Source organism: Lagenorhynchus albirostris, chromosome X, assembly GCF_949774975.1.
Source record: "Lagenorhynchus albirostris chromosome X, mLagAlb1.1, whole genome shotgun sequence".
Lineage (NCBI taxonomy): Eukaryota > Metazoa > Chordata > Mammalia > Artiodactyla > Delphinidae > Lagenorhynchus > Lagenorhynchus albirostris.
Genome location: NC_083116.1, coordinates 86094412 through 86216307, shown reverse-complemented (window position 1 = coordinate 86216307; position 121896 = coordinate 86094412). Strand labels below are relative to the sequence as shown.

The window sequence follows — 121896 nt, the reverse complement described above, 5'->3', positions numbered from 1 at the left end:
GTCCCCCATTCCTCCTAGGCTCTGCCGAGACCCAGGACATGATTAGTGGTGCTGGAAACATGTCCATTTTATAGGGAGGCAGTTTTGGGCACTGGAAAAGGGCCTGGACTAGAAGTCAGGAACGCCCCATCCTGACTTGCTGTGTGACCTTGGGAAAGACCCTTCCATTCTCTGGGCCTGACCCTTCCTCTGTAAACTAAACAGAGCTCAACTATTTGTTATCTAACATCCCAAGTATGTACACAGAGCTCTTAAAATGGATGTATCTAGCCCTCACTTCCTGGCCCAGGTCACCATCCGCCCCCCCCACACACACCCTTAAGGACACAAATGTGGCCCAGCTGTGGGGAAGGAGAGAGGGCTCCAGGGCAAAGCCTGGCCAGTCACAGGAAGGGTGAGAATAGATGCCACAAGAGTAGAGGAAGTATCCAACCTGTGAAAGCAAGAGAAGGGAACTAACTTGCTGAGCACCTACTCCATGCTGGCTGCTGGACATTCGTTACCTCATGCCTTCATCACAATCCCACGTGGCAATGGCTTATCACCCCAAGTTTTCAACTGAGGAAACAGAGACTCAGTTTCCCGAGGGCGCTAGGAAGGGGAAGCCCCAGGATCTGAACTGGATCAACTCCAAAGCCCAGACCCTTGCCGCTCTGCTCTGTCATGCAGATCGTTAATGAAACGAGACAGGAAAACCTCCCTCACCCCCACCTCCCACCCAACCAAAGCATCTCACCCACCCAGTTGCCTGAGCTTCTACCATCAGCGCCTCACCTCCCTGGGCTAAGGCCTCTCTCCCGGGTCTCCACTGTGGGGGAGGGGGCACAAGTAGGAGGCAGAGGCGGGAGGTGAGCACAAGGTCTTTTATGAGGCATCAAATATACATTCTTATATACAAGGAGGAAAAAAGACAATGCCTAAACCCCAGCTCCTCTCCATACAGCCCCTCCCGCTGCTGCCCTTCCCCACCCCCAAGCCCTGGGGTCCCTGGCCCTTCATACAGCCAGGGTCTATCTGTCTGTCTGTACTGCAGCCCATGGTGGAGAGGGGAGAGGGAGGCAGGAGCTGAGAAAGGAGCTGGATATGCGGGGCAAGAAGAGGAGCTGGGGCTTGTAAAAAATATATTTATAATAAATAAACAGGGCTGTAAAAGGGCTGGAGAGGCAGCGGAGAGTTTGACGGACAGAAGGACTCAGGCATCCTGGCTCCCAGCCCCCACTTTGATGGCTCCAATCTCTGCCTCAGGAAGGACATCTCAGGCTCACGGTGGCCCTCTGGGAGCCCCTCTCCCCAGGGCTGATGCTGGGTGCCCTGCCCCAGCAAGGTGTGTGTGGGCAATATCTATAAAGTGCATTGTCTTCAGCTGTAGGTGGGGTAGGTGTGAGGGAATGGGGGGCATGCAATATGGGTGAGGGAGGGCAGTGCCCTTCTCATCCCAGACCTGAGCCCCCCCGCCCCAAACCTGTCTGGACTTTGATCAGGATAAGAACGTTACAAGGAGAGGCAAGGTCCTGAAGCTGAAGAGGTCTGGGCTGGGGCCCACTGGAGAGAGGGCAGAGATTGGCTCCAAAGAGGACGCACTGCCCCACCTGGGGACCAGCATAAGTGGGGGCCCACCCACCGCGTGCACTGACGCTCCATGTCCTCCAGCAGGTGGAGAGACACATGGAGGTGCGTGGTCAGGCCCTGAGGTCAGAGAGAGGGCCGAGCCAGCTGAGGTTTGGCCACAACTCTACAGAGCTCCCTCCTGGCCCTACGCGGCCAGAGGTGCCCTGGGGAAGCCTTCACCCTCATTGTTCCCGACACCTGCCCTTCCCCACCAGCCAGAGCTGACAGGAAGCTCACACTGGCCCGGAGGTCTGAGGCCACCCAACTAGACCTCCAGGGAAAGGGAGGGGGGAGGGTGAAGAGAGGAAAGAGGACGAGGATCTCTGAAAGGTCCTCACCACTCCCCAGAGCTTGAGAGCCTTGCGTATAGGCTTCAAGTGGCAAGGAGTCTCGAATCTGGAAGGAAATCCCATGGAGACTGTCGGGGGTTAGAGGAGGGGTCCCAAGGCAGGGAGGCAGTGGGGAGGAGGACATGTCTATGTGTATATATGTTTTGGAAAAACTGAGGAAGCAGAGAGGGTGTGAAGCCCCTCTCCTGCAGATTCCCCAGACCTCCCTAGTCCCCAGCTCACACTCTCCCTTCATCAGACCACGGTGCTGATCCGGCTTGGCTTGGCCTTGGGGTTTGCAGTGGGTGGGTTGGCCGTGCCAGGGGGCCCAGAGGCGTGCAGTGGGCCGTGGGGGGAGGTGGGCGGCAGGGGCGAGTGTGGGGTGTGGGGTGAGGGTGGGGGCAAGGGTGGGTAGGAGGGGTGGGGTGGGATGGGTGAGTGCGGTGACAATGGTGACTGGGGGTGGTGGGGGTGGGAGTAGGAACCCCCTGGTGGCCGGGATCCAGGGCCCCCAGCGGCCCCTGCTGCTGGCATCATCTGTGGGTGGTGGCTGAAGATGAAGTGCTTGGGGCCCTGTTTGTGGGGTGGAGGGTGCTGGGGGGCAGGACTGTACAGGGGCAAGGGGGAGGTGGGCTGGTGCAGGGGGTGGCGGCCATGTGGAGCAAACTGAGGGTGTCCTCCGGCCCCCCGTCTGGGAGCTCTGCCTGGCCGGCCCAAGGTATAGTGCTGGGGGCCTGGGACTGGGCCATGGGCATGGAAGTGGCGATGCGGCCCCACGGGAGGAGCTGAGGCAGGAGGCGGTGGAATGGAGCCCAGCTGCGGGAGGGGCGGGGGCTGCTGAGGAGGTGGGGGGAGAGGGGGCTGCTGAGGTGGGAGGTAGGGGGGCGGGGCCGGGCCCGGTCCTTGGCAATACTGGGCATGCAGGGCCTGGAGCTTGGACTGCCCATCAGGCAGCACCCCCAGGCCGCCGTGGCTGTGACCGTGGTGGTGGTGGTGGTGGTGGTGGTGGGTGGAAGAAGCAGATGAAGAGGAGGCAGAGGCCTGGCCTGTTGGCGGTGGTGGCATCTGGAAGGGCCCCTTGCCCCGCTTGCTTCCAAATAGGGAGCCCAGGAAGGATGAGGAGTTGGAGACGGGCCTCTGGCTCTTGTACTCCTCTGGCGGCGGGGGTGGGGGCGGAGGTGGCATCCTCTGGTGAGGGCGTGGACTGCTAATAACAGACCCCTGGAAGGGGGGAGGGGTGGAAGTCAGGCCGGTCTAGATGTCCTAAACCCCCATCCCTAAACTCCACCCGGTCCCTGAGGGCTGGAGCTGGGGAGACAGGGCCCTCCCACGGCATAATGAAAACCAAGTCACAGTCCTGTACTTGTACATGGAGCGCCCCCAGCTTGCAGAGCTCTGCTGTCACATCCACTATCTCATCTGAGCCTCAGCTGGGAGAGGAAGAGTTAGCAGTACCTCCTCCTCATCCCCATTTTGCAGACAGGGAGCATGTTAGGCCCAGAGAGACAGAGTGACTTGCTCAGGGTCAAAGAGCAGGACTTGGAGGTAAGAGCTTCTCTGGGCCCAACTCCAAGGGCATCACTACTTGGAGTCGGCCCTGGGGTTGAGAGGGGGCTTGGGAGAGTGGAAGATAGACTGAGAGACAGGCAGAGTGAGGACAGACAGAGTTGAGGACAGATTGAGAGAGTGGTTGGCTGGGAGAAGTAGCCGCAGGGTTCCCGGCAGGGAAGAGGGGGAAGCAACAGGTCCCCTCCTCTTCTGGGGCTCCGCGGGCGGCGGGGCAGGGCTCATGCAGAGGACAAGTGGGGCAGGAGCTGGCACTTACTTCGATGGTGCTGTCCAGCGATCCCACGCTGTTACGCCGCCCCCGCTTCCCTGCACCCACAAGCAAGGAGCCCAGCGTCAGAGCAGCAACCCCCCCTCCCCACCCTGCTGGGCTCCAGAGCTGGGCACCAGGTCTGGGCCCCTCCCGGGGACAGACACCCCTATTCCCTTTCCCCGCTGAAGAGGGGGAGGTGGGGAGGAGGAGAGGTGGAGGAGGAGGAGCGAGAGGAGGAAAAGATGGAGGAGGAGGAGAGGTGGTGCTGGACAGACAGAAGAGGAAAGAGAGGAGAGGTGGAGCGGCGAGAGAGCGGGGCTAAGACTGTGGCCCCATTCGCGCTCCCTGGCCCAAACCCTGGGCTCCGCCTGTTCTGACCCGGCTCCCAGGCCCCCTGCGGCGCGGCACCCAGGGCTCTGGATGAAGGCAGGGTGCGTGCACGTGTGGTGGGTGCAAGGAAGGCTGGCAGTCAGTGATAGGAGGCGAAGAGGACACCCGGTCCCACGGCTCCCCAGCCTGGGCAGGGGCCCCAGGAGACTTGCCTGCATCAGAGAGGTCTCGCAGGGAACTGCTGAGCGCTCCCCGTTTGAGCCCATCGCCTGCCCCATACGTGTCCTCCAGGCTGCTTCGGGCCAGCGTGCCGTTCACCGAGTCCTTGGCCCCTCCGGGCTGTGAGGCGTTAGGCCGCATCATACCTTTCTGCTTCTCCAGCTCCGCTGGGTGGCAGGTGGGGAGACAGGGAGCGAAAGTCAGGGACAGGAGTGAGAGGCCACCTGACTGACCCCAGCCCTCCGTGGGCCTTCCCCCTCCTCACCTGCTCTGTCCTCAGGCCTCCTGCTTCACCCCCTGGACGGCCAAACCTCAGCTACATCTCCTAAGCACTGCGGCGCCCAGCCCGTCTCGTGCCATCTCCTCTGGCTCAGTCTCCCCTTGTCCCTCTCAGTGTCTGCTGCTCCGGCTCCTCTCCCCTTCCCTGCCTGGTCTCCCAGACCACCCCTACCTTTCAAAACTGAGCTTTACATTGGCTGCTTTGTTCCCAGGAGGGGCAGGAAGGCCCTTCGAGCCTATAGTGAAGGGCACTCACTCCAGAGCCCTCTCCATTCTCAGATACCTTGTTCCAGAGCAGAGGGCTCCTGGAAGGACAGGAGCAGGAAACCAAAGGGAATCAAATTATCTATCATGTGCCAGCAGTATGCTGGGTGCTATGCGTACTCGATCTCTCTCAATCCTTACACCAGTTCAGAGGTAAGTATTAGTAGCCAGTTTTCAGAGGAAGAAACTGAGGATCCAAGAAGTCACAGAGATTGCCCAGGGTCATACAGCTGGAAGTGGGGGAGGCGACATTCTGGAAGCAGGTCTGCCTGAGTACAGAGCCCATACTCTCAGCCTTACACTCCTGCCTCCTTGCGGAGGTCACGGAGACTTCTGTCTATCACCCTCCCCTCAGCCTGGCATGCTCACCCTCTCTCTGAATGTCCCCAGGGTCTCAAGGATCTGGTGAGCTGAATGAGTGACCCTGCCTTGCTGAGGAGCACAGCAGACCCTGGAACTGTGAAGGCCTCACTGAGGAGCTGTCCGCCGCCTCTGTCTCTGTCTCTGTCTTTCTCTGCCTGCCTCTTTCTCCTTAACACCATGTTACTTAACTGTGACTGCTTAGCCTGGAGAAGAGAAAACTTAGAGGGCATTGGGAGGAATGAGATGTAATCACTATTTTCCATCATATATGATCAAAATGACTTGATATGGCCCCTGGAGGCTGGGAGGATGGGTCACCAGGACTCAGCTCGGGAACTAGAATGTGGGGAGAGGAAAGGAGAGGCTGGGATGGGGGCTAACATTTGTCGGACACCTAGGATGTTCAACACTCATGTCCTACGAACATGTAGGACACACATTCCACCTTATCTCATTGAATCTCCACAACTCTGCGAAGGAGATTTCACCACCCCAATTTCATGTATGAAGAAATTGGAGCTCAGAGAGTCAGGCACCTTGCCCCAGTTTACCCAGATAATAAGTAGCATACCTGGCATCTGAACCTAGAGTCCTACCTCCAATACCCTGATTCTTTTCCCTGCTGCCTTTCAATAGAAGGAAGAGTTGGCTCATAATTAGGGCTTGGAGTAATAATCTGAGGCTGAGAGGTTAATGAGCCCCTTGTCACTGAAGCTATTCAAGCAGAGGCTGAAGTGTTCCTGGAATGAGGGTAGGAAGGTTGGACAAGCTAACCCTCAACTCTGAGCTTCTCAGAGGACAGGATTCTTAGTGTTTGCAAGGCACTGTATCAGGAGACGGGGAAGGAGACATGGCTGGGCTACTCACACTCCACGCGGTATTTCTCCATCTCCTGCACCTCAGCGATGGATTCTCGCAGGTCGGATGTGAAGCGCAGCCGGTCCTGGAGGCTGGGGGCATTGAAGATGATGAGGACTTTGCGCTCCCCGCCAGGTACTGCAGACAGCAACTTGATCCCAAACTGGTAATCTGTGGGGAGAGGGGAGGTCAGGCACCTCTGTCAGGACTGAAGCAAGGTGGCTCATATGTGAAATAATTTTTTCTAATGTCCAACTCTGACCCAGCCTCTTCTCTGCATGAGCATCAGCAGCAGCTCCCCTTTGCTCCAAAGCCCCCAAACTCCTGGTAATCATGGCCCTGGGTTGTAAAGGCAGACCGAACTCTGGCTGCTCTCTAGAACCCCTTTTCTCATGCCTCTACCTCTACTCACATTGCTTCTGCTGCCCAGAAGGCCACCCATCAAAGCTCCTCTGGTTTAGTCCTTCAATGCATACCATGATCGCCATGCCTCTGGCCCACCAAAAAACATACATGCTGCAGTTCTCTGCCAGACCATAGCTCCCCAGGGCACAAGTCATACTCCACCCTGGCCTGTCTTACATCCTGGGACCAAGTAGGTGCTTTGGAGACCTTAGCCCAGTTGTAAAGGAGTCCAAAAACTGGAGGTTGGTGTGGAAAAAGGATGAGCATGAGGGCCACGGCAAAGACTCTTGGGATGCTGGGATCCGAGAGGGGACTCACATGAATTCTGGAAGAGCTGCATGTGCATTTCCACGAGGGGAAAGGACTGACGGAAGCTGTACGTCACCAAGATCTTCTTCTTCTGGAAAATTTTGGTGACCTTCGGCAGGGGCGGGGGAAAAAGACAAGAGGCAGGGTTTGGGGTGGGGAATTTCCACATGGCACCTATTGCTTGCAGCTGCCCTCCCCTCTACCCCACTGCCACTAACAGACATATACACACAAACACACATACCCACAAGCTGGGGCGAACTGAAGCTTGTGGAGCAGAACAGGAAAGACGGGAGAAAAATGCAAGTTCCTGATGTAATGATGATGCACAACAGGCACTTTCGATTTTTACAGGAACTAACTGAATGCTGCTCCCTCCAGGAAGCCTGTTCTAACACCTCACATAGATTTCCCACCACTTTCTGAGCTTCCAGAGTGCTGGTTCAGTGCCTTTCACTGCTAGGCTTTAGGAGAGTACTCTGAGTGTGTGATTGCTGGACTGGGAGCGCCAAGAGGAGTCTGGTTTTCATGTATCTTGCCCACCTGGACCAGACCCGGGGCACATTAGCAATCTTCAATAAAGCAATGTATAGAGTTAACGAGTCTTCTTCTCAACAACCAAGGTCTTTGTCAAGTACTTGGGCACTCTGGACTGAGCTAATATAAGTTGTAAACACCTCAGACCACCTGCAAATGGTGTTTAAAAGCACATGATTTGATTTCAGGATGGTTACAGTGCACAGTTATGCGAAGCATCTTTTTAGCCCTTCAGACTGTGAGCTTCCCGAGAACGAGGACCGAGTCTCCCTCATCTCTGGGAACCCAGTGCCCAGCATGGGGCTGGGCACCCACAGGTTTCAGCACATGATGGATGGTGAAACATTTACTCAATACCTGCGTGGGCCAGGCCCTCCTCTGGGTTAGGCTAGTCCGCATCTAACCTCTTATTTCATCCCCATGACAACCCTGAGATAGGGATTAGCTCTACTTCATAGAGGAGGAAATAAAGGCTCAGAGAGGGCACTGGAGGAGCTTCATCTAAAGCAGCAATTCTCAACTAGAGGTGACTTTGCCTTTCAGAGGACATTTATCAATGTCTGGAGACATTGTTAGTTGAGGAGTACTACTGCTACCTAGTAGGTAGAGACCAGGGATGCCGTTAAACATGCTGCAATGCACAGGACAGCTCTCACAACAAAGTATCCCACATCTGCCCCAAATGTCAATAGTGTCGAGGTTGGGAGACCTGCTCTAAAGGACAGAAGACCAAGGGAGGACAGGTCACTGTCCTCAAACCCCTGAGGAGCTGTCTCAGAGCAGAGGGAGAACACTTGTTCTCTGTGATCCCAAGGGTTGAGTGAAGATTATTGAAGGAAACCCACTGGGAGACACAGATTCTAGCAGTCAGAGCTGTCTGAACGGGAAACTGGCTGCCTTGGAGGAAGGCAGCCTTCTGTGCCTGCACTCATGCAAACAGAGGGCCATGCAGGAAGCTGGCTCCTGCGTGGGGCAAGAGGTTGGACAGGAGACCCTGAACTTCCCTTCCCACCTGCAGAGTCCTAAGAGTCCTAGTTCTAAAAGACACACGTCTACACTGGTGATGAGCTCGGTTTTAAGAATCACTTCAAGCCGCCCGACCACCGGAAGGTTTCAGACTGACCCCAGGGTCACAGGTTCACTTCCCCCAGCCAACTCACTGGGCTATTGAGGTGGGCAGGGACTTTTTCTACCACTTCCCAGATTGTAAGCCTGCCATCTGCCCTGGTTCTCACATTTTCTGCCCCCGTGTGGCTGCCACTACCTCCAAATGGATCCTCCAAATGGTGAAGTAAAGGAGGGGCTGAGGCACTCAGATCACATGGCAGAGCTCCTTACCTGCCACGCCTCCACCCACCAATGTTAATATGGTTCACACCAGACCCGGGGTCCAGGCTCACCACCTTCCCTCCTTCTCCCCTCAGTGCTCATACCACAAGGAGATCGTTGAAGAGGAAGACCTCTCGCTGATGCAACCCTAGCCTCTGTGGGCGGTTTGGATCTGGCACCTCATAGAGCTGGCAGCAGCAAACCAGTCGACGGTGAGGAAGAGACAGGACCTAGATAGGCATGAAGAAATAGGTGTCCGCAAGGCCAGCCCACCAGCTTCAGGCATCTTAACATTAACTGCAAGAGGAAGTTCACCTCTGGTACATATCACTGTCACTGTGACACACGAGTCTAAGCAACTAAGCCTCGGCTTATCTTTGTCCCGGCAGCTCCCTGTGTCTGGAATGCCTTTCTTGCCCAGCTCCCTATGGCCACATTCCACCCCTCCTCCAAACCCCAGTTCTAGGGTTCTCTTTTCCAAGAAGCCATTCCTGATCTCCCTGGGCTGAAAATGACCTCTCCCTCCCGTGTACTCCCCTAAATTAACCTAACTATAAGGTGAAGGTATTGTGTCTTTGTCTGACATCTCCCCACCCGGTCTGGGAGTGCTTCCAAGGACAGAGATCACATCTTATTCATATCTGTGTCCCCAGTGCCAATCGAAATGCTGGGCTCAGTGGAAAGGCACCTGTAGATGTTTGTTGACTAAAAGACTAGAGTGTGTTCTTGGCTTTGGTCATCAGCTAATTATTATCTTGGCTGCTCACTCGGGATGGACAGGCAAAACCAGAGGTGTGAAGGATGCTAATGTTTATACAGCACCCATGATGTGCCTTGCCATGTGCCAGATGCATTCCCATAGAGCATCTCACTCAACCTGCCCCACCACCCCTGAGGAATGCATCACCACCCACTCCATTAGGCAGTTGAGGGGAGCCTGGGGCTCAGAAAGGGGCATGGACTCACCTCCCAAACCCTGTCCCTTCTGCAGTCTCCCAAGGCGCTTACCGGTTTCTTGCCCACAATCATGCGCTCCACGGCCTGCACCTGGGACACGTGGTCGTCGTTGGTCCGCAGCTCACGCCCCTGGATGCGCTGGTAAATACCCACCAGGAGGTCTCGGGGGATGTCTTCACCGTTGTCAACCCCTGGGTGGAGGGAATACACAGGAATATATAGTATACATGTGGGGAGTGGGTGGCAGGGATTCTCCACAACACCCCACACCCAAGCGTGGGCCATAACAATGGCCAGGACTGGAGGGAGTGGGCACTCTCGGTCCCTTGGTCAGGATCGGGCCAAGAAAGGGGCCCTTCAAGATAGTCAGTTGCTTTCTTCCCCAAGGTGGGGATTTTATCTAAACAACTCAGAGTACAGTGTGACTAAAACAATCAGACACTTTTTTTGGCCTTTCTAACTAGCAAAAATAATGTTAAATGATAATATCCAGTGTTAGTAAGAGTTCAGGGAAGCAGGCAGATATACTGACGTTAACTATTTTGGAAGGTAATTTGGCAAGCCTAAGTATTCAGTGATTCCTCTTCTAGGAACCTACTCTAAGGAATTACTCAGAAATATGTGCAAAGATATATGTATAAGTACAACTTATGGGAAAAATTTGAAACAACCTAAGTTCTAACAGCAGAATACTTAAGTAAAGTTGAGTATACCTGTTTCATAAAATAATTTACAGCTATTAAAAATTTGATGTTTATCAAAAAAGCATGAGAAAATTCCTGTAGCAAGTTAAGTGAAAAGAGCAAGATAATAAATTGCATGTACAGCCTGATCTTAACTGTAGAAAAAGTTACATATGCACAGGAAAAAAAGACTAGAATACACCAAAATATCAACCATGGTTGCCTCTAGGGGGCAGAATTTTGGATGGTTAAAATTTTTAATAACTTCCTATATTTCTAAAATTTCCAGAATGAGCAGGTATTTATTTCATTTGTTTGTTAGCTTATTTATTTAATAATTGGGGGGGAAATATATACACATATACATACATATATAAAATATGTATATGTATACACACATACATATACACACATATACATACACACACACACACACACAAAGAGAAAGAGAGAAAGAAAGAGAGCTAGAGAGAGAGACAGGGAGGGGGGAAGGGAGAATGGATGAAATGAATGAAGGAACAAACGAACGACTAATGGCAGGATTCTGGGAGACAGCTCCAGATGGCCTCTGATCTGTCTAATTCCCTCCTCTCAAGTCTACCATCCTTCTGATTGTCTGCTGAGCGAAGCCCACTCACTCTTCTCTCTAAACCTTCCGCTAAAGAAAATGTTTTCTCCTTTGGAAATGCCACACCTCCTCCTTGGACACCAGGTGCTAAAGGAACAGCCTTCATCACACCGCCTTTTTACCTCAGCTGCCAGAGAGCTTAGAGCCCAATTGTGCAAACCGCGACAGTCAGCAAATTTGTCTTGTCTGTCTGTTTTTCCTCAATTATACTTCCCTCTTTCATTTCTGTCTAAATAATCCTAACATCTGTGCCATTTTTAGTAGGCTGCTCTTTGGTGAGAGGCAGGGCTTGACATCGATACAATAAACTGAGAAAAAAGGTCAAGGTGACGCCTTTCATCTGGCACTCAAGGCTGCTGGATACTGCTTCCAACTGACCTTACCAACTGGATTGTCCACCCCCTCTTGATTGTTCTCCAAACAACTTAACGTTTTCCTACCTCTGTGCCTTTGTTATTCTTACTGCTAGGTAAGCCTCCTCTATCACTGTTCCATCACATTATCTGTGCCTTCAAGAACCACCTGAAAATGAAAATACTGCTTCCTCCAGGAAGCATGTTGGAGGTAGGCTCTCTCTCCCCTGAGCTCTGACTGTACATTTGGCCTGACATCACAGTTCACTTCCTGTCTTGTGCTGGGTATCTCTCCCACAAACCGGGAGCCCTCTTAGGGCAGGGACTGTGGCAGATGCTCCTCCCCAGTCCTTAGCGCCCACCACAGGGACTGGGACACATGAGGCACCCAGTGTCAACTGCCTGGCTGGTTGGTGGAGTGAATAAATGAATGCATAAGTGGAGGAAAGGGTACCTAAAATAAACGAGTCTTTATGGGCATAAATAAACAAGGGAGGGAAAGAGGGAGTGATGAGTAAACAGACATGTGAGTGAATCAGTGTAAGTTCCGTAAGAGCCAGGGCTTGTACCTCCTGTTCAGGACCTCCTAATCAGTCAGTATTCAGTGTGGGAATGAATGGATGGACAAATGACTATTTGAGTGAATTAACAAGTAAATGCTGTGGGCACATCCAGCCTTGGCAGAAATTCAGGTTAATTTCCAGGGAGGAGATGTGATCTCCCTCTTCCTTCCCCACCCCTGCCACCCAGCCCACTTTCCCTTCCCAGGTAAAAGATAGGGAAAGCTGATGGGGAGGTCTGGGGTCACCTCTCAGGTTCTTGATGAAGTCATCTAGTTTCATCTTGCGTTCAGCCTTGACGCTGGGACTGTACATGTCGGTATTGAGGAGGATGATGGCAAAAGCAAGGATGAAAATGGTGTCTGGATTCCGGAACTGGCGCACAAGAGCTGGGTTACACACACAGTACCGCTGGCTGCAGGACAGGAGGGGTCAGGGCCAGGGTCAGGCACCAGTAACCTCCACCTACCCACTATCCTCCCATCTGGCACCACCAACTCCTTCCTCCAAGACATACTCCCAAACCCTTTGGGTCTCTCGTCTTTCTTCAGAGTTTCCTCAAGACTAGCATGTAAAAATCACAACCGCTACCTTTCATGGAGTTTTGCCAGGGGATTTATGTACATTATCTCATGTAATCCTATCACAGTCCTGCAAGGTAGCTAGTAGCAGCCCCATTTTACAGATGAAGTGACTGAGGTCCAAAGTGGTAAGGTAACTTGCCCAAGGCAACAGAGCTGATAAATGGTGAAACCAGGATGAAAATGCAGATCTTTCTGACTACAAAGCAAATCCTTCTCCCATGTTGGGAAACAAGCTCTCAGTAACTCTTCTGTTTCTCCTCTAAATACCTCAAAGTGGTGGAGCCAGGGTTTATACCCAGGTCTGATGCCTGATCCCCGAAGCATTCACAGAGGAAGATAATAGTTAAGGGCATGGGTCATGGAGTCAGACACACGAGTTCAAATACTGGTTCCACTGCTTATTCACCACATGACTCTGGGCTAGTTACTTACCTTCTCTAAACTTCCTATTTCTCATCTGCAAAATGGGAATAATAAGAGAAGCACCTACCTCACCAGGTTGTTGTGAGTATTCACTGAAATAATCACGTAAAGTGTCCAGCTCAGTACCCAATATCTAGCGAGCACAGTATCAGCTCAGTGAATATAAGCTGTTGTTGCTGATGCTGTTGTCACTTGTTGGATGCCCATGTCCCAGATGCTGAGCTGGATACTTTAGGCACATTACCTCTGATCCTCACAACTGCCTTGCAAGATAGGATTTATAACTTCCATTTTCTGGTTAAGAAAGTATAACGCTCAGAGAGGTGACTTGTAGACACGTCCTACACTGCCCCCCAAAGTAGGGAAGGGCAGCTTCAGGAGTGGGAAGTGGGCACACCTGAAGGCTTCGATGAGTCGTTCCACTTTCTGGGCCTCACCCTGAACCCGGATATGGGATTGGAACTTCCGGAGTGCATCATCCAAATCCATGGAGGAGAAATCCATCTCATCCACCACACAGCTGAGGAGCAGAGAAGGGTGTGTGGAACTCTCAATTTCCCTGCAGAAAACCTCTGACCCACCCTGACCTGCTCCAATGAACCAAACCCCCCACTGATAGACTTCCAAAATCTGGACCTGTGGCCTAAGCAAGTACTTATGAGGATAGAACGTCTGAAATGGAATCCATCCCAAAAAGTCCAGGCCAGACACATGGTTACTAATGGTCTGTTCCGTCAACCCACTCATATCAGGGATGGGAAAACTGAGGCTCAAAGCAGGCCAAAGGACAAGCATGCCTTGCCTGGGGCCACCCAGAAGACTTTAGGACTAGTTCCAAGAGAGATCAGATCTCTTTGCGGCAGAGAGGTATGGGAGCAGGAAGGTCTATTCATCCTGTTTTGCAAAGTTTATCTCCCTCCTGCCCTCCTTTTCCAGGAACCCCTGGCCCAGTCTGCCCCAGCCTGGGGTCCTCACTCCAACACATCTCTGTTGAACTGCTTCTGCCGGTTCCCTAGGAATTCCCCTATCATCTGTCGGCTCAGGCCTTTCCGTTCCAGGATGAAGTGAGCCACTCCCACCGGCGTGTCTGACAGGAAGCCCCGCTCAATCAGATACTGGATACCCTTCTCTGGCTTCCTGCAGAAAGAGGGGAGGTAGATGAGATGACTGTCCTCCTGGAACTCTGCCCCCGTCCCATTTCTTGAACTAATTTTGGGCCCAACCGTGTCCTCAGAGAACTAAGGAAGTCGAATATATAACTTGGTCCACTCCCTTCATGGTACAGGTGAGAAAACTGAGGACCAAGGAGAAGAAGACAGTTTCCCATTTCACAGTGCTTCAAAATTCCAAGGTATCCTCAACCCAACTTCCTCCTGCACTGGAGCCACACTACAATTGAAAGAAAATTAAGATCTAATGAGAGCCTGCTGTGTGCCAGGACCTTTGATATTCCTCACAGGCACCGAGGAGTCCTGGGAGAAAGCCTGAGTTCCAGGCTAAGTCCTTCTCCCTGAGTCACAGACCCTCAGAGTAGGAGAGAAGTGAAAAGATTACTTTGTCCTCATCCCACATCCCACTCAGACAGGTATCACGCAGCCTCTGTGAGTGTTTCTATAGACAAGCTGCTCCCCATTTTCCACTAGGTCATATCTGGGTCTGAGCTATCCCATATTCAGAACCCCAGAGCCTTAGGGTCCTACGAGGCTAGAATTTGGAAGACTTTGGTGCCACAGGAGTCTCAGATCCATCACTTACTACGCATGACTTGGGACAATTCCCTTTACTTCTCCAAGCCTCAGTTCCTTCTCTATAAAATAGGGACACGACTGCCAACCTTCCTGAGTTATCCTGAGAACTAAATATAGAAGGCCGTGTCTCATAGGCTATGAAGATGTTAAGCATTTGTTTTCTAATTATTTTCTAATCAAACGTCACACTCCCATTCCATTGCTAAGCACCTGGCACAAGACCAGGTACCTAGAAAGAGCTCGGTCCTGGTCACTGACTAGTCCAACACAGCACCCTGCCCCCAACACCTCAAATATCCACACCCTGCTAGTTAATAGATAGAAACACTGAAGCCCAAGGAAGGGACACACCTTGCCCAGGGCTACCCAGTGAGTCTGGCCCAAGTCTCCCGTTTCTGAGAACAGGGTTCTTTATACACCACATCGCTTCCCTACCAAAAATGGAAGGTGGGCAACCCAAAGTTCAGAATCCATCCATCCTATAGACAGAGAACTAGGGCCCAGAGAGGGAAGCATCTCACCCAAGATGACACAGCCAGTCAGAAGCAGAACTAGGACCAGAACTGCCTCTCATGGGGGTGGGGGCAGCTTTCTACTATTGTCACCCTATTGCCAATTCTTTTCCCTGAACAGCTGAAGAGAAACACCATCCACAAAATGAGAGGATAGTGGCAGCAGGATCACTGCCTCCAGGGGTCAAAGTGTCCGCAGCAGGGTAGGAAGGGGTGAGGGAGTGGGAACGGGAGCACGTACTTATTGAAGAGGTTGAGGCCAATTCGGTAGTGCCGCCTCTGCACCACGTCATTGTTGAAGGCTGGCGAGTCCCAGCTGTGCCTGGTCTCCCGCTGGTAAGTCTGCTTGCACAGGCCGGTGGCTGGAGGCTCCCTCAGGCTGTCCCGCGAAGAGGAGCCAGAGCTGCAGTTGATGGTCTCGTTGGAATTGCTGGAGCTCTCAAGGCTCTCATTATCTCCACCATCAGAGTTCTCGCCTGCTGCCTCGCACTTCCCCAACCTCCGACCCCCAGCCACACCACTGGGCCCAGTGCCACTGTTGGGGGCTGGTGGCAGGGGCCCTGGCGGGGCTGGGGCTGGGCCCTCCGGGGCTGGGTAGTGGCGGTGTGGGATCGGGGCCCTGCCTGGTGGCCCCTTGTGCTTCAGGGTCCCATGGGGGCTGCAGCCATCAGCCTCATACACGAGCTGACGGTGGACAGAGCCGCGATCTGAGCGGTCACTCAGGTCCACGGAGCTGTCACTAGGAGGCTCAATAGTAAGCAGGGGAAGGTGGGCAGCTCGCAGCCGGAAATCCCGGCATTCCAAGCACCCAGGACCCCTGCGAGTGCCTTCCTCACGGCTACCATCTTCCCGGGTCCCTGGTGGCACTGGTGGAGGAACTGGTGGGAGAGGGGCGGGTGCCCAGAACTCAGGCCGGCCCTGGGGTGGGGGCTCTGTGCTGGGCAGTCGCTCAGGGGATGGCGGGGGAACTGGGTCATCCAAGTAGAGGGGAAGGTCACTGAAGGATGTGGCCGAGCTGTCCTCTTGCTGTTCCTTTGACTCTCGCTTCTCCAGCTGGGCTGACCCTGGCTCCTCAGACATGGGCCCCGATGGGTGGCAGTTCAAGGCCTCGTCAATGGATTCAGCCAGAGACTTTACCTGTATGGGAGAAAAGGGGAGGAGGGAAAGGGAGGAAAGATGAAGGATGGTGGGATGGTGGGATGGTGGGATGGTGGAAGGGTGGGAATGAGGGAGGGAGGGAAAGAAAAAGGGGGGAATCTTCCTGGTGGGGCAGCCAAAAAAAGGGCTTCCCCTCTCCGACCTCCACAGATTCTCTGCAGCATATAAAATAACTCCCAGGGAGCCACTGTGAGCTCACAGGAGCTGGAACTAATGCCCACAAGTTCCCTTCTCAGATATCCCAATACCTCCTTCATGTCCATGTAGACCCAAGCCAAATGCCACCTCCTCCCTGATCCAAGCCACATTCCTGCCTCTGCCTTCCCTTAGGGTAAACCAAAATCCCAGCTGCCTCTGGGCTCCCAGAGCCCTCTGTCTGGTTCTCTCTTAGGAAATCCATAATATTTAGCCTCGAGAATCTGGACCATGGCTGGTAACTCTGCCTATGGTTTTCAGCCTCCAAACTGGCCCCTAATGATCCCTGCCTCCTGGTATTCACACCCTCGTGTACCATAGTATCCCAGGGTTGGTCTATGGGACTGACAGCATCCGGCAGCAGTGATGGGATGTCACTTCTGAGATTAGGTTATGAAAGACTGCAGCTTCCATCCTGAGCACTCTCGCTCACTTGTGCTCCCTCTCTTAGACCCCTCACTCTGGGGAAAGCCACACCGTGAGCAGTCCTATAGAGAGGCCCACGTGGTAAGGCCCTGAATCCTCCTGCCAACAGCCAAGAAAGTGAGCTTGGAAGCAGACCCATCAGCCCCAGTCAAGTCTTCAGAGACTACAGTCCTGCCCTACAGCTTGATCACAGCTTCATGAGAGACCCTGAACCAGAACAACCAGTCAAGCCACTCTGAGATTCCTGGCCCTCAAAAACTATTTGTTGTTTAAGCTCCGTCTTTACATTCAGTTTTAAGCTACTAAATTTTGGGGTCATTTGTTATGCAGCAATAGATAATGAATACACTTCCCCATCAGACTTGAATAGCACTGAGAGTTGGGCCCAGGCCAGATTGTGAGCCCAATGCTCCATTACCCCCTTGAGGGATGGGTCCAGGCCAGGTTTCTCTCTTTTTAGCTCAGCTCGACACACATCGCTTGACACAGAAGAGATGTTCAATTAAATGTGTTGTATGAATGAATAAATGACTGATTTAGATCTTCCCTTTAATACTTCTTTCCTTCCCTCTACCCGCCCCTGCCCCCCCCAACACACCTCCAGGGAAGCATGCCCAGGTTTATGGCAGGGCCAGATCACAGAGGTTAGAGCAGAATAACTTCTTCTCTTATAAACTTTCTTTTATTCATTCATTCAACAATTTCTGCCAAATACCTCTTTGGTTTTAGGAAGGAAACTAACATGTACTTAGCAGCTACCATGTACTACGTGCTTTCAGATATACTACCTAGCTGAACTGAACCTTCCAAACAGCTCTAAAAAGAAGGTCTTATCTCTATTTTATTGATCATGTTTCAGTGGGGTTAAACAGTTTGCCCAAGGTCACATAGCTCGGAAATAGCAAAACTGGGATTTGCAGCTGATCAGCTATGCTGACACACCACAAGCCTAGAGTGATCTCCTACCACTATCACTGCCGGTTACATTCCCACCCTTTCCTGCTTTTGCTGATGCAATGCCTATGCAAGCAACACCCTCCCGACTATCTCTAACTTGCTAACTCTTAACTGTCTACTAAGGCCCAGGTCCAGTGCTGTTTCCTCAAAGAAGCCTGCCTGGTCCTCCCAGAAGAAAGTTTCCTCTCCCTCCTCTGGGTTCCCATGTGATCCCTTCTCATGGCTCTGAGCACATTCTTTCAGGAGACAGTCCTGTGCACATGTGTCTGCTATTTCCTACTGGCTTGGGGAGATCCTTGAGAAAAAGAACCCTGGCCGGTTCATCTGTCTCCCACATGGCGCCCAGCACAGAGCCTGGTCCATGGTCGTATGGTATAAGGGAAACCTTTGGAACCAGTCAGAGCTGAGTTCCAATCCAGTTTGGAAGTCACTTCACCTCTCAGGGCCACAGAGCCTCAGTCTCCTCCCCTGTAAAACCAGGATAACAACACCGGTCTGGAAGGTCATTATGAGGCATATACAGCACCTGGTACAGAGTAGGAGCTCATCACCTGTTAGGCCTTTATCTGATAGTGGCTCACGTTCCAAAGAGTGAGAACTTTAATTTTCTTATGTGTTCTAGACACCCAGATTTTTAACTTGCTTGTTTAAACGATATAATTTTTCTCTTGCCAATCCTTTCTCATTATTCTCACAGTCCCTACGCAGATGGTAGCTATTCGTTGTTATCAAAAGCTTGTTGGGCAACTTCTTTCGGTTTGAAGTACAGGTAAAAAGGCGTAGGAGTAGCCAGAGCACAGGGATGGGGAGGAAAGGTCCTTTTCAGGGATGCTGACCTGTTTGGAGAAGGAGTCCTCAAGCTCTGTGATGTCATTAGAAAACTCTCCAGATGTGGTGACGGAGCTTCCCCCACCATCGATGCCCCCTCCACAGGAGCCTCCATATGGGAGCCCCCGTTCAAGCCGGTGGCTCCGGGCACCAGCCATGGCACCCTCGTCCAGCGAGGCAGGCTTGCCCTCGAAGTACGCGGGGTTCTGTGCCTTCTCATATTCCTCAAAGGAGAACTGCATCCGCATGTTGGAAAGGATGATGCGGCGGGACATGCGGCTCTCTGAAGCTGAGCTGCGGAGCCGCTCAAAGTTCTTGTTCATGCGGTACTGACGGAAGGCCGTCTGGATGGTCCTGGCAGCCCTGCGGCTCAGGAAGGAGCCCCCATACTTCCTCTCCAGCATTTCCACCTGGCAGGGGAGGGTGGAGGGGAACAAGGTCAGAAACTCACTACAGCCTCCTCATCTCCCTGGGCCTCAACCACACCACCGCCCGAGTCACAGCTAACTGCTTACAGCTGCCTGGATGCGCCAGGCTGGGTTCTCAGTGTCGTGTTCTCACTTTAATCTCAGATAGCACATGTCACACGGGACTGAACTGTGGTTTTTTTTTGTTTTTTTTTTTTTTGCGGTACGTGGGCCTCTCACTGTTGTGGCCTCTCCCGTTGCGGAGCACAGGCTCTGGATGCGCAGGCTCAGCGGCCATGGCTCACGGGCCCAGCCGCTCTGCGGCATGTGGGATCCTCCCGGACCGGGGCACGAACTCATGTCCCCTGCATCAGCAGGCGGACTCGCAACCACTGCGCCACCAGGAAAGCCCCTCTTTTTTTATTTACAAGAAGTAGATGTTCAGTATTTTAAAATAAGAAAAAACACAGAGAAGCCAAAAAAGGAAAGAAAGGAAGACATAAATTGAAAGCAAGAAGGAGAAAGAGAGGGGAAGAGAGGGAGGGAAGAAAGGAAGGAAAAAAGGAAAGGAGGAAGGAAGGAAGGAAAGAAAATTGAAAGAGAGAGGAAGAAAGGGGGGAGGACAGGGGGAGAGGGAGGGAGGGAGGGGAGGGAGCAAGGAAGGAAGGGAGGAAGGAAGGAAGGGAGGAAGTTTGGTTCACCTAAAGTCCCAACACCTGGCATAACCACAATTACATTTTGGGATATGTCCTTCCAGTTTTTTTCTTTTGTACATTAGTATTTTGTGTCCCCTGTTGTAGCTAAACAATACCTTGTGTGATACATGTGATATTTTGTAACACACTGTTCTGAACTTATCAATTTATGTGTGTGCTTCTCCCCTTACACTGAGATTTTTGAGGACTAGGTCCAGGTGTTTCATCTTTACATCTCCAGTGCCCAGCATGGAGCTCCCTCAATGTTTGCTGAGTGAATTCAAGACTCAGTGGATGGATGGTGAATGGGTCAGTGAGGCCCTAGTAGGGTGAAGGGTTCTGGAGCCAGTCTTCTCCTGTTCTAGTCTCACTATCCCTCCCTGGACACCACCTTTGAGTGCCACATTCCAATCCCTCCCTTGGTCCTCTCACACCCCCACCCCCACCCCCACTCCCGGCCAGAGCCATCTCGTCGGCACCTTCTTGTCCTGCAGGTCCGTGGAGAGTTCATAGCTGTCCGACAGGGCCTTGGAGCGCTTTATCTCCTCTTCTTCCTGCTTCCTCAGGGCAACACTGGCTGGCTGGAGGCGAGCCCGCTGAGCCCAGGGAAGGCCCACCCCAGCAGGGGGGCCCCCCATGTGGCTGCTGGTGGGGGGCAGCTGGCTCAGCCGGTAGGGGGGTTGGCTCCCGGGACTATCAACCGCTGTGCTCAGGTCACTGCCTGGGGCATCACCCTCCACACTGTGGGGATGAGATAAGATGAGCCAGGATGTTGAAACAGGAGACAGGGCTGCTGGGCCAGACTGAGAGTGGGTGGACCAGATCCCTTCCCACAACCCCATCCTCCCCAGCGTCCTCACAGATACAAGGACCCCAATACTTAAAGGCCAGAGGGGAGTCCTACCCCCCCCAAGTAGTCTCCTCACTGCCCTCACAGTCCTGTCCTCGCCCCTTCAGCCCTGTCCCCTCACAGCTCCATCCTTTTAGACTCCTTTCCCTCCAGCCATGTCTTCTCACAGTCTTGTCCCCAGTCCTACTCTACTCTCACAGCCTGGTCCCCTCGTGGCCATGTCCCCTCACAGCCTTATCCTCAGACCAGTTTCCTCCCACTCCTGTCCCCTCAAGTTCCTTTTTCTAATCATCTCAGCCCCTTAACAGCTCCATCCCCAAACCCTTCCTCCCCCGAGGGACCAATTCCCTTGTATCTCCACCCCCCCAGACCTCTTCCCCTCACAGCTCTGTCCCCAAGAGGAGACAAGACGAGACATGCATCCCTCCCAGCCCTATCCCCAGCACCACCCCCGATCAGCACTGTCCCCAGGCCTGAGGCCCACTCCCACATCCTGCACATCTAGGCTCTCCCCTGCTCGCCCAGCCCTGCCCCCTACAGCCCTGCCTCTGCCCTCAGAGGCCTGGACTCCGAGCTTGGCCAGTTCCCAGGGTTCCCTGGCCGCCAGGACACGGGCTCAGTGACAGTGGGAGGCACCTCCCATCCAGCATCCTCACAGGTAAAGAGCTGCCCTGTGGGGCAACTTCCTTGTTCTCCTCATGGCCTCCTCTGTTCAGCTGGGGGAGGGGGACAAGGGTCTCAAGGCTGAAGAGTGGTAGGAGCTGGGCACTGGGTCTTGCCCGCCCTGGTTACCCGGAGCTGTTGTTCTGCCACACCTGCTCCCACGGTGCCATGGCAACCAGGCTGCCAGGGAACTCAGGTGGCGACAGAGCCCAGGCGCCCTGAGCTGGGCAGGCACGATGAGCAGCCGCAGAGACAGGAACACTGGAGGGGGGTTGGGAGGGGGCGACAGGCAGGGGGAGGCATGGAGGGGGTTGTGGGGAGAATAGATGTGGCTGAGGCCGGCAGGCACGGGGGTGAGGGGGCTCTTGGCTGGCGAAAGGGTTAAGGGGCCATTCCCCAGCCCCTACTTGCAGAGGCCCAGGGCGCAGAACCAGAACGGGGGCAAGCTGGGGTGGGTGGAGGGGGGCTCCCTACCGTTTCAGGAGCTTGAGCTACAACGGGCCTGCCAGCCTGGCAGAGAAGAGCACTTTGGTCTGGGGGCTGGGTGTGGTGGGTTACAGCGTTGGCGCTGGCTCTGTCCTGGTGGAGGCTCCCGCCCACTGCTCACCCTCTACCCTCCTAAGTGTTAATCTGCTACACTGTCAGGAGCGGGCGGAAACAGACTGAGGGGCTGCCCTGCCCAGATGCTCTCTCCTTCTGGTCCTCTGGGGCCTGTGAAGTCCCCCTTCAGGGGTCAGACCCAGCCCAGCGCCCCCCAGGCATCTAAGATGCTCCTCTTCGCCCCTTCAGGACTGCAGGATCCTGCCCACCAACCTCTCAAACCTCTCCCCTCCCAGCACATGGCTCCCAGTTTTGATCAACTGTCGTCTCCTTTGTTCACGAACCATCCATGGTTCCCACTGCCCACAAGAGATAGCCCAAGTTCCTTATTGTGGCATTTGAGGCTTCTCCAAGATACAGTAGCTAATGTTTAGTAAGGCACTGTTCTTACCACCTCACATTTAATAACTGTTTACTCTTCAAAACAACCCTATGAGGTAGGTATTGTTATTCGTCTTCATTTTACACATAAAGAAACTGAGAGGTTAGTAATGTATCTGTAGTCACACAGCTATTAATGATACAGCCAGGATTCAAATCCAGGCAGTCTGACTCCAGAGCTCACAGTCTTAAACATTAAGCCATACTGCAGGGTTGGCTGCCAGCCCCCCACCCCATGAACCCTTCCCTCCAGCCAGCCCAAATCCTGTTTCTCCCCAATACTCCTGTCCTTTCCACCTCCCAAACTGCTCATACAGTACTTTCTACCTGCAATGCCATCCCTATCATCTTCTGCCATCTGCAATCTGAGAACCCCCCCACACCCTAGTGCCATCAAGATTCAGGTCATATGCCACCACTAAGAAGCCCTCCCGAAGCCCACCTCTAGCCAGAAATGATTGCTGATCCTGTTCAGGGCTCCCACACACAGCACATGTCTGTCCTTCTTTTTATGGAGCAGGTTAGCTTTGGCAAAGCGTGACAGCTATTTGTGTTCCTGACTCCCAGAATCCTAGCACAGGAAGAGAATTTGGTAATCTCTCCGCTAGCACAGAGCACAAGGCCTGGAACAGAGTAGGTGCTCAATGAAAGCTTCTGGAGGGAGGAAGTCAGTGAATGAGCTCTGGCGGCTGCGGTAATATATCCTCTCACCTGAACTTTGACCTCAGCCTCCAGTCTCCTCGTCCCAATCCGTTCTCCATCCTGTGGCCAGAGAGAGCTTTCCAAAGTAGAAATCTGACCGTTTTGCTCCCCCACTAAAACCCTTCCATGGCTTCTCATAACTCATTCAACAAACAACAACTGAACCCCTTCTACATGCCAGGCACAGTGCTAGGTGCTGGAAATACAATTGTGAGCAAGACGTGTAAGATTTGTTCCCTCGTGGAAGTGACATTCTAGTGGGAGAAGAAGACTATAAATATATACTATCATTTCAGGTAGAGAGAAGTGCTAGGAAGGAAAATACAGCAGGGTGATTAAAGGTGCTGTTTTAGACGCGGTGGTCAGGGAAGGGCTTTTTGAATAAATGGCATATAATCAGAGCCCTGATGGAAGTGAAGGAGTGAGCTGTGTGGTTATCTGACACGAGAGCAGTCCAGACAGAGGGTAGAGCCAGTGCAAAGGCCCTGAGATAGAACTGTGCTTGGCATGTTTGAGGAACAGCCAGGAGGCCAGTGAAGCTGGAGCAGAGTAAACGAGGGGAGAGTGATAGAAGATAAGATCAGAAAGGTAATTGGGGCAAAATTGTGAAGGGCATTGAGCCCACGAAAAAGACTTTGGCTTTTGCTCTGATTGAGATGAGCAGAGGAGGGGCGTGATCTACTTAGGTTTTACAGGAATAATCATCCATAGGATAACCTCCAGCTTCCTTACCATAGCTGAGGATGGTTCTCCTGACCGGACCTCTGCCTCATATACCTTCTGCCCCTTTACCCCAACCTGGCTACCTCCTGCTCACCCTTCAACATTTAGCTCGGGTGTTCCCTTCCATGCCTGCCTGAGCCCTTCACACAGGATTGCTTACAGGCCCCTCCTCTGTGCTGCCATAGGACCCTAGAGTCACCTCTATCCCTAGGGCAAAGGCATTAATTAGCTCATTGAAGCCTTACAATTTACTGAGGCAGGCACCATTAGCCCCATTTTATAGATGAGGACACCGAGGCAAGAGGTGATGTAAACTTGCTCAAGGTAACACAGCTATTAAGTGAGAAAGTCAGGATGCAAACCCAGGGCCTAGGCTGTCTTCTCATGACATGACATCTTGTTGCCTATCCCCACTTCTAGCCCCATGCTGCCCCTGGCCCTCTACCCTTTGGCAGTTCTCCTCTCCCTTCTGTTTTGGTTGCAAAGGTAATAGTGGCAGGGAGGTCAGGCTGTCAACACAGCCCCCCAAAAAGGACAGAGCTGGAGGGCATCATACACACTGCTAAAGAAATGGGACCTGGGGACGTGGGATCCCTTAACTCAGAACTCCCAAACACTCAGCGCACTTACAGCGCACCTTCCCTGCGTCAGGCACTTTCTGCACATTATTTTAACTGCGTGGCAAATGCTGATCACATGGAAAAATCTCTCTTCTCTTTCTTACATCTCACATAGACTCATATTCATTCTCTCTCTCTCTCTCTCTCTCTCTCTCTCACACACACACACACACACACACAAACACACACACAGAGAACATGTTGTGCAATAAGAAGCTGGGCAGACCTAGGTTCAGGTCCTGACAGCCATTTATCCGCTGTGTGAGCCTGGGTGTGTCCCTTTACCTCTATGCACCTCAGTTTCTCATCCGCGTGGAGCTCAAAATGCAATTCCCTCTTTGGATTCCTGCACTTCAGAAAGGGCCTGGGAGATCTACCTCTCTGGGACTCCTCCCAGCCGGGAACAGGAGCAAAGAAAACACACACATGCGCACACGTGCACCCATGTGTGCTGTCTGCTGGGCTATTCTGTGAGGGAAACTGGGGAGCATCCTCTGCAGCGGGGGGAATAAATCACGTTACACAACTAACCACAGTATAAAGCTGAAAGTTCTCAGGGCTGGGGAACGGAGGAAGTGCTAGGAGAGCTCAGGAGAGATTCCTCCTGCTGCGGGGTGGGGCAGGGGTGCTGAGCGGAATAAAAATAAACTCGCACTTACAGCGCACCTTCCCTGTGTCAGGCATTTTCTGCACATTATTTTAACTGCATGGCAAATGTGAAGGAAGAATTAGGATTCCGATTTTGCAGGTGAGGAGAAGGCTCTGAGGGGGAAAGTGATGCCAAAGGTCTCAGGACTAGCAAGTGGCAGAACAGGGATTCAAAGCCCAGAGCCTGTGCTAGTTCCCCTGCCTCGAAGGCTTCATGGGGCAGTGGTGGGGTGGGGGAGCTATTGAATAGGGCCTTTCCTAGGAGGAGTTGGTAGAGAGAAGGAGTGACGGACCTTGTGAGCCAAGGCATTACGATGGGGAGAAGCGGGGCAGAACGGGCAGTAGGGATTTGGGGTGGCCTGCCCTTGGCGGGGGCACTGACCTACTCTGGCTGCTGCTATTAATGGGAGGTATCTCTCTCTCCTTCCCTTTATTGGCACTGACCGGAGCCAGGCAGCCAGCAGGGGATGGGATCAGGATGCAGTTGCCATGGAAATGAATGGGGGCTGTTGCTATGGATACCATAAGATGAGGGCAAGAGGAAGCTAGGGATGCTGAGGACTATCCCCATGACAACTTGGGCTGAAAGCGGGGTGGGGGGGACCGGAAGTGAGACAAGAAAACAAGACAAGGAGGTCAGCACACCTAGATGAGGCCAGGGGCATTGGGCTCTGGAGGAAGACTGGGCAAGGAGACCAGACCCAGCGGGGGGTGGGGGCAGAGGGGCAGAGGGACTCCAGTCACCTCCCTCTCCCCCGACAGCTTTTCAACAAGCTGTTTCTGCTGTCCAATCCCAGCGCCACAAAGACTCCAAACCTGAGGCCAGCCCGGCTTGGCACAGGGACTGGCAGGGGAAGAGGAAGCCATCGGAGGGGCTGATTGGGTACCCAGCAGGCAAACATAGGCTTGGGAGCACACAGATCAGGGTTTCAATCCTGGCTCTGCTTCCTTTGCAGCCCTAAATATAATAGTTGTCATTTACTGAGGACGTACTTTTAGCTAGGCCCAGCAACTCTGCAAGGTCTGGGTTGTTCCCCTTGAAGGGGATAACACAAATGAAGAAACTGAGGTACAGAGAGATGAAGTAATTTGCCTAAAGTCTCAATGCTCAGCAGTGGTGGTGCCAGGAGTCGAATCATCGCTCATGCCTGTACCCACCAGCCCAGCACTGAGCAGCCCCTCTGAGGCAGAGTCCTTGCATTCTCCAGCTCCCTGTGCCTTCCCACAGTGGCACACAGAGGGCCAGATGCTGAGTAAATATTTGTGGAGTGTGTGAGTGAGGAAGTGATCCAGGAGGAAGCAGGAAAGACTGAGGTTAGATGGAAGAAGTACCTGACTTTGAGAGCAATGACTCACTGGTTTGGCTGGCCAAGAGTAGAAGATCCACAGAACTGGGATGGACTTTTCGAACCATCTAATTCCACAGATTCAAATTAAGGCTCAAAAAATCTAAGTGACTTGCTTGCTCAGGGTCACACAGGACGAGAACCCCAATCCCCTATCTTCCAGGCCAGCGTAACTTTTTAGCTGAATCTGTCCAGTGCCCACCCCCGCCCCCCGGCACCTTTAAGCTCCTAGATGTTGGTGGCAGCAGGCTCCTTGAACTTTCTAGGCAAGGCAAGCTGATCCACAGCAACACGCCTGTGCCCAGGCTCTTACTGCCCAGGATTTCCTCCCTCTCCCCTCTACCTGCAGCCTTTGTCGGTCTGGCTGAGCTTTTCTGAATCTTGTGGCGCCCTGAGCCAGCCAGCCCTCCTGGGAAGTTGGTTCTGACTCACTCCCACCCCCCACAGAACCTGACAGGGTCAGTTATCCCCCCTCTATGTTTTGTGCATACTCATGTCACCGGCCGTCCTTATCACCGGCTAACTTGAGATTCTCTCTTGAAGTGTCCATTCCCTACACTACTCCCGTTTCCCATGGGCAGTGGCCTGGTATAATTCACCTCTGTGGACCCTCCCTATGCCCAGGCCAGGGCCCAGCAGCCACCTTGGTCCCCTAAGACCACAGGTGGCAGTCATGTGTGTCTGTGTGACCATCCTGTCTGACAACTGTCACCCTAAAAGCCACAGCACCACGTGCTCAAAAGCCACTGACACACATTCTTGTGATTATCTCCACCGGGGCACATGCAGAGAGACTGCCAGGCACAGAAAGTTGCCACCTCACACAATCAACCTCACACACTCAGAATCCCTCACACCCAGCCTCACACAATCACATTCCCTCAGATACACAACAGTGCACAGCCTCTCACTCTTCTCTCACCTGCCAGCCTCATGCACACCTGTGCACAGGCACACACGTTTCCCTCACAACAGATAGAAACCTTCCCCTTTCCCATAGCACAGGCCCTCAGCCAATTCAGTTGCCTACACAGGAGTCTACACCCCCATGGCTCTCACAATGGCTATCTGACCTTTCGTTGAGCCCCTGTGCCCCCTAACTTGTTTCTATCTCCAATCAAATGAAGGGTAGAATGGTCTCCCCCTCCACAGCCACAGGTCACCTAGACTCACACGCCCAGCTTGAACCAAGCAATGTATGTATCATTCCCCAACACAACCCCTGGGGCTTTCCACCAGGTTTTGGTCCATGCTGTCTCTGACTCCTTAATGCCTCACCTCTCAAACCATCTATCCAAACCCTTCCCGGCCGTCTACTCTTGCCCCTGTTCCTCCAGCAATCCTTGGACACCACCACCCCCAGCTCATCTTGACATCTCCCTACTCTTTGGGCCGGGAACATATTTTGCTCATTACTGAAGCCATATCTGCTCAATCACTTCTGCCCTTCACACCCTGCCTACTTTCCCAAAGGAATTCTCATCTCCCCTGATAGATGGAGAACTTATGGAGAACACAGCCACTGTCTTACTTTCGGTCCCTCACTGTATTTAGCTTGAAACCTTGTACACAGTAGGTGTTTGAGCAATGCCTTCTGGAAGAGTAAATAAAGGAGAGAGGAAGAGAGAGGGAGGGAAGAAGGGAGGGGAGAAATAAATGAGAATTTGAATGAGTGAGTGAGTAGCTGAGTTGAGTGCCTAAGTGAGTCAAGCAACGAGTGAAGAGTGAGGCGAGCCTCTGGAAAACTACCAGGGCATGTGATGGGGATGCTGAAGGGAGGGGGGAAACAAAGGAGAGGAGGGACTCTCACCTGGGCCTTAATCAAAACAAGAGCCTCCAATTAGTACACACTTGGCAGCTGTGCACTAGACCCTATGCTGAGCTCCTTGTGCTTTTTCTTGCTAATCTTCATGACAACGCAGAGAGGTAGATCTATTCTCACTGTACTTGGGAAGAAAATGAAGCTCAAGGAGAAGAAAATACTTATTCAAGGTTATACAGAGAGTAAGTGGCAGAACCATAAGGTAAACTCAGATTTGTCTAATGAAAAAAAAAAAGGCTCAGAAAGGGAAAGCAGGGGTATGAGCCCACCTGGGAATCTCCTGGCTTTGCTCCTAACACAGACTCATCATGGAAGGTGTGGGTTCTACAGTGCATAGAGGACACCTTCTGCCTTCCTGCCAACAGCCTCTGGGGATTCTTAGAACTAGCTTTTGGCAGGTGCAGGAAATACTTAGGGTTACTGCATCTGGGGGCAGTGGCTTTCCCTCAGACTCAGAGATCCCTAAAGCTGTAGAATCAGAACCTTGAAAGTACAGAATCAAGGACTATTAACATCACAGAATGTTAAAATCACACCATCAGAATTTTTTCTAAATGGTAGAATCATGAAATCTTAAAACCACAGTATGGTAGAATCCCCAAATCACAGCGTCATAGAAAGAGAAACCACAGAATTGGATGGAATGTGTCACTGAATTACCCTCTCTTAAAGTCATGTAATCATAGTTTCTTAAAATTGTACCATCTCAGATTCACAGAATGTCAGAGCTGGAGGAGCCCTTGGAGATCCTCTGGTCCAGACTCCCTCCTCCTTTTACACATGGGGAAACTGGGTAGCAGGGAGGCCAAGCAACGTGTCCAAGTTGACCAGCTCGCACCACCTCAGGCTGAAGAAGGCGCTAGGCTTGCACATGGTGAGAGCGCCACATCATTCATTCATTTATTGAGTGCCTTCTGGGTGTTGACAATAAAATCAAACCCTACTCTCTCTCCCAGCCCCTGTTCCCAGCCCTGGATAGGAAAGAAGGTAAGACCCTGGTGGGGATGGGGAGAGGGAAGTGGGGTGGGGTGGAACATACATCAGACAGAGAGAAGAGATCAGCTTTTATTGATGGAAATTCTTTTGTACACAGCGACACACACTCTGAAAGGCCTTTTCCTCCTGATCATATTTACAGAGCGCTATGGGAGTGGCAGGAGGCACGGGACAAGGCCTCCAAGCAGTAGAAGAGATGGCAGCAATGGCCACAGCGAGGGAATGAGCAGGCTGGGTCCCGACCCCGTCTGGTCCTCTAAGCCCTAGGCACCCTGCATCTCTGTTTGTGCTCACAGAGGACAGAGGTAGGTCCTTGGGATGTCATTTGGAGACCTCTCCAGGAGTGGCAGGCTCCAGGGTGCCTGGGAAGTGGGGTGCGGGTATGGGAGGGTCCAGGTTTCAAGCTCCAAGCTCTGCTGCTCCCACATTTTAGTCAGACCTAGGGCTCCAGCCTTTATAATTTGGGGGCTGGAGTCCAGGGGAGACAGCAGTGAGGGTGGGAATTCCAAGAAGGGGGTGGGTGAGGACGGGGCACTATGCCTGCCCATCTGGTTCCTGAAGCAGGGACGGGGTCCCATGGGGGATCGAGGGGGCAGGGGGCAGGGGGCTGGTTAAGGCTTTTGCTTCTGCATAGAAAATGACCCTTGTCCTCTCAGTTACCGAGAGGAGGGACTACTGCACTCGGAGGCCGGACAGCAGAACTGATGAGCGTCTTCCTCTTCCTCTTCCTCAGTCTCCTCCTCCTCCTCCTCTTCCCTGGGGCCAGGAAGGGCAGGGTAGAGGCCACAGGCGGCGGGTGACAGAGAGAGGCAGAGGCATTAGTTTGCAGAGCAAGGGAGACACAAGAAGGGCTGGAACCAGGGAGGTAGGGCTAGGATGGGGGTTGGAATGGGGAGGCCAGTGTGACCAATGGGGCCACATCCATCTCAGTCTCCAAGCAGCCTGTTGCTGGTCCCCCTCCTGGAACGGCCCTCCCCCACACTCAGGCTGGGCTCAAGCTTAAGGTTACACCCAGAGTATGTAAACTCCCTTTCTGACCTGACAGGTGCCCAACCTTAATTTTAACATAAATAGTAGCAATCAGCTCTCTGCTGGCACTTTGCATGCATCATCTCATTTAACCCCTGCAACAACTGTGCAACATTTTAAAGATGAGGGAATTCAAGCTCAGAGAGGTTAGATATCTGCCCAAGGTCACACAGCTGGGTGAGCGGTAGTCAGGATTTAAACCTGGAAGTTCTTGGAGCTCCAAGTCTCAGACTCTTCCCAGCAGGTCCTTTGGGTGAACTTGGTACTATCTCTAGAAATCCACTGTGCCCTTGAAGGACAAAGATTTGTATTTCCTGAAGGCTTCAGCGTCGGGAATGTAGGAGATGCTTAGAAATGGTGCGTGGAAAGTCCACAGCTTTGGAAGCAAACAGACCTGGGGTCCAAGGCCAGCTCTACAAGTGCTTCTAGGCTGCGGCCCCAGGCATGTTAATGCCCCTCTTAGAGCTTCAGTTTCCTCATCTGTAAAAATGAGGCTTATGATGCCAACCCCACAGGATTGTTCAAAGGACTGGAATACATGTCAAATGCCTGGCAAACAAGAGTGATGGGAACATGGTGGTGGTTATTGTTAACTGCTCATGAACTGAACCTAATTACCAAGGTGGCCGTTTGCACCCACACAGAAGCGCCACAGCGGCGGGGAGGAAACATTGCAGGAAAAAGCACCTGTTCCTCGGGTCCTGCGGAGCAGTACCAGGGGCCAGTCTGCATGTGGCAGTCACTGGAGCTGGACTACATTTTCATGGGGTGGATGGACAGGCAGGAGGGCTGGGGTGGGACCAGGTGTCTTGGGAGTGAAAAGGCTGATCTTCTAGAGATTTCCAAAGAAACAGTCTCAGCCCACTCCCAGACCCCCTTGGCTCAGGAGATGTAGGAAATATGGAATCCAGGATGCTGGAGTATTGGAAGACATGGGAAGGAAAGAGAAGGCAAGGGAAGGCACTGCTGTCCAACTGACAGACAAGCGCGTGCAGGGGTGCGCACGCGGGGACACACACACACACACACACACACACACACACACACACACACACACTCCTCATACTCAGAGCTCCCTCTGACACATTGTTCCACAGAGTCACTGAGTCAGCAAAACCACATGAACCAGTGCTCAAGTCCTGGGCAAGTAGCTCCTCCTTTCAGAGTCTCCCATTCCTCATCTATAAAAGGAGAAGGAAACTCCACACCTCTCAAGGCTGTCATGAGGAACAAATGATCTTCCAGTCCCTCTGCTCACTCCCCTCCTATCCAGGCCAGGCCCCTGCTACCCTTCACCCTGACACTGCAGTCACCTCCTGATTTCTTCTCCCTACTCTCTTGGACCACATTAGCCTTCCTAAAGCCCACCTTTGAGTGTGAATCTCTTCTGCTCAGACACCCACCTTGGCTCCCCTTAGCTTCCTGGATAAAGTTCAGATTCCTCTACTTGGCATTCAAGGCTCCCCCACCATATGGCCTCACCTGGCCTTTCCTGTCAGGTGGAAAAAGCCCAGGCTTTAGAGTCAGACAGACCTGGGTTTGAATATCAGCCCCACAACCTACTAGCTGGGTGACCTTTAGTCCATTTCTTCACCTCTCTAGGACTTATTTTCCTTATCTGCAAAATGAGGAAATGCCTATTCTGCAGGATGTGGTGGGGATTAAATGAATTCAAGTATGTAAGGCACCTGCCACAGGGTAGGTTTGGTGCCTCATACATGGTAACTATTACTGTTACTGTCAGCATCAGTGCCATCAATGTTATACCGCCCAGCCTTCATCAAACTAGCTTGTTCGTTATTACATCAGCACGTCCAGCCTTTTCACGCCTCTATGCCTTTGCTGACTCTGTTTCTTCCTTCTGCACAGAGCTTTGCCTGTTGAAATCCTGTCTGAACTTCACAACCCAGCTCAAATGCTGCTTCCTGCAGGAAGTCCTCCCTGACTTCCAACCAGAAGTATTCTTTGCTTCCTCCTAGCTCCAGCATCCGTGCTCTTTGTCAGGGATCTCCATGTGTTGCTTTGAACTTTTCTGAAGCATTTCTTTCACTAATCCCCTCAACGCCCTTGAATTCCCCCGACCACCACTATCTCTGCTTTCCTTCCCTGTGAGAAAAAGAGGGCCCCTATACTATTTAAGGCCAGTCCCTACACCCAGGCTCTGGAGCCCACCCCTGCTACCACCTCCATAACAATCATCCCCTCTCCCTCCAGTATTTCAACCTCTCCCTCTCTGTTGCCTCCTTCCTACCAACATTTATAGAAGCTCAAGTCTCTCCCATCTGGGAATAAAAACCCTCGATCTGCCCCCACATCTCCCTCTAGCAATCAGTGTCCCTCTCTCCTCTTCACAGCTAAGCTTCTTGAGAAATTCGTCTACACTGGCCATCTCCACTTCAGTACCTCCCACGGGCTCTTCAACCCACTGCAATCTGCCTCGTGCGCCCACCAAGCCACAGAAACTCTTCTTAGTAAGGTCGCCCAGGACCTCCCACTGGTTAAAGCCAATAGACTCTCTCCCACCCTCATCTTACTTCCCCCAGCTGTAACATTTGCCACTCTTAACAAGCCCCCCCGTGCGCAGACGGCTCTTTCCTTCCTCTGCTTCCGTGAGCCCACTCCCTGCTGGTTTTCCTCCTACTTCTCGGACCACCCCCAGCTCCTCTTCCTCTCTCCATTCCTTATGCGTTAGTACCTCTTCCCCAGTTCTGCTCTGGTCCTCTTCTCTTTCATTCCACACTCTCTGTCAGTGATCTCATTCCATTCCATAACTTCAGGTATGGCTGAGGACCCCACATCTCTCTCTCTAGCATGGATCTCTCTTCTGGGTCCCAGACCCATCAAGCCTAATTAATGCTTGCTGGAAGCTCCACCAAGATGGCCCTTAGGGCCTTCAGAGTTCACAGGGACCTCTAATGCAGCATCTTACCGCTGCAAACCCGTCCTCCTGCATTTCCCACCTTCGTGAAAGGCACCACCACCCAGGGGCCCAAGCCCAAAACACACCTGGAAGTCACCCTAGGTTCTTCCTGTTCCCTTACCAAGTCAGCCACTGAATCCTGCTGATTCTACCCCCTAAATAGCTCTAAAAGACTACACATGATCTGGCCTCTGCTAACTCATCATCTACTCCCCTTGCCCCTCGCTCACTCTTTCTCCAATCGTACTGGTCTCCCTGCCGTCCCTCAAACATAACAAGCACACTCTTGCCTCAGGGCCTTTGCACTCGCTGGAACATCATCCCCCAGATAGGTGTGGCACCAGACACATTCTATATATTTAGTTGCTTATTTATTTAGTATCTGTCTCACCCATCGTAAGATCCATCAGGACAGGCATCTGTTTTGCTCAGTGCTATATCCTTAATGCCCAGCACAGTGTCTAGCACTCGATAAATATTTGTTGAATGAATGAATCCATTGCCAGGCCTGAACACGGGCAACTCACCGTGACCATCCTCAGTCATCTCCACCCCCCACTTCCACCCCCATTATCTATTCAGTCTCTCTGACTCCAGCTCTCTCTTCTACCCCATCACCTCTCAAATCCACCTCCTCTGCTCCATCCCCACAGCCACTACCTCAGCTTACCTCTCTTGGATTACTGCAAAAGCCTCCTCCCTAGTCTCCCTTCCTTCTAAAATGCTAATTTGATCATGTTACTTTCCCTCCTCAAGAACTGCTCATGGCTCTCCAGCTGCCTACCACGAGAAAGGACCCTGGGCTCCCCAGACAGCTGTTTGAGGCGTGTCTAACCTCTGCATCAGTGTTCAGCCTTACCATTTCTCACCTCCAGGCCTCTGTGTTCACTCTCAGAGCATTCTCTCCCATCTCTACCACTCAAAATCTTTACAGACCCTGGATGACTGGCTCAAACACGACTTTTTTCAGGAAAATACCTGACTCACAAACCAGAAGTAATTCCTCCCCCAAATACATAGAGAAATAAGTGTCTCCAGTGTCACTCAGAATCTCCGAGAACCAGGAGTAGGATGGAAGTTAGTAATTATATCTGAGACCACGGACTTTGGGTGCTGGGCGAGCCTTAACAGAGGTTCCCTTCTCCTCCTGCACTATTACCCTGGACTCATGTCCCTCTGGCCCTCTGCTAACACTGATCCATCCTTGCCTCCTCCCTTTCTCTCACCTGCTGTTGGGTCTATCTCTCAAAGAATTTAGATTCCATAATTTGAAATTAAACGGTTCTTTGCGAATGGTGCCCACGGGAATAGTGCAACATAGTAGCCCTGCTCCAAGCCACTTCTTCTATGCCAATATCCCAGTGTAGGCCTTCCAGCTGGCCTCCATGCATACGATCCATTTTTCATACCGATTGCTAATGTGATATGTCTAAAACACAAATTTTACCAAATTTCTCTCCTATTTAGAATCCATTCACATGATACTTCATCACCAGCAACATTGGTTCTTAACCTTTTTTGGAGGAACCCAAAACCCTTTAGGCATTTAATGAAAGCCACAAACCACCTCCCCAACAGAAAATGCACACAACTAGACACACACAACATTTTGCATTCAATTTCAGGAGGTTCATGGGCCACCTGAAGCCATTTGGGACCCATGCAACCCAGGCTCGTAACAAACCTCTGGCTCTTCCCAACAACATCCAGGTTCTTTTGCATATGCTGTTCCTTCTGCCTGGAACATTCTGCCATACTTCACCCTTCTGCCCCTGACTGCCTCTGACTCATCCTCTAAGACTCAGCTCTTAGGCTGAGTTGACCTGCACCAGCCCTAGGTGGGGCCAGATCTCTTCCACTGGGCTTCCACAGCAGCCCCCCACCCTGTGCTCTCCTCTGTCATAGCCCTCCTCAGTCTCCCCAGCTGACTGGGAATTTGTGGAAGGCAAGAACCATTACCCAGCATAGGCCCTGCCGTAGCAGAACTCCCTAAGTGTCTACTGAAACAAACACTAATAACAGCTACCCTGTTTTGGGTACTCATTATGTGCCAGGCACTCAACAACATGAATACTATTTATGATCTCTTCTACTCCTCAATAAATAAACCCCATGATGTTGGTATTCTTTTTAACAGATAAGGAACTAGGCTCAGAGATGTGAAGTGAGTTGTTTAAGGTCATGATGTTGGTATTCTTTTTTAACAGATAAGGAACTAGGCTCAGAGATGTGAAGTGAGTTGTTTAAGGTCACCCAGTTAGTGAGTGACAGAGGTGGGATTGAATTGAGACATGTTGACACCAATGCAAGTATTGGTCCACCATGCTTCCCTGCCCTGCACTGTGAGATTAGGAGATGGTATCAGTAGCAGAATAGGACCAAGAACCAGGGTCAGAATGCCCTCTGGGCTCCATTTCCCAGGGCCGCCTACTCTTATTTTCCCTCCTGTGTCACCTTCATGTCAACACCAGGGACCTGGCTCTCTCTCTCTCTCTCTCTCTCTCTCTCTCTCTCTCTCTCTCTCTCTCTTTTTTCTTTTGGCCATGCTGCGAGGCTTGCAGGATCTTAGTTCCCGGACCAGGGACTGAACCCGGGCCCCAGCAGTGAAAGCACCAAGTCCTAACCACTGGACTGCCAGCGAATTCCCTGGCTCTCTCTTCTTACGGTGCGATCCCCTCCATCCCATGTACTACTCTCAGCCTCCTCATCCCAAAGCCCCACTATGGTCAGGCGCATCCTTTGTTCCAGAACCATCCCTAGACACGTACAGCTTTTAGATCCAATCCAATCCAAGGCTACATATTAGCTACGAGGAAAACAAGACATGGGTAGTCCCTGCCCTTCAACAGTTGATAGTCATCCAGGAGTTTTACATGTACCTTCTCCAATCCCAAAATCAGCCCTGAGAGGTAAATAGGCATTGTCCTCATTCCACAGATGAGGAAATAGAAGTTCAGAGGCTTGCCGAAAGTCAAGCTTGGAAGTAGCCGAATTTGGACTTGAATAAAGATACTGACCCAACTATTTTCCCCCATTAGGTCATCCTGCTTGAAGAGCCAAAAAGTAGGCAACCATTTCCGGCAGGATTGGGGGATAAAGGAAAGCTATTACTTTTTCAAGACTTAGTACACATGTCCCCTCCTGTAGGGGACAGGTGGGGTTAGGTACCCCTCCTCTGGCAGCCCTCTGGGCCTACTTCTGTTCTATCCCAAACCACACTATGCAGTCATTGTCTATGTGTCTCTCTCTCCCTTCCAGACTTGAGCTCCCTGACTGTAGGACCAGATACAGCTCATTCCCATATACCACCAAGGTTCAACACAAGGCCTAACTGAGAGCAGGCAGAACAAATGCTTGCTGAATGAATCAGGTGGTATTTGAGCAAGTTATTAAAAGGAAAAACAACAGGTGGATACAGGAAAAAGGTATAGAGGAGGAAGGAAACAAGTTAGTAAAGGCAAGGAAGTGGGACCAAGAAAAAAGGCCAGTAATTTTAAAGTTGTGACAGGGTATGTATAACATTTTTTTCATTGTTGTTATGGGGGTTTTCTTTTCCTTACAAAAATGGGATCATACTATAAGCCCTGTTCTGCAATTTGCTTTTTTCATATAACAATAAGTCTTAGAGGTCTTTCCAGGTGAGTATCTAGAGATATATCTTTTTCTTTTGATCTGCTACAGAGTATGGATGGATCATGAAGGAAAAGCTGTTTCCTACTGATGGACATGTAGGTTGTTTTAATTGCTTGCTATTATAAACAATGCTGCAGTGAACATCTTTGCATGTGTCTGAAAGTAGTTTTGAAGGATTCCTAAAAGTTGAATTGCTGAGCAAAGGGAATGAACATTTTGTTTAAAATGTAGATAAAAGTTATTTCCGTGGCTTTAACATTTTTATAAACTGGCTAAAAATAAAGATTATTCCTACTCATATAATCCTGTCTTTATTTAAGAAGCATATATCATGCAACCTTTTCATTAAGAGTTGGTTGAGAATGCTACCCTACAAAAGGGCGTGTGATAGAGTTGCACAGTATGGCTTATGTTTGCAGTTGGGGTTGGGGTATTTTAGAAAAGGCTTCTGGCTGGCCAAATTGGGGTCTACCTAGTAGTAAAACTCTAGAGAAACCTAACTCTAAGACATAGTTCTCAGCTTGGAAGTATATGCACATTTAAGTTTCTGGGGGCAGCTAACAAACTGGTCCCATAATAAAATGAAACCAATTTGTACTCTTATCAAGGAATATGAGAGATTCTGTTTCCTCACAACCCTTTCAATCTTTTAAATTTTGGTACTTTAAAATTAGTACTTCACTGTTGTTTTAGTTACATTTCTTTGGCTATCTGTAAGGTTGAACATCCTTTCTCATTCATTAGCTGTCTACTTCTTCTCTGAATTGTCAAATCACGTTATTTCTCCACTTTAAATGGGTAGGGCACCTTTTTCTTATTGATTTCCAGGAGACGATATAGACAGATGTCTATGTAGCAAATACTTTCTTCTAGCCTGTTTCTGTTTTAACTTTGTGTATAGTATCTTTCTCCACACAGAAGTTCTTAACTTTAATGTAGTTGAAATTATTGCTCTTTACTTTATGGCTCCTGAGTTCTTAAACCCTGATCAGAAAGGCTTCTCCACCCTGTTATAAAAATATTCTGGATTTTCCTCTGGTACTTTTACAGCTTTATTTTTTGCATTTGTTTTTGTACAAGGTAGGGATTTAACTTAAATTTTTTCCAAATGGTAGCTAATAGTCCCATCCTATTTACTGACTTCCCACTGATCTGAAATGCATTCTTTGTCACAAATTAAATTCCCATATGAATATATGGGTTTGTTTCTAAATTCTCTATTTTGTTCCATTTATGTATTCCTCTATTTCTGTGATGATATAATATTTGTAATTTCTGTAGATTTATGGTAAGTTTTTATATCTAACGGGGCAAGTCCCCCCTCATTGTTCTTCTTTTTCAAAATTTTCTTAGTAATTCATGGGCATTTACTCTTCCAAATGAACTTTAAAATCCAATTGCACAATTCCCAAAGAAAATACCACTGAAATTTTAATGAGAAATACATTGAATCTTTTGATCAAATTGGGGTAAAATGTCATTTTAAACCATATTGAATTCTTCCCATCCAAGAATAGGATATGACTCGTGATTTATTCAAGTCTTATAGCCTTTGACGAAATTTTAGTTTTCTACAGAGAAGTATTTTAAATTTCTTATAAATTCGTAGGAATTTTATCTTTATTTTTTGCTATTGTGAATGGGAATCTTTTTCTATTATGTCTTCTAATTAGTTATTGATGGTATTTAGAGAAGTTGATGGTTTGGGTGTATATTTATCTTGTATCTACCCATCTCACTGAATTTTCTTATTAGTTCTAATAATTTTTCCTTTTATTCTCTTTGATTATCTAAGTAGACAACTATATCATCTTCAAATAATGCTAATTCTGACTCTATTTCTGATATTTATACCACTTATTTCTTTTTTTAATCCCAATGATTAAAACTTCCAGAAACCACTGGTTAGTGACAGTGATAGTAGTCATCCTTATTTTGTTCCCAAATTGAATGGAAATTTATCTAGCACGTCATTGTTACATTTGATGATTGTTTTTGGTTTCTGATAAAAATTCTTTCCAAGTTAAGGAGGTTTTCATTCATTCCTAGTTTACTGTACTAGTTATCTATTGCTGTTTAACAAATTACCCCAATGCAGCAAGAGATAACTAAGGCACTAAGGGTTTTTAAATCAAGAATGGATGTGTGATTTTGTCAGATTATTTTTTCAGCATTTATGGAGATAGAGTAAAAAGATTGTAAAACTATTAGCATAATCAATTACAATAACAGCTTCCCTAATGTTGAACAATCCCTGCACTCCTGGGACAAACCTTCACTTGTCACGATACAGTCTTCTTTTAATATACTGATGGATTCAGTTGGAGAATCTGTAATTTAAAACATGTGTTGCTCTATTAATATGTGAGGTTAGACTATAGTTTTCCTTTTTTTTGTCTAAACCTGTCCAGTGATACCAGCCTTCTAGAATGAACTAGGAAGCTGTCCATCTTTTCCTATTAGCTGATCTTTCAATATTGGATAGAACTTCCATGATACCTGAACTTCCATAATACCAGCTGGGCCTGGTACCATTTCTGAGGAGAAAACTTTGACCATCTTTTAAACTTCTTCTATACTCTTCCATTCTATTCAGGTTTTCTGCCACTCCTTAAGTGATTTTGGTAATTTATATTTTCCTAGAAAACCACCCATCTCATCTAGATTTTCACATTTATTGGTATAAAATTACACAAAGCATTTTCTTATGACTTTTTCATATACTCTGAATCTGTGGTTAAATCCCCTTCATCATACCTTATTTTATTTATGTTTTCTTGCCTTTTTCTCAATCATAACTGCCAGAGGAGGGTCTGTCTAGTTTGCTGGTCTTTTCAAAAAACACCTCTTAGCTTATCAAACCTTTTGTTTTCTATTTCATTAATTTCTGGTTTTATATATAGTAATTACTTGATTCTGCTTTCTTTTGGTTGTTCTTTTTCTAGAACTTTCTAGACTCTTGATCAGAATAATTAGTTCATTTAAACTGTCTTGTTCTCTAATAAAAGCATTTAAGACCACAAACTTTCTTCTGGGAACCCTCATGGTCATATCCCATAGGTTTTGATCTATGATATTCTCAATTGACATTTATTCTAAATAGTCCACAAATTCCATTCTTATTTCCTCTTTAACACAAGTATTTTTAAACTTTCAAATGGACCTAGCCTTTTTGCCATTGCTATTAATATTTTATTTCATTGCATTATAATCAGAAAATGTAAAATGTGTTTTCAAATTAACTTGGAAATAATCTCCTTCCCCAAAAGTATAAGCAGATTGTTCTCTCTGTCTAAACACCCTTCCCCATCCTATCCAACTGACAAACTCTTACTCATCCTACAAAACAGCTCAAATGTTATATATTCTAGGACCAACCACTCCCACTTCGGGGGGGAAGGTATCTAGAGAAGGATTTTTAAGGAAGGACAAGCTACAAACAGGCTGTGAATGTCCTCTTTGGTCTTCTGGCCTGGTCCCCCAGTCACTCTCCTCACACGCTCAGACACCCATTCCACAGTCACTCCAGAGGCTAGAGGGAGATGGGGGAGGGGCTGGCAATGATATTGATATTTGTCTGGAGGGGTGAGGGATTGGGGGAGGGGTGGGTCTAGCTCTTACCTGCTCTCTGCCAGCCTGCCTGAGGGGGTAAGCTTCATGGAGTCAAGGACCTGAGTAGGACAGCAATACTGGTGTAGAGTATGAGACGCTGTGGACCTGAGAGACAGCAAGAGACAGAGAGAGAAAGAGAGACAGAGAGAGAGACAGGGAGGGAGGGGAGAGGCAGGGTGGGGAATGGGGACAAGGAGGCGAAAGTGAGTGGGGTAGGGGAAAGGGGAAGACTGGGAGGAATGGGTGGTGGAGGATAGGGAATGGAAGAGGAGGGGTGGGAGGGAGGGAGGGAGAGGGGGAAGGCAGGAAGGAAGGAAGGAAGGAAGGAAGGAAGGAAGGAAGGAAGGAAGGAAGGAAGGAAGAAAAAAAGAAAAAACCACAAAGTCAAGAAAGAGAGGACGGCACTCGAACCACAAACAGAACACAACGACAACAGGGGGCAGCAGAGACGAAAGAGCTGGGCTGGGCCTCCTGTGTTTCAGGTGACTCCGTGGGGACCTCGGCCTCAGAGACACTGGGACACCACAGTAGGGAAGGGGGAAGGGAGCCCTCCTCACACCAGACGCCACGGGTAGGGAAGAGGGGAGAGGGAAGGGTGGATGAAAGAGAAAGGGAAAAGGTGTATGGGGGGGTTCCCCCTTAGAGAAGACCCCTCACAAGAAAGGAGGGAGGGATGGGGAGAAAAGAGGCTCTGGGTCCAAAGTGGGGGAAGAACCCAGGCCAGGGCGGGGTGGGGGTGGGGGTGGGGGGGTGCAGGAGACACTGGAGGAGGAGAGGGAAAGAGACAGAGAGAAACCGAAAGAGACAAGACAGAAAAGGAGAAAGACAGAGAAGGAGGAAGACAGTGAAAGGGCGAGACAAAAGACACAGAGAGAAGACGGGGAGAGGCAGAGAGTGCCAGAGCAAAGGACAGGAGAGGCGAGGGCGGAGGAGAGCTGACAAGGTCTCAGTGGTCTTGGTGACAGGATGGGACTCGGGCTGAGTGGGCGAGTGGGGCCCAGCGAGCCAGAGGACAGGGTGGTTCTTTGCTTCCAAGGCCAGTGCTGCGCCCCCAGCCTGGGGCAGGGCCCAAGCTCCGCCCCCCAGCGCTGTGCTCCCACCCTTAGCGTGGGGTCCAAAGGCCCCTCTGCCTCCTGCTTCCCACGATTAAAGTCCAGAGAAGGGGAAGGGGGAGGAGAGACAGCAGGGTAGTGAGGCCGAGGGCCCTGTCCCTGCCCTACGCAGCACAGGGCAGATACTGGGAGTGAGTGCCAGGTCAGCCAGCCCCTGCCCCCCACGAGCCCCTGAAGGCAGGTTGTGGTCAGGGCCTGGCCATTCAAGAGCCGAAGTAAAGGCCGGGAGATGTGGCTGCAGGCCAGGCCAGCTGCCCACTATCTCGCTTGCTGCGAATTGGAGAGGATGCCTAAATCTTAGAACCTTAACAGAGAATCCTGGAATCTGATACTCTTCTTATCAGAGCCTCTGGAATAATTGTCATCAGCAGAACGACTGTTTCTCAAGTGCCATCTAAGTGCCAGTCACTGGCCCAAGTCCTTGACTCATTAAACCTGAGACTCAGAGACCCTTAGGCTGCTGGAATGTTGGTATCAGAGAGTCTCAGCTGTTGTGGACAGCCCCGCAGCACCAGGCTAGGAGCCAGGGCAGCCACCAATCACACCCCTCACAGGCCACCGACTGCGCTGCTCAGGGCTCCAGGGTTCTTACAGAGCTGGGCACCCAGATGCCCCTGGGCTCACCCACTTGAGCTGGCTCCCTCCCCCAAGCCAAAGGCCTCCAAGAATCCAAGAGGAGAGCCAGGAACCAGGAAGCCAGGAGGCTGCTGAATCAGCAGCCCAGGGACCAGGTCCAGGCCTGGGCAGGAAGGGAGGGGGTCGGGCTGCAGGGTTGGGGGTGGGGGCGAGGTTCCTACCTGCTACTCCTCCCGGGGGGCTCCATGGGTCTGGACCTGTCCCGAGGGCAGGCCCCCTGGCCAGGGCGGTGCCTCCACCGCTGTTGCCACCCCCTCCTCCCCAGCCCTTCCCTAGAAGGAGGAACCAAGGAGGTGGGGCCAGGCCTGCTGGGCTATAGGCCAGACTGCAACTGGAAACTTTGCTCCTTCCCCTGCTCCCCCAGGAGGGCTGGGAACTCCTAGTACGAGGAAGCAGCTTTGAGAGCTTGAAGTGACTCCTCTCGGCCAAACCTCAGGCTGTGCTCACTATATGCACCTCTGTTGGAATCTCCCCAAGTACCCTGTCAAGTACATGTCACTAGCCCTATTCTCCCGAAGAGAAAATTGAGATGTAGAAACATTAAGTAACTCGGCACAGGTAATAGAGCTAGTAAGTAGCAGAACCCCAAGATCAGGACCTGGTTTGGCCATTCCCAAATCAGGACTCTGTCCCCTTGGCCATATTGCTGCCCTGTGAATACAGAAACCTTTCCATAGAAGCTTTTCACAAACATTTTCATCTTCCACAGAGTTAAAGAGACTCTGTGTGGTGGTTATGCTGGGATGCTCCAGTTCAAGTAAAATTCAAATCACCCATCTGGGGAAATCAAGATGAGGGCCCAGCCGATTTCTTGACCATTGCAATAAGCTCTCACTTTCTTCTGCGTTGTTTTCTGAACTGGCTAAGAGAAATGCTCCCTGAAGAGAAAAGCAAAAATCAGAAGACACGCCATTCACAATCTATAGGCTGTTCTTCCAAGGAAATTGGCCCACCTGATTTTACAGACGGGGAGAGGGGAAGAGTCTTACTAAAGTTCATACAGCCAGTCAAACTAGAATCCCCATCGACCTACCACAGTAATCTCTCTCTCCTCCTTATGTGGGGGGCTGGAGAAAGGGGACAATTTGGAGGATTTGAAGGGTGTGGAGTTCCTGAAGAGTACCCCAGATCCAGCTCAGAGGGCTCCTGTCCTTTCACAGCCCCAGAGCCCAGGCCCCTGGCTGTTCTGAGCAGAAGGCAGCCCTGGGAGGGGCCAGGGGGCCAGTGATCTAGAAGGAATAGGAGTTGACAGGCAACAGGCCAGCCTTCCTGCCTTCCTGCCTTCCTGCCTCCCTGCCGGGGCAGCTGGTTCCTCTCAAGAAAGCCAAAGCTGCTGAGAGAGATAGGCCCTATGGACCACCGCAAAGTTGGCATCTATGGGCTCTTCATGGCCTCTTCTCCCTCTGCCCACCCCCTAAAGCCCCTTGGTCTTCAAGGCTCTGGTCTCAGCCCCTGCTTTTCTTTCTCTCTCCCTCAGCAACTCTCTTGGCTCTTGTGGCAGCCACACCTTGTGCCCATTTGCAGTTATTGTCCTAAGGGTGGCACCTGTGGCCCAAACCTTCACCTTGGCCTGGCAGAAGTTGAGAGACAGAAATTCTAGTCCTGGCCCTAAGGCTGATGCTGTGTGACCTTGAGCAAGCCCCTTCCCCTCTCTGGTGAGGCAAAGAGCTTACATTTTGGTGCCTGGCAGAGCTGGATACAAGTCCCAGCTCTACAACTTTTCAGCTGGGTAACCCCTCTGAGGCACGGTCTGTTCATCTATAAAAGGTGAGTGGCAACTCCTATCTCACAGGTTCTTGTGAGGTTTCAATGAGACACATATGCACATGCTGAAAAGTCTCAGTCTGAGCCTGAGAGAGTATGATCCTTCTCCCAGGGAGGTACGGGAGACTCTTGGGAAACCTGTTTGTTTCGGGCAGGGGAAGATTTCTAGGAAGATACCTCTTCATCTGGGCCACTCTTGGAATTCAGGCATATCTGAGCCTGTTGGGGCGACTCATGTGATAACCCTCTAGGGGCTGAAGGGAAGAAGGAGCGAAGGGTGAGGAGCCTGACCCAGCCGCAGGGCACTGGCAGGGCCTTCGTTCACTTACACTACAGATCCTGTGAGCCATGCACTGAGCTGGGTGACAGATATGGCAGTGACTAAGGGCAGTCAATGTCCCGATCTCATGGAGCTCATATTCAAGTGAGAGGAGACAGACATTATTCAACCACTAATGGAATTAAGCTGGGCAAAAAGTGGAGGTAGTGGGAGAGAGTGTTCCAGGCAGAGGAAACAACTTGGGCAAAGGACCTGAGGTGGTATTTCCAGGAACTACAAGGAGGCCAACGTGGCTGAGTGGAAAAAGCAAAGGGGAGATGAGCGAGACTGGAGATGTAGGCGGGGGCCCAATCATGCAGAGCCTGGAGGTCCTGATAAGGTTTCAGTATTTATACTAAGAGGAATTTGGAAGCCTGTGGTTCACGGATAGGCCTGGGGCGGGGAGTGTCTCTGAAGCCCCTAAAGTTGTATGAAAAATATGAGTGAGTATGAGTGCATTTCCGGGGAGAACATTGCTTTCATTAGATCCTCAGATGGGTTTGTGATCCCAAAAGGGCAGGGAAACTCCTTATATGAGTCCATTCACTAAGTGCTGACTATGAGCTAGTGTCAGGCATCCCAGGACCTTCTGTGAGCTGCCCCTCCCCACCACTTCCCCGTGGTCTCAGCCTCCCCCCACCCCACCTTCAACCTGTGCTCCACCCAAACAGAAGCGCCTACAATTCTCTGCCACACTCTGCTGTCCGCCCTCACCTTTGCCTCTGCTCAAAAGACCGTTCCCCACCACCCTGCCCCCAGTGCCACCTCCCCACCTCGTTAGCTCCCCCTTGTTCCTCACAAGTCTGCTCAGAGGTGGTGCCCTCTGGGAACCTGACTCTGGGATCCCTCCCCTGTGTCCTTCCCACCCTGCGTTTCTCCAGCGCTGTCTATTCACATGCCGTTGCCCCTTCTGGTCCAGGAGCTCGATGGGGACAGACACCATGTCTTATTCATTCCAGTGTCCCCAGCATCCGGCACAGGGCACCTAGTCAAACAGGTCAGCAGGTATTGAGAGACAGACAATCCACACTGAGGTAGAGGCTGCAAGATGGGCTGTTGGACACTAGAGGGCACTGTGGCCACTGGAATCCTGGCCTGCCGCTGGCACTAGCCAGGCTGGCCCAGGCTAGCCCCTGGGACCAGGCAGGCGGGGAAGCATGGAAACTCTGCTCCTGGGTCCTGCAGCTCCTTGGCTCTGGGTCTAACTGACCGGGGTCCCAGTCCCAGCTTCCCAATTTACCTTCTGCCTCCTTTCCAGATTATCTCTCATGACAGTGCCATCCCACTGCAGATACAGTTACAGTTCTTCACGAATGCAAGTACCAAACACTGCTCCACAGCCCTGGCACACTTTTTTGCTCTGTCTGCAACACTCTCCACTTCACCTCACACACACCCCCACCCCTCACCAGGCTAACTTCTACTCATCCACCAAGTCACAGTTTAGATGTCAGCTTGGAGAAGCCTCCCTGACCCTCAGGTTGTGTTGGGTACACTTCTGAGGTTCTCCCACAGCACCCTACACTTCGCCTGTAATTGTCTGTTTCCTTATCTGCTTTCCTACCAGACGGTGAGCTTCCTCAGAGCAGGATTCTATTATTCATCATTGTATCAACTGCATTTAGTTTAGCACAGTGCCTGGCACGTTGTAGGTACTCAAGAAATTGTCCCATGACTAAGTGGATGGATGGATGGACAGATGGATGGATGACCTCGGGCAAGTGACTCTACCTCTCAAGGTTTCAGTTTCCCCCTCTGTAAAGTGGATCCCATCACCCTTACTTGGCAGAGCTGCCAGGAGGATTAAAGATAAGGTGTGTGGAATGCTCCTTAACAGTACCTGATACATAGTACACATTTTCTGAATCAAAGCATTTATTAAGTTGAAGGAGGCTTTGCCCTGAGCCTGGGATGATCTCTCCCACTCAGGCTTACCACCTATATGTGGAAGATGGACTTAACAATAATAAGAAAACTATCCTTTTTATTAAAAAATAACAACAGCACCTGCTATGTGCCAGGCCAGAAGTAGGAGCTCCCTAAGGAGGTGGGCAGTCTCCAGTCTCAGCCAGAGGATGCAAGGCCCGGGCCGAGGTCAGAGCCATGGGCATTGCCCCTACATCTGGAGAACAGTCATTACGTGCACAGCTGGTTCCAAACTCTTTACTCATAGGTGAAAACCTGTCTAAGGTTCCCTCTGTAATTAATGTAAAAACTGCAGGGTTTGTATTAATGGAAAAGTGAGCTCGAGCGTCAAGTTGATAATATTGATAATGTGTGCTTGTAATTCTATACTGAAGATAACTATAAATTCAGTCACTGCACTAATAAAATGTGAAAATTCCTGAAACAACCAAGAACTTGGTAGCAGCTGTACCATGAGTAGCATTATGCCAGTTGTTCTGAGACTATGAAAATCACCGCACACTGGTGGCGATGGTAATATTCACTGTGCACTTAAAGGCTGTTTGGGCACAAAATAAGGGGAAAGTTTTAGATAAAACAGGGTATTTTGATGCAAGAGCATGGAACTTGAAAGCATAGTGAGCTAAGGTCAACTTGCATTAGAGTAGGAACCAAAACCTTGATGGACGAGCAAGCTTATAATCGTGGGCCTCTGAGCAGACTACTCCCCAGGCTCTGACCTCGCTTGTGAACACATAAAAGCTGTGGGCACTGTAGAAGAAACACCAAGTCCAGAGTATTTGACCTCTACGCTCACCCACTTCTAGGAGAATCCACTCCCACCTACAGCCCCTTGCCACCTCGTTTACCACAGGATGGACAGAAACAGTGCTGTCCCGTGGGGGTGGGCCCTGAAGCTGGAAGGTCACATAGCTTCTAGGTTGGTGGCCACATCAGGCCACCTGAGAGCAGAGGAAGTCAGTCCAGAGAGAGGAGTCAGTGACAAAGAGATGACAGGGACCAGGCAAGTCATGAAAGATGGAGAGAGACAACGCATGAGCCAGGGAGATGCAGAGATGCACAGAGAGAGAGAGAGAGAAAGAGAGAGCAATTTTCCTCCTTGACTTCTTGGTCCCACTTCCAGTTGGCATGAGGCCTGGCTATACGTCATTTACTGCTCTTAGATTCTGTGAGATGTAGCCTCACAATAGTCTCCCCCCCCCACCCTTTATTCTTGAGCGCGTTTGAGTGGGTTTCAGTTCCCTGCAACAAAGTGTACCCAGACTAAGACAAGGGAAAATTGGGGATGTAAGTGCAGGGCTTGCATAAGCAAAAACGCATAAAGAACACTTAGGTAGGGAGGGGTGAATGCAATTATAAAGCATTTGTGTTTGTTCACCCAAATGCTCCCTCATTTCCTGACAGTTGCGACCACAGATACATGCTACAGTCGTACACTCACATACACTGACATTCAGTGGACACCAAGACAAATGCAGCAACAACCAGATCTGCTTCTATGCAGACACCCTGCCGTGCATGGACACCCACCAGCACGCAGCGCTGCCCCTGCGTTCCTCACACCCGCACAGATGTGAAGCCAAACCAAGAACACAGTGGTGCTGCCCGGGAGGCTTGGGCCAGGAACCGAGGCTCAGGCTCGACTGGGTTCTGAGCAGCCTCCCTCCCCAGCTGCCAAGTGACTCATCCCCAGGGCTGCTAATTAAAGCCAGGACAGAGGGGACAGAGAGGAGGGGAGGGAAAGAGAGAGAAGGCAAGTTTATTTTGGTGCCAATCAGGCATGCAGCCAGCTTAGGGGTCACCCACTTCCTGGGGCTGGGCCAGGCCGGGGCAGGGAAACACTAACAGGAAGGGGAAGGAGGACCCCCTTACCCCTTCTTGCCCCTCGTGAGCTTCCTGGAAAAAGGTAACTCCTTTGGGAAAATTACCCATCTCCCTCCCCCCCCCACCTCCCTCCTCCTCCATCCCACAGTCAGATTCAAGTTCTACCCCCTCCAGCCTCTTGTCCTTACAACTGGCTTCTCCTCATCAACGCACTCCCATTTGGGCTTGCCAGAGCTGGCTCATCTGTGTCTGTAGCCCACTTCCATCTCCCCCATGGATCACCCAACACAGGCCTGGTACACAGGGAATGCTCTGCTCGTGCTTCTGGAAAACAACTGGGTTAACCCCGGTATAGCATGGTGACCGCAACTCTGATGGTCTGGATTCTGATCTGAGTGCTATGGGGGGGAGGGGGTAAATTATTTTAACTCTGAAAGCCTCAGTTTCCTCACCTGTAAAGTGACTAGAATATATACTCTATAGGATTATTGTGAAGATGAAGTGAGAAAACACAGGTAAAGTGCCCAGCATGGTGGCCAGCATATAGGGGCTTTAGCTATCACCCAGCAAGTGCTGCTGCCGCTGATAAATTATGCCCTGCCTCAGGCCTGGGGTAGCAGCAATTATACAGAGCTGAGTTCCAAGCCTGGCTCTACCACATAGGACCCGGGGGAACTCAGACAAGCCACATAAGCTCTCAGAGCATTGGCTCATATGTAAAATGGGGATTCACAATACGACACCATAAATTTACTGTAATGATTTGAGCCTGTCAAGGGGAGCCCAGCTCTCAGAAGTGGCTCCATGCATTGCAGCAGCGATTACTAAGGATAGCAGGAGGAGCGCAGACCTGTGGGGCCAAAGAAGCCCAGGAGCGAGGAAGCAGTCAGGGTGGACTCGGGCAGCCAGGGAAGGCACCCCAGAGTGCACAGGGCTGGAGTTGGACCCACCAGAGCCAGAGAGCATTCAGCAGGCGGTAAGTGACAAGGTTCCAGGAAAAGGAAGTGGTGGGAACAGAGAGCTGGGCAGGGCAGGCAACCAGGCTGCGCTGAACAGAAGGCAGCACGCAAGGGAAGATTTGGAAGCAGCTGGGGCAGCTCTGGGGACTGGCAGTGTCTGGACATGTGGATGGGGGAGCCACGGAAGGTCTGTGAGGTCTCAGCTACCCCAGATTGCCAGGAGGTCAAAACAAGAAAGAATCTTAGAGATTACCTAATCCAAACTCCCGTTGGACAGATGGGGGCACTGAGGCCCAGAGTGGGAGGCCTCCTCTGGGAACAGAGCCAGCGTTGGCTCCTCCTCCCACTTCTCCTCCCGACAGCAGCGGCTGTTGCCATGGGGACGTCCCTGGCTCTGCGGGTGTCAGCAGCTCCCCCACCTCCTCCCTCCTTCCCTAGCAACAGGCCACCTCCTCTGGCTCTCATCCTTGCGTGCCTGTCAACCCCGGCCTGGTCCCCAGGGCCCCCAAGTTCCAGCCAGACCCTCACTGCAGCGGTAGCACCTCTAGGCCTGGGCTCCCTCCTCTTCTGGTGGCGGAGGTATCAGCCCCTCCTGCCCCTCTGTCTTCAAGTTCTGCACCTCTCCACATATCTCAAGCTTGACTGCCCCATAAATGACAATGCATTGGGTTAGGGGATGGCGGAGGGCACTACAATATGTTGAGCCACCATTTTATGCTGAGCATTGCTTTAAGTTCTCTCATCAACCCAAAGAAGTCAGAATTATTGACCTCATTTTACAGATGAGGAAAGTAAGGATCAGAGAAGCCAAGTGACTTTGCAAACAACACACAGCTAGGAAGCAGGCTCTGCTGAGAGCTAGTTTGTGACCTTGAGCCATCGCCAGTCCCTTTCTGGACCTGGATTTAAGGCGCCTGTAGGTCTGACAACTTCTCATGGATCTACAGGAAGTCCAGGCACCTTCCTCTGCCCACAGCCCTTTAGCAACACCAGCTGTTCAGCTCTAATTAGACTCCACACTTCCTCTGGCACCCCATACCTGGAAGCCCTCATGCCTGGGCCCTGCTACGGGGGGTTTTCAATCCACCGACCCTGCTCATTCCTTCCCATTCCACTTCCACAGCAGCCAAAGTCTAGCTCCTTTCCTTCGTGTTCCTTCTACCCTCCTAAACTTTCCCCTCCACACACACAATGTTTATTAGATGACAACCCTGGGGCTCCAGGGGGGAAAAAGATCTGTTCAAAGTCACATAACTAGAAAGCGACCTGGCCATAAATGGAACCCTTTGCCCAGATCCAGTTGCTGCCCTTTCTGTGCTACAGAGCCCCACCTCTCTCCTCCAGCCTCCCCCGGCTCCCACTGATGACAGAAGGTATCTGTGACCCAGTCCCGACCAGACCAGTTCTGAACTTTAACACTTGCTCCTTTCCTGCCCAGATCTGTTTTAGCCCGACTGACTGCCCCCACCCAGCCCCCCTCACCTCCGATGCCTGCTGGTTTCATTTACAGGGATGCCCTCCTTACACAGTCTGCGTGTCAGTCCTCCAAGACCCAGCTCAGACACCACCTTCTCCAGGAAGCTCTCCCTGACCCCTAACTGAAGTGAGCTCAAGAATTCACATGCGGGTCCTGAGAGCATCCTCAGATGACCCCACCCAGCTCTGGTTCCAAGTTAAAGGACCTTCCCACCATATTTGCAAGATTTTGCCCCACAAGTGCTATTTTAGGCCCCTTCCACAGTCCAAGTTTGACCCTTGCTTCCACAGTTGCTGAGTCTGCAAGGTCCCTGTAGCCTCCTTGACTGTAGGTCCAGGGTGGATGTCGGGAAGTACATCTCAGTAAAACAAATACCAGCTTTGGCAGCAGACAGCCCAGGGTATGAGTCAGAGTGATGCCACCCTGCCCCATTTCTCTTATTTCCTTGGGCAAGGCACTGACCCTCTGTGGGACCTCATTTTCCTCATGTGTAAATCAGAGATCCCAATCCATGCCTAATAGGGCTGTTGTGAGCATTAAATAAGATCATATTCAGAGTTCTTAGTATGTGAGGAGCAAATGATAACTGCTATGATTACTAATATTAGGATGAGGATGAGGATGATTATTATTATCTGCAAGGCAGTCGAAAGCTCCTGCAGGGATGGCGTGGGCAGGGCTCTGGGCTTGGTGCCAGGCAGACCTGGGTTTGAATCCTGGCTCAGCCATAAATAAGTTGCATGGCTGTGGGCAAAACCCATAACCAGCCTGAGCCTCAGTTTCCTCAACTGTAAAATAATGATGATAAGGGCAGCCCAGGTTCCACCTACAGTGTCACTGGGAGGATCAAACAAAAGAAAGTCCCTGACAACTTCTGTAAGTTGTAAAGGCCCAACGTACATCATCATATGATTTATGATCATAATAACTATTAAAACCCTGAGCTATAGGTCCTAGGACCTCCCCTGTCGGGAAGAGCTAGAGACGCCTTCAGTCGCATTCCTTGACAAGTCGCAGGCATATCAACGGGGATGCCTGGGGGCCTGTGCTCAGAGTCAGCCCAAGCTGTCTTTCTCCAAACCCACAGTGGGGCACTGGGATCAGTGTCCTTTGCTAGACCAGTGCCTTCCTAAATGCTAGGACAGGCTGTTCCCAGGCCATACTCCTTGGCTGCATGCCAGGACTAATTGCATCTCATCATATACCCCTTGCCTGGACACTAGGCCTGACTGTATCTACCACACTTCCCCTGCTTTCCTGCTGGCCGAAGTGTGCTCCCATCCCACAGCCCCTACCTTGGCCCAGGGCACCAGTGTGCTCATCCCATCCCCCCTGCCTGGGATGCAAGGACACAGCATGTCTCATTATGCACCTCCGTCTGGATGCTGGGATCCTCTGCCCCCCTCCCATATCCACTGCCTGGATGCCAGGACCTGGGCTGCTGCATATGGTTGGACAAGCAGTGCCTTGCACAAGGGTTCACAGCCAAGAGGGCATGAGTCGCGGCTGAAGTTCAACCTGTGCTCTACTCACTGAGCCGGGAACCCTGGTGAGGGGCTGCAGGAGCCCTGTGGAAAGGGAACATTCCTCCAACTGATCCACGCAGTGGGTTCTACTCTTCACATAGGTGTTATATATGTTAGTTGCAGCCCTGGCTGGAACCGAGTGAGCCCATCTCATGCCTCTGCTTCCTGGACCCATCTCATTTCAGAGGCCCACTGCATCACCCCTGGCCTGGATGCTCTCTGACTGGGCCCTACCCTGAGCCCCGCATCATTCCCACATAGTCCCTATCCTTGACACTTGTGTTTTCACGAAGCTTCTGTTGGGTTAAGGCCTGGGAAATGCACTAATAGTCCTTGTCCCTAACCCCAGTTTTACCCCCAAATGGCAGATTGATCACACCCTGAAAACTTACTGATTGATGCTTGTAAACCTTTTTCACCAAGCATGCAAAAAAAAAAGGGGGGGGCACTTGTTACACTTAAATCTAAGGTATATTTAAGTGTAACATTACCTTAAATATAAGGTATATTTCTAATGACTGGAATGTGTCACATCAAAAGTCCATCCAAACCACACTACTCAGGGCTAGTGCAGGTCAGGGTGGAGCACAAACGCCAGACCAGGGAAGCCCCGTTTCTATCATGTCCCCTTCTCCCGGGAAGGGAGGGGGAGAAGGTCCCGGGTCCAGAGCTGACCTCTCTGCAGGTCAGCTTTCCCATCTAGGTAGCTCCCATGAGCCCCTCCAGTGTTCAGCCGAGCCCCCAAATCAGCTAGGGTCAGAAAGACTAAGGAAGAGTTTTCAACCCCCTCCCTATGCTTGCCTCCTCCCCACCCCTAATACCAGTGGGACAAAACCCCTGGAGTTGGCCCCCGCCCCTCCCATGGATCCCGAAGTGACAAGCCAGAGGCCCCCACCCCAGTCCCTGCCCCAACTCCCAAGCACTACTAAAGAAAGGAGGTACTGACCTGACTGTTCTGGAATTCTCACCATCAGATCTGAAAGAGAAACAGAGAAAAAACCCGACAGTCAGCATATGCCCTCTACTCCTCTCCTCCCTCTGCCCAGCCCTGACACCTAGCACGCATCGTGAAAACGAAGGGTAGGGCATTTCGTGCAGAGAGAATGGCCAGTGCATAGGCCATGATGTGGCGGAGGGCCTGGCCAGTTGTTGGGACACGGAGGAGGACAGTGTGGCCGGGGTGGAATAAGTGAGGGGAAGAATGGTTGGAGGTGAGGTCGAGGAGGTGCCAGGAACCAACCATGTTCTAGCCTAGTGGGTCATGGTGAAGAGCCTTCCTCGGAGTGGCTGAGAGGCAGCCTGCAGCGGTGGCCAGGGGCAGAGCCCGAGGTTTAAACACAGAGAGACCAAGCCTCAGATACTGGCTCTGCCACTTACCAGCCCTGTGACCTGGGCAAATCACCTCCCTGCTTGGAATCTGAGCCTCAGTCTCCTCACTTGTAACACGAGGCCAATCCTTGCAGGGCTGTTGGGATGATTAAGCCCTTTGCAGCCCAGCAGACAAATGCCAGGTATTATTAACAACATAGAAAAGGCTTTGCCAGTTGCCTGGTCCAACCTGCTTATTTTCTGGATGACAAGAATGAGGCTGAGAGGGGTGAGTGAGTCAGCTGCTGGGCTCCTTTCTACTACATTGGTCTGCCTTCTTCATTGTGAGGCCCCCTCAGAGGCAAAGGAAGGGCAAGAGAAGAGAGTGGCACTGGGGACAGCTTTGAGGGGACTGAGAGAATGAGTGAAACCCGACCCACACCCACTCCGGCTGTTCCTCCCTAAAAGAATGTGTGTGTGTGTGTGTGTGTGTGTGTGTGTGTGTGTGTGTGTGTGTGTGTGTGTGTGTGTGTGTGTGTGTGTGTGTGTGTAGGGAGGAACAGTGGAACTGTCCTTGGGGGTGGGGAAAGGGAGGAAGAAGGACCAGGGCACTTGGAAGAAGCGGGGAGAGTGTGTGAAGTGGCTTCCCTGTCCCCTCTGTCCTCTTCTTCCTCCTTTTCTCCCCTCCCTCCCCCACCCCCACTCCCACTCCCACTGCAGACGTCGGAGGAGACAGAGATGAACACATCACAGGCTCTGTCCTCAGGTGAGAGAACCAAGAAGGGACCTTAGTGAGGGGACCTGAGTGGGGGGAGAGTCGTCTATGCTGATTGCAAAGTGAGAGGGACACGCGGGGAGGGGAAAGTGAGTATTTGTTGGAAGAGTGAATGGAGCACCCACCGGCCAGGTGGGGCAGGCAAGCATCTGGGTGCAGGAGCGCAGGCAGTGGGTGAGGCCAGTGCTTCCAGTTCTGCTACTTACTAGCCATATACTCCTAGGGAAGGCACTCCCCGATGTCCAGCCTCAGCTTTCTCACTTGTAAAATGACATGACAGGGGAGGGGAGGGGGGCAGGAGGGTGGGGTGGCTGTGAGGTTCAGCCTGGCACAGTGGACAACAGTGGGTCCAATCGTTAGCCTTTGCAGCCCCCTAAAGGGACAGAGGAGCAGGGCCACAGAGCACCTTTTCACATTTATTAAAACTTTCCATCTCACTCTGCAGCAACAAGATTTCTTCTCAGGCCTGGCTCAATTATTCGCAGGTACCAGATCAGGTGGGCTTAATTCAATGACTCCCCAACTGTCAACAGAATGGAAGTTAAGCCCCTCAGCCTTTCTCCCTAACACAAACCCTCTGCTCCAGGCAGGCTGGTCTCCTCGCCACCCCACCCCAAAACCCCCAGCACACACGTATTCAAACTACTATATACCAGGCCCCGACTCAGGAATATAAACCCTCAAGTTGCTCACAGACTGGCCCCTTGCCTCAATCTATTATACTTCAGAGCATAAGCCACATATATAATCGTCTCCATTGGCATGTGAACAATCACCGGGCACCTACTATGTACCAGGCAGGGTGGCAGGCTCTTTTGGTACATGACCTCCTTTGATCCTGCAAAGTGGGAATTACTCATGCAATTTTAAGATGATGAAACTGAGACTCAGAGAAGTTGAAATGAGTTGCCCCACGGCACACAAGTAGGGGCAAAGCTTGGCCTGGACCCCACAGCTCGTGCTCTTACCACCACGCTCCACTGCACCAGCAGCTCAGTGCTGGGCACTTACGCATCGTTAAGGTGAGTTCCCTTATCCTCGTCCCCCAAAGTCAGGACAGGCACTTCCTGACAGGCTCTTTCTTAGGAGAGATTACCAGATATGTACTTCTGCTCCAAAAGCACTTCTGTATGATGTTACAGTCCTCAAGATGGCAGCTACGGGGAGCAAAAGAGCTCCACGCCATGAGGCAGAGTGAATTAGCCAGCTCTCCTCACTGTGGACTGATTCTTACTAGTTCGAGGGTATACGGCATCTTATGACCCTCAATGCGGGGGTGCATGCCACCTCAGGGGTTTACAGGCTCTTATGCGTTTAGTATACAAATTGTTATTTACATCTAGATAACCATCATCATTAACACTGTGCTATCCTACACCTCTTCAGGACTAATGCCCAGCCCAATGGTCAATCCACCCCTTACTCCATGAAGCTGGACCACCATTCTTTTGTGAAGTAGCACAGACGTAGAAAGAATGCTGGGCTCTATTATGGCTCATTCCCTAACTGGCAGCATAGAATTGGAGAAATCACTGCTCTCTGGACCTTGGTTCGTCATCTATAAAACAAGGGGGCTGTGTTAGTTGAGTTCCAATCTTCAGGCCCTAAGATACTTAGTTTCTTCAGAATCCCAAAGTTTCTCTCTTTTATCAATTGGGTTCAGCTACCTATGGGTAGAAACAAAGACCCAGGGTACCAGACCTCCCTTTATCAATCCATGTCAGGAAAGGAGATGGATTTCTCCTGCTACTCCTATGGCTTTCTCCCAATGGAAGGCCACTTCAGACCCCAGGGTTCTCAAAAGGCTTGTCTAAGCCAATTCCCATCCTCAAGAGTAATGCTCAATAAACAGTAACTGATTGAAGCCTATGAGTATAGTGACCATATTTTCTGAACCAAAAACGCAGGCATGTAATGAGACCAAGGATTCTGACGTTGCTGCTTCCAGGTACAAGGGGCAATCTGGCAGATGGGAGAATAAATGGCAAAATATCGACAGTTCTTGAACCTTTGGGGGACTTATGGCGACAACAGGGCAGAATAACTCAAAAGAATATAAGCCTTTGAGTTGCCATACTGGGGTTTCTGCTCTCACCTCCTGACTGGATTCCCTGCCTCTCATTTTGACCCTCCAAGCTATCTATAAACAGTGCCTGGGAACACAATAAGGTGCCTCTCTCCCAAGAACCTGGAATTGGATAAATAAGGTTGTCCTCTGAGACCTAAACTAAGAAACAAAAAATGCATCAGAAACGAGATATGCAAAGTTACGTGAGAAAGAGAGACTGTTTCTCAAGCCAGCATTTGAGCAACATGTCTACAAAATCAGGTGTCCAACAGAAAGGTGATTGGACACGAACAGAAGTACATTTTTTAAAGGAGACTTGAAGAGCTGCTGTGTACAGGGCTCCTCCTAGAAGTGTCCTGAGGAGAAAGAGGTGGGTACCCTGGCCCAGGGATCATACAAGTCTCTCTAAAAGCTGAGAACCAGCCCTGGGGCAGCCAGGCAACTGATCTCCCAAACATCAACTTGTCTAACTGCAAGTCTCTTCAATGGGCAACCACCTTCTCTCACTGGCTGCTAAAGGAACACCTCTCAAGCACAAATCAGTTGATGTGGTTCTGCTGCTTCAAACATTCAATAATTTTCTCACCGATAGTTTTCCCACAGACAATTTTCCCACAAACTTCCGTGCCAGTCGAGCCCAAACTCTCCAAAGCTCTAAATCTTACTCCGCCCTCCCATCTACTTTCTTAGAACATTTGGTATTTGTTCCCTGGAACACTCTTGCTCCCCTTTATGTTTTTAAAAATTATTTTAAATTTTATTAAAGTGATATGTAAACTAGTTTAAAAAGTCAAATTCTGAAAGGATCTTAAAAATAAAAGTTTCCTTTTCAACTCTCTTAGTTACCTTTTTCTGAGTTTACTTTCATATTTCTAAAGTATACGCTTATATTGCTAATCCATTTTTGGCATTTTTGTGTGTGTGTGCCCTTTCAATATTTTTTTTAACCAAAGTAATACATGCATATAGATTTTCAAGTCACATAGTACTGCAAGGATTAAAACAAAACAAAACACACAAATTCCCCACTCTACCCCTCCTCACCCCCAACTCCCACTCTCAGAGACAAACTGTTTTCAAGTCTTTTAACTACTTTTTCGGGTATTTACCTCCTCATTTCTAAGGAACACATGCGTACTTCTATTTCTTGATTTACTTTTTTCAGTTCTGTATATCATGTACTGAATTCCTACCGTGCAGAGAGAGGGTGGGGCTCCCTAACACACACAACCACCTCTAGCCCCCAGTTCTTATGTGGGTGCACCGTCCTTCCTTCCCATTCTACCACTGTAGTTATAGCACAAAGTTTTGGTTAAATCAATATTGGTGGCTTACATTATTATGACTGCATTGATATTAATAATGAGTAAATCATTTGCTATAATTACATTTTCCTTCCCATACAACTTTTTCTTTTCCCTGGTGTTGATGACTATTCTTTTTTTTTTTTTTTTTTTTTGCTTGCTTAGTTTTTTTCATGTATATGATCAATTCTCCCCAAACTCTGTGAGTAGTGCATTTCTCTTCTCAATGTGTTCTGACACATCAGGTAATCCATCAGATTTTTTTTTTCCTTTGAGACATCATTCTCGCTGCAATCCAGACTGGTTGCTGTCCAGGCCTGCACAAGGTTGCCCATAGATCTGCTCCCTTCTCCATCACTCTGGGATTCCCTTCACCTGTCTTCTGTGTTAATTTCCTGTTTCCTGGATTCCTTGGCCTTTTTTCTGAGTTTATGCCTGCATTTTGCTGGAGCACATTCTCCAGTGCTTCCTGAGAAAGGAGGCCTAGGACATAAAATCTTTAGCTCTCCTTTGTCTGAAGATGTCTCTATTGCACCCTCACCCTTGATTGATAATTCAACTGAGTATAGGCTTCTAGGTTGGAAATTATGGTCTGTCAGAATTTTGAGAACACTGCTCCATTGCCTCCTAGCTTCCAGTGCTGCTGTTGAGCAGTCCAATGCCATTCTTTTTCCTGATCCTTTGTACATGATATATTTTTCTTCTGGAAGCTTTTAGGATCCTCTCTTTATCCCTGGTATTCTGAAATTGCGCTGTGGCATAACTTGGTGGGGTTTTTCTTTAATCATTTATGTTGCTGGTTACTCGGTGGGATATTCATTCCTTTAGTTCTGGACTTGTTCTTGTATCACGTCTTTGATCCTTTCCTTTCTGCTGTTTCCTCCATTCTCTATTTCTGGAACTCCTATTGTTGGATGTTGCAGTTCCTCAACTGATCCTCCCGTGTTCTCATCTTTTCTCTTCTGTTGTCCATCTCTTTGCCTTGTTATTCTGCTTCCTAGGATATTTCTTCAACTTTATTTTCTAATCCTTCTCTTGAAATCTTTAAGTTGGCTCTCACTATCTTAAATTTCCCAGGTTTCTTCCCCTCCCTTCATTACCTCTGTTCCTTCCAAGTTTTTTGGTTTGTTTGTTTGTTTGCTTTTTGGGTCATTCTTGCAGGTTGATGGGCTTCCTCAAGTACCCTTGTACTATCTGATCATCTCTGGCTACCTAAGGCTTGTTTTTTTTTAATGCCAGTTACACTGAGGTTTAATTTACATAAAATGAAATATACCTACCTTAAGGATCCTTGGCTGGTGAGCCCCGGCGATCAGTTCCCATGACGGGAAGCTCTGTGTGTAGATGGAGCTGGCCAGGTGATGGGCTTCACTACAGAGTTTATGGGCTGAGAGCCTGTTCTTTTGTTGGAGGACTCCCACATGTCATCTTTTGGAGGGCTCTGTCTGGGGCCTTTCAGTTTCCCCAGAGAAGAATCTTTTTCTGTCTCATGTGCTCCTGACTTTGGTGTTCTGGAAGTAGGCAAGTGGAAGGAGGCTGGGGTTCCACTGCTTTAGGGTACAGATCCCTTTGCTTGCAGCCCTGTTTCACCCCCATCCTCCACTGTGCCTGGTGTCCCCAAGCCTGGAGGCTCCTAACTTCAATTTCTCCAAAGAATCACCCTCCATCTATAGAGATGGAGCTGGGGAGGGGTGTCCCGACTGAAAGGGGTCGGGGAGGGGCCAAGAGGGTCTGTTCACAGACTTTCAATATTCTCCTTGCTTTCTGCAGTTCCATGCCTCATCCTGCCTTCTGTGCTTCACGGGACCTCTGATTCCTGGGGCTTGCTGGGTGGAATAGCTTACTTCTGGTCAGCACCCCAGACCTTGTGTTTCTACCTTTTTTATTCCTTTACTCATATTTCAGTGGGATTTGGGGAAGCAGCAGAGATAAAGAAGTTTACTCAATTAGTTGTGTTTAACAGGAAGTTCCCCTTCGTATTCCAGCCAACTCTTATTCATCCTCCGTGACTCATTTAGGCAAGACCTCCTCCAGGAAGCTTATCTTAATGTCCCTAAGTTGGATGAGGAGCCCCTCCTCTGTTCTCCCACAGGCTCCTTTTCTTGCCTCCATCACAGCTCTGATCAAACTGTTTTGAAAGTGTCCGTTTCCATGCCTGATTCTCCCTGCAGACTGAGGCCTCCTGGCAGTCTGGGGCCACGTCTTAGTCATGCCTGTGCCCCCAGTTCCCAGGGTCTGGTCCACAGGGGTACACAGTAAATATGTGATGATGGGCTTCCCTGGTGGCGCAGTGGTTGAGAGTCCGCCTGCCGATGCAGAGGACACGGGTTCGTGCCCTGGTCCGGGAAGATCCCACATACCGCAGAGCGGCTGGGCCCGTGAGCCATGGCCGCTGAGCCTGCGCGTCCGGAACCTGTGCTCCGCAACGGGAGAGGCCACAGCAGTTAGAGGCCCGCGTACCGCAAAAAAATAAAATAAAAAAGTGATGATGGATTGAATTAATAAATGAATGACTATACGTATGAATCAGACCCAGCCAGAGGGACCATATAGAAAGGGAAATAAGCGGAATACAATTGTTCTTATACAAGGCCAGTTCCCTAAAAGCTCTAAGTTCCCTAAAAGCTGTATGTGCAAAGATGCCTACTGCAGCATGATTTAAACCTGTGAAGGACTTCCCTGGTAGCACAGTGGTTAAGAATCCACCTGCCAATGCAGGGGACACAGGTTTGAGCCCTGGTCCGGGAAGATCCCACATGCTGTGGAGCAACTAAGCCCATGCGCCACAACTACTGAGCCTGCGCTCTACAGCCCGCGAGCCACAGCTACTGAGCCCGCGTGCCACAACTACTGAAGCCCGTGTGCCTAGAGCCCAGGCTCAGCAACAGGAGAAGCCACCGCAATGAGAAGCCTGTGCGCCGCAATGAACAGTGGCCCCGCTCGCTGCAACTACAGAAAGCCCGCAGGCAGCAGCAGAGACCCAGCGCGGCCATAAATAAACAAACAAACAAACAAACAAATAAATAAAAACCAGTGAAAAAAATAGGCCCAGCATGTTGAGAGGATGGTTAAGTACATTATGGTATATCAGTTGCCATTAAAAATGATGCTTCTGAAGAATATGCAATTACATGGGGAAATGTTCAAACGAACAAAGCAAGAAAAAATTGTATGTGCTGTATTATTTCAATCAGATGAAAAGAATGCAGAGAACAGGGAAATACATCAAATGTTCAGAGTAGCTGCCTCTGTGTGTTGTAATTATGGGTAATGTTTTTCTCCTCTACTTTTCTAAGTTTTTATAAATTTTCGAATGGAAGAATGCATTAAGTGTATACTTTTAAAAATTTCCTAAGAAATGAAGTATCCTGAGATACTTATGAACAAAATATTGTGAAGGGGACCCAAGGGTCTGTGTACACTTCTAGCGGCACTTGCTGGAAAGGCTCCATTCTTCACTGGCCAGAGACCCGGAAGGCCCAGGCCCATGGAACCCCAGCCCCACTGCAGCCCCCACCCCCACTGCAAAGCAGGACCTAGTTCAGGAAGCCAAAGGAGGAGGATCACAGAGCCCAGCTTTTTACAAATTGCAATATCATAGGCTGTACTGGGAAACAGAAGGTTTACCCTACACTGGACATCACACTTCAGAGGCCTCTCTCTGTGAGGTAAAGGGTCTGTGGGGCCAAGAGAATATGCCCATCAGGATCTCTGGCCCTCTCCCTTCTAGACTGCACTCAGGTACCTGGAACCCAGAATTCTCTGTCCATATTTCTTGAGCTTACTTGCAGGAATTGTGTGGTCTTATTATCCAGGTCCATCTGCTAGGCCCAGTGGGTGGTCAATGGGAAGGGAAAATAGACAGGGTTTGGATGTGGGCTGGGGTATCCATACACATCTCAAAGCTCCATATGAACTACAGGTGGGAAGAGAAGGGGGAAGGGCCAATGGCCTCAACTGGTACCTTGCATGGGCTGCACAAACATAGAGGCAGGCAGGTCCGTAGGTCCCTAGGCCTCAAGGTTGGTAGAAGGGCCTACCTTGAGTGTTAGACAGATCTAGGTTCAAATCCATTTATTTGCTGTGCAACCATGGATGAGTCCATTCCCCTCTCTGAACCTCAGCTTCCCCAACTATAAAATAGGTATAATAATTCCAATCTCAGAGAGTTGTTGTGAGGCTTGCTGGGGGCACAATGGCTTAGAGGTTATGAGCACAGGCTTTGGGTCAGACAGGCCCAGGTTTGAATCCCAGCTCTGCCCCTCCTAACTATGTGATTTACATCTCTAAGGCACAGTTTGCTCACCAACATGATAAAGAAAATAATAGCACTAACCTGATAAAGTTGTTGGAAGGATTATGGTTGTAATGAGTATGTAATAACATTAGAAAATGCTTAAATGAGAAAAGGCTGCTTTTATTAATGGGTGTGCAAATATTGGCTATGGTAGGATTGACCAGACTTCTGCACTCCCATCCTCCTGCCCAGCTTTATTTTTCTCCATAGCACTTACCACTATTTGACATATTTTTGTATATTCTTGTTTATTTGTTTCTTTTCTTTCCCCACTCCCTACATTCACACACTAGAATGTCAGCTCAGCAGGAGAGAGGTCTGTTTTGTTCACTGTTTCCAAGTGCCTGTATCAGTGAGAGACTGAAGATGTTCCTCAACAGTCGAGTAGATATCTGCCACGTAGACAGGGGTAAAAGGTATTCTTGGCCAAGAGAACAGCCAGAATATAGGCATGGACCCATAAAGAAGTCCACTTTGCCGAGGGTATCCTAGATACTTCAGTACAACTTGAATGCAGGTCAGGAAGGGAACAGAGTGGCTAGAAAGATGAGTGGGGAAAGCGGGAGGGGGGAGGGCGGGGGGGGGCAGGGGGATGAATTGGGAGATTTGGATTGACTAATATGTATAATATTGTATAAAATACATAACTAATAAGAACGTGCTGTAGAGCACAGGGAACTCCACTTCGCTGCACAGTAGAAATTAACACAACATTGTAAAACAACTATACCCCAATAAAAAATAAATAAATAAAAACTAAATTTAATTGAAAGGTGAGCGGGGCTGTGGCCTGACCCAAAGGAGCATGCGAGAGCTTCCCTAGACCACAGGTGGTGTGAAAACCAACTTGTGACAGCCAGGAAGTGGAAAAGCACTAGGGGAGAGGCAAAGATGCCTCCCAAGTTCAACTGCCACCTAAATCATGATGATGTGAAAGGCCAAAGTTAAAACCTTTTGAAAGATAATTCAGGTGGAGGGAAGACTCCTTTCTAAGGGGCCATCTGAGCCAAGAATCAGACCTAGAAATGACAAATAGGCAAGTATAGAAGTCATGTGGATGAGGTAATAGTGACATGCAAAAAAATCTTAAAAGGTTAATTAAAGAGAAGAAAAACTAGATGAACCACAGAACAAATCAGAAACCTTGTTGGATAATGTAACCATTTTCAGCATTTTTCACATGATATTGAATGGATCCACATGATCCACAGGCCAAGATCGTGGTGGGGAAACGAAATGAAAGCCCATGGTGGTTTCAGTTGCTAGTTATCTTTCTGTTGATGATTACTCTTCCTCTAGTCCTTTGTTACCACTACTCATTGAAAAGTCCTGGGATGACAATGATGATGATGATGATGATGATGATAAAGATTGCTGCATCAGAGGAAATATCTGTCTATCACTTTTCAAATTTCTTTTTCAGAAAATAAAGAGGCAAGTATCACTTCACATTTTTATTTTAAAGAAAAGAAAGACAGGCAGAGACTACAACAAAAACAGCATTGAACACCAGGCAAGAGTGTGAACCTCATTGTATAATTGCCAGGAAGCCCCTGGGGGTCTCGAACCAAGCAGTGACAAGGTCAAATGCTGCCTTCCTAACCTCCCGCCCCTTTCAATCACTAAAGCGAGCTTTATTTGGTCCTTAGAATCTCTGCCTTCTAATAATCCAAAAAGAATAAAGTGATTATTAAGCACCTACAATGGTCCAGGACTTGTGTTATCTTCATAACAGCTGTGCAAGGTCATTATTATTCTTCTCATTGTATAGATGTGAGAACTGGGGCTCAGAGTAGCAACGTGATTTACCTAGAGTCACACGGCTAATAAGTAGTGGAGCCGAGGCTCAAGTCTAGGTTTGTATGATTCCAAAGCCAATGCTTTTCACTGCTACAGCTGTGGCTTCCTTCTGTCATGCCAGAGCTAGGCAGCACTTCATCTCCCACAGCTTGACCTCTCTCCCTCAACTGGCTCCAAACTCCCCTCCACACCATGAGCATTCAGGGGGTGCTTCTGGAAGAGACAATCATTCAAGGATGGAAGGCGGGGCACCAAAAAGGGAAGGTGGGGTTAGGCACAGGTACTGCAGCCCAAAGCAGCTCAGCACTATCACAAAAAGAGAGAGAGAGAGAAGGAAAATGGAACTGGCTCTCCAGCCCTCCCTTCTTGCTTCCCTCTGCTGGCGGCAGAAGGATGGAGGTTCAGCCATGATGGCAGAGAGAGTGGGCGGAAGGGGAAGCAGCAAGAGCAGCCTGCTATTGCAGAAGCCTCAGCTCAGCCTCAAAGCCCCCTCCTGTGTGCTTGGGGCCCATCTCTGGCCCACCTGCTCCCACTGCCTAAGCAAAGGAGGCTAGGCTGTTCTCCAAGCACCCACCCAATCCTGCCAAAGCATAGCTTACAGCAGACCCAGACCCTCTCAAGTCACAGTGAGGGCACCCTGAGAGGTGGAGGGACTAGCCCGGGGGTTCAGAGGAAGGCAGTGGCAGGATGGGGGTCAGAACCCAGGTCTCCAGTCCCTCAGCTGAGGGCTCTCTTGATTGCGTGGTCTAGATGGCAGAGGTTGAGGAAAAGGGGTGCTCAGGAGGCTGCCACAGGAAGGCTTATGACAGGGCTGGAGCCAGAGGCAACACATGCCAAAATGAGGCCATACAGGGTTGGGTATTTTGGGGGTTGACTAATAATTTCCATTCTCAATCTGGATTGAGAAAGCAAAACAACCACTTTTTAAAAGTAGCTTTAGCCTTAGTTTGGACCTCAAGAGCATAAATCTTTATCTCTCTCTTCTGTCAGGACCCTGCTGAAAAGAATGTGAAGGAATAAAATAAGGTAAGAAATCATAACAGTGAAGAGGATGGGAGAGGGTGATATCAATGGGTGAGAGATTTCAACCAATTTCTGGGAGCGAAAAACAAAGAGAAGAGTGTTCACAGTTGAAGGAGAGCCAGCAACGCCACTCAGGGGGTTGCAGCTGGAGAGGGAGCCAGTCAGGCCAGCAGAAGCCCAGAGAGAGTCCAGACTTGAAGATGGTAGGTACAGGGGAGGGTAGGAGCAATCAGGGGCTGAAAACGGGGGGATAAACTGAAGGTAAGTACATGAAATCCTTCCCTGTGCCCCCACTGACAACTCCCAGATCCAAAACACAAGCTGCCTGGCTTTCATCCCTAGGCAAAATATCAAAGGAATTAAACTATCTGGGATTACTCAGGGCACCTAGTGGCATGTTGGTGCTCCCAGAATAAAGTGCTTTTCATTCTGGCATTTGGGGGGGCACCCATTACAACTGCCAGCTCCCCGGCGGCTCACCTAAAATAAAGCCAGCAAGTGGACAAGTCAGCTGGATATACAGACATCTCACTTTGTATCAACTCATTCACAAACTATAAAATAGAAAATATGAGAGAAAAGGTGAGCAGCGTAGAGGATCAATCCAGGAAGTTCAACATCCAATTAACAGACATTCCAGAAAGAGAAAACAGAGAAAATGAAGGGCAGGAGACTACCAAAGAAATTATGTAAGAAAAGACAAGGTGCATCAAGTTGAAAGGGCTCACTGAGTACCAGGTAGGGTTAATGAAAAACAGACCTTGAGCTGAGTGTTGGTTTTATAGGTGTGTTTGGCTTGTGGAAACTTGACCATGTGATATGAGCACTTTTCTGTATACATATTTCAGTATGAAGTTTTTAAAAAAATCCCCCTCCTAAAAAATTTTCAAATAAAATGTCCCCAGAAGATGTGCTATGATTATCCTGTGGTTTCAAGGAACACCACACAACAGTAAGTTTAAGTAAGTACATAAATAAATAAATCGATAAGGTGGAAAGTCCTGATCCAAATATGAAACAAAGTAACAAGCGGCATGACTTTGAGCAATTCGTAGAGCATAAGAAACGAAAATTCATTTGATCTTGATGCTAGGAAAATTTTCCTGGGAGTACAGAGGTTGGGACAGTGGACCTGTGGGAAGTGAGGTGTAATTATAGTACACTATTTAGCCCTGCAATTAATAATATGACATAGTCATAATCACATAAACACCGTGTATTGGTGGTCAACTTTTAAAGTCAATCTGTCCAGAAAAGCACTGAAGACCTAATTATTGTTACATAACAGAATGCAAATGTAATCAACCTTGCTGGATGCAAAAGTACAGAACACAGAAAGTGGGAGGTGGAAAGGTGGAGGAGAGATGGAGGGAAGGATGGGGCACTAATAACTATATCTTACAAACTGAGTGGTCAAGAGATACTGTGGAAAATTGATGGAATAAGAAATTACAGTCTAAGTAGTATCTAGCAAAGTTACAAAGGTAACTAATAGAGGAACCAAAATAGTAATATAATTATTAAAGTTTGGAAGGGGGAAAAAAGAGTCAAGTGTTGTAAACAAGCTAAATTCTCACTTGTCATAGTAGAAAGAAGTCAATAGATGATGTTTAAAGTTGATAAATGAAGAAATAACCGACAAAGGATGTTTATTTGGAGATACGAAGTCACCACCAGAAAGCCTCAATGGTAAAAGTGGTCACCTCTGGGGGCTGGGAAGTGGGGGGCAGGGAGACATTGGCTTACTAGTATGCATGTCCTTGTGTACTATTTGCCCTTTTAAAATTATGTATATGGGGACTTCCTTGGTGGTCCGGTGGGTAAGACTCTGTGCGCTCCCAATGCAGGGGGCCCAGGTTTGATCCCTGGTCATGGAACTAGATCCCACATGCATGCCACAACTAAGAGTTCGCATGCCGCAACTAAGAAGTCCACATGCCACAACTAAGGTCCCGAGTGGTGCAACTAAGACCTGGCGCAGCCTATATAAATAAGTATTTTTTTAAATAAATAAATAAATTATGTATATGTACTGCTTTGATTTAATTTTTCAAAACAAGTCCCTCCTCTTTCTTTGGACCTCAGTCTCCCACACGGTCCATATAAAATGGGGAGGTTGATGACTCTAGGTGATGCGAAGTCTTGTTCTCCAAAATCCATGCTTCTTTCTAGAGCAGAAGCAAGACACGCCAGTGAAGGACTGACTTTCCTAACTAATCCCTCGACTCCTCACAGTATCATAATCATCCGTTACAGATGCCTTCTCAGGTGCCCCAGCCTGCACCACCCTCTGGTCGTCTTCAAACCCCACCATCACCAGTCCAGCCTCACCAGCCTTCCATTCATTCAACTATTTACACCCATTAGTTATTTATACCTGCCTGAGTCACAAAGGATTTGAGGTGGCTTACTCTAATAACACAGATAAGGAAAGAATAAAAATTGAACTAGAAAATAAGAGCTCAGAAAAAGAGATCAACAAAGATGCTAGAGCTGTACTTCAAATTAACTGGTAGCTGAGGCAGAAAGCAAGATACAATGAGCCATGACAGCCTCATATTAGGAAGGAGGAAATATACCAGTTTTCAGGGGAAGCAAACCTTTGCCGAGCACTGAATTCTTCAAGTCATTGTCCATTGTCCATGGGAGATTTCATGAAGGAGAAGGAAATGACTGTTTTTGATTTGTTTTGTTTTTGTTTTATTAAACTTCAAGCTGTCCTATTGTAATGATGTGCTATCCAGATCTGGATGACTTATCTCCTATAAAAACTGAAGAATCCTAGGTAATATCATGATTATGAAATGAGGTATAAGAGCATATGTTTTGGCACAATCATGAATTATGTCATTGCTTTTCTTCCCCCGGAAATGACTATTTATTGAGCACCTACAAATATCAGGGAATGCCATTCAAATGATCTTGGTCAATCCTGAGAGATGGGCATTGTCATCCCATTTTACAGATGAGGAAACTAAAGCTCAGAGAAGGTAAAATGACCTAGCTGAGGTCATCCAGTTGGTTGGGGCAGAGCCGAGATTCAAACTTAGGTCTGTCGGTCTCCAAAGCTCATTCTTTACGTATCATACCGGGGGCCTCAAAACAAAGCCACCCAGGCTAGAGACACCCTGCCTAAGGCAATGGGGACACAGTGATGACACAGGCCCGCCCTCTTCCATGAAAACAGAAAAAGGGGGATGACAGGCCTTGCTGTCAAGCCAGAAACTGCCTCTGAGCTGCCTCAGTTACATTAAATGAGGACCTGCAAGGCAGAAAGCAGCAAAAAGAAAGCTGGGCCTGGGTGGAGAAACGGAAACCACAGACCCCAGCTATGAATCTACCTGATCTGATTTCTGAGGGGCTGAACCAGAGCAGAGGGTCTGTCTGCCACTGAAGCAAGAGATCCTTTACTTAGGTGATGCATACTCTTTACCGTTTCCTCCCCAGCAAATCAGCCAGCCTCCTGGAGGCCTGGTTTTCTCATCTGTAGGACAAAGATAATGATCCCTACAACCTTCACAGGATTTCAAGGCATAAAATAGCACATTTAAGGAATGATGCTTTAAACACTGGCATTAACACTAGAGTGACTTTTCTAATCAGAGCTCTTCTGCTCACACGTTGAGTGGCCTCCTACAAGTCCTTTCTTTAGGCTTCAGTCTTCTCATCTGTAAAATGAACATCCTGATTTTTAAGGGTCCCTCCAGCTGGAAGGTTCTTCACGTTCATGCTGATATTATTAAAACCCTACTGGTCATGAGTGGCTGCACTCCCTTCTGTCACAGCACTTATCAGTGTGTTGCCACTGTCTTTCTCCCCCAGTAGATTATCTCTACTCCCACCACCCAAGTTCAGGCCTTATCACTTCTCATCTAGACTGTCGCACAGCCTCATCACTGAATGCCCTCCAGTCTATCTTCCAAATTGCCCTGTAGTAGGATCTCTCCAATACACTGCTCTCAACACGTCACCCCGTACTCTACAATACACACCTCTTCCCTCAGCTTAGAACTCTATGTTGGTTCCCAATTTGCAACAGAATAAAGCTCCTTATCCCGCTACTCCAGTGTCCTCATGATCTGCACCAGCCAAGTCGTCAGACTCTTCTCTGGATCCTCCCTGCCTCCCTGTTTGTGCTCTAGTTTGTACTGACCTGGTAAAAGTGTTCCCCTCCTCACCTCCACATACCCTGCTGGTCTCATACTTCTGTACATTTGCTCGTGCTGTCCCCTCCGTCTTGACCTCCCTTTGGTTCCCAATTCCCACTGACCCACATGCCGTCCTTCTTCACCTAGCTAGCCCCTACTCATCCTCCAAGCCTCAGATCAGGCATCACCTCAGTCTGGGTAGATGTCCCTCCTTTGGGCACCCGTGGCCTCCCGTGCTCCCCTCTGGCATAGCACACAAGACACCACGTTACATTTGTCTTCTCCACCCAACTGTGAGCTCCCTGAAGCCAAGAAGCATATGCTATTAATCACGGAACTCCCTGCCTGCAATAGCACAAGCTGTGGCACATCCCAGGTGCACAATATTCACTGGATGGCCCTCTATCTCTCAGAAATGTGATGAGCTCGCACATGACCTCTCGCTCCTGCCCTTCCATGGCACGGAATTTTGCAAAATTATCATTATTAATAATAAAAATGCCTATCACCAAGTAAACACACACTCTCTGCTGAACACTTCTCTGTCATCTCACTGAATTCTCACAACAATCATGACAAGATGGGTTTTTATGAATTGTCTAGCATATCAGATGTACAGTTGTGAGGCATGCCTCCCAGTTTTGTAAGGAAATTTGGGGGAAGGAAGAAATTAGGTACTTTTTAATCACAGATATAATGACAATAATTCTAAAGTGGTTCTATAGAGGAAAATATTGGTTCTATTCAGGTGAATGCAGTATACTGCATCTGGAATCCAGTAGAAAATCACAAGGCCCAGCCAGATATGCAATCTTATTATCCCTTAAAAAAAATATATATATATATATATATGTGTGTGTGTGTGTGTGTGTGTATCATCACATAGCTACAAAGAAATACATTTGATATTAGTGAAATGGTACATATCAGGTGATAACTGTGATAAATTTCCCTCTAAAATGTTAGAGGAATCATCGTGATTTGTCGTGTAGCCCTGGCTTGTCATGTTTGTTTTAAAAAGGATGTGATGAGACAATCTTGGCTGGGTTGCTTTGTCTGCTACACTCCACCTCTAGAGGGCAGGGCAGCCTCACATATTGTTTTCCACCCTTATCCCTTGGTTTTTTCATCCTGATCAGGACCTTGCTGGGTGTGCTTGGCAGCCAGGAAACTTTCTGATATATTTTTGTGGGGCTGGGGGGAGGCGGGCAACAGGAATCGCACCCATCAGAAAATACAGTTTTATCCCAATTGACTACTTGAGAAAACGGAGGTTCTGAAAGTTAAGTGACTTGCCTAGAGTCACAGAAATTCCTCCTTCCCACGGCACCACATTTTTCTCCAAATGCGAAGGTCCCAGAGAGCAGCTCCTAAGTGCTTAAGAACAGGCGTCCCGGGACTTCCCCAGCGGTCCAGTGGTTAAGACTCTACACGCCCAATGCAGGTGGGCACGGGTTCAATCCCTGGTTGGGGAACTAACATCCCGCATGCCACACTGTGCAGCCAACACAAAAAACAGGCATCCTTGCGTGAGTGCTTTTCAACATGGATGCCTGGAGAGAGACCTGACACCACAAGGAAGTGAGGGTAACTAGCAAATGATCTTGCCCTAAATGACTTACCACAACAGAGGAATAAGTCATTTACTCCTCATTCCTCCCCATGACAAGTGTTGATTCTTCTGCCAGGGAACATAGCAGAGAATGAGCTAGAAGGGCTGTGTCTTATTCTGACTCCAAGACGCCGTGCCTAGCCCAGGGTCAGAGCCCAATAAAGATTTGATGGGTAAATAAGTAATTTCCCACTGGATGAGGCAGAGGGCACACAGGTCCTATGCAGGCCTCTTTGCTCCTTTCAGGACAGAAGATCCCGCATTAAGGGAGAAGAACATGGTATGACATGGCCATGGCATGGGAGGGACAGGTAATGATGAGCAGATTGGCCTAAATGTCTCTGAAGTCTCATCTGACTCTGCTACCCTGACATCCTATGAACTGGGAGACTGGTGAGTGGGAGGAACACAGAGGGCAGAGGCCAAACAGCTCCAGGGAGCATGAGGGAAAAGCCACAGAGAAGCCAAGAGAACCCTGAAGTTGAGTCATCTCTCTCTACAGGAGTCCTGAAAGGAAGAACACCTTAGGCACCCCTGGCCATTAGTGCACCGGGACTTAATCTGACAATCATTTGTCTACTCAACATTTACTGAGCAGCTACTATGTGCTGTGCTATGTTTTTCCAAGCTTCTAGCTCCTTCAGTTACACCCACAGCACCTAGCAGAGGGACTGACACAACGTGCACATGATATATGTGTATGAAATCTTAATCTGACGGAGCCCTCAAGCTAGTAGAGATGACACAAGGTGTAAACAAATAAAGGTATAAAAGGGGGCAAAGTGCTCATTTCAAGGGTCAGGGATAGACCTGTGCACAAACACGGGAGAGGCAACAACAGTGGAATGCAGCCTGGGCACTGGATGGAACAGCCCAGGAGAAGCAAACAACATGAGCAAAGACCCAGAGGCTCTCAGGAGGCTGAGTGGGCTGACAATGGGGCACACAGGCCAGTCTGGCTGGAACTCGGTCTGTGTGAGGGGGACTGTAAAAAGATGAGAGGAGAAAGGTGAGATCCTAAAGGGTCCATGCATGGCAGGCAAAGCAGTCTGAACCTTCTCCTGCAGGCAGAGACAGTAGGAAACTGCTGGAGCCCCACAGAAAGCTTGGTCTGTCTGTACCTCATCAGGGGCCCGAGGGAACAAGAGCAGGAGGGCATCGATTAGGGGACTGTGGTCAAAATCCAAGAGGCTATCAGGAGAGGGAGCTTGACTCAAGCAGTGGTCCCAGGAGCTCTGCTGGGGGAAGCCCAGAGCCACATCCAGAGCATCTTTACCGTCTTCACACCCGCCTGCAGGAGGCATTGGTGGACCAAAGGCTCAGGAGCCAGATAGTTCTGGGCCTCATGCAGTTGTGTAACCTTGGGCAGGTCATCGCACCTCTCTGACCTCTCGTTTCCCTGTCTGAAAAAAGAGGATAATACCAATATCCACCTGGTATGGACTCTGTGCAAATGAGATAAGAAGCAACATGGAATGGTGGGTGAGAACGTTGTGGATGGACTCTGGAGCCTGGCCACCTGGGCTCCTTCTAACTCCTTCTCAGTTCTGCTACTTATTCACTGAGTGACCTTGGGGAAGTTACCCAACCTTTCTGGGCCTCGGTTTCCTCATCTGTGAAATGGACTTAATAACAGTATCTACATCAAAGGTTTCATATGGCGATTGAATGAATTAATACACAGAAGGCACTTAGAACAAATAGTGCTTGGCACACAGTAAATGCAGGTTAAAAAAAGACGTTAGCTATTGTTACATAAAGCCACATAGGGTGGTGCCTGGCACGTAGAAGGCTGAGGCTCACTCAGCACATGTGCGGCCCCTTCTCCATGCCCCAGGCCTCCCCTGTGCTCCCAGCAAATTCAGAGGCCACCAGAGGCAGAGGTGAGATAGATGAAAGAGTAGCAGAGGGCAAGCCTGGGTCCGGTCTTCCTCCCACCTCCCCCTCCATCCTCCACCCACTCTCTTCAAAGTCCCCTGCCCAGGTCTTAGACCAGTGGCCTGGCCTCCACTCCTCACTGCCCTTCCTACTCATTTTGTCCTAAGCACCGGCACTACAGTGGGTCAGGCTTGGTCCCCTGTGTCTTTGGTCAGGGAAGGGGGTGGGAGGGTTCTCAAGCGCAGAGAGTCTGGTGTTTGCTCAGCCTGGGGGCCCCTCCTGCTCTGTGCACACAGCCAAGAAATGTTTGTGGATGACAACAGCCCCATTCTCGCCCCAGATCTAGACTGAGAAGCAAGATTCCTCTAATTCTCATTCAATTCGACATTATCATTGCCTCCCACGTGAGCATAATGCTCCCAACACAGTGGGGGGAGGGAGGGCAATGGTATTCCCTCCTGGGAAGAAGGAAAGACCCCCACCCCCCGCCCAGGAAAAGTGCCCAATACCCCAAAGGAGACAGACTTCCCCAGGGCCCCTCCCTGGGCTCCCTCCCTCCCTCCCAGTGCCCTCAGCCCCTGTGGGGAGCGCACTGACACTCCAGCGCACACACAAGACAACCCGGCAACTGTGCCTAGAGCCTAGACCACGCATTGTCCTGGCTGCTGAGAACACCAGGCCAGTCCTGCTGGTTGCTGTCCCCCAACGCAAGACAGCCTGCTGGCGGGGGGGGGGGCGTGCAGAGGATGAAGAGTTATCACCAAACCAGCTTCAGCCCACCACCGCCTACGGCAGAGCCGGAGCTGGGCCCAGGCAAAAATCATGGGAAATGCAGCTCTCTTCAGCGTGGAGGACTCAGCAGTGGCCCCCAGCACGCCTGTAAATCATTCCAGGTGCCAGAACGGAAAGGGGGGGGCCAGGCCAAGATCAACAACGAAAACAGAGCTCTTCTCTAACCATGGGGAGTGGGGGTGACAATTCCAGGGAAAAAGACCTAAGCATTGCAGACCAGCAGCTGCGAAAAAAACAAACAAGCAAGCAAAGACCTCATGTACAGAGGCCCAGTGGCCAGAAGGAGGTCGGGCCTCATCGTGCGCTATGCTGCACTAGAAAGGCCACACCCAGAGCACAGCAGAAGGCAGACTGGCATCCGGGAACCTGTCCAGAAGAGACAGTGCGGGAGGATGTGGGAATCCTGGGGGGATGACATAGGTGGGGGTGGACGTGACAGCTGCTATCAACTGCGGTAGAGGGCAAGTTCACAGGCTCGGGAGTCTGTCTCACAGATAGTGTGACCTCTGGTGTGTTACTTCACTTCTCTGAGCCCTCGGTTTCTTCAGCTGTAAAACGTGGGTTGTGGTGACAGACGGACAGCGTCGCTGGGCAGAGGGGCCCTTCAACAAGCAGCAGCTGGGCCCAGGCCCCTCTGTCCCCTCTTCCTCCACCAGAGGGAGCCTGGGGACCAGGAGCGCCCAGCATGTACCAGCTCTACCTAGCCTCCCCCAATGCTGCAGCCTCTGCTGCTCAACACCCACCCTGCCTGCCCTGGCTTCCAGCGGCAGCCTCTCACCCACTCCTTACAAACCTAGAACAGGCCTGGCAGGGGAGTAGCTTGCAGCAGCTGTGGCGACAACAATGGCTAGTGCATCAATACGCCCTCCTGACGCCTGGTCGAGAGAGAGGGAGGGAGAGCAGAAAGAAGGGAGACAAGGCCTTCTGCCCTCCCCCATCGACTCCCCTTCTCATCACTCATCCCAGAGCAATCTCCCCTTGCTCAAATCCTCCAGACACCTCAGGCTCTCCTGGCCTCTCCCAGTTGGTGACCTGGCCAGGTCCTGAGGCCAAGAGACTCCTTCAGGCTGGAAAGCCCCTGTGGAAAAATAACAGGCCTCGGAGACAGGTGGACTTGGGTTCTAGCCCCAGATCTATTAGGAACTGGCAGTGTAATCTTGAGCATGTTCCCTTCATTTTTTTGGAGCCTCAGTTTCCCCATCTCTAAAATGGAATTGCTAGTGCTCACTGCACAGGCCCTGTTGTGAGGACCAAAAGAGGTAATAATGCGTGTACAATCAAAGTACCGTCTAAATTCCTGTATTAATCCAGTAGGAAATGTGAAGCAAGGGAATCCAACAAACAGCCTGGAGGGTGCACAAAAAGAGGGAAAGACCGAAAGGCAGGCCTGCCCAGATGGCAGAAGCACAGAGCTCAAGAGCAAACAGGCTTCCAGCCAGCCAAGAGATTCAGACCCACATCTGCAGGATGGAGAATCAGAGAAGAATGGAATCCTAGAATTTGGGAAGACCCAGGTCATTTCATTGGGCTTTCCACCAGTTCAGGAATTATGCTTTCTCCAGCCCTCCCCGACCCCCTTGAGGCAGTCCACTGCATCACCAGACAGCCAGGTTGGAAAGTTCTTCCTGATTTATCCCAAAATTTCCCATTGCTCCTGGTTCTGCTCCCTGGAGCCACACATAATGAGGCTGCTTCCTCTGTCACAGGTTTGACCACTCTGGAAAAGTCTTCGGCAGCCAGGCTAAAGGACCACAATGCCCATACAGTCTCCCTCTGTCCCCACCCCATCATGGCCCTCTCCTGAAAAGGCCTTGCTTGGTCAGTCGACCTGGCCCCTCCCTCCAGTGTGGGGCCCCAAGCTGCACACAGTCAGTCCTCCTGGAATGGGCTCCCAGCAGCCCTGGCTGGGCAGAAGAGTCCATCTCCCTCTGGGGCAGCCCACACCAAACCTCAACTGAGGGTGCACTGCAGTGAAGCCCAGCCGAGCCCTTGAGCTGCAGCTGCTGCTCCTGGGGCCCAGCCATCTCAACCCAGCACCCCAGCCTGCTGCCTCACCACGGGGGAGTTGCAGAGAGCTGTCTCCCGGCAGATTTCCTGAGGCAGAAGGCTTCCCCACCCCCAGCCCAGCCTCCAAGAGACACTCCACTGGTTGTGGCACATGGTAGGACCAGCTGAGCAGTGAGAGGAGGGGGAAAGCTGTCCATTCGCTAGAGGACTTCAGATTTGCTCTGTAGTGGTGGCTGGATTAGTCATAGAACCATCAAATCTAAGCTGGAGGGGCCCTTAAAGAGCATTCAAGGCAGACCTTGCCTTTTAAAAAGATATGGGAGAACTGATGGCCTGAGAGAGGAAGGGACTCAGTCAAGGTCACAAAGCCAATCTGCAGCAGAGTTGGAAGGGGAACCTGGGTTTCCTAACTCCCAGGTCAGTATTCTTTCCAATCCAGCAGAAGAGAAATCAGGGAGCCTTTAGGGCAGCCCTGTGAGCCTGCACGCCCTTGACTCTCTTGGCCTGACATTTATCCCAACCAGCTCACCGTGGTATCTGCATGGAAGAAGTGGACCCAGCCCATGCCCCACCAACCCAATAGATGTTGCCAAGGTGTCCCAAATAGGCAGACACACAGACCCCAGCACAGAAACTGGCACTGATCCAACAAGAGGGAAGATCTGTAGACTTCCCTTGCTGGTATGCTCTTTAATTGGGTGGTTTTTCCTTGAGGGTGGAGAGGGGGTGGTCTTTGAGGAACTAGCCAAGGGCCGGGCCTCCATCTTTGCTCCCCCGACCAGGATGTGCTGCAGTTCCCCTCAGAGGGATAAGAGCCTCCAGCAGCCATTCTGGTCCCCACCTGCCTCTCTGCGAAAGGATGGAGCTGAGGCCGCCAGAGGAGATCAGATCAGGCCTGTGCTCAGGACCCGCAGAGGAGACCCGAGGTGGGGGGGGCCTTTCTTTCCCTTGGGGCTTTGATCTGACACCGTCGGAGACAATAAAAATCCCAACCGGCACATCCAAATAAAATAAATAAATGAAAAGCCATCCTCTGGCAAGGATATAGCGAGGGGGTGAAGAAGTGGAGGGGGTGATGACTGCTCCAGGCCCTCACTGGCCACGGTTTTGAGAAAGAAGAGACGCCTGCACTCATCGGGCCAACCCACTCTGGGGTAGCTAGAGAAGGGGTGTCGGCTGCACGAGGGGGACCCGGCTTCTCCCGGCAGGTTGGGACTGGAGAGAAGGACATGGAATCAGGCACCGGCTTCTTACTTTACCAGCCGTACAAGTTGGAGTGGGAACTAGCGGGGAAGAGCCAGGGAAGACAAACACGCGTTCCTTACTTTCTCTGGAGGGTTGTGGCCGGGCTGGTGCTGGTACTGGTACTGTGGCCGCCGCCGGCCCCGGGGCTGGAGCTCCTGGATGCGCCACGGCTCAGCTGGCCCCGCTCTCGTGATGGACGGGGCCCCACGCCCACCGCCGCCGAATAGCCGGATTCCTTCTCGCGGCCCGGGTGCGCTGGCCCGGCCTCCCGCCCGCCACGCTCGCGACCCAGGGCTGGGTTCTCGTGGTGCAGGTGGCACTGGGCCACGTCGCGCTCGCGGGCAGAGTAACCAGCAGTGTCCTGGAGTGGGTAGGAGGCGTCCCGCTCCTTGTCCCGATACACAGCCTCCCGGTTCTGATAGGCGCCGTCCCGGTTCGCGTAGCCCACGTCCCGGGCCGCCTGGTGGAACTGGCTCTCCCGCAGCTCGCGGTGGTGGAACTGGGTCTCGCGCAGGTTCTGGTACTGGCTCTCGCGGCTCGGGCTATCCCGCGCGCCGTGGGGGTCCCGGTGCAGCTCCCCGCGGTGCAGCTGGCTCTCCTCTCTCAGGTCGCGGTTCTCCTGGGTGAGCTGGTCCAGCTGGCCCTCCAGCTCTTCGATGCGCCGCCGCTGGGTCTCCAGCAGCTGCTGCTGGCTCTCTATGATGTTGTTCAGCTCCAGCAGGTACTCCACCGCCCGGTTGGGGCTCTCGGATCCCGGGCCGCCCGGGGGACCCGACCCCGCCTCCATCCTGGCGGCCCAGGGGCAGGGGAAGGGGCAAGAGAGCCCGGTCCCCGCTCGCTCACGGCGCCACCCTCCCCCGGGCCCAGCCGGGGGAGGGGGCCGGCGGGACGCGAGGGCGCGCACCGGGCTCGAGGGCCCGGGGGCCCGGGGGGGCCCGGGAGACAGCGCTGGGGCAGGCGGCACGGGGAGCAGGAGCTGAGGCTGCCGCTGCCGCTGCCGCCGCCGCCGCCAACCGCCACGGCTCTCGAGGACGCGGCCCACGGCGCTCCGCCCGCTGCGGAGTCACTGCGCAGCGCGGCCGCGCGGGACCGCCCCGACCGCCGGCCCGCCCCCCGCCCCTGCCCCCACCCCGCGCTCCCGGCCCGCCCCCGAGCGTCCCACCTGCCACCGCCGCCCGCACCCGAAGCCGGACCCGCCCCAAGGCACCCGGGCCAGCCCCCTCACATTCCACCGGTCCCAGAGTCTTCCCTTAATGCAGCCTAAAGAAGCCCTCCATCCCAGTCCGTTCCAATGTCCCTTGGGTCCACCAGGCCCAAGATCCTCGTCTAAGACCTCCCAGAAAACTCCATCCCAGGCAGCTCCCAGGTCTAGGCATCACACAGACTCCCCATCCCCTGGGTCTGCCAATCCCAAGTGTCAGATTCCCCATCCCATCCAACCCCTGGACCTCCTACCTCAGATGACCTCTCTCTAGTCCACAGCATGGGCAGTCCCAGGATCTCCCACCCCAACAAGCCCTGGGACACCCCATCACAGCCAGTCTTAGGATCAAAGCCCCATTCATTCATTCAACCCCCATTTTCTGCTCTCCTTTGGAAATGCTCACCTCCATTTACTCCATCACCTCCATCCAATGAAACTGTACCCATCTTTCAAGACTTATATGCCACCTTACTGAAGCCAGCCCTGGTCTCCCCAGCCAGAATCGCTCGCTTCCTCCACACGTCTTTTGTGGCACTTGTGGGACAAGTGGAACTCTGCTTTATAGCGCATTCGTTTTTGTTCTTGTGTCATGTCCTCTGCCAGACCAAGCTCCTTAAAGCCAGAAACATGTCTTCATTCATCTTTGTGAGCAGGTTGGGGTAGAAGAGAAAGCTTGAGTTTTACAGTCAGACAGAACTAGATTTAAATTTCATCTTCTCTCTGAACTTCCATTTCCCTATCAATAACACCTACCTCACAGGAGTGGTCTTGGGAAACAGCATGCAAAAACATTTGTCACAGAAAAGATAACACAGAAAATGGAAGAAAATATTTGCAAATGATATATCTGAATATGTAAAGAACTCTAAAAGCTCAACATCAAAAAAACAACCCATTTTTTAATGGCCGAAGGACTTGAATAGATATTTCTCCAAAGATATACAAATGACGATTAACCACATGAAAAGATGCTCAACATCATTAGCCATCAGGGGAATGCAGATCAAAACCACAATGAGCTTTCCATCGTAACTTAAAGGGAATCTTTCACAATGTCCAGAGCCCTTGATATCCTGAGATGAAGGAGGATGTCCTTAAATTCCTTGCAGCAGGAACCCACTTAGGTGGGTGGCACCAACCTTGACTTCAAATGGAACAGTATGTCTACAAAAGGCAGTGATGGTATCTACATCACAAATCTAAAGAGAAGCTTCTGCTGGTGACTCGTGCCACTGAAAACCCAGCTGATGTCAGTGTCATATCTTCCAGGAATACTGGCCAGCAAGCTGTGCTGAAGTTCGCTGCTGCCACCAGGGCCACTCCTATTGCTGGCCGCTTCGCTCCTGGAATCTTCGTTAACAAGATCCAGGCAGCCTTCCGTGAGCCACAACTTCCAGTGGTCACCGATCCCACCGCTGACCACCAGCCTCTCACAGAGGTGTCTTATGTTAACCTGCCCACCATTGCTCTGTGTGACACAGATTCTCCTCTGTGCCACGTGGACGCTGCTACCCCATGCAACAACAAAGGAGCCCACTCAGTGGGTCTGATGTGGATGCTGGCCTGGGAAGTACCATGCATATGTGACACCATCTCCCATGAGCATCCACTGGAGGTCATGCCTGATCTCTCCTTCTACAGAGACCCTAAAGATATCGAAAAGGATAAACAGGCCACTGCTGGAAAGGTGTGACCGTGGAAGAATTTCAGAGTGAATGGACTGCTCCAGCTCCTGAGTTTACTGCTACTCAACCTGAGGTCACAGGCTGGTCTGATAGTATGTTGGTGCCCTCTGTGACTATCCAGCCGTTCTCTGCTGAAGATTGGAGCACTCAGCCCACCATTGAAGACTGCTCCCAATGCTCAGGCCACTGAATGGGTAGGAATGACCACTGGGTAGTTTGAAGCTGTTCTTCCATAGGCTCTTAAACAGAAAATGGAAATAAAGGTGTTGAAAAATAAACATCAGTTTCTTAAAACACACACATACAGATGCCACTTCACACCCACTATGATAGCTAAAACAAAAAGGACAGACAAGGAGAAGTATTGGTGAACCTGTGGAGCAATTGCTGGTGGGAATGTAAAATGGTTCAGTTGCTTTGGAAAACAGTTTGGAAGTTTCTCAAAATGTTAAACATAGGGTTACCATATGACCCAGGAATCCACTCCTACGAATATACCCAAGGGAAATGAAAAGTGTTTACACGAAAACTTATACATGAATGTTCATAGCAGCATTATTCATAATAGCCAAAAAGTGGAAACAATTAAATGTTCATCTGTTGATGAATGGGTAAACAAAATGTGGTATATCTACACAGTGGAATATTGTTCAGCCATAAAAAGGAATGAAGTTCCAAAACATATAAACAGCCCATCCAACTCAATGTCAAAAAAGCAAAATAATTTTTTAAATGGGCAGAAGACCTGAATAGACATTTTCCCAAAGAAGATGTACAGATGGCCAACAGGCACATGAAAAGATGCTCAACGTCCCTAATCATCAGAGAAATGCAAATCAAAACCACAATGAGATGTCACCTCACACCCGTCATAATGGCTATCATCAAAAAGACCACAAATAACAAGTGTTGATGAGGATGTGAAGAAAAGGGAACCCTAGTATAATGTTGGTGGGAATGTAAATTTGTGCAGCCACTGTGGAAAACATTATGAAGGTTCCTCAAAAAACTAAAAATAGAACTGCCATATGATCCAGCAATTCAACTCCTGGGTATATATCCAAAGAAAAGGAAAGCATTACTTCGAAAAGATATATGCACCCCAATGTTTGAAGCAGTATTACTTACAATAGCTAAGATATGGAAGCAACCTAAGTGTCCTTCAACAGATGAATGGATAAAGAAGATGTGGTATATGTACAAGATGGAATACTACTCAGCCATAAAAAAGAGTGAAATTTTGCCATTTGCAACAATATGGATGGACTTGGAGGGTATCATGCTTAGTGAAATAAGTCAGACAGTGAAAGACAAATACTGATGATATCATTTATATGTGGAATCTAAAAAATAAAACAAAGCAATGAATACAACAAAACAGAAACAGACTTACGGTTATAGAGAACAAATTAGTAGTTACCAGTGAGGAGAGGGAAGCAGGGAGGGGCAAGAGAGGGGTAGAGGATTAAGAGGTACAAACTACTATCTATAAAATAAATAAGCTACAGGATATATTGTACAGCACAGGGAATATAGCCAATTTTTATAGTAACTATAAATGGAATATAACCTTTAAAAATTGTGAATCACTGTATTGTACACCTGAAACTTATATAATATTGTAAATCGACTATACCTCAATTCTTAAGAAAGGAGTGAAGTACTGATACATGCTAAAACATGGATGAACCTTGAAAACATTATGCTAAATTATGCTAAAGGAGACACAAAAGTCCACATATTGCATGATTCCATTTATATAAAATTCCAGAATAGGCAAATCCATAGAGACAAAAAGTAGCATAGTGGTTGTCAGGGGCGAGGGCATGGGTTGGGGAAAGAAGAGTGACTGCTATGGGGTTTTGGGGAGGGAGAATGAAAATTTTCTAAAATTAGATGGTGGTGATGGTTGCACAACTCTGTTAATTAAAAACCACTGAATTGTACATTTTAAAAGGGAGAATTTTATGGTATGTGAATTGTATCTCGATAAAGCTGCTTTTTAAAAACACTTTGCACAGAGTCTAGCATGTAACAGCAACTACAGTAATAATAACACATCTATGGTGTTTACCATGTGTCAGGCACTGTGCTAAGTACTTTACATGCACGAACTCAATTTGCATGACAATCCTATGAGGTAGATAATGTTATTACCTCCACCTTACGGATGAGGAAAGTGAAACCCAGAGGTTGAATGACTTGCCCAGGGTTACACAAAGGCATAGCCAGGATGCTCAGATGTTTCCTCCTCATTTCTCTGTATCTTTCCTTATACTCTGTACAAAATAGGTGCTCCATAAGTGTTAAATTAATATATCCATCAAATACTTCTATTCATCCAGCAAACATTTACAGAGCATTTATTATGTTCTAGGCAAACCTGCATTCCCATCCCTGTCCCTGCTTCTCTCATTCAGATTCTCTGCGAGGTAGGAGGCAGATGGGTATAAAGTTTCAGTCACAAAATATTTATTGAGTGTTTACTATGTGTCAAGTAGTATTCTAGACACTGAGGATATACCAACAAACAAAACAGACAACAGTTCCTAACCTCATAGAGCTGACATTCTACTGGGGGAGAGAGACAATAAAGAAATAGAATAGGTAGAACATGTTGGATGGAGTACTGGGTTGAATAGTATCCCCCCAGACTTGATGTCCACCCTGTGAATGTGATCTATTTTGGAAATTAGGGTCTTTGCAGATGTACTCAAGTTAAGGTGAAGTCATATTCTATTGGCATGGGTCCCAATCTAATGACTGGAGTCCTTAAAAGAAGAGGGAAATTTGGACATAGACACACACACACACACACACACACACACACACACACACACACACAGGGAGAGAGAGAGAGGGAGAATACAACGTGAAATGGAGGCAGAGTTTGGAGTCTCCAAGCTAAGGAACACAAAAGATTGCTGGCAACCACCAGAAGCTAGGAAGAGGCAAGGAAGGATTCTTCCCTCTAGCCTTCATAGAGAGCATGGCCCAATTTCGGACTTCTAGCCCCCAAAACTGTGAGAGAATAAATGTCTGCTGTTTCAAGCCACCCAGTTTGTGGTACTTTGTTACGGCAGTCCTAGGAAATGAACCCAGATGGTGCTAGATGCTCTGGAGAAAAACAAAGCAGCAAAGGATGATGGAGAGCTCTGGGCGAATTACACATGGCCTGTGCCCTAAGGGAGCTCCCAGCCTAGTCAGATTACAATCCTAAATCACAAACAGGACTAACAAAATGGAATGTGCAAAGAACAAAAGTGGAGGCACCAGGAGTAGGGTGCTGGGAGGTCTTTATGGATGTGAAGGTATTTGAGCTGAGCTGAGGATTTCAACAAGTGGAAGTGGTAGAGCTGAGAAACACCTGTTGAAGGGAGCCACATGCCATGGCAGGAAAGAAACAGAATCGGGAAAACTGTGTGTTTAGGGAACCACACGTAGTTTGAAGAGAGAAGGAGAAGTGCACGCGTGCGTGCGTGCAATTGTAAGAGATAGAAGGAGATGGGAAGACATGGCTTGATTCCGCTTGGAGAAGACTCCAAAGCCAAACTAGAGCATCTGGACCTTCTGTTATAGGCAATGAAAAGTCATGGAAGGTTTTTGAGCAGGAGAGGAACATGCTAGGAGGGGAGGGGTTCCTGGACGTGGACATTAAGTGTACCGAATATTACACACTACAAAGTGGGTTTTTATTGGTTCATTGTTGTCGTTCACCAGAGACTGTGGCACTACCTTTTTTTCCTGCCTGCTGCCTCCCAGAGTCGTTTCCCAGAAGCCTCGGTCCCTCGTGTGATTGTTGCAATTCCCCTTACCCCAGGGCCAGCTTTGCCAAGGAATGCAGAGCTAAAGCAGGAAAGAACCCTGAAAACCACATCTCACTGCTGCCAGTATCCAGTCAACAAGAACTCATCATGATGATGAGAGCCATGAAATATTTTCCTCAGATTTGAAGGCGGCATCTGTTCAAATTGGTTTTTCCTATTGGATTCTCACAGCTCTACCACAAGCAGATCTTCTCCTATACTGTTAGCTGCCAGACACAAGATGGGAAAATAAAATTTTTTTAAAAAATCATCAGTCTTTTCCCTCAAAGACTTTACAGTCCAGAATATCCGACCTGAAGCTTAGAGTGCTTAGAGATGAACTCATTTTTCAGATGAGAACACTGAGGACCAGAGAGAAATGATTTGCACATAATTGCTGTGTGACCACTAGGCTATAACTCCTTACTTGGGCTATTTCCTGAGGTTTGGTATTCCAAAGAGTCTTAAGATCAAAGACTGTAAAGAGAAGAATGGTAAGAAAGTGACCATCTGTAAGGCACATAGAAGGAAAAAGGAACAAAAAAAGAAGGCTCATCCCTGTGGGGATCCCTAAAGAGATAGCGGTGCTTAAAACTGAGACAGCATTTTGCTAATTAATTAATTATCCTTCCAGCCCCTTTCCCCCTAGTGGGGGAAGGGGCAAGATGTATGTAAAGTACCAGTCAGCCTTTGAACAGTCTCACAGAAAGCAATCCTAATAGGCCAGTCTGGGTTTCGTTTAAGGAAAATTTTCTCTCTGAAGATGATTTGTAAGCTCAAGTCTGTCAGAACATAAAACCACGTAACCCAATGCATTTCCAATTTTGTCCTAGCTGCCATAAAACTTCGAGCCAAATTCAGAGTCCAATTATAATCCAGTTCATTTTAGGTACCTGGCAACATCTATTTGTGCTTCCTTTACATGGTCTCTGGTCTGTTTTCTTCCACATTTTTATCCCTAATTGTCTTTCTTTCATGTTGTAACTGATGAGTTGCCTAATATCCTCTTTAAAGTAGGTGGGATATAAATCTTACATAAACTAAACTATATTACAGATGCTAAGGGGATTTGAACCAGTGAAGAACATTTGAAGGAACAGAGGATATTAGGCCTAGAGGAGAGCACGCTTATGAAGACATGATTCCTGGCTTCAAATATCCAATAGGCTGTCAGTGGGGGCAATGTAGTGGAATTATTCTGCTTAGCTCCAAAGGGCATAGCCAGAAGCAATGGGTGAAAATTACAGGGAGACTCCCAGAGGGAAGAAACATCTCATAGGCGAAGCCTAGTGAAGAGGGTGAGTTCACCATCAAAAGGAGGTCTTCAAATAGTGGCCAGACGGACTCACTTGGAGGGTCTATTGCCTAGGGAATGTAAACACTGGATAGAGGGGTTAGATAAGCTGATGTTAAAGGCCCTTTGCAGCCCTGATATATGAACACAGTTCTAGATGTAGAAAAGAAGACTGGGGGGAGGGGGCAGGTGGGGAGAGGAGAGAGGAAAGAAAGAAACAAAGGTTCACGGAATTCTGAAACATTCTCCCCAAAAGCAGCAAACCCTAACTGCTCCTGAGACCCTTGTAAAAGGGAGAATGGTCCATAAACAGAACTCAAGTCTATATTTCCCCAGTCCTATTCTATGTGACGCCTATAAGGCAGGAGAAATGGAAGCATCGCTCCACTGTTCCCACTGCCATCTAACCAGCTGGTATTCAAGGAAGAGCGGGTCAAGACTGTTAGAGATAGAAGGGGCCTTAGGAATTTTGGAACCCCAATCTTTCATTTTAGAACCAAAGAGAAAGAGGGCCAGAGAGTGGAAGGAGCCTGTCTGCCTGTCAGCCACTTCACCTGACCCTGTGCTGCTGAAGGGCAGAGACCACTTTGTTTACCTTTCAATCCCCCAGCCCAGCCTGGCCCCAGGTCCTTGCACATGATGTGTGCACAGTAAGCAGTTGGAAAATCGAATTACCCAGAAGGGATGGAACCAGAAGTTAGGTCTTTAGACCTCCAACCTATGATGATTTCCATGACCAAATTTCATCCAATTCAAGTCCCCGGGCATTTATTTGGCATCTCTGTATGCCAGGCCTGGAGCTATAGCAAAAGATGAACAAGAGGCAGGTTGTGCCCTGAAGAAGCAAACGGCTCCTCCTGGGAGCTGGGCTCTTCCCCTCTCAGGCCCTGCACACCTGCTGTTCTTTTGGCATAGAAAGCTCTTTTCTGCTGCCTTTGCCTACTTACCGCTTATTCATTCTTCAGATCTCAGTTCAAATGTCAGTTCATCAGCAGCGCCTTCTCTCACTCCCAGATGAAGCAGATCCCTCTGATATATGCTTTTGGTGAGTCCTCCTTCCTTGAACTTAGCAAGTGTGTAATTACACATTGATTTGTGTGGTTCTTTGTTTGCTTCCCTCCTACCTCCCTCACTAGACTATTAGCTCTACAAGGGCAGATATTCCGTCTGTTTTGCCCCCCACTGTACCACGAGTCTGGCAAAAAGCCTGGGACATGGTAGGTAAGCAGTAAGCAATCCATGTTTGTTGAATGCATGAATCAACAATCTAATGGAGTATATAGATAGATAAATTACAACTACAATTTGATGTGATGACAGCTATAAGGTAATACAGTAATCAATTCTTTATTTATTTATTTTTTAAATATTTATTATTTGGCTGCACCGGCTCTTAGTTGCAGCATGCGGATTTTTAGTTGCAGCATGCAGGATCTAGTTCCTTGACCAGAGATCAAACCTGGGCCCCCTGCATTGGGAGCACAGAGTCTTAACCACTGGACCACCAGGGAAGTCCCACAAATCAATTCTTTAGGAAGGAGAAAGCCAGCTCCTGTATCAATGGAGCTGGCCTGGTGGAATGCATATACTGCCAGGTAGTCAAAGCATGCAAGCATAGCACAGGGAGATCAGCTCAGTGCTTTGTGACCACCTAGAGGGGTGGGATAGGGAGGGTGGGAGGGAGGCTCAAGAGGGAGGGGATATGGTGATATACGTATAGCTGATTCACTTTGTTGTACAGCAGAAACTAACACAATGTAAAGCAATTATACTCCAATAAAGATGTATTTTTTTAAAAAGCATGCAAGCAGCAAAGCCTTGTGAATGTTCCTGTTGTGTTCAGACAAGCCACAGTGAGACAGACTAGGCAACTGGCTGCTGGTTGGGGTTTGGACACAGTTGGCAAAGTCAGACCACGTGGGGCTGGCAAGGCCAAAAGGAAGCTCCTGGAATTCAAGGTCCACAGATCTTTCTGTTCCTCAGTGTTCTCTACAAGAGAAAGCCTGAGAGGATTGGTTGGTCCTGGAATGAGGGGACACTTCCGTACCTTTTCTTTGGTGGGGGTGGTTAGACCTACTCCCAGGCATAAGAGTGTGTTGCCCTCTAGTGGTAATAATAATGGTAATGATAACAATAATGATAGTGATAATAACAAGTAGGGGATGTGGGCCTTGCTGAGGTGACCAACTATACCAGTTTGCCCAGGATCGTTTCAGCGCTGAAGTTCTGCTTCCCAGGGAACCTCTGAGTCCCAGGCAAAATGGTACAGTTGGTCATCTAATCCCTTGATGGTGTTCAACACACTCTGGATACACATGATCTCATTAGATGGCTCATAACCGCCGCCCCTCCCCGCCCAAGGCCAGGATTCAGGCTCCACAAATCTGTAGAGCTTTAGAGATTCTGCTTATTTTCCAGATGAGGAAAGACGGCCCAAGAGAAAGGAAGTAACTTCCTTTTTCAACATCACATTACAAAATGGCAGAACTGGGATCAGCATCTAGGTGTCCAGACCCACAACTCCGTGCTCTTGGCCTCTGCCAGGCATGTCCTCACCTACTTTATCAGTTTGTCTCTGTCCCACATCCTTCAGGAAGACTTCTGTAAATTACTCACCCCTTAATTCTTTCAGAAAGCTTCCCCCTCTGAAAGCCTGAAACACTCATTTGGCACTTAGCATGTGCTATAAGTACTGTTTGTTTTTTTTTAATCCTTTAAATGTATAACTAGAAAAAAGAAAAGCTCCTCAGCTCCCCACCCCCAGCCCCCGGCCATACTGGAGAGGAGAGCAGCCTCTGGGTAGAAGAGTCTCACGGGTGCCCATAGTTTTTCCAGGGCCCTGAGGAAAGGGCATTTGGCATTGCAGAGCAAGGAAAGAAGCAGAGAAAACCTTTTGCAATCACCAGGTGGGATGAATTTGAGAGCTAAGAGTTGAACAGAGGTGAGAAGGCGTCCCTGCAGCCTCAAAAGGAAAGAAGAGAGTGAGAGCCTTCCTCGCCCTAGTGATACTATCAGGGAATGGGCCCTAGTTTTCTTGTTACCAGAATTGCAGTGTCCTTCTCTGCTCCCCTGGTCCCTGACAAGGACCCCCAAATCGGCTCTTGCCTCTCCCCTCCACTGAGACAAATTTGCAAACTCCCACATCTCTGTGGAAACGGCAGAGAGCAGGAGAGAAGAAAAAAGGAGAAAAATCCACCCACATGCCAACAAACTGGAAAAAAAATAACCCAGGCCTTGTCTCACTCAGCTGTTGGCTTGCTGCTCCCTCCCACTGTGGCGGCTGCTCCTGCCTCCTGGACAGGGACCTGGCTCTGTGCAGTCTCCCTTCCCACCCTGAGCTGGCTTGTGTCAATCCCCTCCCTCCGCCCAGCTATGGGGAGAGAGGGTCTTGGAGCCCAGCGTAGAAGAGCTGGAAGGAAGGACTGATAGAGCCACCAAATGCTTGTGGCCAACTACAAACTCAGTTCCCATCACTGTTCTCCCAAACCATGCAGGGGACCCTCTTCTCATCCCAGGGAAAGAAGTCAAGGAGCTCTCCCTCACCAGGCAACTTTTTCCACAGATGCTGTCCCCTGCCTCCTGCCAACCCGTTCCTTCTGCTGCCTCTCTCTACCATTTCATTTCTACATTCTGTCTGCAGTCTAACCAACTCCCTCTACTCCAATCTTTTCATGTCCTACCCTTTCTTCACCTTCTGCCCCAGTTCTGGGAACCATATATTTTTAAAAAATGGATGTGCTGATAGGAAAGGAGAGCTCTGGAAATCATCACTATTAGGAACTATTGAGGAAAACAGAGATGCTTAGCCTGCAGGAGAGATGATATGGGCTCAAAGAATTATGGAAAGATGGAACCACAAGGACCTTTTTGGATAACATTGTCCAACCCTTCATTTTCTAGTTGAGGTGACTGAGACCCAGAGATGGAAGAAGACCTGGGCTGTCATGAAGAAGAAGGGACAACTTTGGTCTGTGGGCCTCCAGGAAACCGAAAGAGAACCAGCGGGTGAAAGCTATGAGAAAGTAGATTTAAATGACAGTTTTGTTTCTTCCTTCCAAATCCCTATTCCTGTTATTTCACTTCCTTCCCTTACTGTGCAGGATCTCCAATTCAATGCTGAACAAAAGGGTTGACAATGGGCATCCCTGTCTTCTTACTTATCTTAAAGGGAAAAGTTTCAGTGTTTAACCATTATATATGTTTGCTGTAGGATTTTGGAGGATACTTTTTTTCGGTTTAAGAAAGTTCCTTCTTATACCTAATATGCTTAGAACTTTTTTTGTCACTAACTGGTGTTAAATTTTATCAAAACCTTCTCAGCATCTTTCGTAATGATCATATGTTTTTTTTTCTCTTCTAATCTGTTTATATGGTCAAGAATGCAGTGCTTAGCTCAAGAGAAAGATGAAATTTCTAACACAGAAAACCATCCAAAGAGCCATCAGCTGCTTTATGGATCAAAGTAGTCAGCTCCAAGTCACTGGAAATGTTCAAACAGAAGTGCAGCCATTCAATAAATATTTAGGTGCCAGACTCTGTTCTAGATGCTGACAGTTCGGTGATGAAGAGGGTCCCTGCTCTCCTGGTGGTCACATTTTAGAGAAAGGATGACAGATACAAACAACCAACAAATACAGGAACAGGATCATTTCAGAAAGTAAAAGTGCTTTGAAAACAAATGAAAATAATGTGCAAAGGTAGTGTGACTGGGTAGGGCTGGGGAACAAGATTAAATAGAATAGTCAGGAAAGGTCTCTGGGCAGATTTGGGATATATTTTTACCTGAACAGCACTATCAATCAACTTGATCACATTGTCACTTACAGACTACAAGATTAAATAGAGTAGTCAGGGAAGGTCTCTCCGAGGAGTTGACAGTTGAAGTGAGATTGAATGACAAGAAGGCAATCATTTCAGGAAGATCCAGAGGCATGGCATCCCAGGCAGGGTGAAACACAAGGGCAAAAGCCCTAGAGTGGGAATGAGCTTGGTGTATTCAAGGGATTTCAGGAAGAAGTCTGACTAAAGAGAGCAAAAGGAGAGACTGGTACTAAATGAGGCAGGAGAGAAATTCTGGAGCAAGCCTGTGTAGGACCATGTCAGCCATGGGAAGGTGTTTATTTCAAGTACTGTGACAAGCCATTAGATGGTTTTGAGCTGGGATTGACATGTCTATGATCATTCTGTCTGATGTGTGGAGAATGGATTATAGTGGGGGCAAAACTGGAAACAGGTAGAACAGTTAGGAGGCTAACGATGAGACCAGTTAGGAGGTCTAAGCAAGAGACCATGATAGCTTGGGCTAGGATAGTGATTATGGAGAAAGATAAGTGGAAAGATTTTGGATCTGTTTTTTTTTTTAACGTCTTTATTGGGGTGTAATTGCTTTACAATGGTGTGTTAGTTTCTGCTTTATAACAAAGTGAATCAGTTATACATATACATATGTTCCCATATCTCTTCCCTCTTGCATCTTCCTCCCTCCCACCCTCCCTATCCCACCCCTCCAGGCGGTCACAAAGCACTGAGCTGATATCCCTGTGCTATGCGGCTGCTTCCCACTAGCTATCTACCTTATGTTTGGTAGTGTATATATGTCCATGCCTCTCTCTTGCTTTGTCACAGCTCACCCTTCCCCCTCCCCATATCCTCAAGTCCGTTCTCCAGTAGGTCTGTGTCTTTTTTCCTGTCTTACCCCTAGGTTCTTCATGACATTTTTATTTCTTAAATTCCATATGTAAGTGTTAGCATACGGTATTTGTCTTTCTCTTTCTGACTTACTTCACTCTGTATGACAGACTCTAGGTCTATCCACCTCATTACAAATAGCTCAATTTCGTTTCTTTTTATGGCTGAGTAATATTCCATTGTATATATGTGCCACATCTTCTTTATCCATTCATCCGATGATGGGCACTTAGGTTGTTTCCATCTCCGGGCTATTGTAAATAGAGCTACAATGAACATTTTGGTACATGACTCTTTTTAAATTATGGTTTTCTCAGGGTATATGCCCAGTAGTGGGATTGCTGGGTCATATGGTAGTTCTACAGCACTATCAATCAACTTGATCTCACTGGCACTTATAGACTACTCTTTCCAACAACAGCAGAATGTACATTCTTCTCAAGCTTGCAATGAATGCTCACCAAGATAGTCCATATTCTGGGCCATAAAACACATTTTAACAAATTTAAAAGAATAGAAATCATACAAAGTATGCTCTCAGACCACAATGGAATTAAACTAGAAATCAGTAACAGGAAAATTTCCAGGAAATCCCCAAATGTTTAGAAATTAAACAATATATTTCTAAATAACATATAAGTCAAAGAAGAAGTCTCAAGAGAAATTTTTAAATATTTTGAGTTAAATGAAAATGAAAAATACAATTTATGAAAATTTTGGGGCTTGTGGAAAATCCCAAACAATCTACCAAAAAAAAAAAAAAAAAAACGCTTCTGGAGCTAATGAGGGTGTATATAGATAGCAAGGGTACAGAATACAAGGTCAATGCACAAACATTAATTTCTTTCCTATATGTCAGTAGTAAAAATTAGAATTTGAAATTTTAAGAAAATGGTACTACTTAACAGTAGCTGCAAAACAATGAAATAGGTATAAATATAATAAAATATGTATAGTATCTGAATGTGGAAAACTACAAAACACTAATGAAAGGAATCAAAGAAGATCTAAATAAATGGAGAGATATTCCATGTTCATGGATAGGAAGTATCAATATTTTAAAAATATCAGTTCTTCCCAACTTGATCTATAGATTCAACATAATTTTGGTCAAAACCCTGCTAAACTATTTCATAGATATAGACAAAGTGATTCTAAGGTTCATATGGAAAAGCAAAAGACCTAGTGCAACCAAAACAATACTGAAGAAGAACAAAGTTGGAGAATTGACACTACCCAATTTCAAGATAACTACAGTGCCAGAAGCTACAGTACACAAGACAGTGGAATGGAATAAATTTTAAGGTAGAGCTAAAAAACTTGTTGATGGAGGGATGGGGTGAAGAAAAGAAAGGAATCAAGAAGGACACGATGGGAGGAAGATTGGGTTAGATATCTTTAAATATTTCTTCCAAACTTTGTTTTAATAAAAAGCTGTAAGGTCGATGATTCCTTGACCTGACCCACGTATTTCTCCTAACCCACTACAGTTATACTTGGGGCTCCCTAGTTATTGACCCCATACCTCCAATCTCAGCTCCCCCCCCACTCCCCTTTCCTCTTCTTTGGAGGGTATGCTGGGGACTCTGCAAGTAAGAGCCAATGAGCAAGGTGAATGCTGCAACTAGTCTTTTTATTTATTTATTTATTTATTTATTTTTGGCTGTGTTGGGTCTTGTTGCTACGTGTGGGCTTTCTCTAGTTGCAGTGAGGGGGGGCTACTCTTTGTTGTGGTGGCGGGCTTTTCATTGCGGTGGCTTCTCTTGTTGCAGAGTATGGGTTCTAGGCACGGAGGCTTCAGTAGTTGTGGTTCACGGGCTCTAGAGTGCAGGTTCAGTAGTTGTGGCGCACGGGCTTAGTTGCTCTGTGGCATGTGGGATCTTCCCAGACCAGGGCTCGAACCCATGTCTCCTGCATTGGCAGGCAGATTCTTAACCACTGCACCACCAGGGAAGTCCTGCATCTAGTCTTTATTCTAAGAGGCTTCAAGCTCTGTGGTCAAAGTCCGATTACCCTATAATTAATGTGTTAATGAAGCAAGAGGGAGAAGGTGGGGAAGAGAAAGAGGAAGAAAAGGAGAATGAGGAAAAGAGAAAAGGAGAAATTGAAGAAGAGATGGGAGAGAAAGGAAAAGAGAAAAAATAAATGGTCTGTTGGCAGAAAGGGGAGAGAGGAGCAGGCCTTTATGGCACACAGGAGGCCCCTGAGGCAGAATGCACCCAGCCCTGCTAGCCTCAGTCCATGTCCTCCGCAATAGCCCCTTCTTATTTGTGGCCCTAAGAGAGCAGAGAGACTGTTATATGGAGAAGTAGGTCTTTGTAGTGACTGCATGTGGTCAGAGTGGGCGGGGTGGGGGGGATGAAAATAAATGGATGGATTTAGAGCAATGGTGTTTAACTTTTTTGTTGAGTCACAGGCCTGTGTAAGAATATAATGAAAGCTACGGCTTGTACACTCTCCCTAGAAAAATGCTAATACACACAATCATACCAAATTTTGCCTGCAATTCAGCATGTGCGTGGATCCTTTGAAACCTTCCAGGGTCCACGAACTCTTGATAGAATTCTGAACAATAGAATATTTAGGAGGTAAAAATCAGCATGATTAGTGAGTGGATTTCATGTGGTAGTTAACAGAGTGAGTCAGAGAGGAAGTCTGGATTTATGACTGAGGTGGCTGGATGGATGATGGAGCAATTCACTGACACAGAGTAAAGAGTAGAACCAGGAGAGTGTGGTGTCACAGAAACCAAGGGCAAATCATCTTCCAAAATGGAAGGAATGGTTAACATGCCAAATAGTACACAAAACAAAGTCTGAAAACCAACCACTAATTTAGCAACAAGATCACTGGGAGTCTTGTAGAGAACATGGAGTGGTGGGGGTGGATGGAAAATTACAACGGGCTAAGAAGGAAGGAGTGGAAGACAAAATGCAATGGGTTAAGAGGTGATTAGAGGAAAAAAAGATAAAAATGAAAACAGTGAACAGGAAGTATGGACAGGAGTGCAAATAATGTTCTCAAGCTGTTCGCCCATGACAGTGATAGAGATACACTGCAGAAGCTAGAGAATGATGAGGTGTGCTGAGGCAGTGTTGTTGTTATCTTTTTGTGTGTGTGTGGTGAGAACATTTAAGTTCTACTCTCTTAGCCAATTTCAATTATACAATACAGTGTTATCAACTCTAGTCATCATGTTAGACATTAGATCCTCAGACCTTCATCATATAGCTGAAAGTTTCTACCCTTTTACCAACCTCTCCTCATTCACCCCCCCACCCCCCCAGCCTTTGGCAACCACTTTTCTACTGTCTGTTTCTATGAGTTTAACTTTTTTTTTTTTAAGATTCCACATGTAAGTGATACCATGCAATATTTGTCTTTCCCTGTATGGCTTATTTCACTTAACATAATGCCCTCAAGTTCCATCCATGTTGTCGCAAATGGCAGGATTTCCTTCTTTCTCATGGCTGAATAATATTCCAGTGTGTGCGTGTGTGTGTGTGTATCACATTTTTTTCATTCATTGATGGACCCTTAGGTTGTCTCCATATCCTGGCCATTATGAAAAATGCTGCAGTGAACATGGGAGTGCAGATATCTCTTTGAGATCCTGTTCTCATTTCCTTTGGATATATACCCAGATGTGGAATTGCTGGATCATAGAGTAGTTCTAGTTTTAATTTTTTGAGGAAGCTACACACTGTTTTCCATGGTGGCTGCCCAATTTACAGTCCCACCAACAGTGCAAAAGGGTCCCCTTTTCTCCATATCTTCGCTGACATTTGTTATCACTTGTCTTTTTGATGATAGCCATTCTAACAGGTGTGAAGTTATATCTCACTGTGGTTTTCTCCCATTCTGTAGGTTGCCTTTTCACTCTGTTGATAGTTTCCTTTGCTGTGCAGAAGTTTTTAGTTCCACTTGCTTATTTTTGCTTTTGTTGCCTTTGCTTTTGGTATCAAATCCAAAAAACTCATTGCCAAGACCAACATCAAGGAGCTTACCCCCTATGTTTTCTTCTAGGAGTTTTATGGTTTCAGGTCTAATATTCAAGTTGTTAATCCGTTTTTAGTTGATTCTTGTGTATGTTGTAAGACAGGGGTCCAGTTTCATTCTTTTGCATGTGTCTATCCTGTTTTGTCAGCACCATATACTGAAGAGATTACTCTTTCCCCATTGTGTATTCTTGGCTCCTTTGTCACAAATTACTTGACCAATATATGCATGGGTTTATTTCTGTGTTCTCTGTTCTCTTCAATTGATCAATGTGTCTGTTTTCATGCCAATAACATACTGTTTTTCTTCCAGTTTAATTGAGATATAATTGACATACAGCACTGTATAAGTTAAAGGTGTACAACATAATGACTGAACTTTGAGGGTCTAATAGCATGCTGTTTTGATTACTATAGCTTTGTAATATAGTTTACAATTAGGAAGTGTGATGCTTCCAGCTTTGTCCTTCTTTCTCAAGATTGCTTTGGCTATTTAGGGTCTTTTGTAGTTCCAACAAATTTTAGGATTGTTTGTTTTGTTTCTGTGAAAAAAAGATTTATTGGAATTTTGATGAGGACTGCATTGAATCTGTACATTGCTTTGGGTAGTATGACCTTTTTAATAATATTAATTCTTCTAATCTATGAGCATGGAGGATCTTTCCATTTTTTATGTGTCTTCTATTTCTTTCATCAATGTCTTATAGTTTTCAAGGTACAGATCTTTCATTTCCTTGGTTAAATTTATTCCTAGGTATTTTATTCTTTTTGATGCAATTGTAAATGGAATTGTTTTCTTAATTTCTCTTTCTGATACTTCATTGTTGGTGTATAGAAATGCAGACGACTTTTGTATATTGATTTTGTATCCTGAAACTTTACTGAATTTCTAACAGTTTGTTTGTTTGTTTGTTTGTTTTTGTGGAGTCTTCAGGGTTTTCTATACATGATATGTCATCTGCAAATAGAGGCAGTTTTACTTCTTCCTTTCCAATATAGATGCCTTTTATTTCTTTTTCCTGCCTAATTTCTCTGGCTACAACTTCTAGTACTATGTTGAATAAAAGTGGTGAAAGTGGGCATCCTTGTCTTGTTCCTGATCCTAGAGGAAAAGTTTTCAGCTTTTCACCATTGAGTATAATGTTATCTGTGAGCTTGCCATATATGACCTTTATTATGTTGAGTACATTCTCGCTACACCTAGTTTGTTGAAAGTTTTTATTTATGAATGGATGTTGAATTTTGTCAAATGCTTTTTCTGCATCTATTAGGATGATCACATGATTTATATCCTTCATTTTGTTAATGTGGTATATCACACTGATTGGTTTCTAGATGTTTAACCATCCTTGCATCCCTGGAATAAATCCCACTCAATCATGTTGTATTATCCTTTTAGTGTGGTGTTGAATTCAGGATATTGACCTATAATTTTCTTTTTTTCTAGTGCCTTTATCTGGTTTTGGTATCAGGGTAATGCTGGCCTCATAAAATGAGATTGGAAGTGTTTCCTCCTATTTTTTGGAAGAGTTTGAGAAGGATTGGCATTTATTCTTCTTTAAATGTTTGGTAGAATTCACCAGTGAAGCCATCTGGCCTGGGGCTTTTCTTTGTTGGAAGGTTTTTGATTACTGATTAAATCCCCTTATTGGTAATTTTTTCTATTTCTTCATGATTCAGTCTTGGTAAGTTGTATGTTTCTAGGAATTTATCCGTTTCTTCTAGGTTGCCCAATTTGTTGGAATGTAATTGTTCATAGTAGTCTATTATGGTCCTATGTGTGTCTGTGGTATTAGCAGTAATAACTCCTCTTTCATTTCGAATTTTATTTATTTGGGTCTTCTCTCTCTTTTTCTTGGTAAGTCTAGCTAAAGTTTTGTCTATTTTGTTTATCTTTTAAAAAATGGCTCTTAGTTTCATTGATCTTTTCTATTTTCTTTTTTGTTTCTATTTCATTTATTTCCACTCTGATCTTTATTTCCTTCCTTCTACTAACTTCGGACTTAGTTTGTTCTTCTTTTTCTAGTTCCTTGAGGTGTAAAGTTATATTTTTTAAATTTAAGATCTTCTTTCCTAATGTAAATGTTTATCATTATGAACTTCCTTCTTAGAACTGCTGCATCCCTTAAATTATAATGTGCTGTATTTGCATCTTATTTGTCTCAAGATATTTATTTCTCTTTTAATTCCTTCTTTGAGTCATCGGTTGTTCAGTAGCATGTTGTTTAATCTCCATATATTTGTGAATTTCCCAGTTTTCTTCTTGTAATTGATTTCTAGTTTCATATTATTGTGGTTGGAAAAGATGCTTGATATGATTTCAGTCATCTTAAATTTATTAAGACTTTTCTGTGGCCTAACATATGACCTATCCTGGAAAATCTTCTATGTGCACTTGAGAAGAATGTGTATTCCAATTCTGTTGGATAGAATGTTCCTGTGTTGTTCTTTAAAAAAACAGCTTTATTGGGGTATAGTTACATAGCATAAAATTCACCTGCTTTAATTATACAATTCAATTAATTTTAGCATATTTACAGAATTGTACTACTATCACCACAGTCCACTTTTCGAACATTTCTATCTCTCCAGAAAGATCCCTTGTGCTCATTTATAGTCACTCCCCATCCCCACCCCCAGCCCCAGGCAACCACTAATCTACTTTCTGTCTCTATAGATTTGCAACTTTTGGAAATTTCATATAAATTGACTCATAATATGTGCGGTTTGGGGTGTGTCTGACTTCTTTCATTAAGCAAAATGTTTTTAAAATTCATACCTGGAGTAGCATGTATCAATACTCTATTGCTTTTTATTGCCAAATGGTATGGATATATCACATTTTATTCATGCATTCACCAGCTGGTAAACATTTGGGTTGTTTACACCTTTTGGTTATTATAAATAATGCTATGAATATCCAAGTACAATTTTTAATGCAGATATATGTTTTCATTTCTCTTAGGTAGATACCTAGGAGTAGAGTTTCTGGGTCACATGGTAAATTTATGTTTAACTTTTTAAGAAATGGAGGCAAGTATTTTTAAAATAGAGGTAAAGGACTTCCCTGGTGGTACAGTCATTGGGAATCTGCCTGCCAATACAGGGGACAGATGTTTGAGCCCTGGTCCAGGAAGATTCCACATGCAGTGGAGCAACTAGGCCCATGCACCACAACTACTGAGCCTGCACTCTACAGCCCACGAGTCACAACTACTGAAGCCTGTGCACCTAGAGCCTGTGCTCTGCAACAGGAGAGGCCACCACAATGAGAGGCCCATGCACCGCAACGAAGAGTAGACCCCACTCACCACAACTAGAGAGAGCCCGAGCACAGCAACTAAGACCAAACATAGCCAAATAAATAAATAAATTTATTTTAAAAATAATAATAAAATAAATGAATAAAGGTAAAATGCACCAAACAGAAAAGTAAGCATTTTAAAGTGTACAGTTCAGTGAAAATACATAGATAGTGTTGTGCAACTACCACTTTTATCTAGTTACACAATATTTTCATCACCCCCAAATGGAAACCCTGTACCCATTAGCCAGTCACTCCCCATTCCCTCTTTCTGCCCAGCCCCTGGAAACAAACAATCCACTTTCTATAAGAATTTACCTTTTCTGGACATTTCATGTAAGTGGAATCATACAATATGTGGTCTATTGTGTTTGGCTTCTTTCACTTAGCATAATTTTTCAAGGTTCATCCACATTGTAGCATGTATCAGTACTTCATTCCTTTTTATGGCTAAATAGTATTCCATCATATGGGTATACCACCACTTTGTTTATCCATTCATCAGTTGATGAACATCTGGGTTGTTTCCACCTTTCAGCTATTGTGAATAGTACTGTTATGAACATTCATGTACAAATATTTGTTTGAATACATTTTTTCAATTTTTCTGGGTATATACCTAAGAGTGGAACTGCTGGGTCATGTGGAAATTCTATGTTTATCTTTTAGAAAAAGTGCCAAACTGATTTCCACAGTGGCTACAACATTTTACATTACCATCAGCAATGTACAAAAGTTCCAATTTCTCTAAATCCTTGCCAGCACTTATTTTCCTTTATTTTATTAGAGCCATCCTAGTGGGTGTGAAGTGGTATCTCATTGTGGTTTTGATTTGCATTTCCCTGATGATTGATATTGTGAATTTTTTCCCATGAGCTTCATGGTCATTTGTATATCTTCTTTGGAGAAATTTCTACTCACGTCCTTTGCCCGTTTTTCAATTGTGTTGTTTATCTTTTTGTTGTTGAGTTGTAGAAATTCTTTATATATTCTAGATACAAGTCCCTTATCAGATGTATGATTTGCAAATATTTTCTCCTATTCTGTAGGTTATCTTTTCACTTTTTTAAAAAAAGATTTTTAAAAATATTTATTTAATTTATTATCATTTATTTTTGGCTGCATTGGGTCTTGGTTGCTGTGCACGGGCTTTCTCTAGTTGTGGTGAGAGGGGGCTACTCTTCATTGGGGTGTGTGGGCTTCTCATTGCAGTGGCTTCTCTTGTTGCGGGGCACAGGCTCTAGGCGTATGGGCTTCAGTAGTTGTGGCACGTGAGCTCAGTAGCTTTGGCTCGTGGGCTCTAGAATGCAGGCTCAGCAGTTGTGGCGCACAGGCTCTGCAGCACGTGGGATCCTCCTGGACCAGGGCTCGAACCCGTGTCCCCTGCATTGACAGGCAGATACTTAACCACTGTCCTACCATGGAAGCCCTCTTTTTACTTTCTTGATGGTGTTCCTTGATGCACAAAAGAGTTTTTTATATAAAGTCCAATTTATCTTTTTTTCTTTTGTTGCTTGTGCTTTTGAAGTCATATATAAGAATCCACGGCCAAATCCAAGGTCACAAAGATATACACATGGGGCTTCCCTGGTGGCGCAGTGGTTGAGAGTCCACCTGCCGATGGAGGGGACAAGGGTTCGTGCCCCGGTCTGGGAAGATCCCACATGCCGCAGAACGGCTGGGCGCGTGAGCCATGGCCATTGAGCCTGTGCGTCCGGAGCCTGTGCTCCGCAATGGGAGAGGCCACAACGATGAGAGGCCCGTGTACCGCAAAAAAAAAAAAAAAAAAAAGATATACACATGTTTTCATCTAAAAGTTTTATTGTCTTTGTGCTTGCATTTAGGTATTTTATCTGATTTGAGTTAATTTTTGTATATGGTGTAAGGTAAAGGGTTCAACTTCATTTATTTTGCACGTGGCTAACCAGCTACCCAGAACCATTGTGGTGAGGCTGTTCTTTCCCCCACTGAATGGTGTGGCATCCATGTTGAAAATCAATTGACTATAGATGTTTGGGTTTATTTTGGACTCCAAGTTCTATTTAATTGATCTATATGTCTATCCTTATGCCAGCACCACACAGTTTTGATTACTGTATCTTTGTAGTAAGTTTTGAAACTGGAAAGTGTGAGTCCTCCAACTTTGCTTTCCTCTTTCAAGACTGTTTTGGCTATGTGAGGTCCCTTGCAATTCCATATAAATATCAGGTTCAACTTTTCCTTTTCTGAAAAAAATGTCAATGGGATTCTGATAGAAATTGCATTCAATCTGTAGATGGCTCTGGGTAGTATTGCCATCTTAACAATGTTAAATCTTTCAATCCATGAACATGGGATATCTTTCCACTTATTTAAGTCTTCTTTAATTTCCTTCTGTAATGTTTTGTAGTTTTCAGCATGCAAGTCTTGCATCTCCTTGGTTAAATTTATTCCTCTGTCTTTTATTCTTTTTGATGCTATTATAAATAGGTCAATGGCTTTTTTATGATACAAGAGACTTGAACATGTTTAAAGCCTGAGTCAACAGAGAGAGAGATACTGAAGATACAGGAGGGAGAGGGGAAACTGATATATCAAGGTTTTCCTGAGTGGGGAATGGGGCACGGAGCACCAATGGAAGGATTAGTCAGCATGAAAAAGGGCACCTCTTCCACTGTGACAGGGGGGAAAGAGCAAGGATAGGTCAGTTGGGGAGGCTTATGAGTTTGCAGGTAGTTTGTGGCAAGAAGTTGAGAACATTGCTGTTTGGGGGTTTGTATTTTAAGTGCAGTAGGAAGTGAAGTGAGGAGGGAAGGGAGCGGAACATGTAGGAGGGCTGAGGAAATGAGGATTTAGCAAATCTGCTGTGGAGGCTTGGAGAGCAGATCAGGGAAACAAGATTTCCAGGGCCCAGTAGAAGTTGGGGACCATGATTTTTAAGTGGCTCCCATCTGAGCAATTGTGTGAGCCTAGGATTGACACAGAGAAGGTGGAAAGTTGTATTGATCTGGGGTTGAGGATGTGCTGGAAAAACAACAAGGCATGTAATTGAGGGCATTATTGGCTAGAGAATGGCAGTTTGGGTAAATTTCCACTTTTCAGGGGAGAGAGGTAAGTTTCAGTTAAGTCAGGAGGTAAAAGTTGGTCAGTGAAGGATCTGAAGACTGGAGTGAACATTTGTATTTTGGCTGCTCAACATCGAACACTCTTCCTATTTGGGAGGAAACCCAAGATAGGTTTGGAGGCAGGGCCCTACCATGCACTACTGAAACCAGGGAAGGCGGCACATATTTCTTCTCCCCATCCCCTGGTGGCTAGTGAATGGGCACATGACCTCAGCATGGCAAATTACATGATCCTGCCTGGACCTTTCAGTGTTGAAGGAGCCATACAAAGTTATGCTGGGTCAATTAATGATATTTTCAACCAGCTGCTGGAGAGTTAAAAATCTGATAGTATAGCAATAGTATCAAGGGATAGCAAGGTCCAGCTGTAGTGAAAAGTGTTAGTTGGCAACGGGGGCAACAGCGTCATCCTATCAAACAATTCCTGCAGCAAAATCTTTGCTGTGTCATATCATGCCACTCTTGGTTCCTGACCCTGCCTGGTTCTCCAGGCCTCTCATGGAACCTGTGGATTACTTGATGCCCTTTTCCGTTATTCATGATAGGTAGCTTATGCTTTGATAATAAATAAACCCCAAAACTCAATGACTTAATACATATGAGTTTATTTCTTGCTCATGCAAAATCTATTGCAAGTCTAGTGGTTTTTCAAGACAGCTCCTTTCCAAGAGGTAACTCAGGGATACAGGCTGACATCTTGTGGCTGCCTCATCTAGCACCTGAGGCCCCCTGGTTGCCATAGCAGAAGAAGAGGGAGCAGGAGGACTGAGCACCAGTTCTAAAATGCACAGCCCATTGGCCAGAACTAGTCACATGGCCCCATCCAACTCTAAAAGGACTGGAAATATGGGGGAGCTTGTGGATATTCAGCAAACAGTAAATGACTCTGCCACATCTTCCAGTAGTTTCATATTCTGCTACAGTTAACCAAAGTTATTACTAATACTGTTTGCAATCAATACCCATGCCTAGTAAAGGATATAGGTGGTTAGAGCATTTAAAAATATATATCTTTGGGCTTCCCTGGTGGCGCAGCGGTTGAGTCCGCCTGCTGATGCAGGGGACATGGGTTCGTGCCCCGGTCCGGGAGGATCCCACATGCCGCGGAGCGGCTGGGCCCGTGAGCCATGGCCGCTGAGCCTGCGTGTCCGGAGCCTGTGCTCCGCAACGGGAAAGGCCGCAACAGTGAGGGGCCCGCGTATCGCAGAAAAAAAAAAAAAAGTAAAAATATATATCTTCATTTTTCCTGATTATAAAAGTGATACATACATGTTTTAAAAATTTGAACATTACATAAACATTTAATGTAAAAAGTAAAAAGTCCCTCACAATTTCACACCCCCAAGATGACTGTTATTAATAGTTTGTTATATAGCCTTTCTCTATATATTTTTCTATGCTAAGAGTAATGTTATATCAAAACTAGGATCATACTATAGTTACTATTTGCAACGGCCTTCTTCACTTAACTCTGTATATTTGACCTTGTTCCAAGGCATACAGATCTAAACTTTTCTTGTTCTTCCCCCCGTTTTAATTTAAAAAAATTTTAATTATACAGGTATTGATAATATAGGAGTAGGTTATCCTTTTAAATTTTTTAAAGCTTTAAGGTGAAGCAAAAGTTCTTTTTGACCACCACCCAATTCTAATTTCTTCCCTGCCTTTACAAGTGTTTGAATGACTCCATTATATGAGTGCAACATAATTCTGCAATTCCCTTTCAGTGGACAATCAGCTTTTCCTTTTTACTGTGGGTTACATGCAAATATTTTTCCAAGTTTATCCTTCAACTTATAATGTCATTCACTAAAGTTTACATTTTTCTATGGTTAAATTTATCTATCCTTACATTGTTATCTGGAAAAAAAGTGAGAGGCAGAAAAGTACATATAGTATATTACCATTTGTGTCAGAAAGGAGGAAATAGGAATAAATATTCATATTTGCTCATACTGGCATAAAGAAACATTGATTGAATGAATGAGCAAGAAGTTAACAGAAATGGTTACCTATAGGGTTCAAGGGGGAAAAGGTGAATGGGGACAGGGTGCAAGCAATGCATACCAGTGTACACTTATTTATACAGTTTTTATTTTTTTAACTATATGCATTAGACTTCCTATTGCTGCTGTAACAAATTACTACAAACAGAGTGGCTTAAAATAACACAAATTTATTATCTTACAGTTCTGAAGGTCAGAAGTCTGAAATGAGTCTTTCAAGGCTAAAATCAAAGACTGCAATCCTTCTAGAGACTAGGGGAAAATAATTTCCTTGACTTTTCTAGTTTTTAAGGCCACCTGCATTCCTTGGCTCATGGCCCCTTCATCTTCAAACCCAGTACTATAACATCTTCAAATCTCCCTCCTTCTCTCTCATCTCTGCATCTGTTGTTACATGTCCTTCTCTGACTGACTCTCCTTCCTCCATTGTGATTACACTGATCCCATCTAAATAATCCAGGATCATCTGTCCATGTCAAGGATCTTTTTAGTTCATTCCTTTTTAGTACTGAGTAATACTCTATTCTTGGGCTGTACCGCATTTTGTTTATCTATTCACCTGTAGATGGGCTTTGGTCCAGGGTTTTTTTGTGATTATGAATAAAGTATGGGTAGTTTTTGAACATTTACATTTTTGATACATCTGGAATTTATTTTAGTGTAAGGAATGAGATAGAGGTCCAACTCTGTTTTTGCCAAATCACAAGCCAATTATCCCAACACCATTTATTGCATAATCTAGCTTTTCACGGATGATTTAAAATATCATCTTTCAACATACTAAATTCTCCATAGACTATTTTTTTCTTAACTTACTATTGTATTCCATTAATCTAGCTGTCAGTTTTGAACCAATACCACTGAATTTTAATTCCTGTGCCCTTTTAATGTTTTTCAATAATTCATAAGACTGGTTGGTACTCAATTTTTTTTCAGAATTTCCCTAGTTATTTCTAAACGTTTATTTGTCTAAAGAGATACACTTCAGAACTTTAATGTCAATTAAAATTGTTTGGATTGAATTAAATTTATAAATTAATTTGGGGAAAATTCACATGGTCTGTCCATCCAGGTACTAGGTATGTCCCTCTGTTCAAATATTTTATATCCTCCAGCGGAGCTTGTTAGCCATATGATGAGATTCCCAGAGGGTACGGTAGAAAGGTTTTAGAGGAAGAGAGGCAGTTCAAGTTTGGTTCAAGGGAGGGAAAGCACAGAGTTGTATACAGGAGAGAATATATGATTAAAGGAGCATCTATAAAAGATGGTTACTGTATTAGTTATCTATTGTTGAGTAACAAGGAATCACAGCAGCCTTTATTCATCTCGTAGTTTCTGTGGGCTTAGCTGGGTCCAGGCCCTCTGTTGGATCCTCTGTTTCAGGGTCTCTCACAAGACTGCAATCAAGTTGGCCAGGGCTGGGGTCTCTCTCATCTGAAGGCTTGATGGAGAAAGGATCCACCTCCAAGATCATCTGTTTGTTGGCAGACTTTCAGTTCCTCAAGGACTGTCGGACTGAGAGACTCAGTTCCTGGCTGGATGTTGGCCTTCACTTCCTAGGCAGATGAGCCTCCCCAGCATGACAACTTGCTTCATCAAAGCCAGCAAGGGAGAGGGTCTGCTAGCAAGATGGAAGTCACATTCCTATGTAAGCAATCCCTAAGTGACATCCTATCTCCGTTGCCACATTTGATTGCTCAGAAGTAAGTCAGGTCAGCTCACACTGACCTAAAGGGAGGAGATTTTTACACAGGGTGTGAATACAAAGAGTCAAGGATCATTGGGAGGTCATCTCAGAGGCTACCTGCCACAGTTACTAAGAAATGTAAGGTATGGTAGGTTTGGTAGCATTAGCTAACAAAACTTGTGAAAGGAATGTCCCAGAAGCCCCCTGGTACATGGGGATAAAGAGGGACACAGGTCTTCAGGGTTCTCCTATAATCTAGATCAATTGCATTACCAAGAGAATTGCGATCTCTGGTGGAAGAGGAGACTCCAGGTGCATTAGGCCAGCTCGATAATAACCATTTCCATTTCTGTAGCACTTCACGGTTTACACGTCTGCTTTTGGAGCCATTATTTAATTTGATTCTCATAACAACCTTATGAGGTAGCCAGGTTCAAAGAGGCCACATGGCCACCTCAGATCTCACAGTCAACGGGTGGCGGAGCTGAGACTAGCGCCCCAGTCTTCAAATTCCTAGCCTGTTACACCAGAGTGTCTTCTCCCAAAACACAAAGGTATGCTGTTTTTCCTCTTCAAAGGCTTCTCCTATCATCTTCCTCCCTCTCTGGGTTCTTATTGTGGCTCAGTTATTATTAGTCAGTCAGTCAACCTTGCTGCACCTTCCAGAATTACTGTGGGGATCAGAGGTAATGTTGTAAAGTTCTCAGCCCACTGCCTGGCACACAGTAAGTTCTCACTAAATGGAAGCTATTATCTGCTATTATTTTTTCAACTCTTCCAGGCCAGCCTCATTGCCACTCACCTTCAGTTCTGCTCCTTCCCATGAATCTCTGTAGTACCACATCTCAAGGTAAAACTTGCTTTCAAAAGACATCAATACCCAACAACTTTTAAAAAAATATTTTTTCTGATCTAATATTTCCATAAGGGTGTGAGAGAGAGAGAGAGAGAGAGACAGAGAGAGAGACACAGAGAGACACAGAGAGACAGAGACACAGAGACAGAGACAGAATGCACAAGTGCATGCTCTTTGACTAACACTCAACAACTTTTACAGGCAGTCATTGCCCATCTACCAACACTTCCAACAGGGAGTATTTGGTTGTCAGTGGTGTGGCTTCAGCTTTCTTTCCTCCTAAATAAAAAACCAAACTCTTAAAATATAGGTATAACACCTAATGCCCAAATCTTGGTTCCTAAATGCCATTCTCAACTGAAAAGGACCAGGTCTTCTAGGGAAAAATGGTTGATTCTTGGGCTGGGGCAGGGAAAGAGCAAGATGAGCCTGGAGCACCTTGTGGTGCCAGAAAACAAGGAAGTGCTCAAGGAAAGATGGAGACCTGCCAAAAGGACAAGGAGTCATCTTCCTGCTGGCTAAATATGGGATATTTTGAACATCGAAATAAAGAATGATCTTAATGCATTATAACCCACTGAATATGATAGACAACCATAGGTCCATGAGGATATAAATAAATAAATGTAGGAGAAGGGAAAGCTCTCCCTTACACTGGAGAGCCAACTAATACAAGTCCAAAGAATGATGGCATTGGACAGTCACCATTTGGCAATCTCAAGAATCATCAGTGAATGCTAAAACTGGTGGGTGAAAATTTGAGGAGATGAGGATATATATATATATATATATATATATATATATATATATATATATATACATATATATAATCTCAATGTATCTCTCCACAAAATATTCACCAATGACAAAGGGGAAAATAGTAGCTTTACAGTGGAACAACACCAATAGTCATCATGTGCCTCCGATATGATGCACTGAAAAGGACACAGCATCCCTTCTGTGATATTCCTACCAAAGTAAAATCTAATCATGAGGGAACATCAGAAAAAACCAAATTGAGGGATAGTCTAAAAATATCTAGCCTGCACTCTTCAAAAATGTCAGTGTCAGAAGACACAAAGACTGAAGAGCTCTTCCCTACCGAAGGGAACTAAAGAGATATGATAACTGAATGCACATGGTTCAGTTTTCTTTTGCTATAAAGGACACTGTTGAGGAAACTGGTGAGCTCCAAATAAGTTCTGTAGAGTATAATTATAATAGTATTGTATCAGTGTGAATTTCCTGATTTTGATGATTGCTCTGTGTTTATGTAAGATAATTTCTTGTTTTAGGAAAAACACATTGAAGTATTTAGGAGTAAAGGGGCATCACGACTGCAACTGACTATGAATTAGTTCACAGGAAAAATATATATATATATATATGAGACAGAGCGAGAAGTAGAGTAAGATAAGTGTAGTAAAATGTTAAGATTTGAGGGATCTGGTTTTTTTTTTAAATAAATTTATTTATTTTTGGCTGTGTTGGGTCCCTGTTGCTGTGCGCGGGCTTTTTGTAGTTGTGGCAAACGGGGGCTGCTCTTCGTTGAGGTGCGTGGGCTTCTCATTGCAGTGGCTTCTCTTGTTGCGGAGCATGGGCTCTAGGCACGAGGGCTTCAGTAGCTGTGGCACGTGGGCTCAGCAGTTGTGGCTCGTGGGCTCTAGAATGCAGGCTCAGTAGTTGTGCACGGGCTTAGTTGCTCTGTGGCACGAGGGATCTTCCCAGACCAGGGTTCGAACCCCTGCCCCATGCATTGGGGCAAGCAGATTCTTAACCACTGAGCCACCAAGGAAGTCCCCATTTGAAGAATCTGGATTAAGAGTATACAGCAGTTTTTTGTACTATTCTTGGAACTCTTCTGTAAGTCTGAAATTATCTAAATAAAAATTTAAGAGAAGAAAATCCTAATTTAAAAAACACAGTTAAAAAACATTTACAAAAAACCTAGAGCTAGTATCATACCTAGTGGTGAGAAACTAGATTTTTTCCCACTAAGATCAGGAAAAAGGCAAGAATGTCTGCTCTCATTATTCCTTTTCAACCTCACACTGGAAGTCCTTGCTAATGCAATAGGCAAGAAAAGGAATTAAAAGGTATACAGATTGGGAAGGAAGAAATAAAACTGTCTTTGTTCACAGATGACATAATTGTCTGTGTAGAAAATCACAAAGAATCAACAAAAAGATGGCTGGAACTAATAAACAATTACAGCAAGCTTGTAAGATACAAGGTTAATATACAAAAATCAATTGCTTTCCTATATACCAGCAATGACCAATTGGAATTTTAAATAAAAAACCCAATACCAGTTATATTAGCACCAAAAAACTAAACACTTAGGTATAAATTTAACAAAATATGTACAAGATCTATATAAGGAAAACTATAAAACTCTGATAAAAGAAATCAAAGAAGATAAATGGAGACATATTCCATGTACATGGATAGGAAGACAATATTGCCAAGATGTCCGTTCTTCCTGACTGGATCTATAGATCCAATGCAATACCAAGCAAAATCCCACCAACTTATTTTGTGGATATCGACAAACTAATTCTAAAGTTTATCTGTAAGTGCAAGAGACCCAGAATAACCAACACAATACTGAAGGAGAAAAAGAAAGTCTGAGGGCTGACACTACCTGACTTTGAGACTTACTATAAAGCTCCAGTAATCGAGACAAATGTGGTATTGCTGAAATAATAGACAAATAGATAAATGGAACAGAATAGAGACCTCAGAAATAGATCCACACAAACATAGTCAACTAGTCTTTGACAAGGAGTAAAGGCAATTCAATGGAGAAAGGATAGTCTTTTCAACAAATGGTGCTGAAACAACCGGACATCCACATGCAAAAACATTAATCTAGACAAAGACCTTACACTCCTCACAAAAATTAACTCAAAATGGATCATAGGCCTATGTGTAAGATGCAAAACTATGAAATTCCTAGAAGAGAACATAGAGGGAAAATCTATGTAACCTTGAGTTTGGCAATGACTAAAAACAACACCAAAAGCACAACCCATGGAAGAAAAAATTCGATAAACTGGGCTTTGTTATCAGTGGAAGACACTTAAAAAGAATGAAAAGAAAAGCCAGAGAATAGGTGAAAATATTTGCAAACGACACATCTGATGAAAGGCTGGTAATCTGAATATACAAAGAACTCTTAACGCCCCCCCCAAAAGAATCCAATTTATAAATGGGCACAAGATCCCAACGGACACCTCACCAAAGAAGATATACAGATGGCAAATAAGCACATGAGAAGAGGTTCAACATCTATGCCATTAGGGAAATGCAAATTAAAACAACAATAAGATACCACAAGAGACCTGTGAGAATGGCCAGAATCCAGAACACTGACGCCACCAAATGCTGGTGAGGAGGTGGAGCGACAGGAACTCTCATTCGTTGCAGGTGGGAATGCAATATAGTACAGCCACTTTGCAAGACAGTTGGGCAGTTTCTTACAAAACTAAACATACTTTTGCCGTACAAGCCAGCAATCATGCTTCTTGGTATTTACCCAAATGAGTTGAAAACATGTCCACACAAAAACCTGCACACGAATGTTTATAGCAACTTCATTCATATTTGCCAAAACTTGGAAGCAAGCAAAATGTCCTTTAGTATGTGAGTGAATAAATAAATTGTGGTACATCCAGACAATGAAATATTATTCTGCGATCAAAAGAAGTGGGCTATCAAGCCATGAATAGACACAGAGGAACCTTAAACACATATTACTAAGGGAAAAAAGCCAATGTGAAAAGATTACCCATAGTATGGTTCCAACTATATGACACTCTGGAAAAGGCAAAAGGATGGAGACAGTAAAGAGATCAGTGGTTTCCAGGGCTTCAGGGAGAGGAAGGAAGGGGTGAATGGGTGGAACAGGGGATTTTTAGGGAAACTACTCCGTATGACACTGTAGTGGTAGATACATGTCATTATATATTTGTCAAAACCCATAGAATGTGCAACAAAAAGGGTGAGCCTTAATGTAAACTACGGACCTTAGTTAATAAAAATGTATCAGTCAATTATATCTCAATAAAGCTGGAAAAAAGAAAAAATAACAATGTATCATCATTGGTTCATCAATCGTAACAAATGTACCACACTAATGCAAGATGTTAATAATAGGGGAGACTGGGTTGGGTGAGGGGGGTATATGGAAACTCTCTGCACTTTCCATCCAGTTTTTGTGTAAACCTAAAACTGTTCAAAAAAATAAAGTCTATATATAAAAAAAGGAATGAAGTATTGATACATATTACAACACGGATGAACCTGGAAAACATTATGCTAAGTGAAAGACGTTAGTTGCCGAAGGTCACATACTGTATGATCCCATCTATAGGAAATGTTCAGAATAGGAAAATCTACAGAGACAGACAGTGGTTTCCTAGGGAAGGGGAGATGGGGGCTTTGGGGGTGACAGCAAATGGGTACAGGTTTTTTGGGGGGAGTAAGGAAAGTATTCTAAAATTGATTGTGGTGATGGTTACACAACTCTGGATATACTAAAAGTCATTGAATTATACACTCTAAATGGATGAATTGTCTAGTGTGGAAATGATATCTCAATAAAGCTGTTAAAAAATAGAAACAGCTATGCACACAAAGAACACACAGGGAAGTGCTAACAGTGGAGATCCCCAGTAGAGAACTGGGGAACTGAGGGTGGGGTGAGAAAGAGACTTATTTTTCACCGTGTACCTTCATGTGTCATTTGAAGGTTTTATCCTGTGCATGTTTAACATAATCCTAAGTTCCCCTCGAATACTGTTTCCAACAAGCCTACCTTGCTTTTCCTAACTGCATCAAACAACGATCTCTCTCAGCTCGGTCCTTTGTGACCACCTAGAGGGGTGGGCTAGAGACGGTGGGAGACGCAAGAGGGAGGGGATATGGGGATATATGTACAGGTATAGCTAATTCACTTTGTTATAAAGCAGAAATTAACACACCATTGTAAAGCAATTATACTCCAATAAAGATGTTAACAAAACAAAACAAGACAACGATCTCTCTTATGCTATCTCTCAAAATAAGACACAGAGAAAATCAAATCTAAAACCTGGCCAAACAGTTCTAAAGGAGGAAAGAAAAGTAATAAAAGGAATGCCAAAACCCATGCAGAAAGGAGTTCCATAAGTATACCCACTCAATGGAATATCGTGCGGCCATTTGAATGATGTTTATAAAGACTTTTAATGGGGAAATGCTTACGTAAAAATGGCAATATAGGGCTCCCCTGGTGGCGCAGTGCTTGAGAGTCCACCTGCCGATGCAGGGGACTCGGGTTCGTGCCCCGGTCCGGGAAGATCCCACATGCCACGGAGCGGCTGGGCCCGTGAGCCATGGCCGCTGAGCCTGCGCGTCCGGAGCCTGTGCTCCGCAACGGGAGAGGCCACAACAGTGAGAGGCCCGCGTACTGAAAAAAAAAAAAAAAAAAAAAAAAAAAGTCAATATATAATTGACTATACAGCCTGATCTCTAATATGGTTTTTAGGCCTAGAATACACCCTAAATGCACCAAGATGCTAACACTGGTTTTCTTTGGGCAGTAGGATGTGGCTTTTTTCCCCAAATTTTCATCAATGAGCATGTATTACTGTTGGAGGGAGGGGCGTTTATTTTGTTGTTTGGGGACTTCTGAGCAGAGGGTGAGAGAGAAAGAGAGAGAATGTATACATATATATATATTTTTTTAATAGAAGCATATAAAAAATATATTTTTTAATGGAAAGTGCCCAGTGTGGGTCCGGCATTCTAGCTCCGGACCCTCCAAGGCCACACTCCACCCTTTCTTTCAAAGCACAGCCCCCACCGGTCCCTCCTATTGGCCAGGCCTCTCTCAACCCAGCCACTCTTGTCCCAACCCCTTGCTGAAGCCATGATCCACTTCGCTTCTGAACTTTCCTCATCCCCCTTCACTGTGAAGCCTGACATTCCTATGCAAGTCCTGCCCTTGCTGCTGATTAGGTGTCTAAACTTCTGTAAGTCACTTCCTGTCTAGGAGCCTCAAGTTCTTCAGAGATGAACCGGGATATTAAGTTTCCACATAAAGGAGCTGCTGTGACTGTTAAGAGGTTATGTATAGCAAGACCCAGCAAGTAATAGAAGCTCAATAAACGTTCACGCTCCAAACCCCCGCCACCCCACCTCGATACGTCTTGGTGTCACCACAGCACAAGGTCACAAGTAGGTGTTCAGGATATGATTTCTTCTCTCTCTCCTGCCTTGACAATTGCTTCTCTAAGACGCCGGTTCGAGGCATGACTCCACCATTAACTACCGCAAATCTGTTGTCTAAAGGGGATGTTGGGGACAATGTGGAAGTGACTTGGAGTTGATCAGAGTTGGAGTCTCACCATTGCTGTACTTAGCTGTGTGGCTTTGGCAAGTCATCTAAGTCTCCCTGTGCCTCACTTTATTTACCTATAAGGGGGAGGGGAAATAAGAGCTCCTGCCTCGGTGGGTGCCCTCACCTTCTATCCGCACTGCACCCCATCTCTCCCACCACACCTCACCTCCCTGCTCACTTGGCTGGTTTGCCTCACCCTGCGTCAGCTGGTGAACCAAGCCACGCCCCCTCCTGGAGCAACCACGCCCCGGATCTGAGAGGAACCTGCCAGAAAAGAGGGACTTCACGCAAGCCCAAAACTTTTGGGCAGGAGTGCACAACCACGGAGCTGAACCCAAATTTCGTTCGTCATTCAACCATTCACGCACCTGAATGCATGCGATGAATATTCCCTAACCCTTCCTCTAGGACCAGACAGGTGCTGGGCTTTGCTGGAGACAGAGTCAGCTGCCCTCTCGGAGCTTCCCATATGTAGGAGAGAGAACCCCAGACATCAATTCCACAAAGGGCAGGGCAGAGTGGAGCTCTGGGGGCTGTGGGAGCCCAGAGAACAGGATCCAGTCCTGCTTGGGAATCAAGGAAGGCTTCTTGGATGAAGTGAAACTTGAGGTGAGTTCATTAGGTTTGGGGAGTCATTGTGAAGGGCCTTCCATGCGGGAGACATTGCACAGACACCGAAGGGAGAGCCTGGTACATTGAAGGACCCACGTGTAGTCAGTTCAGTGGCCAGAGCACAGTGTGTGAGGCCAGGGTGGCAAGAGATGAGGCTCGAGAGGCTTGGCAGGGGCCAGAACTGTGGGTGGCCTTAACTGCCCAACAAGGAGCTAGAATTTTATCCTTGTGGGGGGATGGGGTGTCACAGAAGGAAGTGACGTGTTGACTTCTAAACCAATGTGGTCTCACTGCTAGTGCCCAGAATAGTAGGTTAAAGGCGGCCAGTCTGGAAGCAGGGAGCCGGGGAGTAGACTTGGGGTCATTCATGTGAGAGGTGTTGAGGCTGGAGCAGGGCAGTGGCAGAGGATGAGGAAAGAGGGTGGAGTATTTGGGAGACAGAAAGGAGAATCAGCAGGACTTGGTGAGGGATTGTCTTTGAGGAGAGAAGGGGAGTTTGGGCTGCACGTAAAGCAGAGGATACAGAGGAAACATATAGCACATGTGCCAGGGAGTGATTGAGATCATGGTGGGAGGAACTCTGAGGGCTGAGAATTCAGCGTGGGATAGCAGGGGCAGAAACACCTTTCTGGAGGAGGAAGGGTTCAGGCTAAGACTCACCGTGTGTCCTTGAGCCAGTCGCTTTATCTTCCTCTGGTCCTTTAGGTTCCCACCTGCTAAATTGAGAGACAGAGAATGATCATTGTGAGGAGTGAATCACATAAAAGAATGTCCAGGAGGTGCCGAGCCCTGTGGGTGATTTGGAGGGGGAGATGTGGGGCAGGTGTGTTTGATCCACGGTGAGGTGAGTCTGGGCTGCCATTTGTGCGACAGCATTGCCATTGGCAGTGGGAAGCACCTACTTACAGAAGAAGGAGGTGTGTGGGGAGGGGATATTGTGACCTGAACACATGTGTGTTGGATTTGAGAGCATCAAAGGCCAAGGCAGTCAAATCACTCTTACCCTGGGAGGCCGTATCTTGACAGTCAGGAGCGAGGGACTTCTCTGAACAGTGAACCCCAGACTGCTACTTCCTCAGGAAATACCTAGACCAAAGCCTCTGGGTTCAGATCTCAAGTCGTCACCCGAGTTGCCGTGTGAGCCTGGGTCAGTTCTAACCCACTTTGGGTCCCAGGTTTTCCATATGAACAACAATGACGATAAAAGCATATGTGTGTTGGTGGAGAGGTGGATGAAATGTTTTCAGAGGTCCTCTCCAGGTTTGTTATGCTTCAGTTCTATGACCCTGAGCCCTTTTTAAAAAAGTCTAGTCCTGTCTCCGTCCCTGACTTACTGTGTGGCCTTGAGCCAGCTGCTGAACCTCTCTGGGCCTACTTTCACACCTGGAATATCAGGAGATTGGGCAAGAGAGTCTCCAACATCCAGTGATTCTCCCTGGAGGATGCTCACCCTCTTCTCCAGCTGAAAGCTTCAGACAAATCAGAGGAAAGCGAGGCGCTGGTCACAGACGACCCCCTCCTTCCAAACCTTCCGTCTTCTCCCTACTGTCAGGAGCTTGCAGCACCAGCTCGCTTGCCAAACTTGTTGCTATGACAACGGGTTACAAATAACTCAGAGGCAGACAAAGATTTTAACCCAAGAGCTGCTGCGCCAATGGGTTCTTCCTCTCTCCCCACATCAGACTGAGGGAACAATCTGACAAATTCTTTGGGATCAAATCAGTCACCTGCTCACAAGCCTGCCAGGGCTCCTCGGTGTCACAAGATTAAGTTCTGGTGTCTGAGGCCCTCCTGGAACCTGATTCAAATCCCTCCAATTACATTTCCCACTTGCTCCCATTAAAAAGTAGTCACTCCCATTTTTGAGCACCTACTGTCTGCCAAGCCCTGTGTTGGATGCTTTACATACCGTAGCTAAGAAAATCTTCCCAGAATTCTATCAGATAAACATTATTATTCCCATTTTGTAGAGGAGAAAATTGAGGCTCACGGACGTGACTTGAGTAAGGAGGTCAGCGAGTTAGAATTCAACCTCAAATCCACCAGATTCCCAAACCTGGGCTCTTTTCATTGTGGTTCACAAATGTTGGTCTACACACTTGGGGCATATTCAGACAATCTGGGGCAGTTAAAAATTCAGATTCTAACTTCCATTCAAGAAGGTGGAACACGTCTGTCTCCTCTAACTCCTGAGACGTCATAAAATAAGAGTAAAGGAATCATGTGTATAAACCCACATCCCCAAAGAAAACTGGAGAAGTTTCCATCAATCAGGAAGAGATTTTAGCAAGTTTCTGGCAAGCAGAAAGGGGCTGGAGGGGTGGTACTGAGAAAGCCCATCAGGGAAAGGTGAGGCACAGTCCACACACGGGAGGGGATCCATGAGAAGAGCACTGGTCTATCCTGCAAAATTCTGGCGAGGCGGCTGTGGTGCAGAAAAGGTATCCTGACAGTGGGAGTGAAGTGTGGAGCCCCCAGCAGGGGGAGAATTGAAAGTACGTGTTGGAACAGTTGACTCCCCCACCCTCCCTCTAACCTTCCCTGTGCTCGTGGGTAGAAACCACAAGAGCCAAACATCTATACTCAAGCAGAAAACAGAGAGTTCCCCCAAAGAAATCAAACAGACCCAGAGCAAAGCCTCCACTTTCTGGACATAGAGATCCTCCAGCAGGTGGTCCCCACCCAGTCACCTTAAGGGGAAATTTAATAGCAGACTTGACAAACCCCTACTCCTTCCACAGGCTCCCAACCAATCAACTTTTTATTGATTTCGTCTTAAATCAATGGGCTGAGAGGTTTGAACACTTGTGGGGAAATATGCTGATAGGTTTATGAACTAACTGATGAAACAAACGGTAAAAGCTAAGGCTGGGCACATTCCGAGTGGAAAAAAAAGAAAAAACAACCCAAGCAATTATTAAATTCAGTAACACACCTCAAACAAGGCCAAAGCCCCCCCCCAAATCCAGGTAATAATAGTACAATTCTTGGCTCGGTTGCAGCTACTGATTCGCTAGGAATTGGGATATAAACATATTGGAAAAGTGAAGGGAGGGAAAATAGGAATGTGTGTGTGGAGGGGGATAAAATCTTCTTCTACCATAACAAGCTGTCAAGAGATAATGTCTCAAATTGCTAAGTTAAGAAATAGTAGCATAAGCACATAATAGAGAAGCATGGTGGTCCTTCAGTGAAAAATCCTTTCAGCTACAAGTAACAAAAAACCCAACTGACAGTGCCTTCAACACATATAGCATTATTTATTCATTTGTTTATTTATTTATTTTTCAGGAAGTTAACTTATATTTACAAAAGTGTGGCATGTGTTCAGCTGCTCAGTGATGCCATTAAGGATCCAGGCTCTTTCTAACTTTTTCTTCCTTAATGTGTGGAGTCTACATCCTCATGTTCATCCCCTCAGGATCACAAGATTTCTGTCACAGCTCCAGGCAGCACAGCTATATTCAAGGCACAAAGAAGAAGGAAGGCGACATTGTCAGATATGTGTGTCTCAGGAAAACAAAAGCCTTTCAGAAGGCCCCAGCAAACATCTGAGGGCCATAACTGGAACACATAGCCATCTCTAGCTTCAAGGGGGGCTAAGAAAGTATCTGACTCTTCAGCCTCTGAGTGGGAGATGGCAAGGGAGAAGGGGGTTTTGGAGTAGTAAGTGACAGAAGAAAAAGCCAAAGACTGACAAAATAAAGTTCTTGACTCTAGGGAGCAGGACTTGCAGTGGGAAGGAGTGGGACAGGATATTGCTGGGGTTTATTATGAGCTCTTTAGAACATTTTTATTTTTCAACTATGCGCAAGTCTTACTTTGATGAAAAGTAAAAACTTAGAAATAAAGTGCTATGGTTTCTATGAAAGAAAAACATTTTAAAAATAAAAACTGGTGGCAGTTTTCTGTTTCCAGAGAAAAGGACATCCATTCACCTTAGAAGCAAACTAACCAGAATTGGGTCTTTATTGGGCTAAGGAATCTCGGGTATCCACACACTGATCTTACAGAAAATTGTGCCATCACTATTAACCTGAATGTGGCTGCTGGAAACCAGTACAGCACTGTGTAGCAGTCACATGGGTTGACTGTGGTTAGACAGTACTGGTGCAATTTCCTGTCTGCTGTTTTATTGGCTTTGTGACCCTGGGCAATTGACACCTGGGAGCCTCACTTTTCTTCTTTAGGGAATGAAGGTAATCCAAGTGCCTGGTTCAGAGTAAGCACTCAGCAAATGTTACCTACTGTGATACAAATGTTAAACGTCCTGAGCAGTGACATAATTTGGGTGTACTACAACAGTATTATGCTTGTACTGAGTTCGTTTCTCTTTTTTATTTTTTCTTTTTGTCCTATTCATGGGCTTGGACCGAACTGTCCCTGAAAATTATTTTTTGTTCCTGAGAGAAGTGCATGCATATTTTTGCCCAGGCTTTTGCTCACAGGAGATACGCAGTTTGGACCATCAAAAAATGTGCAGGCTTGGATTGCTGTTGGCTCCTATTGGAGGACGGACCATAAAAAGGAACTAGTCTGGATTATTGTTTCCACAACATATATTGCTATTTAACATTAAAGACAATCCACCCTATGAAATGTGCTGCTGACTACTGTGATTGCCTTGTGTAGGACACAGGGACCAGGTCACCACTGTGGGAAGTAGGTGTGAGAATATCCCAGAAAGAAAATGGATATGGGCAGTGTCGTGCTGGTGCAGGAAATACAGTTGGCCTGGGAGTGGGGAACAGAACAGTGACCTCCTCTCTCTGATGTCAAGGTGAGAGCTGGAGATCTGGCCTCCAGGTAGGGAGCATATGGCCAAAAACCATCCAGTTGGTGGATAATAATCTTTCCCACACATGATATCAGGCTAGGGGGCTAAGGAGAGGGACAGCCAATAAGCGGTCCCTTTCAGAGGAGCGTGGGTGACATTCTTGTGGAGAGGTAATATCTGGTATCCATTTACAGTTTTCCTTTGTGGCCTGGTAATTATCATCTGTTATCCCCAAGACTCCTGTAAAATTCTATTAAGCACACATACAGAGAAGATATTGCATCCATTAAAAAACAAAACAAAACAAAGCGATGCTATGAAAAAGGCATCTTTGGAGAATAAGAAAGAGTGCTTAGAAATTTTAAATGACTGCCAAAAATAAAAATCTTCAATAGAAGATAAAGTCAAGAAAATGTCCCAGAATGCAGAACAAAAAGGCAAAGATATGGAAAATATGAGAGAAAATAAAAAGACAATCACCCAGGAGGTCAAAATCCAACTAACAAGAGGTCTAGAAAGGGAACAGAGAAAATAGAGGAGAGAAAATTTGCAAAGAAATAAAACAGTGATTTCTTAGAGGAGGTGGACCTGAGTCTTCAGATTGAAAAGGCCCAACCACCAGGTGCCCAGTAAAACAGATGAGGAAAAAACACACTTTTGGGCTCATCGTGATATTTCAAAACACTTAAGTATGAAGGGAAAAAAATGTAAGCTTCCAGAGGTAGGGAAAACAGGTCACCAACAAAAAATTAGAACTCGGCTTCTAATCAGCAACACTACATGCTAAAAGCAATATGTGCAACATTCAGAGGAAAAATATTTTTAACGTAGAATTCTAAAGACAAACTATCATTCAAATATAAAGGTAAAATAATGCTACATTTTCAGACATGCAAAGACCCCAAAATTTACCTTCTTAGGAAGTTACTTGAGGATGTTCTCCAACAAAATATGTGACGTATCAGTCAGGATTGTTGGATGCAAGTAAGAGAAGCTGACTCTAGTTAACTAGAGCAGAAAAGGGATTTATTGCGAGGTCATTATTGTAGCTCACAGAAGTCTGGAGAATCGGGCAGGAGAAGCCACAACTAAGGCCATGCTGGGGGGACAGCTGGGTTTGAATGCTGCTACTGTCACTGCTAGCCCCACTGCTGTGACCCCTGGACGTGACCCCAGCATCACATGCCATTGAAGATGAACTCTAATCATCTTTCTGTCTGTTCTCATTTATTTGTGGTCACCTTCAGCATTGTGTTAATCATGCTCTTCAGTCCATGGCACATTATTTTCATCAGTCCATTCAAGGCCCCTTTTTTGCTTGATTTCATTGTAGTATTATTTTTCCCTGTCAGTCCCCACCCCACCCCAACTCCCACTCTCCTGCCCACTTCAGTGAACAACTCCAGTGTTTGTCATGTATATACACTTCCAATCCATCTTCCACAGATCTCCTTAGATATATGCACAGCCATCATATTATACAGTGTTGTTTTACATTTACACAGATGGTATTATCCTGTTAGTCTCATTCTCTTTTTCACCTTTTCCATTCAACACTAGGTTTTGGAGACCTATCTATGTGACTATATGTAAATTTAGCTATTTTCTTTTTACTGTTTTATATATTCCATCTTATGAATATATCAGTTTGCTTATCCAGTCACACGTGATGGTCACCTGGGTTGCTTCCAATTCTTCACTATCACAAACAGTGCTGCAACAAACCACCTCAACTATATTTCCTTAATGACCTGTGTAAGAATTCTCTGGAGTATATACCCAGGAGTGCAATTGCTGGGTCGTAGGGTATACACCTACTGAATTTCAGGAGGTACTGCCAACTTAGTCTCTGGAATACCTGTAGCAGTTTACACTCCCACCCACACTTTTCCTTTTCCTCACATCCTCATCAGCACTTGATAATATCTGAATTTCTACATGTTGCCATCCTTTTATTGATTTCTCAATGTTATTTTAATTTTCATTTCTTTAATTATTAAGAGAGTTGAAAATCTTTTAATATATTCAAGTTTCCTCTTGGGTAAATTCAAGTTTCTCATTCTGTTACTCTTCATATCCTTTGCCTATTTTCCTATTGAGTTTACTATCTTCTTTTTCTAGTTATTAATCTTTTGTCAGTTTTGCTCATTGCAGATATATTCTCCTAATCTGTCATCTACCTGTTAATCTTGTATATTTCTGTCTCCTTTGTGTTGCTTACTCTGGATTCAAAGCCATGAACAGAGTATCCAGCCCTTGCTGCCTGGTGGGCAGGGAAAGGAAATCTGACCACCTTCAGTTTCCATAGAGGAAGTGGGGGCCTGCCTTCCACCGAGACTCACACGATGGGGAATCCCCCCAATCAGGATGGAGATTTAGATACTAGGCAGTCAACAGAGTTCACTCCTTTGGTTGGCCAATATCCACATATACCCTTCTTCCCAGACTTACTCTAAAAAAACGCTTTCACAATATAGTGCCTCATATAACCAAAAAATGCACTCATTCCTTCTCTGAAGGGTGAGACCAGCAAGTATAAGTTATAATGGTTTCTGGTGCAGGTGATATAAAACCCAACTTAAACTGGTTTAAATAACACAAGCAATTTATTGGCTCGCTTAACCGACAAGCCCATAGGCAGGGAAGACTTCAGGCCTGGTATGATCAGGAATATGGTTCCATTTCCCTGTAATTCTCTTGGCTGTGCCTTCTCCATTTGTCAGCTCCATCCTCAGGTAGGCCTTCCACATGTTCACAAGACGGTTAACAGCAGCGACCAGGCTACACTTCTTTGTTCATGTCCAAGGGAAGACAGGCTACCTCTTCCCTCAAAAACTGAACAAAAGCTTCATTGTGACTGGATCATCTCTGAACCAATCATCACTGTGGCAAAGGGGAGAGAGAGATTATCCATAAAGTTCTATACCTAGAGCTGGCAATGGGGTTAGTCTCACTCAAACTGCATAGTTGTTGTACAATGGGGGAGGAGAGGAATGGATATTGGAGAACAACTACAAAGTCCACTACAAAGGAGTAAACTAAGAAAGAGGAAGATATGGGGTCCAGGAAAGATTGGGTCCAACCCAGAAGAGTAATGAAGGGACGTCCCAGGATGACAGTTGTGCTGCAGGCCTATAGAGCAATAAGTCCAAATTGGAGCAGAAGACGGAGGGCTCCAGGAGGGAGGTATCTGGGAAAAAAGGGGATTCAAACGATTTTATACTTTCCTTAAGAATTTGGAACAACTTAAGAAGGAGATAAAGTCAGACAATGCAAGGAAAACAGAAAAGCAATTAGAAACTCCAGGAAAAAAAATTGTATAAGAAAAGAAATGTAATCCAAGTACACTGATTGGAGCATTAGGAACAACATTTACATAATCATAATAACATAAACATTTTATTGACTTTAAGCTTTTAGAATGACCTGTCAGCAAAGTATGGATGACTTAATTTTGGTTATAGAACAGAATGTAAATATTATTAATCTTGTTAATATAGAAGTAAAAGTATAAATGTTGATAGATTGAAAGAGGGACTATAAGTCTATTACTTAAAGGTACAAAGGTAAGAAATAGAGGATATATAACTAGTGATATGTTTATATTGGGGCATTGGAGGAGGGCAGTTGGGTGGTATTAATAAGCAGGAAGTCAACAGATAATGTCTGAAAGTGATAAGTTGATAAATAGAAAAAATTGTATATTATTTAGAGATATGAAGATTATTATCAGAAAAGTAAAAAATAAGCAGTTATAAGTAGACTAGTAGATTTCCAGGACAAGATAGTAGACTTACCACATGTTTATCTCCACTCCCACCTGAAACCTTGCTAAAATGATAGTAAAGGAATTTTAAAAAAGTATAAAAACACAATGATGAAGAGAATGTCCATCAGGAGCAGGTCCATCAGCAAAAGAGAGATTCCAACAAATGTCTGGAAGATAGGAAGTAAATGGAGAAATGGTGACTGATGAAGCATGGTGGAGGAAGCCACAGCCTGGAGTATGCATGGAGGTGATGTCACCGAGGAAGGAGTTGATCTTTCTCTGTAGAAGCCTGGAGTGTCTTGGGTCTTAACAATGCCAGGTATGGTATAGAGTGGGAGTGAGATGTGGGGCTGAAAACAGGGAGATTAACTGGAAGGCTGTATATCAAACTGTTAACCCACCACCCTGTGTACAATTCACAGCAGCCAGGTGTCTACCCATTAGGCAAAACCAGAGGTTTCTTATTTAAGGAAACTGAACAACCTTGGAGAAAAGATCTTTGCATTTTGGCACAGCATAGTAGTCAGCTATTCTCCAGTCATCCTAAAGGTAAGCCACCAGTCACCTAGCTCTGTACCCCATATACAGAGCTTCCAATCAAATTTTATTGCTACATTCTTAAATATGAGTAAACAACTATAGATCACTGGGTATTTGAGAAAAGACTACAAATTGAAAGAGATCAAAATACACAAATGAGGGAAAACAAATCCCAAAGGAAATAAATATTTCAAAGAACACAATGAAATATAAAAATACCTCTATTATTCTCAGAAAGATTCAAGATAATAGTGCATCCATTAAACAAGAACAGGATGCTATAAGAAAGGAAAAGATAACATGAATGGATATTTGGAAATTTTAAAATGTGATTGGCAAAATGAAAAGGAATGTTAATAGAAGAGTTGGAAAATAAAGTTAAATCTTCTTCCAGAAAGTAAACAAAAGGGAGAGAGAGAGAACTAGGAATGGAAGGGAGAGGGAGGGAGCGGGGAAGTGTGGCAGCAGTTGAGAGAACAGATAAAAATACAAAAGATCAGTTCAGAAGGTCTAACATCCAACTTCAAGTAGTTCCAGGAGAGAACAACAACAATAACAAAAACAAAAACAGAAAAGAGGAATGTATCAAAGAAATAATATAAGAGAATTCCCAGAGTTAAAGAACTTCAAAATTAAGGGACCTAACCAATGACCATCACAATGAATGACAAATCCCCAAACTTAAACACATAATTAAGAAATTTTAGGACACCAAGAATACAGTTTTAAAAAAATAACTATTTAAAGGTGTGTGGGGGAGTGGCTGGAGTAAAAGTACTTTTCCCTATTCTTCTCCCCAAGCACAGCTAAAATTCTGGGATATTACATATAAACATAAGAAGACCGAGAGGTGGAGAGAAGGCAAACCTCCTGGGGACCTCAGTAGCAGAGGAGCAACATGGTAGTGAGTTCCCTTGGTTTGCTTTTTGCCTCACATAGCCAAGACTTGGTGCTGGAGAAGATGGCAGTTAGATAATAACCACTCTACTCCAGCCAAACACAAAAGAAAAAACTGTGGCCCCACCAGCAAAGGCCAAGTGGGGAGCCTAGACTTCTACCTTTGCTGGCTATAA

At 47.2% G+C, this 121896-nt stretch overlaps 1 protein-coding gene across 5 annotated transcripts; it reads right to left on the bottom strand.

The window, feature by feature from the left end:
* Nucleotides 1-903: 903 nt before the first annotated feature.
* Nucleotides 904-76909, bottom strand: IQSEC2 (IQ motif and Sec7 domain ArfGEF 2). 5 transcript variants are annotated; one of them, XM_060137798.1, is made up of 16 exons: nucleotides 76189-76909; nucleotides 52798-52827; nucleotides 40318-40413; nucleotides 20243-20504; nucleotides 18670-19071; nucleotides 15339-16234; nucleotides 13813-13974; nucleotides 13235-13357; nucleotides 12079-12245; nucleotides 9658-9797; nucleotides 8754-8879; nucleotides 6793-6892; nucleotides 6079-6240; nucleotides 4299-4472; nucleotides 3763-3812; nucleotides 904-3158 (listed from the first exon to the last, which is right to left on the bottom strand). In XM_060137798.1, the coding sequence occupies exons 1-16, from the start codon at nucleotides 76893-76895 to the stop codon at nucleotides 2193-2195; spliced, it is 4563 nt and encodes a 1520-aa protein (XP_059993781.1). In that variant the 5' UTR covers nucleotides 76896-76909; the 3' UTR covers nucleotides 904-2192. The 5 variants fall into 5 exon arrangements, with proteins under 5 accessions (XP_059993781.1, XP_059993776.1, XP_059993777.1 ...); XM_060137793.1 differs by lacking the exon at nucleotides 40318-40413; XM_060137794.1 differs by lacking the exons at nucleotides 40318-40413; nucleotides 52798-52827; nucleotides 76189-76909 and adding an exon at nucleotides 42218-42285.
* Nucleotides 76910-121896: the final 44987 nt, after the last annotated feature.

Coding starts and splice junctions, on each gene's coding strand:
- IQSEC2 (XM_060137798.1), bottom strand. CDS start 76,895: ATGGAGGCGGGGTCGGGTCCCCCGGGCGGCCCGGGATCCGAGAGCCCC. Junction 9,798..12,078: donor CTTCATCAAGAACCTGAGAG/GTGACCCCAGAC, acceptor CCCTCCACCCAG/GGGTTGACAACGGTGAAGAC. Junction 3,159..3,762: donor CGCTGGACAGCACCATCGAA/GTAAGTGCCAGC, acceptor CCCCCCTTCCAG/GGGTCTGTTATTAGCAGTCC.